This window comes from Cebus imitator, unplaced genomic scaffold, assembly GCF_001604975.1.
Source record: "Cebus imitator isolate Cc_AM_T3 unplaced genomic scaffold, Cebus_imitator-1.0 Scaffold241, whole genome shotgun sequence".
In the NCBI taxonomy this organism is placed as follows: Eukaryota; Metazoa; Chordata; class Mammalia; order Primates; family Cebidae; genus Cebus; species Cebus imitator.
In genome coordinates, this window is record NW_016107556.1 from 1536599 (window position 1) to 1661611 (window position 125013).

Sequence of the window (125013 nt, forward strand, 5' to 3'; positions counted from 1 at the left end):
AAAAAAAAAAAACACACTAATAATAAGAATGACAGGAGAGCTTTTCTTTATAATAGAACATCAACTAGTAAATGTAGAAGCAATAACATAGTTAGAAAATCACGATTTTGCACTCATCATAGTAATATTTTGTTTAGATAAGAATCATCCAGGAATGTTAAAACCATTGGGTGAAAGTTTGTTGGGAATGAGTATATTTACACAGCCTGAAAATGTCTCCTTACAGATTATTTATTAACTACAAGAGGGAAAAAGTACTTTTACAGTGGACAACACTGTAGCTAAGTGACCACCACCAATGGGACAAACTGATCTTATGATTCTTGATAAGAGAGGCTAAGAAGAATACAACATCACTTATGTAATATTCTTGCCAAAAATGTATAATCTGAACTTAATTATGAGAAAACCACCAGTTGATCTCAAATTGAAGGATAAGCCACAAGGCAACTGGTCTGAATTTTTCAAAAGTATCAGCGTCAGAAGAGACAAAGGCAGCTGAGCACGGTGGCTCACACCTGTAATTCCAGAACTTTGGGAGGCCAAGGTGGGTGAATCACAAGGTCAAGAGTTCGAGACCAGCCTTGTCAATATGGTAAAACCTCTTATCTGCTAAAAAAAAAAAAAAAAAAATTAGCCGGGCATGGTGTCAGGCACCTGTAGTCCCAGCTACACAGGAGGCTGAGGCAGGAGAACCGCTTGAACCCAGGAGACAGAGATTGCAGTGAGCCAAGATCGCGCCACTGCCCTCCAACCGGGGTGACAGAGGGAGACTCCATCTCAAAAAAACAAATTGCTATTAAGGATATTGCTAGGACAACTGATGAAATTTAGATATAGATTGCATATTCCATAATAGTATTGTATCATCATTAAATTTTGTGAACAATCATTGCTCCTTGTAAAACAATGTCCCTGTTCTTAAAAGACAAATACTAAAGTATTTAGGAGTGAATGTGCTTCTGTTGTATTTTGGAGTCAACTATTTTTAAAGGAGAATTATATATAGACATCAAGGTCTAGGTGCTAGGTGTGTTCATTGTAACTAGGGTCGCATTACTTCTAGGCCCTTTCATAGGCCCTAAATACTTTGGTATTTACCTTTTAAGAGCAACAACAATAATATAGCAACAACAATAACATAGTTATAGGTGGAAAGAGAGAAAGCCAGTGTGGTAAAGTATTAACAATTGGCAAATCTCGGTGAAGGATATATGACAGCTCATTGTCCTAATTTAGCCACTTCTATAAATGTGAAACTTTTACAAAATAAAAACAAGACAAATTTGAAAATCTTTAGGTGAATCTCTCTTCTCAACTAAATGGCATAAACAATTATTCTCCCTTTAAGCCCAGGGATTTTCCACGAATTTTTTTACTATTACATTTTTCTGTTGATACCTTCTAGATACCTGGCTTGGGCAGCAGGTGGAGAAGCAATTTGGGTGAAGGTGATGGGTACAATTTGATGCAGTGTCTTTGAGATTCAATATGTCCTGGGAGATCCAATTTGATGGGAGCTCAGGAAAGAGGTCTAAGCCAAAGACGTGGAGTTGGGTATCGGGGGATATTACTCCCTTGAGAGTTCTCCTGGAGGGAGCTTGGAGAAAAAAAGTGGCAACTGTAAATGGTGGGAGAACCAAGGGGAGCCATGGCTCAGGAGCTGTGGAAGGATAAATTTCGTATGGAGACCATGGTCAATAGCCTGAAGTGTCCCAAGGAGTAAAGCAGACAACTGTAAAGTCCCCTGGATTTGACAAGTAAATGGTCCTTGGTAACCTGAACGGCTTCCAGGGGGAGGTAAATGGAATTGAGGAGTGGGATTGGTGGTGAAACCACACTAGGGTGCATTAAAGAGTAATTGTGTGGGCAAGTGTGGTGGCTCACACCTATAATCCTAGCACTTTGGGAGGCTGAGGCAGGCAGATCACTTGAGGTCAAGAGTTTGAAACCACCCTGGCCAACATGGCGAAACCCCGTCTCTACTAAAAATACAAAATTAGCTGGGCGTGGTGGTGGGCACCTGTAGTCCCAGCTTCCAAGGAGGCTGAGGTGGGAGAATCTTTTGAACCCAGGAGGTGGAGGTTTCAGTGAGCTGAGATTGTGCTGCTGCACTCCAGCCTGGGAGATAGAACAAGACTGCAGCGCAAAAAAAAAAAAAAAAAAAAAAAAAAAAAGAGTAATTGTGTAGGCTGGGAGCAGTGACTGATGCCTGTTATCCCAGCACTTTGGGAGACTGAGGCAGGCAGATAGCTTTGAGCTCAGGAGTTCGAGACTAGCATGGGCAACATGGCAAAACCCCGTCTCTACTAAAAATACAAAATTTAGCCAGGTGTGATGGTGCATGTCTGTAGTACCAGCTACTCGAAAGGCTGAGGTGGGAAAATTTCTTGAGCCCGGGAGGTAGAGGTTGTAGTGAGCTGTGATCATGCCACTGCATTCCAGCCTGGGTAACAGAGCTAAACACTGTCTCAAAAAAAAAAAAAGAGTAATTGTGGGGGGTGAAATGTGATACGAATATGCCTTCTTGTAAGCCTATTTGGAAGGGCAGGAGAGAAATACAGATAAAGGCAGAGTTTTGGTTTTGGTCTTTAAAGCTGGAAGGGATTTGCCCATGGAGAGGGGGAGGTTTGAGAATTGGAAAAAGTGGACAGTTAACATTAGTAAGAGCCCAGAAGAACCAGAGGGCAGGAGATCAGGGGTAGAGTGGTGGGACTAACCCCAAGAAGGGAAAGAAGGTATCTTCCCACCCAGTGGCCTGTGGACCCAGGGCCTTGTCTTCTGTCTTGACCGCTCTCAAGAGAAACCAAACGGTTAGCTTATTTCCTGACATTTCTGACGAGCCAACTGCAGGGTCCTGGTAGGCAGGGTATTGACTTAGGTAGAGCTCCGAATTTGAAGTCAAAAGACAGCTTTGATTTCTTGTTTTCTGCTTGACTTCCTATGTTATCCTTTCTGTGCTGCAATTTTCTCATCTTAAAAATGAAAAAATGCTCTCCATGTTACAGGTTTTTCTGAGAATAAAGTAGGACAATATATGAAAACACTTTAAAAGGGTACTTGCAATTAGGTAGCTTTTTGGAGGTTGGTTTTTTTAGTTGTTGTTTGTTTTTCTCTTTGCTCTTAGAATCTGGCAGTGTTCCAGTGACCAGGAGACCTGGCAGTCTCCAAGAATGTTCTCTGCAATTGCTGGCTTCTGATGAGGCAGCTCACACAGGATTCGCTGTCGTAGATTTAAAAATAACAAAAACAGAAACAAGTGCATCCACGGAGAGTTGGACTGTCACCAGAGGTTTGGTATTATGATTAATTGTAGAATGCAAGCCAATGGAAGTCAGCTCGCAATCACTGAAACATGACCATTTGGTTCAACAGCTCACAATGAGTTTATTATTGTGAATTGTTTATAATAATAGAATTTTCCACTAGGTGACAGCAAAGCCTATAATATTATCTAAATCATTGTTCCTCTTGAATAGTGTTTGAGAATCTTCCAAAAGCAGTGGATCCTGCCATTCTGAAGAGAGTAATTAATGCTTAAACTGTAACATATGGCCTTGAGATATTGTTGTGACTCTCCTGAGATAACTAAACTCCAGGTTTTAAAAACCAATTTTAGTTTTTGACATTCTAAGTCACTTTTTACAAAAATTTATAGAAACAACTGCAAGAATAATTTAAAAAGCTAACATTTGTTAAGCATTTGCTGTGTGTCAGGTACTCATAAATGTGCATGGCTGTTGATACTACCCAACTTCTCAGAGGTTTCATAGGGACCACAAGTCCCTCTTTTAATAAAGAACTAAGTCTTCCCTGGGCCACTTCTGTAAGCATAACACTAACTACATAAATACATGCTCTTGGCTGAACTGCCCTGCCCAGAAGAAGAGGAGTTTGGTTATGCATATTAATGGTTTAGTCAAGAGCCCTTTACAGGGTTTTATGAATAATTGTTAGTTATAATTGGTGTTTTTCAGAGCATTTATCTTTTTTTTAAATAACTTTTCGCCTCTTAGACCTATGTTAACCCTTCATTGGGTTCCCTGTTAGTGGTTCATTTATCTTGGGACTGTGTTGAGTTTCTGGGGTAACCTATTGGAGTCTTTTTTTTAGGGGCTAAGGCTGAGACTCCAGGCAGAGTGAGTTTGACTTATCACAGTAACAAAGTCTTTAACCATCAGAAGGAAGTGGGAATTACAGGGGCGTGGCTGGTATTTGATTCTGAACCCCTGGCCCCTGAATGCTTGCCTTGGTTCTAAGCAGAGAAAGGGCTGAGAAGTAAAATGGCAGGGGTGTTTAACCCACAGGCAGGCCTGCTTAGTTTGTTTTCTTCAGTCAGAATATAACATAAAAACCAGGGAGCTACATAGCTGGCTCCTATACAACTACCCATACTGCTTTTCTTTTCTTTTTAATTATTACTATCCCTGAAAGAATGCTATAAATGCACAATATGAAACTTCCAAAGGCGTAACAGAGCATACAGTTAAAAAGTAAGTTTTCTTTTCCACACCTGTTCCCCATAAGAAACCTCTGTTTCTCACAGTTTCGGGTTTCCAGTAAAGTTCAGCCTCAGCAGCCTGGGGATTCTGTGCTTGGCAGGACAACGGTACAGATGCTGGCTACTGATGAGGGGAGCAGTTAGGAGTAGCTCAGGTTGTGGAGTGAGTCAAGCACATGTGACACCTCCTGATGAGGCTCAGGGAATAGGGGCTCATGGCATGTGGAAAAATGAGCCAGGAAGCTTTGGGAATTCATAACAAGATGGCCTTATGTGTACCCACAGGCTGGTGTGGCCTGGGGGAAGTTGTATACTATCATTATAGAAATAACTTATGTTCTCAGATGAAAGTTAAAAAATACAGATAAGTATACCTCATTATTTAACTATATATCTATGATACAGTTTTTCCCTGCAATATGGAGCCCAAGTCCCAGTCTCCAAGTCTCATAGCAACCCAAGAATCAGCAAACAATGCTTCCAGAAGATAGAAATGGACACTCCTAAGGTCACCAGCAATCCTATCCTGCAATGTTAACTGGAGCCATGAGAGAAAGCAACCATTGCAGAGCAGCAGCCAGCATAGGCAAGCCATGCCCCAGCTCCTGACACTGGCCTCAGGTGCATTCACAAGGGTAAGCACATGTGCTGGTTGACCCAGGACAGCCTCAGTTTATACCTGGCATAATTGTTCAGAGGATCCTGTTCCAGTCTCAAGAACTGTCCCAAATTTGTCGATAAAGGATATGATCTCTCTAAATTCCTCTGTGTATCATCTCACCCCATGCCACCCCTTCAGGGTGTTGGACCAATTATGGACCTCTGAGTTAGGGTGGGTCCGGCATCTACCATCTTTCAGACCCAAAGCTGCAAGCAACCATTTTCTTTCCCTAGGGCCTCTTCTGGATCTAGCCGTATCCTGTTTCTGGGGCTCTTGAGCACAAAAGGGCCATTCTACCTCCAATTCAGACAGTGGAACTCCCCAGCCACCCTTCTAGGATTGGATGCCCTAAATGCTATGCCTCTTTTCCAGTGAGCCCAGTGCTCAGTAGCTCAGATGTAATTTACCACGAGATATGTAATAAATATCTCAGGATGTTTATTTTGGCCCCTCTCTAATCCCTAGCATGTCATTTGCATGAGAAAAAAAAGAAAACAGAATTCTCTATACTACCAAACCAGAAATTTCCAGAGGCTAATAATTTGGAAGCATATTATTCTGGATATTTATGTAAAATCTTATTTGTTCTAGCTGCTTTTCCTCTGATTTTTATAGTTTTTCTGGATAGACCATCATGATTTGCAAGTAATAATTATACTGAAACCTAATATCTATTTAACCTTTTGGAAATTTTTATTTTAGAGCCTAAAACTTCTAGGATGTTACTGAATAACGATGATACCAGGCATGTCTTCTTAATAGATGCTTCTAGTATTCTACCCTTAAAATGATGTGATTTAAGATTGGACATTGTGTGAAGGGAGTATCCTCCTAAGTTTACCAAAATTATTACCTTGGTTGTAATTATAGAATAAATTGTCAGTAGCTTGATGTTTGTTTTTGTCCAGATAAATGGCAATGGAACTAGACCTTTGCTTTACTCAGACTGTTGCAGCTCTTTCTCTTTTTACCTGCAATGAAATATTAAATCCATAAATAATTAAATGCATGGGTTTGAGAAGCAAACATACCAGAGTTTAAGTCTAGTTGTGGGACCTTGCTAACTATTCTGAATTTTACTTTCTTTATCTGAAAATTAGAATTAAAAACCCTGACTTTGTACAGAGTTGCTGCATTAACTTATTGCCTAGAATGTAACAAGCATTCAATAAATGTATTATTATAGCTGTTATAATATATAATATACTTTTCACTTTCTGATCATATTGGAGATATAGATATTAAATATAATATATATTACAGATAACATATGTAATAATAAGACAGTGAAAAAATCTCCTTAGAAAAGACTTTTAAGTTAACAAAAGTGGTAATTCTAGTATTATCTTAAGTTCATTGTGGTCTTTTCTTTAGAGGTGGTAGGATGCCCAGCTGTTCCAGTTTGTTGTGGATAGAGGAGTGTCACAGAATGAAGGACTTTCAGTGCTAAAACCAGAGAAGTCCTGGGTAAATTGGGACAAGTTGGTCACCTAGATCATGGTGAGTGACATTTGACTCCTTTCCTGTTTTCATTTGATCAGGCAGACTCCTCCAGAAGACAAAAAATAGTATTCAGAGAAAATTACTAAAGGCCTGCTGATGAACAGACATCTCCGTCATTGTTTTATTATTAATAATAATGCTGTAATAATAAACCATATTTAAAAGGAAACTAAATATATCTCTTTCTAAGGAAATTTCTAGAAAATCAAGACAAACACTACTGGGATGATTTTCACAGAAGATTTACTCTTTGGGTGGTAAGAGAGCACTAAGAAAGTAGCTATTCTGATGGGCAGGAGGTAGAAAAGAAAAGCTAGGTTACTTGACATAGTTCAGATACTACAAATCTGGTGCTCCTGATCCACAGAAGGGAGTGTGGACATAGACCTACTCTGGGCATGAGAGTAACAGGAAGAGGTACAAGAGTGAGATGAATAATTCTCTGCTAGAAAGTTTGAGGCAAGCCTTGGGGGGCTACTGGCTTTGTGGGCTGTTGCCAGGGCAGTTGCTACCCACCTGTGCTCTGGCCTGAACCTGGCTGAGTCAGAATGCTCTGACTGCTAGGAGTAATTACAGCCCAGGAGGACACGGAAGGGTTAAGTAATTATAGCCGAGAAGGTTACACCCCAGGTTATGGCACTGCTGTGCACAGAACATGAGGCAAGATACAGGCAGGTGTGGGCAAAAGGTACACATGCTTCAAAGTATTATTAAAAATGTGTGGGTCTCCATGAAGCTCTACTATACTCAAGTTTACCAGGATATTTGGGTAGAAATGGGGATGATGACTCTCATCGTTTATATAATCCAGAGTGCTGATAAAAGAAGTAAAGTTTTGAAAGCTCCAGTGCCCGCTCATGGTCATCCCTAACCAGCTTTACCTGCAGTCCCTGTGAAATGAAACGTCAGTCAGCCTGTAAATTTAAGCAGGCTGTGTTAGACGGGGAACATCACTGTATACTTGCATAAGTATAGCTTAGTTCATAACATGAATGAATGGATCTGTGAGATGCACTGAACAACAGCAAAGATCAGGAGTACAGTGGGAAACAGAGGTCGTTGCTGAGTAAACTCAAAAGATTTAGTACACAGGCCAGAGACATGGCTGAGGCACGGGGAGCTTATTCTTACTAGATGCTGGACAGTTACTGTGGCTTCAATGAGATAACGCACAGAGATGCAGAGTTCTTATATAGCGCATAGTTAACGCTTACTGTCACTTATTTTTAGTTTTTGCACCTCTGAAAGCTAATAATTGAATTTCCCCTGGTATAGAAGCTGGTGAACAGCAGTCAAAAAATGAATTTCTTTACTGGGAATAAAAGTTGTGCAAGTTGTGTTTGTTCCACCAACATTTTTCTTTGATCCAAATGGGCAGTATAGAAAGATCAGCTTTTTTCTAGAGTGGCTAGAGAACAAACAATGATGTCAGGGGCACATATGCCAGGAAGAGACCACTAATGACCTCTTACAGGCCTCCCAAGGTAGCATCATGACCTGAATGCAGCCATGCAGGCCAGGAGCTGTAATTTTATCTAGCCATAGAAAGAAACGCTTATCTCAGATGTTAGTTCTGCACATTAATCAAACTTAAAAGAGTCAATACAAACCAGTGTATCTTTTATTTGTATTTTTAAATTTTATTATTTTTATTTTTCAATAATGTAATACAATCAATCAATCAATAACACTGGCCCATGTATGGGCCAGTGTTGACAGTATGTTACTAAACACAGATAAGGGATAGGCGATCAGCAGTGTCTGCTCCAACCACGGCAGCAGTTTATCAATTTTTAATAATAAATTACTATCATAATTCTGGAGTCCTTATGATCAGTGCCAAGTGCCATGGAAAGTCCAGTCAAAATCAGAAACCATTTAATTTATTTCTTCAGAAGAAATTACTGCATAGAGACCAGAATGTAAAGGTCTATTTGACGAACACAGTCTTCCTTAAGAGTTTAGCTTAACCATAATCAGGAAGAAGGTTATCCTGAATGCAGAGCACAAGCTAAGAAAGTTGACTGTTTAACCACCTCAGGGTAAGAAAGTTTCTGGCCTACAGACCTGGAAATACTGGCCAAGTCACTGCCTCTCTTGGATGGTGCTGAAATAGAAATTACTAACATTTGCTTCAGTGACTCTTCCTGCTTTTTCTATGCCCAACTTACAAAATCACTTTTTAATGTATGTATTCTTTGCTTAGTCAAGTTAATGTGTTTACTTCTGTTATAGACAAGTTTTGCAAGCCCACAGGCCAGTTTTTCCTCTCTAAAGAGTTTTCGTGTATCTCTGCTTTGATTTCACTGTTTCTCCCTGTGCAAGCATCTCAAGCTCTTCTGACCACTTCAGTGACACCCCTATATACAGAGAGAAACTATCCAATCTCCCTGATTTTTGACCTTCTTCTTATCTTGTATAGAACATACAGGTAATTCTACAAAGTTCCTCAGGATCTCTTCTGCTCAGTGTGTTGTTGACTGAAATATTTGGTCTCTGTGCCATTAATTACCTCCTTTATTTCTTGTAAGTTAATTTTTTACTCCACTGGATTCAGCCTCAGTCTACAAGTGTAGTTAAGTCTCCACTGCCTCTAAAACCCTGCCCTCAAGTCTGCCACTCTCAGGCCACCAGCCCATTCTTCTTTCCTTTCATAGACGCGGGACTGGAAACAGCATTGTCATGCGTCATTGCCCTCTTCCATATGTCAGTACCTTGCAAACTGGCTCCTACAAGTTTTATACACTCCAGCGGAGCTTGCTTCTTGGAGTAGTGCTAACCTTCAGTGACCTCCTCTCCCTGGGGTCTAGTGCTAGCCCCTGAATGGGGTGAATGCCTGGCTTTGCTGACATTGCTCCCTGGCCATAGTTAGAAGAGAGACACACACTCAAACTTGGTCACTTCTCTCTCCTGGGATTTTGAGCATGGACTGGAGAGGTGGAGAATTTTCTGGAGCAGAGTTGTATTAATGGCTGCATCACCCTGGGAGAGGGGTCATAGATTTCTAGGAAGCCCCCAGACCTGCCCTGGTTCCTACCCTTCCCAAACCTTGGTTGTTCATCTCCTCTGCTGACTCTCTGTGAGTTCTTCCAGAATCCTTCTTTAGGCACTGGCCTTAAATTCCTTTTTTTCTTTCTGTCTAAGCTAGTGAGAGTCAGCTTCTATCCTTTACAGCCTAAAGACTTAACCAGTTAATTCTCTTACACTTTTTAACAATTCAGAAGCATTGGACACTCAAGAATACCCTTTCTTGCTGATACTGTTTTTCTGTGTCTTTGCAGACTTAGCATTCTTGTGGCTCCTTGTCCTGCAGCGTTTGGTCAGACTCCTCTGTCACTCCTCTTCTTTCTCTTACCCTTGAATAAAAGGCTTTCTGAATTTTTAATTTTTTGTTTGTTTGTTTGGTGACAGAGTCTTGCTGTATCACCCAGGCTGGAGTGCAGTTGCATGATCTTGGCTCATTGTAGGCTCCACCTCCTGCGTTCAAGTGGTTCTCCTGCCCCAGCCTCCTGAGTAGCTGAGATTACAGGTGTGTGCCATCATGCCCAGCTAAGTTTTATATTTTTGGTAGAGATGAGGTTTCACCATTTTGGCCAGGCTGGCCTTAAACTCTTGATCTCAGGTGATCCGCCCGCCTTGGCCTCCGAAGTGCTGGGATTACAGGCATGAGTCATCACCTGGTCCTTCCTAAAGTATTATTTATGAGAATATTTTTTACATTATCATTTATTCAAATTAACAAAACAAAATTTGAATGAGCCAGACACTCTACCTCAATTCAGAATATTTTGAAGACATAGTCTATAGAACATGACTATATGTATGGTCATATTCTACTGGCACAATTAAGCATCAAGATATCCAAATTCTAGATGTACCTTTCTGATTATCTAAATGTATATTTCTGATTCATCTCTACCTAGGCTCACCTATTACCATCTCAAATTTAGTATGCTTAAAACTAGACTCATTATTTTTGCCCTCAAATATGACCCTTTTTCTTTCTTTCCAATCTCAATCAAGAACAGTAGCATCCTCCCAGCATGGGCTTAAATATCAGAGTCATCTCTTCTTCCCTCTTTCCATCTGGTCAATGCACAGACCCTGCTGATTCTGGCCCTGACACTCATTTGCCTCAGCAGAACACGCCCACAGGCACCCCCCATCAATCTCCTTACATTTCACTTCCTGTTGCAGGTATTTACTAACTCAGGCCCTTCTATCTGTCTGTGCTCTACCCAGTCATCCTCCACATGGCTGCTTAAGTCTTCTTAAAACTCAGATTTAATCATGACAGTTCCCAGAAGAGAAGCCTTTCAGTGGTTTTGCAAGGGATGTTCATCAGAATTGCCAAGGAGTTCTGAAAAAGTGAAGATTCTTGGGCTGCAAATAAGACTTCCTAAATTAGTTTCCAGAAATAAGGCATGGGTATTTTGAGAACCTCAGCCCCCCACCCCTACCCAAGAATTTTGATACAGACCTGTGGTGAAGTGTCATTGCTTTAATGAAACCTCAGTGCCTACTGAAAAAATCTCAAATTTCTCACTGTGATATTTAAGGCACCAACTTCTGCTTCAAGCCTTGTCTCCTTTAATTCCTTACATATTCCAAAGTCTGACAAATAGTGATGACAGTAGTTGCTATTTTCTGAATGCCTCCTAACATCGTGTGTTTCATTAGTCTTCTCTTGCCACTTGGAATACCCGTTCTTCTCCATTTCTATTTCTCTCAATTACACCCTTCTTCAAGGTCAAGCTTAATAAATAAGACTAATCTAGAGTAAAATACATTTAAAGTATTTAGAATAGTTACTGAATCATAAGCCCTCTATAATAGCAGGTAATGTTGTTATAATGATGATTATGATAAATAATACCTTATACTTCCATGAAGCCCTTACCACACCCTAAGTCAGAACTAATCTTTCCTTCCTTTGTGTTCCCATTGTAGTTTGCTTCTATTCCTTTTAGGGTACCTGCTAGATTCTGTTTTGCTTTATGCACCTGTCTTATTTGTCCTGGTGAAGTGCAACCTTGTTGGTGAACTCTATCTTGGTCAGGTACTGTATCATATTCAAAACACAACAGTTGCACAATACATTTTTACTCTTTAAAACTGAGTTCTAAATGGTCTATGTGAACTGTCACCCCAGCCAGAAACAGAAGTTCAGGGGGATTTCCTGCCTGTTTGTCCAGCATGTTTTGTCTCTGAGCTGATCAGGGGAGAAACCTGACTTGGAGCCCTTTAAATTAAACATGTATTTAAGTGGCAAAAGAATTTTCAATTAGAGCCCGGGCAAAAAAGACGTTAACATTTGTTGAGTGCACACTCTGCCAGGACACTGTGATGTGTTTGCTTTTGGAACAGCTGTCTAGCAGGAGGCTGCTTCTGACCTATCCTATATTCTTTGCTCCCATTGTTTGCTTAAGGTAACATTTATGTCTGATATTTGCTTAACGTGCCTCTCAAGTTGTTTCTGAGCATTATAAAGAAGAAACGGTTGACTGTGTGGCAACGCCAGGCACTCAACACTGATTAACTGACATTTAGTGGTGCTTTTTGAAAGGTATGATGCACTGTTAAGAGCCAAAGTATCTGGATAATTTGCTGTTACCATCAGCCAAGTGGCTGTTTAAATGGTTTTGGAAAGAGGATGAGCTTCCAATAATTTTAGGCCTTCCCCAAATCCATACTCCTAGGAGAAGTGGGGATTTTTGGCTTATAGCTTTGTGCCCCTGTGAACAGTAGCAGAAATGTAGATCTGTTTTGTGGGATATGGGACTAAAGTGGTTTTCTGAGCTCATAGTTCCAAGTTGGATGGTAGTTAGGACTATAACATGGGTGGCTATATAACTTATTGTTCAAATGGTAGACACTCAGCACAACAGAATCCACTGGGACTATCCCAAGCAAACTGGGGCCTCCGCTATCAGCGTACAAATCACCTCCATGCTGGACATGGAGTCAGTGATGGCTGCTTCTTTCAACTTCAGATAAAGTGCTAAAAGAGAGGGCTTGAATCCTGAAAGCAATTGTAAAAATCCCCTGCGTGTGCAGGATTCATCCTGAAGTGACTGAACAAAGCTAAGGGGTAAATTTGATAAATCTCTGCACTGCAGCCTAATGTAAGAGTGGGCTTCTCAGTTGAAAGAGCGAATCACGTGCTGGGGTCTTCTGAGGGAAGTTAGGCCTCTCCTCTAAATACCACTGTGTAATGAGGGAAGGGATGAACTCTGCCTGACCACTGAAACTGATGCCTGAACTTAAGAATCTCACTGATTGCATCCAGCATTTTCTGGACTGTCCAGCAAAGCCCTCTCCAAGTCCTACCTTACCTTCAAGGCTCACTGAACAATGAATGTCTCTGTTAGTATTCTCATTGTCCTCCAATCTCGTATCTTTCTCCTTCCTTAGAACTGCTATACCTTCTCTACAACTGAAGTTGTGACTTACATTTATACAGCCCTGCTGAAAATCATTACCAACATAGCTCAAAGAGATCTTTACTTATTCTGAATCCCTCTAGCCTTGTTTAGTCCACTTTGCCATTGGGATACATAGCCTTGCATTGTTACTTGTTCTTTTTACCTGGACTGTTTTGTCTTCTCAAATTGATTGAGAACATAAGTCATATGTTATTGTTCTTTCATTCACATTACTCAATTATCAATGAATATTTATTGATTGGTTTTGAAAATCATATTTTGTATATTGAACCATCCTGGTTTTGTTCTGAATAGTAGAGCTATTTATATTAGCAAAATGTACCTGTACTTTCCCTTTATTTCTGGTCATATTACCAAAAAAATAAAAAATCCTCGTAATCTGGAATTCACATCACACTTCTTGGAGGAATGGGGAGATGAGTTAATATTTTAACTCACAAGGGTGATGCTAGAAGCCTAAAGTATACAGCAGAAGTGGTAGGATGAACAGAAGTGTTAAAGTCCATCAAATTGGAATTGGGATTCTTGATTTGGTTCTTACAATTACTGAACTTTATAATTTTTTTCCTCTCTGAACCTCAGTTTGTTCACCTGTAAAATATTGATCATGGTACCTATTTCTGTAGGGCTATTGTGAAGATTAAATGAAATAATGCATAAGAAAACACTAAGCATGATGCCTGCAACAGTAAATGTTAAATAATTCTCAATCTGAATGAGTCACTGTAATTCTAGGTATTTTGGTTTCCTTAAAGAGCCACATTTGAAAGATCACCAATGGAGATAAGGTCAAACTTGTTTGACGGTAAATAGTCTCTTGACCTAAGTAATGGAACCCAAAGACCTAAATAGAGGATGGATTAGGACCCATTTATAATACATAAAATGAATTGTTCCTTGGTCAATTTCTCACTTCTCTGACTTAATACAATAGCCTATTATTAAGTAATCAATCATTGATCTAATTTATTATACAATGAATGCAGTCTATTGAGAAAGTCAGATCAGAATGCTTAGCTGTCTTACGAGGGAAAAATCAGATGATGAACAACTGTGTGTTGTTATCACTGAAAAACAAAATGATTAGGAACAGTATCCTATAGATGAAGCATAAAGTGAATGGCTACCAGCCTGACCTTAAAGAAAATGGGTTGGTGACATTTTCTTAAATGATGCCTTTTTCCATGGACCTCTTCTCTTAAAATCTTCTGAGAGTATGGGCTAGAATGCAATCCTCCAACTGGAACTTCTCCTTTTTCCTGAACAGAAGCTTTCTAACTTCCATGCCACTTCTTTTTCTTACAAAAAAGCACATATATGTTGGTGTTTATTTTCTCTGATCAGGTCTATGGGGAATCTATATCTCTTAAGCAGATTTCCCAAATGAGTATGGTACTATTCTTTTCCAATGTGGTTGCTATTGTCAATAAGGTTATTAAATTGTGAGCAAGCTCCTTGAATTATCATGAAAAGTGTCCCAGGTAGCTGGAATTCCAGGATTCCTCGTGCATAACATGAGTCTCAGGTGACCTACTTACTATAAGTAAGTCTTTCACACACTCCTTTTGAACTGTGATGAAAGTAAGCTATACAAAAGCTGACAGGTACAGCCTGTCAAATTAAATCCCAAACTAGACCTTGATGTTAAAATCCTGAAACAGAGAGGACTTATCAAGTTAAATTTACATGTGAGGATCATGAGTTCTTAGCATTGAGAGAAAATCCAGACTTTTTTACTTGGCATAATAATAGTTTTATTTGAAGACAACACAAGTAAAATAATTTCCTTGCAAGTTAATGTCTAACCAATACATAATGCTTAGAATGGAAAGAAGCAAATTTTGTAAAGCACACTTTTTCTTTTGAGCCTTTGGGAGTACACTTGAGATTTATTATAATATAAGCTTTAAAGCTTTTTACCAGTCTGGTTAAATACCTTAAGGAATAAGTAACATGTGAGAAAATAAAAGTGTGCTTTCTAGCACTTGCCGTAAGTCACTTTTTATTGTCCTTCAAAGAATAGTATTTTCAGAAGACAATGCTTAGTATGTTGGTTGTGACATTTACGTTGGAATTAACCCCCATCAGTGAAGCTCAGTCACCTGATTTCAGGCTGATCTTCTGAATCTTTCATTAGCTATATGAGAATGGATAGACAGAAATGCACAGTGTTATAATGTCTAAATCATACCACTAACCAATGGTGAGGACTGTGAATAGCTTTCACAACCTGTTAGCTTAGGTGCTTAGGATCTCAAGAAGTCATGAGACAGAGTGGATAATAGCATATGTCCTAAAGTTGCAATTGGATTTCGTTTTCATCTGTGGAATTTTAGGCAAGTCTCTATCTCAGCCTGTTTTTCCTTTCTTTCCATTTCTAAATTTATTGAGGCTTAATTGATTAAAGTTGTACATATTTATAGTGTACAATATGATGTTTTGTTATATGCATACATTGTAAAATGATGACCAATGTTAAGCTAATGAACATATCCCTCACCTTGCATAGTTGTCTTTATTGCTGAGTGTGTGGAGAGAACATTTAAGAGTTACTCTCAGCAAATTTCTAGTATAAACTGCAGATTAACTGCAGTCATCATGCTGCATAACTGAGACTTTGTACTCTTTCACCAATATCTCCCTATTTCTTCCATCCCTTAGGTCTTAGCAACCACCATTCTACTCTCTGCATCTATGAGTTAAACTTCTTAAGATCCCAACGTAAGTAAGATTATGCAGTATTTGTCTTCTGTGCCTGGCTTTTTTCACTTAGCAAAGTGTTGTCTAGGTTCATTCATATGGTTAGAAATGATGGGATTTCACTGAGGGGATTTCAATGATGGGATTTCTTTTTTAAGGCTGAATTAAATTCTGTTGTGTGTACATATACGTATTATATGCTACATTTTCTTTATCCATTTATCAATGGACACATCTCATTATTGTGAATAATGCTGCAAGGAACATGACAGTGCAACTATTTCTGCATATACTGATTTCATTTCTTTTGGATATATGCCCAGTGGGACTACAGCATCATGTAGTAGTTCTATTTTAAATTTTAATTTTTAATATCTTAGTTCCATTGATCTTTTCTGTTGTTTTCTTCAGTCTCTATTTCATTTATTTTTGCTCTTGTCTTGCTGTTTCCTTCCTTCTACTGAATTTGGGCTTTGTTCTTTTTTTTTATTTCCTTGAGGTTCAAAGTTAGGTTGTTTATTTGCAATCTTTCTTTTTCTTAATCTAAGCATTTATTGTTATAAACCTCATTATTAGAACTGCTTCTTGTGTGTCCAATAAATTTTGGTAAGCTGTGTTTCTATTTTTGTTTATCTTAAGATACTTTAAATTTTTTATTTTGATTTTTTTGACCCTTTGGTTGTTCAGGAGCATGTTGTTTAATTTTTACATATTTATGAGTTTTCCAATTTTCCTTCGGCTATTGATTTCTAGTTTCATACCAATGTGGTCAGAAAATATGCTTGATATGATTTCAAATTCTTGAATGTGTTAACACTTGGTTTGTGGCTGACATATGATCTATCCTGGAGAGTTTTGCACTTGAGAAAAATGAGTATTCTGCTGCTGTTGGGAGGAATGTTTTATATATGTCTGTTAGGCCCATTTGGTCTAAGTTATAGTTCAAGTACATTATTTCCTTATATTTCTATCTGGTTACTTATCCACTGTAAAATGTAGGGTATTGATGTCCTACACTATTATTATATTCCTATCTTTCCCTTTGGATCTCTTAATATGCACTTTACATATTTAGGTGCTCTGATATCGGGTGCATATGTGTTTAAAATTATTATAATCTTTTGATGAATTGACCCCTTTATCATTATGTAATGACCATATTTGTCTCTGTTTTACAGTTTTTGACTTAAAGTCTATTTTGTCTGCTGTAAGTATAGTTATCCCTGTTTGTTTTTTTTTTTTTCTTTTGGTTTCCATTTGCATGAAATATCTTTTTCCATTACTTCACTTTCAGTAAAAGTGTGTCCTTAAAGGCAAAGTGAGTCTCTTATGGACAACATAAGTAGAGACAGGGTTTCACCATGTTGGTCAGGATGGTTTCGATCTCTTGGCCTCATGATATGCCTGCCTTGGCCTCCCGAAATGCTGGGATTACAGGTGTGGGCAACCGCACCTGGCCATACTTTTTCTTTCTGTGTTGGTCTTGAGGTCTTTTGTGAGAGTGGCTATCAACTCTATCCCTGCCCTGAGGATCCAGGGAATTTGGTTATGGATGTTTACAGTGTACCTTTCATCTGATAATTCTTTATTCTGGTGGATGACCTTATGCTTAAGTGTCCTACCTGTCATCATGTGTCTCTCTCCCAGGAAACTTTGTACTGGCACACACCCCTATGGCTCTTGTGACCTGTGTCCAGTTTATATCTACCAAAATAGCTACTCTCCAGGAAAGCCCTGAACAGAAAAGAAGTTATGTTTCAGGTGCATCAATCAGGTAAGACACAGAGGAGGCAATTCAACAAACCCCATGAAATGACAGAAGCAGTGTATTACTTACAGATCCAGGTCAAGGGAAGGAGAGGGCTGTTGAGGAAATTCTCACTCAAGCAGTGAGTGGGGAGCAAAAGAGAAAGAGGGACCTGTGGGTGAAAGCTTTTAACAGGGTGCAAGACACTGCCCAACCAGGTTTTCCATGAGGAGTTCTAATTACTGAGTTTGGAGCAAGTAGGTAAGTGTTCCATGGAGTCATGCTGCGACTGAGAGGGGGTCACGGCAGCATAGGTGGACAGTTCCTTTGGTGTGGGAGGGTCAGGAGGTTAAGTCAGATAAGTTGTATCTATTAATAGCTGTTCCATATGAAAGTGGTCATTATGAGGCAATTACATATGACAGACAGCTGGATCAACCATATTGAGGAACTGTGAGAAGGCAGAGAACTGGAAACTATGTGTTAAGGGTGACTAAGCCCTGCTTCTGGTGTAATAAACTTCAACTTATATTTAAAATGAATGCAGGCTGGGCATGGTGGCTCACGCCTGTAATCCCAGCACTTTGGGAGGCCGAGGTGGGTGGATCACCTGAGGTCAGGAGTTTGAGACCAGCCTGACCAATATGGTGAAACCCCATCTTGAAAAAATAAAAAGGATGCTGAGGAGATATAAAATTGTATACAATTATAATTAACTATTATTACTATATGTTTTACAATTAATTTTATGAAATTATGATTTAATACTACATCTTTATGTATATTTACATTTCTCTTGACTGTGAAAGGTGCCTGAAACAGGAACAGTTTTTGTGCATGTAAATTTTGGTTTTTAATAAATCTGTGTATATTTTTATGGTAGTAAATAATAAAATAGGCTATTATCTACATATATTTTATGCATTAATGACACAACTTTTTCTTAATTTTTCAATATTTCTAGGTTTACAGTTCATCTGAGTTTTTTCAAATTATCATAAAGCTCCAAAAATTTTTTCAATGTATCTATTCGGAAAAATTTGTAAGTAAGTAGACCCATGCAGTTCAAACCCACATTGTTCAGGGGTCAACTGTAGTCATAATAATTACAATAACGAAAAGTATACATAGACAAAGTTTCAAATTATAGCTCCACCTCTGGGTGTTGGATAGTGGATAATTCAAAAGCTTTTCAGAAGTGTGCAAAGCTTTATAAATGTAAATTTTATGAACAGTTCAGAAATATGTTTCAGATTATTTATTGTCGAGAAGATTTTTCCAATAACATGTCTTATATACTTAGTTTTCCATATCACGATTATAAACAAGAATATTGTTGCAAAATTCTGTGAAAAGATAATGTAAATTCTGTTAACTAGTTTTTCAATTTGGATTTTCTTTTTCCCTAGAGTGTCACACTTTTCTAGGGAAATTTTCTTAGGTCAGTTAGTGAAACAACCAGTGTTCCATTCAATATCTTAAAAAAACTTCCATATCATGGAAAAAAATTTACCCTATCCCAACCCAAATGATAAAGAAAACACATAATTTATAGTTGGTGATAAATTTTTACATATAAAAACATTAAAAGAGAAATATATTAGTAGTTGGGTAAATTAGTATTATTTTAAACCTATTTCTTGTGGGTCAGTAGTCTTTAACCGAAAGGTTCTCTCTCATTATGACCATGAAATTTCAAAAGACTTTTAGGGAATTCACTTTATTCATAGTCTTGCCCAGTCATTAAAAATTTAGAATCTAAAATTGCTATTTCCTCTGTGTTAGGAATGATTGGCATTAAATACAAAGAGCTTGAAAACAACTACATAGCAGGAGAAAGTATGACTTTAAAAAACAATAAATATTATAGATGACTTTGTTAGATAGTTGCCTTAATAAAAATCAGGAATTGGCAGAGACTATGATTTTTTCTTTTTGTATATTTAGCACTTGTTTTTATTATGCATTAGCTTAAATGATCAACTGAAATATAATATGAAATAAATTCTTGCCTTAAATCTCCCTACAATTTCCTTTTTTAAGAGGCAAACATTTTGACTCTTTTGGTAATTCCATTTGGTATTTGCCTTCATATTTCTAAATGAGATATTTATAGCACTATTAATTTTTTCAGTTTTAGATACTATTTTCTCACTATTGAGAATTTAGCTGTTTTATATCATCCTTCATACAGATAATTTCTCCTCACTCCACTCAGATCTTCAAAGAGTTATAGTACATTCTCCACTATACTCACTTTTTTGTTATTATACCTTTACATATATTATTCACTGCCAAGGCAAATGGTATACTATACTTATGTTTCTTTTATGACTATTATATTAACTGGAGTTAGTTGCCTTTTTTTTTTTTTTTTTTTTTTTTTTTTTTTTTTTTTTTTTTTTTTTTTTTTTTTTTTTTTTCTTTTTTTAATCTGCTTGGCTGTTCACATCTGTGGCTAAGTTTTCTCACCCTCCCTACATCTCTAAATAATGTCTCTTTGTCCAATTCTGCATACTTTTGAGATTATCAATCAGTTTCACTGTTTCTTTTGTCCTTAGGGATAGCTCTTCCTGGTGCCTTCTATCTTCTTGCCCCAATTTGGACTGGTTGCTCTCTAGACCCGCTGAAAAACTACAATACTGGAACTTCCTTTTGGCAGCCTCTTGGGAGTTCCTCTTTCCTTTGTTGAATTCCTGGTTTCCTGAATCCCATGTCTCCTTCTTTCTAAGTTTACTCCTTAATTTTGGTGGAGCATTTCTCCAGTGCTTTCTAGGACAGGGCACATGGGAAGTACACATTGAACTTTTATACCTATTAAAATATATTTATTTTACTCTTTCATTTGATTGATAGTTTGGTTAGGTATAGAATACTAAGTTGGATGTGTTTTCCTTCATAAGTTGGAATGCAATGCTTCATTTTCCTCTAGCTTATGATGTTACTACTTGAGTAGTCAGATGTGATTCCAATTAAATGTGATTGCCTTCACCCTCATTTCTTTTTCATTTGGGGAAGTTTTAGAGTCTTCCTATTATTCTCAAATGTTCTAAAATTTTTTCAATGACATATCTTGACTTATGTCTGTTTGCATTTGCTGTACTGAGCATTCAGTGAATTCTTCAAATCCAGAAACAAACATTCTTCAATTCTGAGAAATTCTGTCATATTATTACTTTGATTTTTTTCTTCTCTCTTTAATCTTGTATCTTTCTGAATTAAGATATTGGAACTGCTGGATGAATCCTTTAATTTTATTTTTTTCAATTTGCTCTTTTTTTTGGTCCTTTTGCTCTACTTTCTGTTTACTGATTATTCCTTGTTTCTTTTTTTAAATGACAGTCTATTTCTGTCTTATAGATGCAATATGTTTTAAAAAACTCTACTTGAGAATATTATAGAGGCTTTTTAAGAAGTTAAACTTCTGCTATCTCCATCATTTCTCTTTCCCGGGCCTTTAGTTTTCAGTTGTTTTCAATCTGCTAAGTCTGTCATAAAGAGTTAAATAAAACCAAGTTACTCTTAATAAAAATAAGGTTGTCAGGAACAATTACTCCAACAGAGAACCTCTTAAGACAACCAGTGCTGATCAGCATGTTTCCAAGGTTCATTAACAGAATTAAGAAGTCATGAAGGCAGATATTAATTAAAAGATGGTGAGAAGCTCGTCTCTATTTCCACTGAAAACAGAGGAGGAGAAAACAGCCTTAGGATACAATATGAGTAATATTTTACATAGAGGGGAATCAAATAGAGTGGATATGTATGCTTTGGTCTGCTCAGCTGTTCTGTGGAAAACCTTTTCCTTCTTCACACTTTCACCTACATGTTTGTATCAATAGCTACCACAATATATGCCTTTGTCCAACACTTGCTTGACTAGTCCAGGGGTGGAAATCTGATCCAAGATGACTCAATCACAGCTCTTCCCTATGGCATTTTTAAAACTGAAACTGAAAAAAGGGACCAGTATATTTCTGATCACCCGAACTCTAAGATAAAGAAATTGAGAGCTTTTAGAAAACATGAGCCTGAGAAGCAGAGATCTGTACTGGAAACCTGCAGAGACACACAAGTAGATTCACAGAAAAAAGCGATCACTGAAGAAGAGAGTTTCAGAGGCATAAGAATCAGTTGTCCTGAGCTCAGTCTCATCTCTGTTCTAGCAATCTCAGTATCCTCATTAAATTCCTCTTTTGGCTTAAGTTAGTTTGAATTGGCCTCTGTATTGCAGAGATATGAACAAAGTGCTGCAGTTGCAAAGAAGGAAGTAGTTAAGATATGATCCAAGAAATTAAAGGCAGGAAAAGAAAGGAATTTCCAGGCTTCAAATTTTCACATTCTTTATAATGTCTCTATTTTGATACAGCTGTACTTTATAACTGCTTCTAATTTATAAGACCTGGAGTAGAAGTCCTAGTAAATATGTTCTCAAGTAGAGATGGATGAAAAACATATTTCTCCTGAATCTTATGATCATCATTACCCCTTGCTCTATCTCCACATCACTGTAAAGACACTGGGCCTGGCCTCCTGCCTCAGCCCAAGCCTCTCCAAAAGATTCCAGGACTATAGTACAAGTCACGTTTTTCTTCCTTCTGCATCACCAGATCTGCTTTCCCTGAAGCTGAGATTAGAGGACGATGACTTTTGAGCTCTTTTAACACTCAAAGGTGTCTCACATGTTCTCATTACAATTAGTGGCTTATGGACAATTACCTTAGTCCTATAACTTCTGTCTGATGACTGTCTTCTCTCCTGCTGATCTTTAGCCAGGTGATTCACTCCAACACCAGTTAGGGAACATTGCTCTAGTTATGTTCCAGAATAAATTTCTTCTTCTTTTTTTAAAAAAATATCTCCCTTACATCTTTGCCAGAAACACTTCAATAAAACCTTCTTTTGGGATTTGCATGTGTACGTATGTGAATGAATTGGGTTCAACAGTTGGGTTGGCAAATTGTCATTATCACTAGTTATCTAGTGAAAGCCTACAAAGGATGCCACAGGGGGAGAGATGTAGATAGTATGTAACTGTGTACCTTTTTAATCTTAGTATTTTAAATATTTAACACCATTGCCATGTAGTTACATCATGTTCATCAGACCCCCCTTCCCCCCAAAAACACTCTTTCCTAAATCAACCCCTCTAAAATGAAATGGACACAAATAAAAAGGGTTGTCTGGTGTATTGTCTTCCAAGAATTATGAAGTGAAAAAACAAAATTAAAGCAACTTCAAGATTAAGGTAAATATTTTCCTTTTAAACCAAAAGCTTGCTTCATCCATGGATTCATCGAATATCATTGGTACCATCTGAGAGGCCAGTTTTGTATATTGGTCAAGAGTGCCAGCTCTGAAGGCAGAAGGATTCTACTTCTGCCATGTACAGACTTCCTGTTCTCAGACGCGTTACTTACCTCTGTGTGTTTTAGTCCCTTCATCTTTAACATTAATGTAAATATTAGAATTATCTCACAGGTTGTCGTCAGAATTAAAGATAATGTATGTATGGTACTTAGGAGTATTTGAAACTACACCAGTACACTTAGTCTTTACCTTAATTTTCTTTCAGCACCACGGTCAACGTCAAATATTTGGAAGGACATTGAAATTTCCTGAAAGTGAAATTGTATATGACGTAATTAAATTCTATTTCAGTGTATCCTGTACCTCTAACTATAGAAACAAGGAGACGAATAACCAGAATAGTCAGAACCTCAACATTGGTAGGGGACAAATCCCATCCTTCGTATTCTCCAAGGTGACTTACAGAACGCTATCGCGTTGCGTGTGGACAGGCGTCCCAAATTTTAGTTCGCGGTCATCTTTAAAACCCCCCAGGGAGCTATAAGCCCGGCTGTTGGCCAGCGCTAAGCTCCCACCCTCGCTGATCTCCCAAATGTCCCTCCTCTCGGGTTACCGAGCCCGGCCTTCTGCGGTCCTCGGATCTTCAGCCTCCCCCGCCCCTCGCCGGCAGTGCCCGCCGGGCCGGGCCGCCCCCCTGCGCATGCTCGTTGCCGCGCGGGTGGGGAGCGCCGGGGCCGGGAGGCGGGCACCGGTCGCAGGTCCCTCGGGGCAGGGGAGGCCTGGGCCTGACGCCGGCCACGCAGCGGCGGGAGAGCGAGCACCCAGGCGGCGGCGTCCTGGAGACCCGCGAGAGATGGAAGCGGCGGCGACGCCGGCGGCGTCCGGGGCGGCTGGGCGCGAGGAGTTAGGTCGGTGTTGCGCGTGGGTAGGGACTCGGGGCCGACGGGGGCGGGGGTCTGTGCGGCGGCCGGGTGCCTTCAGGCCTCCCGGGGCCCCACGGTCGGCCAGGGCCAGGAGGAGGCGGACCCTGCCCCGCGCCCGCTGCCCGTCCGCATCCGGGTTCCACAGGGAGAGATGTGGGGCCGAGTGGGCGGCGGGGTGTGTGTGTGTGTGTGAAGGCTCTTGAGATTGTGGGACTGGCACAAGTTCGAATTTAAGAGATGTGGGGCCGAGTGGGCGGGTGTGTGTGTGTGTGTGTGTGTGTGTGTGTGTGTGTGTGTAGATTGTGGGACTGCCACAAGTTCGAATTTAAGCCCAGCAAACAAACCTCTCCGGGGCGTTTGGGATGAGCTGAGGCCTGATTGCTAACTGACCCCGGGGTCAGCATCCGCAGAGGAGCCGGTTATCTGACCCGAGAGCGTGATCAGGGGAAGGCCGGGCCTGCATAGGGCGTTAAAGTATATGTGTGTGTGTGTGTGTGTGTGTGTGTGTCAGTGTGTGAGTGTCATTTTGTGTGTGTGTGAGTGGGGCGGAGCCCTGTACGCGTCAAAGACGTGAGAGCCTGCGCCGCCACACGGTTTTTTTCCCCAGTGATACTTTAAGGAAGTTATCAGTGTTCTGCTTTTCAAATGCCGCAGCCCCATTCAGAATCTCCAGATGAATCCTTATTTTACCACTTGATATCCTGGGAGTGTCGAACAGGTCGTGCTGACCATAATGAACAGGAGATACCTGTAGCTAGCTCACTTGGCAAAGTTTGTTGGTTTTCCTGCTTTCCTCGGATCTTGTTTCTTGGCGACAGGGCGTGTTTGTTTATGGTTTCCCGCTGTCCAAAATACAACAAAAGTAAGGATCAGGGTGGTAAAATGATCTGTCTCCCAGTTATATGTACTATACTTGGGAGTATTTTTCATTCAGTGCTGATTAAATGTAATTAAAAGGCTAAATCTAAATGTAATTTTCAAGAAAAGGGTTGAACTTTTATAAAATACTGTATTATAAGTAACTGATAGGTTGTTGCTCCTCTTATAGCCTGCAGGGAGGGCACTTTGCAATGGAATTTTTTCAGATAGTACGTAATAATGATGGAAACAATAAACATTTTATTGCATGCTTACTGTGTGAAAACACTGTGTTAAGTGCTTTATCTATGCATTCTCTTTAATCCTCACAGCAATTGGGATAGGTGCTATTATGATCTCCATTTTATAGTAATTTTAAGCTTATTAATGGCAGAACCCAAATGTGAACTCAGGTTTATCAGACTGTTTTAAATTCATTAATAACCTGTGTTAGTGAGGATATGGAGAAATGGGTATTCTCATGCACTGCTGGTAGGAAAGGGAAAACATATTTATCCTTAAAAATGTACATACCTTTTGACAGCAATTCTCCTTCTAGAATATTTCCCGAGGAAATAAGTAATGTAACAAATATTTATATCAAAAGGTTTTCATTATAGTATATAGAGAAAAGCTGTTAACTAGAGTACAATGAAAGGAAATTGGTTAAATTGTGGTGTAGCTGTATACTGCCTACCATTAAAAGTGATATGGAAAGATGTTCACTATGTACGTTCTTTAACTGAAAAAAGTTTCAAATTATTTCAGGTTTTTTTAAGTTTTATGTATTCATTAATTCAACACATATTCGTTGAGCTTCTCCTAGGCACTTGAGATACATCGTGAGCAAAACAGATAAAAATTCTCTTCTTATGGAGCTTGTATTTAGTAAGCGAAAGCGGAGAATAAGCAGTAAAGAAAATAACCAGTTAATTATGTAGTATGGTAGGTGAAAAGTTCTGTGAAAAACAAGAGCAGGGTAAGGGAAATCAGGAATGGGGGTGGGGGCTGCGCAATTTACAATATTTTATAATGGTTTGGATGGGCCTTATTGAAAAGGTACAATTTGAGTAAAGACTTGGAAGATGTAAGGAAGGAAATTAGCTAAATGGATAACTGGGGAAAGACTACTCAAGGTAGAAAGAATGACTAAAGGAATAGCAAGGAGACCAAAGTGGCTGAAGCAGAGTGATGGAAGTGGCTATGGGGCCAAATTATTTAGGGTCTTATAGGTAATGTAGACTGTAACTTTTACCCTGAGGGAAGAGTGGACCAATGCAGGGTTTGAACAGAGGAGTGGAATGATCTGGCTTGTTTTAAAAGGATTGTATTGGCTGTTATGTGAGGAATAAACTGTAAGGGACCAAAGTAAAAGCAGGAGAATATTTCAGGAAAGATATATGGGTGTCCTTCAGAGCAATATGGCAGTAGTGGCAGTGGAAGTGAATAGACATAGTTAGCCTTTAGGTATATTTTGAAAGAACCAATGTGATTTCCTAACAGAATGGATGAGGATTAGAGATTAAAACAGAGGATACATGGAAGACTCCAGGAACCTGCATATTAGAAGAATGAAATTGTCGTTAATTGGGATATTATTGTGGTTTTGTAATATATCTACAGATTCTTTGATGTTTCTCTCTAAAGGAGGAGAAAATTTCCTTCCTTTCAAGCGAGGACTGGACTTAGTAACTTGTATCTAATGAATAGATTATGGTAGAAGTGATGATGTATGACTTAAATACTAGTTAATAAAGTACATTGTGCCTTCCTCCTTGCTTTCTCTTTTTGAATCACTCATTGAAGGAAAGCCAGCTGCCATGTTGCAAGGAGACCCAGGCGGCCCTAAGGAAAGCTCCATGTTGCACAGAACTGAGGGCTCCTGACAATAGCCATAAATTGATATACAGCAATGGATAACTAGTACAGATGGTTAAAGTTACAGGAATAGCAGACTTGCTGGTGAAGACCAGTTCACTTTGGGACATGTTAAGTTTGAGATGTCCATTAGATATCAGAGTGCAGTTGTCAGGTAGGCAATTAGATTTATGTCTAGATTAGTGAGAGGTCTGGTCTAGAAATATAAATTTTGATGTTATCAGCATATACATAGTATTTAAAGCTAGGAGACAGAATGAGAGCATTTGAGAGTTGTTTGTGTTTATGTGTGTGTACATGAATGCACACGTGTGTGCCTGTGAACATGTACTCTAAAATGTTAACAGTAGTAATTTCTGGGTCATGAAGTAACTTTTGATTTCAAAAATGTTGTTTATATATTTTCTGATTTTCTACAATGACAAAATGTTATTTAACTTAAAAAAAGAATTTCCAAAAATGGATATTTATGTGAAAATCACTGGTGGAGATGTTAAGATACAGGTTCTCGTAAGGTATATGAAAGGTCTGAATTTTATTTCATAGCCCATGGAAACCTTTGGAAGGTTTCTTGCTGTGTATATTTCCTCCATCTCAGAAATGAACAAAATAGTTATGGCTCTTATTTTGTATCTAGATAGTAGTTTATAGACTTGGGTGACAATTTTATGTTATTTTTTAAAAATGAAACTATTTCTACTTTCTTTTAGTTTTTCTATTGCCAAAATACAAGTGATTTTTAAATTTTATTATAAAAGTAATGCAAGTTTGCTGCTACTACTTTTTTTTTTAAACATTTTTCAGAGAAAGAAAAGTGCACTAATGATCCCATTGTCCATCTATATCCTCGTAAACTTATTCACATTTTGATATATTTACTTTCTCTTATTTCTACTTAATTCTTAAAAACATGATTTTAATCATATTGCAAATATTCAACTTTTTCTCACTTAGCATATGATACACTTTTCCCTGTTTTACTCAAAACTTCACAATCATAATTTAATGTCGGTGCAATACTTCATAAAGTGAATGTGCCAGAGTTAATTTACTAATTTCCTGATTGCTCCACATTTAGGTTGTTTCCCAATTTTCAACATCAGTAATGTTTTAATTAAAATTCTTGTGCAGAATCCTATTCTGCATATACTGGCTTGCCAGAAGTAGAATTACTAGGTGAAAGAAATAAACATTTTTAAGACTTTCATACATATGATATTGATAAATTACTGTGATTTTAGAAAATTCTGTCTACAACTTGAAATTTATGTTGGTTTTAGGCTTGAAAATTGAGGTTCAAACAATTTTTTGGGCAAATAAGAGAGCATACAAGCACTGCCTAATTTAAGAATGTTCCATTTATATGCACCATTAATGTATCCTTATGGTGTACTTTGTAATATACCTAATATCAGATATATGGTGTATAATAAATGTTGTATAACATTGAATCAAGCTGGTGTCTCTTATTTATCTATAATTTCTCCACTCATAAATAGCTAGCATATCTATTCCTTATAGTAGTGTTTTAGTTTATAAGGCATCATTAATTTTTACCAGTAATAATCACAGCATTTTCCAGAGTTGTCCAATTTAGTACTTAGCCAAAAATTACAGCAAAACATTGGGAAAATAATAGACATTGTGTGTAATGTGAATTGAGTTGTATAATTTTTAATTTCTTTGGGGTGTCAGTTTTTATTTCATATATTCTTAACCCCGTTTACCATGTTGAGTTGTTGAGTGTTCATCTCCCTCACTAGTGTCTCTTTCCTTCTGGCACGTATATCATGTTTTGCCCATCTTTGCATACTCAATCTTACAGCACGGTTTATGGGTCATAAATGCTCAGAATTATTAATTATTATTAAATTAGTTCTAATTTTTGTCAAAGATTGGCATTTTAAAATCCTATACAGCTTAATATACTTCTAATATGTGGAGGAGGAAGAAAAAGTATTTATTGATTACTTATTTTTATGTGCCAAGATGTAGGCTCTATGCTTCATATACATTATTTCATTCTTCACATTCTATCTATATGACATATATAATATGTATAATAACTTCATATACATTATCACTTGTGATGATGACATCACAAAACCCCTGTATAATAGAAGTAATTATTTTCAATGCACATGTGAGAAAATAAATATAAGAACTGCTAAACAATGCGAGTTTGTTACATTTTAACCAGAGGAATCTGGTTAAAATGTAAATCAGATGATATCACTTCAAGGCCCAAAATTCTCTAGTGCTGTGCTGTCCAGTACAATAGCCATTGGTTATATGGTTATTGAGCATGTGAAATATGGTGTGTTCAAACTGAAGTATGCTGTAAGTGTGAAATACATGTTGGATTTCAAAAACATAGTATGCAAAATAGAATCTAAAATATCTTAATTGTTTACTGTTGATTACATGCTGAAATGACATTTTAGATAATCAAGTTAAATAGTAAACTTAATTTTACCTGTTCCTTTTTTCTTCGTAAAAAAATTTCTAGAAAAAATTGTATTTGTGTAATATAAATTTATGTTTATATTACATTACATTGCTATTGGAAGGCACTGCTTTAGTGGCTTTTCCTGTCACGTGGAATGGTCTGCAAGGCTGTGTACAGTCTGTCTTCTGTCACCTCTGATCTGATCTCATCTCCTGCTCCTCCCCCATACTCATTCCTCTGTAGCTACTCAGCCTCCTTGTTCCTTAAGCACATGAGACTTCCATCCTGAGCGACTTTGCCTTTGTTGTTCCTACTGCTTGTGTTACTCTCCCTCCCACAGGATATCCATGCTGCTCACTCCTGTTCCTTCTTCAGTACTTCTTTAGAATGCCACTTTCTCAGTGAGGCCTACTTTGGCTGTCTGTCCAAATTATAGGCTCTCTGTCTCAATCCTTGTGTTTCTCCATAGTACGTAACACTATCTAGCTTATCTCTGTTTTACTTTGTGTGTCTTTCCTTCACTAGAATTTGAGCTCCATGAAGGCAGGATTTTTTTTTGAGTGTTAGTAATTACTCTATTCCTAGCATCTAATGGTGTTTAACATATATTAGGGCCTCATTAATATTTGTGAAATTGAATAGGAAACCATTGCAAATTCTTTGATTGAATACATTCAGTTATGAAGCACAGAGCTTTTGTGTTGGGGTACTATTAGCAGATACTGTATTAGTGAGGATCACAGTCTATTAATAGGAGTTTTTGAGAAGGACCAGAAACCAATAAAATTAGTGAGAGGGCTTATTCTTCTGCATCATCTTCTGTAATGTGTTTGCCTATAATGCTGGTGTGCATAAAAGCAATAATAGTCTTTGACATCCTTTTCACTAGCAAAGTAAAGGGTAAGCCATGGGAGTCTATTGTGCCAGAAAAAACAACTCTTGGTAACCACTTTTGTATTATATCTTTCTGGGAACTCCACAGGAGGTTCCCAGAGAGAGTATAAATGCTAATTCTTTACCTCGTACCTCACTGCTTTTCATCTGACATCACAGTGTGAAGTAACCAAGGGAAGGATATGGTGGTAGTGATGGGTGCTGTCTTTCTTGAATCTGAGCCAGAAACCTTTATAGGAAAGAGATGGGATTCTTGATAACACTGATTTGAAAACTTATTAAGCTTTCCAGCTTTATCTTCTACCATACACTTCTACCTTCAGTTTCAGTGACATTAAACCAACCTAAAAGTTTATCAAGCACACAGTTGTATTCAAGCCTGGAATCCCCCACTCAGCCTTGTGACCAATGCCTCTCCTAAGTGCCAAAACCTCTCCTAAGAAATTAGAGCTAAGTGTAAAGAAATAATATTACTGCATTTTTCTGTAGTGTATATCTAAATTGGAAACAAAAATACAATTTAGTATTTTATAATTAGTATTACCTGGAGCTTCTAAAAGTTATAAATGACTAGTTGACTCTATTTATTAATAAATCTAATGTTCAGGGATCTAGGGATATATAGGCTATTACCATTTAAATATGCAACTTCTTGGGCATTAATATTTCCCAGATATTTCTAGCTAGGTATCTTTTAATTTACTCTTTAGATTCAAGAGCTATTTTGTATCATTCAACTTGATATACTCAGTCTTAAAAGCTGATTGCTTTACTTTTTTAAATTTACTTAGTTTAACGGATACCCCTTTTTAGTATGTAATGTTATCTCTATACGTAGACTAAAACTGAAGGGAACGTCTTAGAGATTTTTCATATGCAGTTAGAAAAATGTATTTACCGGGAGGCAGAGGTTGCTATGAGCCAAGACCATGCCATTGCACTCTGGATGACAGAGTGAGACTCTGTCTCAAAAAAAAAAAAAAAAAAAAAAAAAAAAAAAAAAAAAAAAAAAAAAAAAAAAAAAAAAAAGAAAGAAAGAAAAGGAAAAAGAAAAATGTATTTAAACACATAGAACTTAGCTAATAATGTCACATTGCATGGTTCTTCAATGATAGAATCAAAATGGAAATAAATATGTACTTCTTAAATTCCTAACACTGTTAAGAAGTATTTTTATCTCAAATTATTTAAACTTTGAAAAATCAACTTACTTTAATCTCATTGTAGAGAGTTAGTAAGAGGAGTTCCCTAGAATAATTCAATTGAAAAAATTTTTGTGGGCACATAATAATTGTACGTATTTGTGGAGTACATGAGATATTTTAATAAAAGCCTACTATATGTAATGATCAAATCAGCATAATTGGGATATCCATCATCTCAAATACTTATACTTTTTTGTTTGTGTGTCGGGAACATTTCAAATCCATTTCTCTAGTTACTTTGAAACATATAATAAATTATTGTTAACTACAGTTGCCCTATTGTGCTACAGAATATTAGATCTTATTCCTACTACCTATCTATATTTTTGTAACCAGGAATAATTAAATTTTTGTTAATGTTTTAAATGTGAAGGATGAGATAAATGAATTTAAAGCCAATAAATATGTATATGAAGAGCTGTTTTTCACATTAAGTCATGTTTAATATTTTCTAGACAATATAGCATTGAAAATTAATGACTTTAAGAAGTAAGGAAAAGTATAACTATAGGGATTGCACTGTTGAACAAAGTTAAATAAATGTAACAACTGCTAAACAATATGAGTTTGTTCAGAGTGACTGAGATCCTGACTAATTTTTACTTGGAAATCTGAACATTATAATACTATTTTAAAAACTTGATTCTGTGAATTACAAAACTAGTATTTATAGATAATTTTAACCATTCTAGATTTCCAGGTTTATCTAAAAGAATATTTAAAAATAAGCTCTTCAATAATGCCAATACAATATCTTATCTTTTAGAATTCATATTGTTGTTAAAGTTATGAAAAACTTACCATTTTCCGCGCTTGCCTTACTGCTGTGATCTCTTGGGCAGTGTGCTTTAAATAACAGATTGTTCAGTTTTTGAAATATTGGTAGTGATAACCATCTTTATTGAGGACAGATAGTGTACTTAGTACAGCACAGAACATACTGCACACTCCCTGACAAAAAGAAATCAGAAAGTTCAAATAACTGATAATTTGGATAAGCTAAATGAATTAAAGCAAATGAAGTCTAGTCAGCAAGGGCAGTGGAGTATATTTAGGAACAAAAATATTAACATATTGGTGGTTGAAACTGAAGTTCATACAACTAATGATGATGATTGTTATGAATTAAATAGTCCCCCCCAGCCCCCAATTTGTATGTTGTTATACCCCTGCAAACCTCAGGATGTGACCTTATTTGGAAATAGGGTCATGGTAGCTGTAATTAGTTAAGATGAGGCCATGGCCAGGCGGAGTGGGTGGCTCACGCCTTTAATTGCAGTACTTTGGTAGGCTGAGGCAGATGGACCACCTGAAATCAGGAGTTCAAGAACAGCCTAACCAACATGGTGAATCCCTGTCTCTACTAAAAATACAAAAAGTAGCCAGGCATGGTAGTGCATGCCTATAATCCCAGCTACTCTAGAGGCTGAGGCAGGAGAATCGCTTGAACTTGGGCCAGGGAGCAGAGGTTGCAGTGAGCCAAGATTGTGCCATTGCACTCCAGCCTGAGCAGCAAGAGTGAAATACCATCTAAAAAAAAAGAAAAGATGAGACCATGCTGGAGTAGGGTGGGTCCCTAATCCAATATGACTGATGTCCGCATAAAAAGGGGAAATTTAAACTCAGACGTGATTACAGAGACAATGTCATGTGAACTTGAAGATGACTGTCCATAAACTAAGGAGAGAGTCCTGGCTGAAACAGAGCTTTCCCTCCCAGCCCTCAGAAGAAACCAACCCTCCCAACACTTTTTCAGACTAATAGCCTCTAGAACTTTGAGGCAATACATTTTCCTTGTTTCAGCCACTCATTTTGTAGTAGTTGGTTATGAGAGCTTTAGGAAACTAATGTGATGGTTTTACAAGAGTACCAATTTACTTTGTATAGAGTATAACAGAAAAAGATATAGGGTTTATCCTGACAAAAGGTGAACATTATTACTAAATTTCTAGAGTAAATGTGAGACAGTAGATATCCCAGTAGACCTAATGCTGGGGAAACCATTTTTACCGTGTATAGGTCTAGACTGTGCCACCTTTGAAACTGGAAAACCAGAAACAAGGAAATCCTACAAAACAATCTATGGAGAATGTCCTAAAGATTAAATGGTTAGGAAAACCAGCCGAAAGAAAAGTTGGGGACTTTGAATTATAGAAAATCATCATTAATTTTAACTTCAGGAATTTGGAACTGATAATTAAGTGAATTTTACTGTACACATATTAGTTATGTTATTAGAAGAATATGTAAATAATTTATGGACTGTTTTCAAGCATCTTCCAGTATCTTAAGGCGTTACTTTACTCTTATGAAGAATGAATACGCCGAATTCCAGTTGGCACCGGGCTAATGGGGGCTGCTAAAATCCTAGTTTCTCAACACATCCTCCCCTAAAACCTTTGAATTCAACTTGAAGCACAAATAAACCATTCATCAAATTAGTCTTTTAGCATTACTAGGAGATCAAGGATACCATAAACCTCAAATTGTTTGTAAAGAGAAAAACAGAAAATTTCTGTTGCAGCTATGGATAATGGGGAAGAGGTGTCTTTAGTTTCTCCCTGGAAAAGAGGAGAAGGGAGCAGGAAACTAAATGAAGCACTACAAAAAACTCTTTCAGAAAGAGAAAGTCTAAAGTGTTAAACGTCTAAAGAGGTCAGGCATGGAAGTTAGTAATTCATAGCGCTTACGGAAATGTGAACTTGAGCAGATTGAAGCGGGCAGCCTTGACAAAACATTGCTTCTGTAGGTGAGAGATAAATGGAGCAGTGGAAATGCCCCTCAGCTGGCAAGGAAGGGAAAGAAAAAAGTATTGGGAAAGTTGATGGTCGTGCAGAAATGAAAGAGAACTAGAAGACATGCCAGTTACTCTTGCTCACCCCTAGCAGCACAACATCATCTATGAAATAAACTGAAGTTCACTATAGTGACAGAGGGAGCACTCTTGAACTAGGATTCCTGTGCATGAAATGCTTAGAAATAGGAAAAATCGCAAATAATAAATTACAAGATGGAAGGGAGAATGTATTGAAATGAAAATTTAATGTGTCACTTAAGATAGATATGAATGAAAATGAGGTAAAGACGGATATCAGAAGGGTAAGAGATATAAAGTGGTGAATGGAAGACAGGCAAAGAAGATCCAAGATGAATGTAACTGAAATATCTAAAGAAGAAGTATTTGAACCAGATACATATTTAAAGCTGTTATCTAAGAAAACTTTATAGTAGAAATAAGAAAAAAAAAAAACCTAAATCAACATATCAAAAGGGGCCCACTGTGTCCCTGGGAAAACTGACTTAGGGTGATCAACCCCAAGACATGTAGTAAAGTTATTAGACTTTAAAGACAAAGAAAATATCTTCAGGATCTCTAGGCAAAAGAACAAGTTACTTAATGGCTGAGAAAATTAGTCTGCCCTCAGACTTCTCAAAATAGCACATAAAAGCAAGGCAAAAGAGGAGCAGCATATAAAAGCAAGGCGAAAGTGGAGCAGCATTTTCAGGAAACTCAAGGATAGGTATGAGCCAAGGATTTTATATCTAGTTGTTGTTCAAGGATCGAGACTATAAAGAAAAACAATTTGAAACATGTGAAAACTCAGGGAATACTGTGCCCATGAGACCTTCCTGAGGAATCGGTTAGAGTTGTGGTCCTCTAAGTGTGGTCCCCCAACTAGCAACATCAGCAGCGCTGGGGAACTTGTTAGAAATGCATATTTTCAGGCCCACCCCAGACCTACTGAGTGAGAAACTTTGGGATGGTGTCCATCATTGTGTGTTTTAGCAAGCCCTACAGGTCATTCTGATGCATACCCTGTAAGAAGATGAACTTCTTCTAGCCAAAGGGTGATTGAGGAAACTTTGGCAGAGAACTGATAGTGAATATTGATATTGATTATAGATACAGGTCTAAGAAATGAGTAGAGGCATAATTGGAAGAACAGTATGAAAACCATCATATGTATTGTCAAAGTAGAAAGAATACAACTAAAAATGAGAAAATAAGGGACAGAAACAGGAAAAAGTAGAATTAAATTATTAATTATTGTACGGGTAATAGGTAGAAGTCAGAGAGTACCACTTAAAACAGTAAAATAAGATAGTAAAAAATTTAAGCAAGAAAAAGAGATGATTAAAGGCATCATTAAAAAATATAATGGCCAAGAAACTGGTAGGACAATTTAATTAAATGCAATATATAATCCTGGACTGAGAAAAAAATTGCTGAGAGGAATTTATTGGTATAGCTGATGAAAGTGGAATATGGAATGTAGATTAAATAAAATATTGCATCAATGTTTACCTGAATTTAGTAACTTGATGTGAATATTTAAGAGAATATTCTTGTTCTCAGGAAATACATGCCGATAAAGTGGTAAAGGGCAGATTTTGATATTGAAATTTTAAATATTGGAATGACTTTATAATTTTCTTCACGTATTTAAAAATGTGATTACTATTTACCTATACGGTATGATTTGAAGCTAAGCAGAGATGAAAATATATTTGATCATTTATTCACATTCCTTGTGCTGTTATCCTGTGATCATTTACTATAAACCTCATGTGGATAAAGCAAAAGAAGTTTTGCATTGAATACTTAAGCTTTCACTTTGCACTGCATATTCCAAACAGAATAAATCCAGCAAATAAATTTAGTTGTTTCTTTTTAAATATACTAAAACTCAGGGTATTAGTATGAACTAACTTAAGATGAAAATAGTAAAGATGAGTACAGATGATATTTCTTAATATTTTAAAATTGATTTATACCAGCTTTATCCAAATTTTTAAGCAATAGTGAAGTACTTTATTTTTCTTTTTTAAAGATATGGATGTAATGATGCCCTTGATAAATGAACAGAATTTTGATGGGACATCAGATGAAGAACATGAGCAAGAGCTTCTGCCTGTTCAGAAGCATTATCAACTTGATGATCAAGAAGGCATTTCGTAAGTGTTATGGTTTATAAGTCTCCTTTTCTTTTCATTCAGTATGTATTTTGTAATCTTCTTCTATAGGCAAAACATTCTATTAGATTACAAGACACAAATATAAGACATCGTCTCCACCTTCAACAAGTTCATAGTCTGTTTGGAAAAGAAATGCATTTAAATCACAGAGCAGTGTATAGAAATTACTGCAATAAACTGAACTTCACTATAGTGACAAATGCTAGGGATCTTAATGTGTAACAAAGGCCAGGGATCTCAATGTGTAACAAATGCTAGGGATCTTGAAATAAGGGAGATCTGATTAAGTGGAAAAGGAATGTTAAGAGAGGTGGCTTCTGAAATAATCAGGAGGTAGTAAATGTTTCTTTATTCTGAAACAAAGCCATGGAGGTAGGAAAGCATTGTAACTTTTTTTTTTCTTTTTCTTCCCCACTTATTTATTTTATTGCATTTTAGGTTTTGGGGTACATGTGAAACATGCAAAATTGTTGCATAGGTACACACGTGGCAGTGTGCATTGTAACTTTCTAAAACCTTTTTTGACACTTTGTCATTATTAATAGATTTGAATAATTTCTCATTCCAATAATAGTTTAATGCTTAAAGTGATATGCAATTGATCAGAAAAGAAGAATATAAACTGAAAAAACATTTGGGCATTTTCGTTTCATGAGTTTAAACTATTTGCTCTTCTTTCTTATTTCAACTTATTTTTTCCTGGTGAAGAGACTTCCTTCAGATGCCTGTGGAAACTATTCTTAGGTCAAATCCCTTAGGGAATTCCTGGTATCTAAAAATTAATTAGTATTTATCTTACCTGCTGACACATATAGTTTTACAACTTGTATAACCTGTATTTTTTTTTTTTAATTAACTTCTTAGGTTGACAATCATAAATCAAATGTGTTTAGTATCATGGTTACGTAGGTAGTGTCAATACATTGCTGTTACCAGCCAAATACTCAACATTGTTTTGAAAATCATAGCAGCAAAGTGTCTTATGAGAAAATTACCTTTTTAAAAAAAATTTATTTACTGTGTAGAAAACCGCACTGTAAAGAGGATGCCTTTAAGCCCTTATTTTCTTTTTTCTTTTTGTAGACGGAGTTTCACTATTGTTGCTTAGGGTGGAGTACAATGGCGTTATCTCGGCTCACTGCAACCTCCGCCTCCCCAGTTCAAGTGATTCTCCTGCCTCAGCCTCCCAAGTAGCTGGGATTATAGGCTCCTGCCTGATGTCTGGCTATTTTTTTGTATTTTTGGTAGAGACAAGGCTTCACCATGTTGGCCAGGCTGGTCACGAACTGCTGACCTCAGGTGATCCCCTGGCCTCAGCCTCCCAAAGTGCTGGGATTACAGGTATGAGCCACCATGCCCGGCCAAGCCTTTTTTAATTTAATTTTTTACTATCTTGTTTGACAGACAGTTCACTTAAATATCTCATTTAATATCCACAATAACTCTTGTTATTCCACTTTTAAGTAGCAAAGGTAAGACTTCAACCAAGTACGACTTTTGGTCCAGTGATGGGATGGAATGTTATTTGGTTCCTTGCCTAGATTAATTTTCAGTTCCCTTCTAGTACTAAAACCATGATCATGTTATAATAGCTTTTGTTCTAAAACATTTAAGTCTTATATTTAAGTCTTACATCTTTTACTTTTCAGATTTGTACAAACTCTTATGCACCTTCTTAAAGGAAATATTGGAACTGGCCTTTTAGGACTTCCATTGGCAATAAAAAATGCAGGAATAGTGGTAAGACTTACCTTTGTTATCACCAGTTAAGATGCAGTTATCAGTCTCATTTATAGCAAGTCAGCTATAACCTGGTAAGGTGACGTTTCTGTGGTCATTTAGATGCCGTCTTGATAAAATTGTGTGAACTGTGAAAATGATATCTAATAAAAAAATGCTAATTATTCTATTCATTTCTACTTCATTACTTATTTGTAATATTTAAGCAAAAAAACTCACAAACCTAAAGCAGTCTTTGATTTTTCCAGACATAGTTTTATCTTATTAATATTTTGGATTTTTAGGAATTGAATTAAGCAGTGTAATCATAGCAACAAATATATTTATAGAGTAGGTTATTGGTAATGTGAAATTGTACAGTTTTTTAGAGTCAAATAGACAGTTTTCAGATTTAAATAATAGTTAATTAAGAAAAGTAATAATAATAGCTTTTAAAAACCAATATGTAAAAGAAACTTACTGTAATTATTATATTAAAGACAACCTTGATAGGGGAGAAGCCCATTTATGAGGTAATAAAGTTACATTTAACCTTTTTTGAATGGACCAGTTTCTAAAAACAGTTTTAACTATCATCTTTCTCTGCATTTGACTATTTTGTTCCCCCTAATTTAGATGATGAAAACTTTTGTTGATAAAAATAAACCTTGGCAATAATTTGATTGTATCTTGAAAATTACAGGTATCACTTTAATTTTAGTAAATAAATATTTAAAATATTTTATTTACTACTTTTTGAAATAATTATTTTCTAAGCATGGTTTCTGACACATAGTGAGTACTCAACAAGCAGTCTATAGAAGAAATAAATTGCTCACAGTCTCCATTTGATACTGTACTTTTTTGTGATTTAGATAATGATGCATGGATGCATATAGTTATAATGGTGGGTCACTGATAGTTGTAGACTTGCCATCTGATATTAAATATGATCTTTTGTTCTACCCTACTTTGTTATCTATACTCTATATTCATGGGTTTGAGTAGCTAAGTTGATAAGATGGATGTGGTTGTCTTAAATATTACTCCTCTTTCTCTGTCTAGTTTGTTAGTTTGCCTTTGTGTAGTGACTAATCATTTTGCCCAACTAATATTTATTCACTGCACATGATTTCTATTAAATATTTAAATCTTATAAATTTTTTCCCCACAGCTTGGACCAATCAGCCTTGTGTTTATAGGAATTATTTCTGTTCACTGTATGCACATATTGGTACGTTGCAGTCACTTTCTATGTCTGAGGTAAATGTGGATTTGTTAAGCCATTTATTTTGAAGCTATCTTTTTATTTAGATCATCAGATAGTCTTATATTTCTACTGTGTGTTGTATTTCCTTTAAACTCTTATATAGATGCATCTAAGGTAATGAATATGGAAGAGGGTAGCTTTTCATATGATTTAAATCTGATTAGAATCTGTTTTTAAAATGTTATCTCATGAGTGAAATAGAATGGTTTCTCTTAGTATAAATGGAAAAAATCAGAAAAGATATATGGAGGTAATGGAGGCAGTGGTGACTTTTAGTTATAGCATAATGGTCTTCAATGTATAGGTAATTCTGTTTTTATTGTCATTTGTGCTGTCTGCTGATGTATGGGTTAGTAGGTGGTCAACAAAGTAATATTCTTTTTCTTTAATTTTGTATCATGAAATATGTCTACTGGACAATAGACCTAACTTTTTTTTAAAAAGTAGATATTATCTAGTCTAGTAGCCTAATATCAAGTCTCGACTCTTTTGTTGTTATATAGTCTTAAAACTTTGGGCAAATCATTTATGAGCTTTATATGATAACATATACTTGGAAAGTTAAGAGAGAGAGAATGGAGAAATAATATCTACCTCATGGGAAGATTAAATGAGATAGTTTATGTGCAAATGTATTGTAGAGCCTTGCACAGATGTATTATTAAATAATGCTGTTCTAAGAATGGAATAATTTAGACATGAATAATGTAATTGATGTTTTAGGTATTTGAAATATCTAAATTAATAAAGCACAAATACTAAGTTATATGAATTCTGCACTTACATAAACTTTAGCAGTAGATAAAATTAATATACTGGTAAAAAGGACAGATTTAAAACTTTATGAGGCATGCTTTAAAAGTATGCAGATCTTGACATTTTGATAACTCATCTGTCAGTGCATAGCCTTGCATTTATTAATTCCTATTTATTTTATGTTTATTTCAAGAAGTGGTTTTATGTACCAACTTAAACTTTTTCTTTTTTCCTTTGTATGTATGTCATTAAATTACAGATTTAAAAAGTCAACATTAGGTTATAGTGACACCGTAAGTTTTGCTATGGAAGTGAGTCCTTGGAGTTCTCTTCAGAAGCAAGCAGCATGGGGACGGTAAATACTCTGTTATTAATATCTGATTGTTAAAATTATATTAAGTATTTTAATCTAGCAAGATATAAAAATAAAAATATGATAAAGTTGGGGAATAAACATATGTAACCTTTAGAATTAGACAGACTTGGGTTCAAATCTCAACTTGACCGTTTTTCAGTTTTCTGACCTTGATCAAAATATTTATCATTTTGGTTTGGTTTACTCACTATGAAATGAGTTTATAGTAATACCCATCTCACAGGATCATTTTAGTAGATGAAATAAAATGATATTTATAAAGCATGATCTGGTCAAATAATGACATAATCATGTTCATTAATTTTTTTAAATAAAAAAGCCAGAAAAATGTTTCAGTCCCATTATTTCAAATAAAGTTGTAGTATTTAGTTATATGCTCATCTGAGGTATGGATATATTTTAGCATAACCTTATTTTATTGCCTTTTTATTTAAATGTAACTTTATTACTGGTGGCTTTGGCTAATCAAAGTCAAATGAATACAGGACTAGTGAAATAAGGAAGCATAAACAATCGGCAAAGTGCTGCCTGTTGTAGTACAAATGACATGTGAGGTGGGAATTAAACGAAGAACAGTATTAGAGTAGTTAATGGTTAAGTATGGCCTTTCTGGAGATTTTCAGGAAGTTGTATTTGGTATGAGGTTCTCAGAGTTCCTGGAGTAGGAGCATATATGCTATAATAAAATGTTTAAAACTCTTAAAGAGAAATAAAATATACTGACATTTCAGTAGCTGTTATGGGTACTTATTTGTGGATGTCTTTTTTCAGGAGTGTGGTTGACTTTTTTCTGGTGATAACACAGCTGGGATTCTGTAGTGTTTATATTGTCTTCTTAGCTGAAAATGTGAAACAAGTGAGTATTTTTCTCCAGTTAGTGAAATCATTTTTTTCTAAAGCCCTAGATATGGCTTCCTGTTTCTTCTGTGGAAGCCATGGTCGAATTTGAAAATGTGTCTCTTTCATAAGTGATCTTCCTTTATAGATTTTCCTTTAGATTTTTTCTTGCAAGTTGGATTTCTGCTGTAATTGTTAATTATTATTTTGCCATAATACTGATAATGCTTGTTTTTTTAGATCAGAATATGACATTATTTACTGATTCTTAGCTACTTGAAACTTAGATTTCAAAAACATATTCATAGATGCTGTGGAAGCATATTCTTTACATTGAAGTTCTATAAAGACCTATATGAGGCTTTAGCCAGTAACCTAAAAAAATCAAGTAAAAATAATGAGCATTCATTATTAAAATCCAGTAATTATCGCCATTGTGTAAAAAGATACTGTGTCCATAAATGAACAGTTTTCTGTAGTTCTTTCAGAAACTTTCTCGCATTATGAAGGTTTGCTTTAGGAGGAAGTGGTTTGCAGTCTTGGAAGAGATTGACAATATATTTGGACAAATATGGAAAGCACTGAAATAAAAACTCCATCAAAACAATACTATAAAATACTTTTCTTTATTACTGGTATCATTATTCCTAAATTATCCCTTACTCTTCTTTAATCATTATTTTAATATTTAATCATTATTTTAATTATTAAAATAATTAAATATTAAAATAATTTAAACAGAATTATTAAATATTTATTAATTATCCACAGGCACATGGTACAGTAAACATTTTACATAGTAATATATAGGATTGTCTTGTAGGTATTTTTATACAAAATGATGAAGTGAGTATGTTTTCTAAAAAACCTATATTTGTGTAGATTCCTGTGTACTTGTGTGTATTTGTCTCTCTTTTCTAAGTATAGAGTATGTTTCATTTCACTGAGAATTGGCAAACTGTTTCTATAGAGGGCCAGATAAAAAGTATTTTCTGCTTTGCAGGCCATATGGTCTCTGTTGTAACCACTCAATTCAGCCGTAGGCAACAATATGTAAACAAATAGATATGACTATATTTCGGTAAAATTTTATTAGCAAAAATAGGTGTTCTGCAGACCATAGTGTTCTAACCTCTGATTTAGATTATCCCTGTATGCTGTATTTCAGCCACTCACTTAAATTTTTAATGTCAGAAGAAGTCATTGAGTCAAACCCTCGTTTATAAAAGAGCTCATAATTAGTAATTTGACCTTGGATTTTTGGTCAGTGTTCTTTCCAGTGTACCATGTCTCAGCATCTAGAAAAGTTTTTTTTGTATCTGGGACTTTAAATGTCTGGAAGCTTAAATGTCACCTGTTCTGTGAAACCTTTCTCAACTTTTCCTTCCATGTCTTTCTTTTCTTTATCGACAGAATTTATTGGTTTTTCTCCTGGCTTCTGTATCACTTTTAAAAATAGCCTTGATTATGCTGTAGTAAAGTTAATTTACAAGTTCTTTTTTACTGCTAGATGGCAAGCCCCGTGAAGGAAGGGACTCTCATATCCCTTGTGTTCACCTCTGTAAACTAGCATCTAAGAGTGCCTGGCTTATTGGTACCCAGTATGGTTATTGGCCTGAAGGAAAATGAACTCACTGGACTGGGAAGGATTATATCTTGTTCATGTCTTTATTTCTCAGACCTAGTACTGTACCTGGTTGGTTGTGCAAGTGTCGTTAAAACTTTGTGGACTGAAAGGGTTTAATCCTTTTGTTTGATTTCTGCATTGATGGTCTGTGCCACTTTCCTTGTTCTCATCCTGTGCAAACACCCTTTTCCCCATTTTTTTCTGTCAGCTCTTCTCTTTCAGCTCCTACATGACTCTTTAAACTTGGTTTCTCACGCTCACAGATATTTCTTTGTGTCTATAAGATGAATGGTGTCCTTAGGGTTTTCAAGGTAAATGATTATATTATCAGCAAACAGAGACAGTTTGACTTCCTCTTTTCCAATTTTGATGCCCTTTATTTCTTTCTCTTGTCTGATTGCTCTGGCTAGGACTTCCAGTACTGTATTGAAGAGGAGTGGTGAGAATGGGCATCCTTGTCTTGTTCTAGTTCTCAGAGGGAATCTTTAAGCTTTCCCCATTCAGTATTATGTTGGCTGTGGGTTTGTGATAGATGGCTTTTATTATATTAAGTTATGGAGTTCCCTGGCTAATAAAAGAATTCAGCAACCTTTCTGGATACACGATTAATGTACATAAATCAGTAGCTCTTCTATATACCAACAGTGACCAAGTAGAAAATCAAATCAAGACCTCAACCCCTTTTACAAAACCTGCAAAAAAATTGAAATACTTAGTAATATTCCTAACTAAAGAGTCGAAAGACCTCTACAAGGACAACTACAAAACACTGCTGAAAGAAATCACAGATAACAAAAACAAATGAAAACACATCCCATACACATGGATGGGTAGAATCAATATTGTGAACATGACCATACTGCCAAAAGCAATCTACAGACTCAGCATAATCCCCATCAAAATACCACCATCATTCTTCACAGAGTTAGAAAAAACAATTTTAAAATTCTTATGGAACTAAAAAAGAGTCTGCATAGCCGAAGCAAGACTAAGCAAAAAGAACAAACCTGGAGGCTTCACACTACCTGATTTCAAACTACACTATAAGGCCATAGTCACCAAAACAGTGTGGTACTGGTATAAAAACAGGCACATGGACTAGTGGAACAGAATAGAGAACCCAGAAGTGAACCCAAATACTTACAGCCAACTGATCTTCTACAGAGCAAACAAAAACACAAAGTGGGGAAAGGACACACTTGTCAACAGCTGGTGCTGGGAAGATTGGCTAGCCACATGCAGGAGAATGAAATTGGATCCTCATCTTTTACCTTATACAAAAGCGAAGCTCAAGATGGATTAAGGACTTAAACCTAAGATCTGAAACTATAAAACTTCTGGAAGATAACATTGGAAAATCCCTTCTAGACATTGGCTGAGGCAGGGATTTCATGACAATAACCCCCAAAGCAAATGCAATAAAAACAAAGATAAATAGATGGAACCTAATTAAACTAGAGAACTTTTGCATGGCAAAAAGAAGTCAGCAGAGTAAACAGACAACCCACAGAGTGGGAGAAAATCTTTACAATCTGTACCTCTGACAAAGGGCTAATATCCAAAATCTACAATGAACTCAAATCAGGAAGGAAAAAACAAACAGCCCCATCAAAACCTGGGCTAAAGACGTGAATAGACAGTTCTTAAGAGAAGATATACAAATGGCCAGCAAACCTGAAAAAATGTTCAACATCATTAATGATCAGGGAAATGCAAATGAAAACCACAATGTGATACCACCTTGCTCCTCCAAGAATGGCCATAATCAAAAAACAGTAGGCGTGGATGCAGCGATCAGGGAACACTTCTACAGTGCTGGTGGGAATGTAAACTAGTACAGCCACTATGGAAGACAGTGTAGAGATTCCTTAAATTACTAAAAGTAATACCACCATCATTCTTCACAGAGTTAGAAAAAACAATTTTAAAATTCTTATGGAATTAAAAAAGAAGAACTACCATTTGATCCAGCAATCCCACTACTGGGTATCTATCGAGATGTAAAGAAGTCATTATTCGAAAAAGATATTTGTAGACACCTGTTTATAGCAGCACTGTATATATATACACACACACACACACACACACACGCTCATGGTTGAATAGTACTCCATCATATATATGTATGGAGTACATATACATATATATATATATGGAGTACAACTCAGCCATAAAAGTGAATGAATTAACAGCATTTGCGATGACCTGGATGAGATTGGAGACTATTATTCTAAGTGAAGTAACTCAGGAATGGAAAACCAAACATTGTATGTTCTCACTGATATGTGGGAGCTATGAGGACACAAAGGCATAAGAATGATACAATGGACTTTGGGGACTTATGGGGAGGAGTGGGAGGGGGTGAGGGGTATGGTGCAGTGTGTACGGCTCAGGTGATGGGTGCACTAGGATCTCACAAATCACCACTAATGAACTTACTTGTATAACTAAATGCCACCTGTACCCCAATGACTTAGGGAAAAATAAGATAATAAAAAAAATTTTTTAATGGAAATGGTGTCCAGAGATTAGTGTTGTAACTGCTGACAGTTTTAGCCAGGAAGGTACTCCTAGATGCTGTCTGCGTCTGAGAGTCCCAATGAATTCTGTAGTTTTTCTTTCTACCCTCATTTTATTATTTTTTCAAAATATCCTATTTTTAAACTATTTATTCTTTTACTAGATATTTGCAAATAAGTTCTTATACACCTATTTCTGGCAGGAAAAAATCTGTAATCTAAACCATCAGACACAGGTGTTCCCTCATACATATTGTGACTATAGAATAGAGTGAAAGATCTTAACGAGAGCAAGTAGCATGAGAGATGTAGACATAGAAAACAGTAACAGTAATTAGAGCTAATTAGGGTCCTGCTTATAGTCTTGTTTATCAAATAAATCATCAGTTCTTCCATTAGCGTTACTTGTTATAGATGATGTTGTTTTGATTTTACAAATATTTATTTCTCCAAAGTGCATATTCCTAGGACTCCTAAATCCATTAAGAGGCTTTTTATTAATGAGAGTGACAAGATATATCTTACCAGTCATTTATATATAATATGAGGGAAATTATGCCTTTCTGGAGTTGTGCAACATCGTAGTACTGTATCTTTTCTAATACCTATCTTCTAATGGAGTTATCAATAAGCTCTATTTGAATTTAAGAATAATGTCAATTTCATATTAATAAACTATGATATACATTATTTAATCTTTATAACTACTCTGTAAGTACTTTGCTTATTTTATGAATGAGAAAGCAGTCTCACAAAACTTCAATAATGTGCCCCAAGTCGTATGGAATTAGACTGAAACCTAGGTCTCTGTCACATCCAATATGTTAATTGTTCATCACCCATGGGACGTTGTCTTATCTGATTTTAGTTGTGAGTGTGTTTATATGACATAAAGTGTAGATGAGGTGGATAAAATAAATGTTTATAAGCTTAGAATCTGTGACTTTCTTCTATGAAAAATTATCAGTTGCTTCTCAAGTTGAATGGAAAAGTTAAACTTTGCACATGTCCTGTGAAGATCAGGTAGAAAAAGTGACTCTCTGGAAGTAAGGAGAGCACCTGCTACAGATAGAAAAGTAAAAGTCTTCTGAGTCATAAACAGTAACATGGAAAAAAAGGCAGTCATGTTTGAGAAAGTAGTTGAGATGGTCACTGAAGCAGCATGAGATCAGAGATTTTCATTTTCTACAGAGGTGTTCTTTTACATTTGATAGGCATTATACAATAGCAGACACACTAGTTGATTAAACCTTACCAATTGCTCCTTACTGTTATAGTTAGAAACCATAGGATTGTTACCCTCCCCTTAATCTACATGGAATTGAAATGTATTTTGTTAACCAAAAGAATTAAGGATTTAGTTGCCACACAAATGTAGAACCTGCAATGTAACTGCCACATGACTATTCTTGGTCCCATTAAGACTATGCACAATCAGAAGGGGAAAAAGAACACTAGTGCTTCTGATGAATCTAAGTCCATGGTGGTTATAGTTGCTTCTCTCTGTTCTTACTCTAAGATACTCTAGAAAATGTCAGATAGATAAAATAGTAGTACGTGGGCATGGAGAATGGGTAATGAATACACTATTACATTTTAAAAATGTAGCAGTCCCCAAAACCATTGATTGTTGAGTCAGAAGATAGGAGTTCAAATCTCTGCTTTCTCAGTTTTAACTCACACATGAGGCAAAACCCCCTCATCCCTGGTCTAGCATCAGTTTCCTTATTTGTAAAATGGGAATAGTAACAAAATATCTCCTTGTTTCTCATAAACTTATTGTGAGGCTCAGCTGATAAAAGGCTTGTGAAAGCCTTTGTAAAATGTAAAACATTATACAAATGTAGGGAACTGTAACTTCAATTCTGCATTTGGCTTTACTGAAGAACGTAATCTGCAATTGGAATTTTAACTATTAAATTATGAAATCATTGAAAAATTAGTAAGTGGTATATTTTAGTAAATTTGAGCTCAAATGGAAACAACTGAATTTAGTAATTATATTTTATAATGTTTATTTCAGTGTTTTACATTTTGGTAAACATGTGAGATCATAGGAAGTCCTATTAGATAGCCAATCTCTGTCTCTAGAGGGCACCAAAGGACTCAAATGTTTACCTGAATCTTGCTCTAGGTATGTATCTACATTTTTATTTTATTTTATTTTTAATCCTGAGAATTTTTATAACCACTTTTCTGCCAAAAGTGCTAAAATACTATAAGATATTTGTGATAGAATTAATTTTAAATTCCCAAGCACCTAATAATAATTAAAACAGCCCTTTAAAATATTGGTTATATAACTGGTTTTCTCTTGCCAGCTATCTTTGTTAGAGCTTTACTTTGATCATTATCTAATCTAATTATTGGAGGTACTGCTTTCATAACAAGTATTTGGCTCTAAATAATTCAGCTACTAGAACATTAAGTCAACAATCAAATATGTTTGTAAAACCAAGGAATGTAATTCACCAATTTTGCTTTTATTTCAAATGATAGAAAATAAAATGTAAAGTTTTGATGGTCACTTACAAGGTAGTCATGAGCTGTGCATTTCTTAAATGGTGCGTGGTATAACTTGAGAGTCTGTTAGTCCAGTGTCAGTTATAAATTCCCTTTATAGGGCAAAAATCTAATAGATACATTATCCACAATCTAAGATGATATGTACATTTATAGTGACATTAAACATAGCTTATGGTAGATTATACATGTAAAATTAAAGTAGAAGGAACACTTAAATTATTAATCATATCAAATTTATTTTAATCTTCTGATTTATTGGCTTCTTAATTACTACATTTAGAGATAGAGATGTAAGAGTGGAAACCAGGTGGCTGCTTGGGCAGAGCCCTCCTCTCTGGGTTGCAGTATTTTGGTCAGGCTAATTCTAGAGTAACAAGCCTGGGTTTGAATCCTAGAACCAACATTTACTGGCTTGATATTATGCAAGGTTTAAAAAAAAATCTCTTGAAGCCTCAGGTTCCTCAACTATAAATTGGAATTAATATTACCACCTACTTTAGAGAATCATTTTGAGTATTAAGTGAGATACATGTTGTATATAAAGCATATAGTTCAGTACCAGATACAAATAAAGTACTCAAAAAACACTAGCTATTATTATTACAAGAATTTTTAGAATGTATTGTCCAGAGACTCAACTATATTGGTGTGTTCAAAGGAGGGTAGACTATGTTTGGGGGTAAACAAGTTTTCACTGGTATTTAAATTATAGCATGACCTGCCTCTGCTATAAAATTTTAAGACTGTTTGTAAAGTCCTCTATAATTTCATTTCTATTTTAGTAAGTAGCATTATGTGATTAAATTGGATCAGAGATAGTTTGTAATATATGGAGCCTGTAAATCATATTTTTAAATCATATTTGTTTTGAAATCTGAAAATTGGGTTATAGGAGTGGCTGAATAAGCTTTAATATAAACTTGATTTATTTTGTAGAAGTGTTTTGCTACAGCAAAAATTTATGTACTATCTACCATATGGCCACGCATGAGTGTAGTGGAAATATTTATTGATAGTGATGATAATTTATAAATAATTGCTTTATAAAAGTTTTAAAGTTAGGCGATAATTTTAAAATTCTGCTTAGACTACATTTCTAAGAGATAATTAGAGCTTGTTTCCTATCTGAAAAAATATAAGCTAGAGAATACTCAGTGGCCATCCTAGACATGTATTGTCCCAAATTTGATGATCTCAAAAATAGATACTTGAGTCTTTGGAGGTATCATGAGCATGATAGTCAGAAAGCTTCAGTATACATTAGTGAATTTATCATTACAATTTTCTAATGAACTTTATTTTTATAATATGATAAAATTATCTTTCAAGATTATCTTCAGTTATCTTTATATTTGATACATATGTTTCTAGAAAACCAGAGTATCTTTAAAAAATGTAAATTTAAGTATTTTAAAGTATATCATAGAATTGTATTTTAAAGTGTACAGATTGTAATTTTCTTTGTACATGTGTTTTATGATTATAAGTTGATGGAAGATTTCCCCCTTCTTTATTCTCCTGGTAATCCTGTATAGGTTCATGAAGGATTCCTGGAGAGTAAAGTGTTTATTTCGAATAATACCAATTCATCAAATCCATGTGAGAGAAGAAGTGTTGACCTAAGGATATATATGCTTTGCTTTCTTCCATTTATAATTCTTTTGGTCTTCATTCGTGAACTAAAGAATCTGTTTGTACTGTCATTCCTTGCCAACATTTCCATGGCCGTCAGTCTTGTGATAATTTACCAATATGTTGTCAGGGTAAGTATAAAATGTTTTTAATCAAGCTCTTACCTTTTCTATATAAGTAAAGTTTTTGTTTACTTTGGAAGTAAAAGTAATGAAGTGTAAAGACCCTGACTTTATATGTGACACACAGTGTATAATCAGTAAATGTTGGTTTCTTTTAGGGGGATACTGTTGAGTTAGGAAAGTATATGACACAGAGATTAAACCAACAGGGTTTGTGGTCAGATCTTGAATCTTGGTAAATATGCTTCTGGGCTTTGGACAGTGCTTCAGAAGATAATAATACCTACCGTATTAGAGTTATTACGAGATTTAGGATTGTGTCCTTAGTACAGTGCCAAATGTGAAACCAGGTATTCATTAAATGTGTTATTTATTCCTTTAAAATTTGAACCAACCACAAGAGATGCATGTATATATATGTAAATCTACAATTTCCTTTCACTTCTGAACTTTTATTTGCTGCTACTGCTTCAATCCACTGCCACTACACTAGTCTGTAATCCCTTTATCTGAAGTGTGTGCAATAACCTCAGCTGATTTCATTGTCCATAGTCTGGGGATTCTTAATCCAGTTTCCTTAAAATAATCTATTGATAGGATTCAGGGATTCTTCAAATCCCTTAAAATAGTTTGCAAGATTTAGTATGTCTGTATGTATATATGTGTTTTGCTATTGAGCAGTTAATATAGCTTTCATCTTGCAAAGGTGCCAAAGACCCAAGAAGGGTTCCAGTCACCTCTCATCTAATTCATTTTTTATGTTATTTCCAAGGTAATTGTTGTAAAATCTGAGTGAAAATAGAGTGGAGAATGAATTTTTATTGGGCATCAGCAGCAGTGGTTGTTAACTTGGCTATATGGCTCTCAGCTTAGGCCTTGAGTGTACTTTCCTGTTGTGGCAGGAGCTAGACCTAGTGTGCAGAGCCTGGGACTTGCAGGTGGAAGCAGGTAATCAGGAGCATTTTGCTCAGATGGAATGTGTGGGCATGAGGGAAACAATTGCTTTTGGCAGTGAAGTCTTAACAGCTTGGCTATATTTAACATGGGATGCTTAAAGTGTTTATTGAAAGAATTATTCAGTTTTATAACCAAGCTTTGCTGTTGTGAAGCTCAAAATTTTATGATTTTTCTTTCATTTTAAATTATTTAGAATAAGTAAAGATGTAACCTGTCTTCCTTTTTTCTTCCTTTCTTTAGAACATGCCAGATCCCCACAACCTTCCAATAGTGGCTGGTTGGAAGAAATACCCACTCTTTTTTGGTACTGCTGTATTTGCTTTTGAAGGCATAGGAGTGGTAAGAATTTAGTCTTTATTATTATTTTTTAAAATCTTAATTCAACACAATGATTTATATAGTCTAGCTATATTTAAAAATGCATATTTTTCTTTTTTATTTCAATTTTCTTTATTCCTAGAAGACAATGTACAGTTTGGTGTGTTAGATTAGAATTATAGTTTAGTCCTTTCACTAATGAAGAGCTTAATGTTAGACATACCACTCAGGCTCTTTAATTCTCTTTTTCTTTATCTATAAAATGAAGAAATTAGCCAGATTATTTTTAACATTTTATTATGGAAAATTTCAAACCTATACAAAATTTAGAGAGTAGTGTAATGAACTCCTATGTAAATATCACCTGGCTTCCAAAATTATTAGCTCAAGGCGAGTTTAAAAAAATTTGTATCCCACATACTCAGACACATCTGAAGCATATTTTATAGGTTAGATTATTTGAAGGGAATTGAAATAGTTGCAAAATCACTGTTATATAAGAAGAGTTGGATATAAATTCTCCCTATAGTTTTATGAATATAATGTTTGTTTTGAGAAACAATGTTATCATAAAGCTAACAGCAAGATAAACTCCAACGATTCTGAGGATTCTCAGATGTTAAATATTTTCATTCAGGTAGCTCCTGGTTTATTTAAAGCCTAACATTTGTATACTTGGAGAAAACAGAGTCTTGCTGTCTGCTTTGCTCCATAGTTTATGTTTCATAGTCTGATGGTCTGATACGGAAGCAAAACCATTGTAAACATCTATTTATATTAACCCCAGACAAAATAGATCTAAAATAAAATTTTATACCATTTTACTTGGGTTTCTGCTGTCTCTGAATTTTTTTTTAGATAACTCTCATAAATTCTTACAAATTTTCACAGTTGCTTTTACTGCTGTTACAAACATAGCTGCAGATTTTCATGTTTGTCTTTTACTGGTGAGTGCTAGTTAACTATTGGATATTTCCTCTGAATCTCAAATTCAACAATTCCAAAATCTGACACATATTTTCTCGTCCAAAACCAGCTTTACTTTCTCATTTTCCTTTTTAGTTTTAACTTCAGTTGCTTAAGCTTGAAACACTGGAATGATTTCTTTTACTTTGTCCTTGGTTCCCTATTTCAATTGATAATTAATGTTGATTCTTCTTTTATATTTCTCAAATCCATTCCATAAAGGAGACTACAGGTATTGATCGACTTACGATCTATGCAACTTACGACCATTCAACTTTACAACCACAATCGCTAGCCATGACTACTCCGCGTCTGGCAGCGCAAACGTTGCCCAGCGGGGCGTAACGACAGTGCGGACCAGCTTCTGGCAGCACTACCGTCTCCGCGTGCACCATTTCAACTGTACATATAGACTACTCAACTTATGATAAATCGTGTTACGACCGGTCTGCCAGTCCCAATCGTGGTCATAAGTCGAGCACTAGCTGTATACATAAAATACCTATAATGCTGCGTGACACAGAGAAGGCCTCAGGAAATGTTCATTTCTTTCTCCTTCTCCCATTCTAGCTGCACTGACACCATTCTTGGCCAGTGCCCATATTTCCTGTCTGGGCTATCTCCAGAGCATCCAAACTGTTCTCTGCCCTCTTGCTGCTGTTAGCAATTAATGTTTCCATATGGAACTGACTGACTTATGTAAAAAGTGGAGAAATATTAGATTTGTCATCTCATAGAGTTATTATGAGGATTGCATAAGATGCTGCATGCAAAGCTTTTAGAACTATACCTTAAATATCATGAACACTCCAGTAAATACTTGCTATTATTATTATTACTGTGGTCTTTCACTATATGGCCAAGTTATACGGCTAAAATCTCAGAAGATTTGCCTTAAAAACTTGATTTTTCAATCATCCTTTTCTTATTTTCTTTAAAGGTTCTTTTTTCAATAAAATAAAAATTATTTGTTAGTTTTACTGAAATTGACAGACAGTAGATACAGGTGGCTGGATATAAAACCAGCTACAGATACATGTGTATACATGGGTTGGTATACATGCATATACTTCCTAGTTCTGTCTCCTGAGAGGGGCTACAAGCAGTGATACCCCGGTAGCAATAAACACACACTCAAATCTTTATTTTTAAATACCAGATCTTCATGTCTAAATACCATTCTACAAGAGAACCAAAGTTCTTTGGAGAAATAGCTGATTTTAGGGCTGAAGCAAGGAAATTCAAGATGAGGCCAAAGCTTATCTTGTAACGTCAGAAGGCAAGAATGTGTTCAAGAAATAAAAGAATAGAGGCATGTCAAAGGGGCAAAGAAGCCAACCTGATGGAATTTACAATGGCCAAAGCTGGAATAACATAAGTAACACAACAAATAACAGAACATTGGATTATAACTCAATATATAAAACAAATATACCTAAAGTCATGCTAAGGTACATACATACATACATACGTGAGAATCCTAGATAATCCTCCTCCCTCCAGGCATTATAACTAATCCCCTCCTACACCCCAGAGATGGGGCTGGGTTTAGGGACTTGCTCTCAATAAACAGAGTATGATGAGAGGGAAGTAAAGTAATTGTATAGCAGAGAAACTTGGCAAACACTACCTTAAACAACTGATGAAAATTAACTTCACCAGTGATAAATCATGTTAATAGCATGTGATGAGACAGGCACTTCACCTCTATGTTATCCTTCTCTAAAACTATAATACCAGTCCAGTCTTGAGAGAAACCTCAGACAAACCTAAATAGAGAGGCATCATGTAAAATATCAGACCAGTACTCCTTAAAACTGGCAGGATAATGCATAACAAACAAAGATTGAGAAACTATCACAGACAGGAGGCATGGTGACAAAATGCACTGTGGGTATCCTGGATGGAACTCTGGGGCAGAAAAAGGATATTAACTGAAAAAACTAATAAAATCCTAAGGAAATTTGCAGTTTACTTTATAGTGATGTACCAATGTTGGTTTTTAGTTGTCACAAATGTACTATGGTAATGTAAAAAGTTAACAGTAGGAGAAACTGGGTCGGGTATATAGGAGATCTCTGTGTTATCTTTGTAACTTTTCTGTAAATCTAAAATTACTACAAAATATAAAGGTTATTTAAAAAAACTGACACATTTGCCTGCCAAGAGCTGAGTTTAAATGTTTTTAAGAGTTTAAAAATAGGTAGTTATATATATATGTATATATACATACATATATGTGTGTATATGTATATACACGCATATATCTAAAAACATAAGTGTTGAAGTATATTTTCATTGCTATATATGTATGTATACACATATATATATATAGCAATGAAAATATACTTCAAGAATTCTATGTGTTTTAAAGTAAAAAAATTTGCATATAGGCTATAAACAACCAATTTGTATGTATAAGAGACACTGTTATTTTTAAATACTTGTATTCCCTTTAAAAAAATTATATTCTTTTCTTAGGTCCTTCCACTGGAAAACCAAATGAAAGAATCAAAACGTTTCCCTCAAGCATTGAATATTGGCATGGGGATTGTTACAACTTTGTATGTAACATTAGCTACTTTAGGATATATGTGTTTCCGTGATGAAATCAAGGGAAGCATAACTTTAAATCTTCCCCAAGATGTATGGTAGGTGTATCTGAATTTCTCAATACTAATTTATATATTCTATAACCATTGTTTGATGATAAAGGCGTGTTCTTAGATTTATGGTTTAGACTTTTACAATTTTTACTGTGATTTGCTGTAATCCCAGCACTTTGGGAGGCAGAGGCCGGTGGATCACCTGATGTCAGGAGTTCAAGACCAGCGTCTACTAAAAATATTAGTCAGGTGTGGTGGCAGGCGCCTGTAATCCCAGCTACCCTGGAGGCTGAGGCAGGAGAATCGCTTGAACCCAGGTGGTGGAGGTTGCAGTGAGCCAAGATCATGCCATTGTACCCCAGCCTGAGTGACAAGAGCAAAACTCCATCTCAAAAGAAAAAAAAAAGAAAATTACTGTGACTTATTTGTGCCATCTGGAATTTTTTCATAATCTTTGGTGGAGATCAAATAGGAATTTAGGATTGTTTTGGGATTTTTTTAAAAAAGATTTAAAGCTGAAGGTTGTTCCAAATCCATGTGAAGTATAAGAGTAGAACAGGGATTATTTTAATATGGACACATTTTAATAAAAAAATTAATACCTGTTCTTATTGGCAAAAACCCAAACACCTAGGGTTCCTAATAAAATAATAGATTACATTATTTATGGTCCTTGCTGTTTTGGTCAGCTTCATAGTATATATTTTCCAAGTCCTTTCAGAACACAGTTGGGACACATTATAAATAATAAAACGGTGCATCATCTTAATGTTCTCTTTAATACTGGAACCATATCCTGCTAAATTAAACATCATATATATATGATTTTTCCTTTTTCCAGAGATTTGTCTTTGGAAAATTTTCAAAGATAGTAGCAGTGATTACCATGCAGACTTATTTTCTTATTTACAAAATGGAAGGTAACTCCTTAGTTTTCGTATATACAAAGAATAAATGTGGAATTGCTGATTGAATTATTGTCACACTACTACCTTAGCTACTTGGATACAAAAATCTATGAAACCTTAAATGGCTTATTATATTAGTGAAAAGCAACAATAGCAGAAATTATCTCTTCTTACTGGCTTCCTGGTGAGAATTTGTCTGTCATTTAATAGTCATTTGAATCCTGGGCATTTATTGGAGTCAAAAATGTTGCTAGGTCAAATGTTTACAGGAAGTCATTTATGACAGAGCAGATGTACCTAGGATAGTTTTCAGATTGCACAAGGGGCACACATGTGGTGTGTCTATATTTTTTATTACAATTTTACTTTAGCTAACATAAATGTATTTCAAAATGGAAACATGTTGCAAATGTTATAAATATATTTCAAGGTGGAGTCATAATTATAAACAAAATATATGGTCACATAGCATTTATTTTATTAACTCTTTATAGTTAATTATATAATTTTGTTCCCTTCAAATGTGCTTTTTGGTTTCTTTTTGATAATATGAAACTAGCAGCTTAATGAACTAGAATTTTAAACAGCTTAGAATAAGAGAATAAAGGCTAAAAATATGGTAGTATAGTTCATCTTTTCAAATACTATACAATGTTTAGAAAATAGAATGATATTTTTTCCTCATTTAGAATAATACTTAAAGCCTGGCATAGTGGCTTATGTCTGGAATCCCAATTCTTTGGGAGGAAAAAGTTAGGAGGATTGCTTGAGGCCAGAAGTTTGAGACTAGCCTGGACACATAGCAAAACTCCAAATCTACACAAAATTTAAAAATTAGCCAAGCGTGGTGGCCCAAGCCTATAGTCGCAGATATTTGGGAGGCTGAGGTGGGAGGATCACTTGAGCCCTGGAGGTTGAAGATACAGTGAGCTGTTATGGTACCACTAAACTCCAGCCTGGGAGACAGAGATTTTGTCTCAATAATATTAATAACAATAATAATACTTTGACTAAGTCTTAAAAATGATCATTTTAGAAATAAATTTGACAGTTAATGTCAAATATAAATGTACGTGGAAATAATGTCAGAATTCTTTCTTGTTCTTATTTACAAAAGTGTGTAAGGAGTATTTTATGGGGGAAGGATCTGAAGTGGGGAGTGTCTACACATTCACATTGAAAGGTTCATATTCCCTGGCACATCAGAATGTGATGCAGAAATAATGGGAAAGGATGAGAGAATGCTTTTGGTATTCACAACTTAATCTTGGAGGGTGACACTGTCCCTGAAGTAGTTTCAATTAATTCTTCCCTTTTCCCATAGCCCTTTTCTACATCTCAGATTATTCCTAATTGCTGTGACTTTCCAATTAGGATGGAACTAGTAGAGACTCTCAATTTAAAAGGGACTGCTAGATAATAGTTTCTATTTAAGGAAGTCTAGCTAGACACCACTTTTCATTAGAGGAAAGCCTAGGAAAAGCATCCTAATTAACAACAAAAATCTGGAAAAAACAGGAAAGCAAGTCAAGATAAATATTTTCCTTTAGAGAGCTTGTGTTGGTTAATGCCTTTGCTCTGTGGAGATATGCCTTATGCAGCCTATGGTCTATTTCTGTGTGGACTCTGCAGTTGTGGGACAGTTAAAATAATATTCACAGCTGGGGGATACAAGAGAAGAGTTACTTATCCCTTTTTATAGTCATGGCATTCTCTAGAGTGAGAAGTTTGGACTAGAATAATTATGGGATAATATCTAATATTTCTTTCTTAATATACTATGTATGAGCCTCTCACTTCTTTCCTGTGCTTCACACAAGAGGCTGCAGAAGTTAGAGATGGTGCAACATACTCTGTTGGTGGACTATGAAAGCCAGTGATGTTATAAGAATGCCCTAGACATTTTGGGAGGCTGAGGTGGGTGGATCACGAGGTCAAGAGATTGACACCATCCTGGCCAACATGGTGAAACTCCATCTCTACTGAAAAATACAAAAAAAAAAAAAAAGCCGGCATGGTGGTGCGTGCTTGTAGTCTCAGCTACTTGGAAGGCTGCGGTAGGAGAATCACTTTAACCCAGGTGGCGGAGGTTGCAGTGAGCTGAGATCACGTCACTGCACACCAGCCTGGTGACGGAGTGAGAATCTGTCTGAAAAAAAGAAAAAAGAGTGTCCAAGAGAACTAATGCCTACTAGCTATGAATAGCGATAAAGGGCTTTTGGTACAAATTGACAAAGTCTCAGAGTTTATTAGGGTTATTTCTGCAAGGAAAGATTGAATTTAAAAAAGGCCATAGGATAAAGCAAGCATGGATTAGAGAAGCTCCAATTTGTTATTATTACTCTTAATCTTTCTGAACTGTTGTCCTCAAGATTCTCAACCTGAGCATCATGAAAAGTCCAAGAGGGAAAGTGACTTACCGGGTTATTTCCAAGGGTAGCTTCTGTATTCATTCTTGAGAAGCAGAAACAGTCCCAAGTTGGGTTTAAAAAATTTTAAGATACTCATAGCTGATGGTTGATTTATTAGCCAATGTGGGGAAAAGAATAAAAACATTATAAATTTTGATATTCTATGTTTTCAAAACTAATATTTTCACTGGAACATTAAGTTGTGTTCTGTCTATAATCTGATTTAATATATTGTCTGAAAAATAATTATTAAAAATGCATTTCTGTTTTTTACTAAGGTATTAAATTCTTTACTATCATTATAATAGATTTTGTTTCTAAGCATAAATCCATTTATTCTTTGAGGTGCTATTAATATTTGTCATCTTGAATGGTTGTAGTTTCTAAGAATTACCTATCCATAACTATTTTGATAAATAATAAGTATCAATCACCTATTAATACTAAGTGCATTGAAGGGATATACAGAGAAGAATAAAACATAGTCTCTAACTCTCAGGAGCATTGTGAGCAAGGAGTTTTAAAAAACCCTTTAATGTATACTAAATGTTGTTTATAGTTGTTTGATGTTTTTGTATACCCTCAAAACAAATTCCTGTGACTTTAAGAAAGTTTATTATTCTTTAGAAAGAAGATTTACTGGGTAGATTTTTCCTTTCAACTTTCTTCATTTCTAAAATGTAGTACAAAAGAAGCCTTACAATAGATGCTGCCTAAAACCAAAATGAAGAAAAAGTTGTGATAATATCCATACAAAAGTTAAGTAGAAAAAAATAGTTTAGAGTGATTGAAAATATAGATGCCAAACATAGAAATAAGTGGGTTCTTGAAACAGAAAAGGAGTAGGAGTGAATTCATACTGAACTATGGCACTTTTTAAAGATGCTCTTTTATTTCTCTATAGCTCTTCTTTGGTTGATTAGTAGATATACCAATTTCTAAAACATGCATACCATTTTATTTATCATTTTAACTCTGTGTCACGCCAAATAATAATGTTTGCATATAATTAATGCTATGATTCTTAGCTGATGTAACTTTATTTTATGTCAGTAAAAAAGTACTTACATGCAAAATGATGCATTTTTATTTTTAAAAATATTAAATCAATTATTACCCACATATTAAAAACATTTAAGTGAAAAGATAATTAAGAAAAAGCAATGTCCTTCTGTTAAACTAATAATAAACTAACAAGAATATTTGTTTAATTATCATAGTATAATTAAACAAATATCATAGTTGCATATCATAGTATAGGAAACACATGTCTTTCAGTTATGTTGTATATATTCAGTAACTTGATCATTTATGTGTAGCCTTTAAGCCTCAAGCTGAGAAACATATCCTTAGCTAATTTTAAAAATTAAGTTTTAAATGTTGTTAGTTCTAAGGAGTTCCTTCTTTTCTAATTGTGCTATGTATTTTCAAAGCTATTTTTACTCAGCTTTCAAATTTCATCTTACTTTTGTATGGTAAATATATTATCGTGGGATACTGATTGAATCTCTTCTTGCCATAGTTTAGAGAACTGTTTATAATCCTTACTACTTTCACCACTCCTATTCAACATAGTATTGGAAGTCCTGGCCAGAGCAATCAGGCAAAAGAAAGAAACAAAAGGCATCCAAATAGGAAGAGACAAAGTCAAACTATCCCTGTTTGCAGATGACATGATCCTCTGTCTAGAAAACCCCATAGTAAGCCCAAAAGCTTCTTAAGCTGATACGCAACTTCAGCAGTCTCAAGCTGCGAAATCAGTGTGCAAAAAACATCAACATTTCTATACACCAATAACAGTCAAGCTGAGAGCCAAATCTTTCGTGTGCCAATAGTGAATGATATTATGTTGCCACAATTCACAATTGCCATATAAAGAATAAAGTACCTAGGGATACAGCTAACCAGGAAGGTGAAAAGATCTCTAAAACAAGAAGTATAAAACACTGCTCAAAGAAATCAGAGATGACACAAACAAATGGAAAAACATTCCATGCTCATGGATAGGAAGAATCAATATCATAAAAATGGCCACAGTGCCCAAAGCAATTTATAGATTCAGTGCTATCCCTTTATTTATTTACTTATTTATTTTGAGATGGAGCCTTGCTTTGTCACCCAGGCTGGAGTACAGTGGTGTAGTCGTGGCACACTGCAACCTCCGCCTATTGGGTTCAAGCACTTCTCCTGCCTCAGCCTCCCAAGCAGCTGGGACTACAGGCGCATGCTACCACGCCCAGCTAATTTTTTGTATTTTTAGTAGAGATGGGGTTTTACCATATTGACCAGGCTGGTCTCGAACTCCTGACCTTATGATCCACTCGCCCCCACCTCCCAAAGTGCTGGGATTACAGGCATGAGCCACTGTGCCCAGCCATGTTATTCTATTAAACTGCCATTGACATTCTTCACAGAACTAGAAAAAAACTATTTTAAAATTCATGTGGAACCAAAAATTAGCCTGAATGGCCAAAGCAATCCTCAGCAAAAAGAACAAAGCTGGAGGCATCACACTGTCCAACTTAAAACTATACTACAGGGCTGCAGTAACCAAAACAGTATGGTACTGGCATAAAAGCAGACACATAGACCAATGGAACAGAATAGAGAGCCCAGAAGTAAGGCTACCTGCAACTATCTGATCTTCAAAAAACTTGACAAAAGCAATGGGGAAAGGATTCCCTATTCAATAAATGGTGCTAGGATAACTGGCTAGCCATATGCAGAAGACTGAAACTGGACCCCTTCCTTAACACTATAAACAAAAAATTAACTCAAGATGAAGTAAAAGCTTAAATGTAAAATGCCAGACCGTAAAAACCCTGGAAGACAACCTAGCCAATACCATTCTGGACATAGAAATGGGCAAAGATTTTATGCTGAAGATACCAAAAGCAATTGCAACAAAAGCAGAAATTGACAAATGGGATCTAATTAAACTAAAGAGCTTCTGCACAGCAAAGAAAACTTATCAACAGAGTGAACAGACAACCTACAGAATGGAAGAAAATTTTTTCAAATTATGCATCCACCAAAGATCTCATATCCAGCATTTAAAGGAACTTCAAGAAATTTATAAGAAAAATATCTCATTAAAAAGTGGGCAAAGGCTTTGGGAGGCTAAGGCAGGCGGATCACAAGGTCAGGAGTTCGAGACCTGCCTGGCCAGTATGGTGAAACCCTATCTCTACTAAAAATACAAAAATTAGTCTGGCATGGTGGTGGGTGCCTGTAGTCCCAGCTACTCGGGGGGCAGAGGCAGGAGAATCACTTGAACCCAGGAGGTGGAGGTTGCAGTGAGCCAAGATTGTGCTTTTGCACTCCAGCCTGGTCAACAAAGTGACACTCTGTCTCCAATAAATAAATAAATAAAATAATAAAGTGGGCAAAGGTTATGAACAGATACTTCTCAAAGTGTCATATGAAAGAAAAAGTCTTATGAAAAAGCTCAACATCATATGAAAGAAAAAGCTCAACCGTCATGTGAAAGAAAAAGCTCAACATCATTGATCATTAGAGAAATGCAAATCAAAACCACAACGAGATACCTTCTCACACCAGTCAGAATGGCTATTACTAAACGGTCAAAAACACACTATTGAGGTTATGGAGAAAAAGGAACAACACTTAGAAACTGTTGGTGGGATTCCTCAAAGACCTTAAAACAGAAATACCATTTGATCCAGCAGTCCCATTACTGAGTTTATACCCAAAGAAATATAAATCATTCTATTATAAAGACACATACATGCCTGTGTTCATTGCAGCACTATTCACAATAGCAAAGACATGTAATCAACCTAAATGCCTATCAATGATAGACTGGATAAAGAACATGTGGTATGTATACATTATAGAAGACTATTCAGCCATAAAAAAGATGAGATTATGTTCTTTGTAGGAACATGGTTGGAGCTGAAGGTCATTATACTTAGCAAACTAACACAGGAACAGAAAACCAAATACCACATACACTTACTTGTAAGTGGGAGCTAAATGATGAGAAGAGATGAACACATGGAGAGTAACAACACATACTGGGACCTATTGAGGGTGAAGGGTGTAAGGAGGGAGCAGATCAGGAAAAATAACCAATGGGTACTAGGCTTAGTACCTGGAGGATGAACTAATCTGTACAACAAGCCCCCATGATACAAATTTACCTGTATAGCCTGCACATGTGTCCTTGAACTTAAATTTAAAAATCCTTACTACTTTAAGTCTTAAGACATCAAAAATAAACTGAAAGACCCATTAATGTTGAGGTTTTTATTTATCAAAAGAAGAATATAATCCTTTTAAAATGATTGCATTTTTTTATAAGAAAGAAAACACTCTTCCCTGTGCATAGGAATTTTAGGTGAGTAAGTGGAACTTTGAGAAGACTGTGGGAAGATGTTTCTGCTGATGGAGGACATATGTGTTAATCACTGCCCTGATGCTGCAGGACTCTGAATCCACAGTGTTCTCTCTGCTTTGTTACTTAAAAAATGCAAGGCGATTTGGGCTATTCTTTTGAATGTTGTAAAATATTAAAAATTTTTAAAAGTACAGCACATTAATTTTATTATTCTGCTACCCAAAAGAGTGGATTCTGTAATGTTCCTTCCTCTAGGTCCTACAATTTTATGTTTTCTTTTCATGTCATTATCAACATTTAAAAAGTCTTCTTTTGCCAGGCATAAGAAAGTTACTGAAGTCTTTATGAAGACATACATGCAAAGTTTTAACAGGACGTTATACATAATGTAGAAATCTAAAGATATTTATAAAACTGAAAATTTATAAAAATTTTCAGTTTTATAAATATCTTTAGATTTTTATCTTTAATATCTTTTTTATATTTTTATAAATATAAAATTAAACATTTTATATTTAATATTTTATATTTAATTTTATATTTTAAATTTTATATTTAATTTTATATTTATTATATATTTATATTTAATTTTATAAATATAAAATTAAATATTTTATAAAAACAAATATAAATATTTTTATAAATATCTTTAGTGTGCTGTTTTGAAGCGCTATATATCAAAGAAATAAGTTAATTTGTACAAAAAATAACAACCTTACCCAGCAACTCTATTTCCCTTATTTAATGTAATTTTAACATATTGTATGTATAATTTAGAGAACTTTGCAAGTTGACACTGTTTAGATGCCTGCTTTTAGACTTAAGATAGATGACATTTCTGCAACTAATGACATACCTCTGAAGATTTTCAACCAAGAACTGTACTTTAGAGTTTAAAATGAGTTTTTCTTCTATGTAAAGATCAATGAGGGTATGACTCAGGATTAAAGACATATAATAGTCTCAATTTTTAAAAAGAAAGTTGAGAAAATATTAGCTCTTCAGGGGGCTGAGTCTAATCTTTAAAATATTGGCTTAATGAAATCTTTTTACCAATATATCCCGAACCCTGGCATGCATGTTGAAGCTTTCCAGTCTTGTCAAAATGAATTGTCCTTGTATCATCTAGAAATTTAGTTAGAGACCAGTTTGCCTTTTTATAAATAAGCATTTGTAGTAAGGTTCTAATTTGGTATTCTGGATTTCTGACTTACCTTAATATTAAAAATAAAGGAGAAAAGCTAAATTCACATTAAAAATGACTAAATTTTGAAAATTTTTTTCAACAGGTTATATCAATCAGTGAAAATTCTGTATTCCTTTGGCATTTTTGTGACATATTCAATTCAGTTCTATGTTCCAGCAGAGATCATTATCCCTGGGATCACATCCAAATTTCATACTAAATGGAAAAAAATCTGTGAATTTGGGATAAGATCCTTCTTGGTTAGTATTACTTGTAAGTATCATTATGTATTCCATAATAATTCTTTTATTGTTGAATTTCTTAAAATGAAAGCTACATAAGATGTATTTTTCAATATTTTTGAAACAATTTTATGCATCCAGCTGTGTTACTTTTCAGGTTAAAATTCTGTCTTTCTACTGCATAAGAAAAACACAAATCTGATCCTATCACACTTAAAATAACTAATGAAGCTGTTTTGAAAATTACGTTACTGGTGATTAAAATAACGTGTACATGGGACCCCTTCCATTGTTGATACACATTTTATTTTGGTTCTAGTTTTCCTTAGGTTTTTAATTCCTGTTTTTGTATATTTTAACAGTTTACTTCTCCATAACCACCTACAAGAAAGTGTTTAATTTTACTTGTATTGGTTTTTTATACTTTTAGTGGCTTATTTTCTTACTATTTGGAATTCATAATGGAGACTCATGGAAAGGGAGGTTGAGTTTCGTATAGTGGAAAGAGTGTAAGTTTTGGAGTCACACAGATCTGGGGATTCAAACTCAAGCCTACCACTTGCTTGCTGTTGTATTTAGGCAAGTTATATGACATTGTTGAGCCCCTCTTTCCTCAACTATGAAATGAAAGTAAAACTTCCTTATGGCATTTTGGTGGGGTTAGAAATAATATTAACAAAGTATTAATAACTGGAAGTTATGATCATTATTGTCACTATTATTATAACTACAAATATACAGATGATTGCACCACCAAACTAAACTGGGATTACCTAAAATGATGCTAGGGACCAGATTACTAGTGTTCTGGGGAACAAGCAGCTTTGGAAATTCCTTGCGTAAGATATTAATAACCATCTTGCATGATTTAGAATGATAGAGGTGGAAATTCAGGGCAACTCAGTAAATTGCATTGAGCAGCCTGGCATGGAGCTTGTGCCTAGATTTAAAGAATTGGGCTTATACATTTTGTTTGAAAAGAGAAATGTAAAGCTGGAAAAGTAGATAAACTGTATTTTTCAAAGTAACTACTTAAATTAGTGAATTATATCACTAATAAGAGAAATCATATTAAGGAGTGAAGTCAATAAGCCCATATTCTGATAACTAACACAAAAAGTCAGTGGGAAAAATATTTTAAAACATTTTGAACTTTTAAAATATATCTTTTATTGATATTTTGGTAATGACTAAATAAAAAGACTAATTTCAGTAAAAGTTTTTATCAATAGGTGTAAGCAATTCTATTCTGAAAGTATATCCTCTTTTAAAGTTGGTAATGGAAATTCAAGTAAAGGAGCTTGAGGGCAACGTTAAAAGGGGTTCAGATTTTTTTAATAACTTCACCCACTTCTGCACATTGGCTGGCATTGTTATACTGAAGTTGTGAATCTGCTGAGGCACAGACCATACCACATATGCTACTGTGGGTTTGTTCCCAGAAGTCAGGGGCTTAGTTCATAGCACAGAGAACTGCAGCCTTTTCTGGGCTGCTGCTTTCTTTTAGTTAAAAGTCATTGGCCAGGCGCGGTGGCTCACACATGTATTCCCAGCACTTTGGGAGGCCAAGGCGGGTGGATCACAAGGTCAAGATATTGAGACCATCCTGGCCAACATGGTGAAACCTCGTCTCTACTAAAAATACAAAAAAACTAGCTGGGCATGGTGGCGTGTGCCTGTAGTCCCAGCTACTCAGGAGGCTGAGGCAGGAGAATTGCTTGAACCTGGGAAGTGGAGGTTGCAGTGAGCCGAGGTCACGCCACTGCACTCCAGCCTGGCGCCTGGTGACAGAGTGAGACTCTGTCTCAAAAAAAAAAAAAAAGTCATTAAAGCTACTCAACCATATACGCCTTGGACAAAGAGAACAAAAACTATGTAATATTTCTCTCTGCTATATTGGGACACATCACTGGACACTGAACTTCATTTGTGTCTTTGGCACATAACCTTCCAAATTAAAGTAAAAGTCAGCTGATATTCATAGCAAAACTGCTTTTTAGTCTGTTTTCCAAAGTACTTGAAAAGATTTGGGGGCATACTCTTTGCTGATAAATGTGTGTAGACAGTTGATGAGACCTTGTTAAGTTTGTAGAGTAGGCTTTGTGGCACTAGCAATGAGAATGGAGGCTCAGCCTGATTTGCATTGAAAATTGAATGTCTTTCAGTGTTACATAATCCTTTCCAAGTACTGAATCCACGTTTGTTGTATTGGTCTGTAAAGAAGTGGACTTATCAGCTTGGATTATGTTAGTTGTATCCAAGTATCCGTTTAGCATTTGAACCATGTTCTCAAAATATCTTCTTAGTGAACGTCAAAAACTTTAGAAATGATTCAGTCTCCTCCTGCAGGTTCCCTTTAGGTACTTACCTGGTATATAGGCACAGGCACCTCACGAGTGAGGGAGGAGGTAGGGTACAAACCAGCTAAAGGTCACCATGGACATAAATATCTTTTATTTTAGAAGCAAACCTATACTATGAGCCATTAAATTTTTAAATGTGTTGTAGTAAACACTGAGACCAATGTTTCAATTCTGTGTATGAATTGAATCAACAGAATATACTAAGTACTATTCTGTTATTCTCTAATTTGATTGTTCTACTGTTTGTAATTTTTAAACTGTCCTTATTTTTATAATATATAGTAGACTATGACTATATAAGTATCAAAATCCATAAATCTTTAGTAGTTTGTGGAGAAAACCCACTAAAATCCTTCATTTAAGTTAGTTGCATTTGCAGATTTAAAAAGTACCTTTGTGTATCCTGATATCATGTCTTAGAGTCAGTAGGTATGTGGATAGCACCAGTAACTATTTGTATAATTAAAATTGATGTGGTAAGTTATTTTCTACATTTTTTGTTTTTGGTGCTGTAATATCAAGTGCTTTGTTTTGTACTCTGATGTGTCTACATTTACCCTTCAGATGCAAATAATGGACTTAAATAGGCTTTTATTTTAGTATCAGAGGGAACTTTATGCACTAAGGATACATTCTTTTTCTTGCTATTTATAGTTTTGGTAAATACTGAATAAGTCTGACTACTACTTAATAGATCTATTCATAATAGCTGTCTGTAAATGACATAGTCTTTGTAATGAGTAAAACTATCCTTATCGTAAACTCTCCTTTGAGTTTTTAGTAATATATGTTGGTTTTGGCTAAAAGCATATATACTTGTCTTCTTTGTTTACTGATAACATTGGCAATAGCATATTTCAAGCGATTTTTACTTGCAAATATCTTTTGGTTATGTAATTTTTAAAATCTGACTTTAAACAGATTTTAGATGGGAATTATACTTCATGATTTCAAAGTATTTTCTAGATGGAAATTTTGTCTATAAATTCTAAAATGCTATAGTATTCCCAACATAGTTTTCAAACAATATTTTACCTGATTTGCTAGTGAGAGCTTGGATTATAGATAAACAAGGAAAAATGGATTCCAAATTGAAAGTCTCTTCAGAAGGTGGCAAGATTCTAGTCATATTTGTTTGGCCTTACCTTTTTATTTTTTTATACCTTAAGTTCTGGGGTACATGTGCGGAACATGAAGGTTTGTTACATAAGTATACACGTGCTATGGTGATTTGCTGCACCTATCAACCCATCATCTACATTAGGTATTTCTCCTAATGCTGTCCTTCCCCTATCACCCCACCCCAACAGGCCCCGATATATGATATTCCCCTCCCTGTGTCCATGTGTTCTCATTGTTCAACTTCCACTTATGAGTGAGAATATACTGTGTTTGGTTTTCTGTTCTTGTGTTAGTTTGCTGAGAATAATGGTTTCCAGCTTCATCCACATCCCTGCAAAGGACATGAACTCATCCTTTTTATGGCTGCATAGTATTCCATGGTGTATATGTGCCACATTTTCTTTATCCAGTCTACTACTGATGGGCATTTGGGTTGGATCCAAGTTTTTGCTGTTGTGAACAGGGCTACAATACTTGTGCATGTGTCTTTATAATAGAATGATTTATAATCCATTGGGTATATACCCAGTAATGGATTGCTGGGTCAAATGATATTTCTAGTTCTAGATCCTTGAGGAATTGCCGCACTATCTTCCACAATGGTTGCATTTTACACTCTCACCAATAGTGTAAAAGTGTTCCTACTTCTCCACATCCTCTCCAGCATCTGTTGTCTCTTGACTTCTTAATAATTACCATTCTAACTGGCATGAGATGGTATCTCATTGTGGTTTTGATTTGCATTTCTCCAATGACCAGTGATGATGAGCTTTTTTTTTCATATATTTGTTGGATGCATAAATGTCTCTTTTTGAGGAGTGTCTGTTCATATCCTTCGTTCACTTTTTGATGGGGTTGTTTTTTTCTTGTACATTTGTTTAGGTTCTTTGTATATTCTGGATATTAGCCCTTTGTCGGTGGATAAATTGCAAAAATTTTTCCCTATTCTGTAATTTGTCTGTTCACTCTGATGATAGTTTCTTTTGCTGTGCAGAAGCTCTTTAGTTTAATTAGATCCCATTTGTCTATTTTGGCTTTTGTTGCCATTGCTGTTGGTGTTGTAGTCATGAAGTCTTTGCCAATGTGTCTGGCCTTACTTTTATGCTACTAACTATAACTAGGTGAAGCATGTCTCCACAAATGATTATGTTCAATGAATTCTGAGAGGTTTTAATTATGTTTCAGAATTATGCTGTATAGTTCCCTAGAGAGCAAAGTTAAAAGCCTATAGCAAGCATCCATTAGATGAAGAATCTACTTTATAAAGTATTTCTACTTTAGAGTTCTTTAGAGCTAGTTATTTCTACTTCTTTAGAGTCAGTTATTTCATTTATAAAGGGTTATGCCACTTTAGCCCTATAGGTGTAAAGTTCAGTTTATAACTTCAAAGCAGTTTTTAAAGCTTTAGCTTTCATAATAATTTGAATACAGAATGATAAATAATAACTTCTGGTTATATGAGGAACATGGTGAGAATTTAGTTCCAAATTGATCCCACAAAACCTCCTGGAAAATATTGAGAGCCACAGAAAGAATAGAAAAAAAAAACATCATAAAATAAAAATTAAGAAGTAGATAAACCAGTATATTGCAAATTGAAAGCTAAGTTACTAATAGGACTATATATTTACAGATTATATATATATATATATATATATATATATATACACACACACACACACACACACACACACACACACACGCACATATATATTTTCAACACATGGTATAATTGGGTCCCCAAAGAGGAACTGTGGTGATGTAACCACCATTGGTAGCAGTGGTGATGTAGTTTTCACAGCCTACATATGAGCAAACCACAGCTCTTATTTCTGGTGGCAACTGCAAACCCTCAACAAGTCATTTAACAAAACATTTAAGGACAAGTAAAGAAGGAATATGTCTTAGTTTTTGCAAACCTTCTGTTGATGCATTTTTAGAAGATCAAGAAAGTGCCAGACCAGAACTTGCAGAAAACTTGTCAACGGTTTGGAAATCTGCTGACAATAACAGAGTACTATTTTTTTTTTTCATTTTGAAGTAATTTAGACAGAAAGGTTGTAAACAAAAGTAGTTACCATAAACCTCTACTCAGCTTCCTCTGATGTTCACAGCTTCTATAAACACAGTACAGTTATTAAAACCAAGAAATTAGCATGGATGCAGTGCTATTAACTACTTAATAGACCTTATTATAATCTCACCAGTTTTCCCACTAAAATCTTTTTCTGGTCCAGGACGTAAGACATCATTCCACTTGAATTTAGCTATCGTAGTCATGTGTCTCTTCCAATATTGACTGTCCTTGATGTTCTTAGTCTTTCTTGACCTTGACACTTTCAAAATGTCAGTAATTTTGTGGAATTTCTTGCAATTTGAGTTTTTCTGATGCTTTCTCTTGATTAGGTTGAAGTATTTTACTTGATTAGGTTGAAGGATTTTTAACAAGAATCCCACGGAAATGATGCTGTGCACTTCTCAGTGTATCACATCGTAATATCAGTGTCTTATTGGTGATGTTAAATATGTTAAGGTGGTCTCTTGACATAGTTCTCCACTGTAAAGGTACTAGTTTTCCCTTTATAATTAATAAGTATCTTGAAGGAAGATATTTTGAAACTCTGTAACTGTCCAGATCTCATCCAGTTTTTGCCCACTAATTTCAGCATTCTACAATGATTCTTCCTATCCAGTGATTATTGTGGTATTTACTTAATGTTTTTCTGTTTCCATTGTTCCTTCTATTTTGATTAATTGGAATTCTACTTTAAGGAATAGCTATCTCTTCCCTCCCGTTTATTTTTGTCCCACCACTCCATGTTTTGTGCTTTATTGAGCTGTATTGGCAGGCAAAGTAATGCAAATGCTTTGAAAATAAACTATCAAAACTTCTTTGCCCGGAATTTTAAAGCAAAAAAGTAAAAGTTGTTTTCATAAGAAACTGTTGACAAGTGAAAGTCTAGGAAATGTCACTCATATTTTGGTCTTTCTGTCTCTTTCTAGCTTAGATCAAAATATGACAGATTTTTTCCACAGGCAATAGTTTAGTAGTCCCAACTTTAATTATTTTTAGTAATTATTTTCAGTATTGAAAATACTGACTTCTAGTATTCATGTAAGTAATAAACATTTAAATAAGAAAAATATTTATTTTCATTTCCTAGGTGCTGGAGCAATTCTTATTCCTCGTTTAGACATTGTGATTTCCTTCGTTGGAGCTGTGAGCAGCAGCACATTGGCCCTGATCCTACCACCTTTGGTTGAAATTCTTACATTTTCTAAGGAACATTATAACATATGGATGATCCTGAAAAATATTTCTATAGCATTCACTGGAGTTGTTGGTTTCTTACTAGGTACATATGTAACTGTTGAAGAAATTATTTATCCCACTCCCACAGTTGTAGCCAGCACTGCACAAAGTCCTTTTCTAAATTTGAATTCAACTTGCTTAACATCTGGTTTGAAATAGTAAAAGCAGAATCGTGAGTGTTCTATTTTTGTCTCATTTCTGAAAATTATCAAAATAACTAGTAAAATGCCTTGTCATATACTTAAAAATGGTAACAAACTCCATTTTCTTTTGGCACACTATTAATATTTTGGAAGTAATTTTAACTCTTTACCAGTAGTGGTAAACCTATGACAAATCCTTGGTTTTAAGTGTTAGCAATAGTTTCAAAAAATTAAGTTCTGAAACTTGAAAAAAAATTAAAGAATAAAAATACTTCTATTAGTCTTTTATCTCAGTAAGAAATAACCAGGATATTTCTCTTTTATGCTATTCTTTTGCCACTAACTTGAGAAGGGAATAGGATTTCAACAATAAAATAATAAAATAAGAACATATATACAACAAGGTCTCTCCACATCATCCCCGTGAATGCCCAAGTAAACTTTATGTATAATGTAAAAAAAAGAATCTCAGTTATGGTTTCATTAGTGAGCCAGATAATAATGATTAGCTCCTGGAAATATAGAAAACTCTCATTAACATAATGTAAGCATCAGAAAATTGTAAACAATAAATTAATATTATACTCTATCAATGATAGTTGATCTTCATAATCAAGAGGCACTGTTCAAGAACCTGACTTAGTGTTTGAATGAAATTTGAAAAGGGACTTTAAAAGTTATCCAGTGGAACTCCCTTATTTTTCGTCAGAGGAAATGGAGGCCCAAAAAAGTTAAGTAACTTGGTCAAGACCACTCAGCCTTGAGATCAAGAGAACCTAATCTCTGACTCCCAGGCCAGGATGTTTTATTTTTCACATCATGTCCAAGAAAAGGAATAAATTATGTTCAGCTTAATTTTAGTCTTGAATCTATTTAATTATATTTTAATACTTTGAAAGTGAATGTGCATTTTTTAATAGTATATGTGACCTGAGCAGAAAATCAGGGAACTCTTAAGAAGTCTCACCCTGGCTATATAAACCGCAGCAAGAGAAAGAAGCTATGTTATTTTAAAACAGAGTAGAGACCACTTGCTGTTGAAAATGTTGGCTAGTAAAATGTGTGCCCAGCTATGTTAGTTGTGGCTTGAGCTTTTTTTTTATTGTTTCATTCCTTTCCTGGGTTTTGTAGGCACCATCTTCCCAAGTGGCAGAAAATAGATACCTCAAAAAAATAGAGGATTTGTGGACTCTTTCCAGCCCTGTGGCTTTTCTTATCACAACCTTTTATTTATTATGAGCAAAATAAAAAAAATCAGCTGGGTGTGGTGGTCCATGCTTACAATCCCAGCTACTCTGGAGGATAAGTTGGGAGGATCACTTGAGAGGCTAGGATCGTGAGACCGGCCTGGGCAACATAGTGAGACCCTATCTATATAAAACATAAACATTTTTAAAAAGTTAGCCTGACGTAATGGTGTGTACCTGTAGTTCCGGCTACTCAGGAGGCTGAAGCAGGAGGATCCCTTGAGCCCAAGAGTTTGAGGTTGTGGTAAGCTATGATCTTGCCACTGCACTCCAGCCTGAGTAACTGAGGGACATCTCAACTCATAAATCTAAAACAAACACACAAAAATACAATAAGCATAAATCATAAAGGGATTCATGCTTAGAAAAAAAATCAAGATAATAATAAACTGCCTACTAAATATTGAGACACTGTAGGCTTCTTTCAGAGAAATAAATTTCATTATTCCAGATTTTTCAAGCCCAATTACTAACCAAGATAAAGAATCTCTCAGTTGTTGGGGAAGATGAAAACTATTGAGAATAGAATGGTCTCCTGACTTTAAAAAAATTCATACTTTAAAACATGAAGTGTTTACTCAGGCCGGTGATACTTTAATTTGCTAGCATACTATACTTGAAGATACCATCAAGATCACTATAGTTTAAATACTCTATTTTTATATGTAAATGTTAACTTCATTCAAATAATTCTTGCTTATATCATTAACTGGTCATCAAATACAATCCTGAAGATATATCAGAAGCTTTATTTTGGTACAAAGTCATAAGAATCAAAACTTTTTTAACCATTCACATTAGGTATCACCAGTAATTGTTTGAGATACTTTTATATCAAATTTGTTACACTGAACCTTTAGTCATACTAAGAGAATGCAGAAGCTATAGGGAAATTAATCTTCACTGAAACTAATATTGCATAATCTTGAATTAGATGTTTAAAAAACTTTATAGCTTGATATAAAATGAGTTGAAAATTATTTAATAGAAAGCAGCATTCGGTTTTTTTCACCTGTTTTCAGATAACATTTCTAGTCTTTATGTGTTATTTTATTTTTACATTTTGGCTCGTTTATTGTCTTTATGGAGTTTGTCAAATGCAATGAAATTTGAATAGTTGATCATAGCAATAAATAATTTTTAAATTCAGCACAAATATATCTTGAGTATATTGTCAACCAGGCTTCCTTTCCATAAGAATTGCTAAAGGAAGCCTGGTTGATAATATCATTCACTAAATGATGAATACTTTAAATACAAGAAAAAGTTGAAATGCAGAAAAGAAGACGGGCTAAAAAGGAAGAAAGTTTTAATTCTCAACAAGAAACACTATTTAGATGGAAAGTGTAAATGTATTCTTATTAAGGGTATTTAATGATACTTTTTTGTGTGAAAATAACCAGTGGGTAATTTTTTCTCTGAAAATTTAGTTTTAATGAGTTGTAAAATTTCCTAAAGATTTTGGAGATGATATTTTGATTATACCAGCTCTTCCTTTTATTTTGGGAGCCTGGAGAAATGAGTGATTGCACCTGTCAAATTTTGTATCGCATAGCCTTTGGATCATCACATTGTGACTAAAATGACTTCAGCATTTTGTCGGCCATGACAGTGAAGAACTCTTCACTGAAAGTTAAGCAGTTGCCTGAGAGCCTTTTCTGCTACTGAGGGGGAAAAAAGTAAAGTTTTATTTACCTCTAATGAGCTCTGTTCCGACTCAGTTATCAGTGTTCCTTTATACCCAAGAGTTTAATCAGTATCAGGGTCAACTTGTCAAAGCGCTAGTTCTCAGACATTTTTTTTGGACGATCTTCTTTTCCCCACATAGCCAGATTTTTTTTTCACAGTTAAGAAAATAAGAGCTACAGCGTATTCTTGGTTAAAAACCAGTTTAGACGGTGTTACCAAATGAAAAAAGTCTGTGTTAGCAAATGCCACATTATATTTAGTCGTATTCTTAAAATGATTTCTGCCTCTTGCCTAGACAATGCACTTACATATTTACAAGCATTGTATGTCAATGTACATGTTTTGAATTTCCTAACAGTGTCTAATCTTAGCAGTTTCATAGTAGTTACATAAAATCTCTTTAACTGCAAAGTACTATAAAACATTTCTTGAAATATTAAAGTATTATATTAGTGCCATTTCTGTAGTAAGACTTGGCAAAGCACAAGTCTTACTATAGCTTATGTCTTCTCACAGATTTGAGTACGGCATCTGAGTAGTAGATTTGTTTACTGACAGTATACACAAATTAGGTCTTGACCTCACTTCCTTCTTCATTTGAAAGGGAGAAGATTTGAAATAGAGCTAATGTAAATAATAAATACATTTATTTAAATGACATCAGTGGCTCAATACCATCTGTTAAGGAATAAAATAATTTGGTAAAAATATAGAACATTAATAATATAAAATAATGACTTTTTAAAAAATGAATCTGATCTTTTTGGCTCACTAAGCTTTCCCTAATAAGAAAATTTGAGAAACTTGGATCTGAAAAGTATAGTAATATATTTCCTAACATTAAATTCCTGGCTGTAATAGTTAATACTTTGCCAGCATTATGGTTTGTCATGTTTATGCCTCTGGCACTTACTAGGCTAAACTTTGATTAATTTTGACCTATGAGATAAGGAAACATGCTTAAGAAATGGCTAGAAATGCTATTTATTGCCCTATGATAAGTGAAATGGCAGATCACTCTGATTCTCAGAATTTCATATTAAAATTAGCTAGTTCCTACATGCATGAGTGCACACACACAAATCAGTAATCTATGTGAATTGTATACTAATACTAATTTACTATTTAAATTGGGTCCAGAAGTTGTTTCGAAAAGAACATACTAAAAATACTTCATTAGAGTTTTCTTTATAGCAAATAGGAAAATACATGTTTACATTCTGGATAAATTAAGCTGTGGGTTGGTTTTTGTTTTTCAAATGATTTTGTTTGAAGATGAAATATCATTGCATTCAAGTCAATTCTTTTAACAATTTTCTTTATAACAATATGAAAAAATCTGTCTTAAAGTAACTTTTCTGAATTTTCAATAAAATATTTTGCAGTTGCCTTTTAGATATTTTTTTATAAGGTTAAATGACATTGATAAGTGTCATAAGCTAAAAATGACACTAGTGTAATATTCTCATAATAACATTTTAATCAGTCTTTATGGTTAATTCTCTGTTATGCTGGAAGTTGGTATTGTGTACTTCTAAGATTTAAGAGCAGAAGTTGATTAAAAATAAAAGAACAAACTCAAAACTGTGACCTGAACTTCCTGCAGCATGAATGCAGGATAAGCTGTCTGCAGATGCTGCATTCATGATTTAATTTACTGCTTTCGTAAGGTCAAGAATATGTATCAGTCATTTTGTTTGCATTACAAAATTGGAATAATGCTTTTGGGAAAGCCTTATGCCAATCCTGTAATAAAAGATCATAAAGATATTTATACCTTTGCATCAGTAATCCTGCTCTTATGAACTTAGCATAAAGACATATCATAGTTTGGCCAGGTGTGGTGGCTCACCCCTGTAGTCCCAGCACTTTGGGAGGCCAAGGCAGATGGATCACGAAGTCAAGAGACGGAGACCATCCTAGCCAACATGGTGAAACCTCGTCTCTACTAAAAATATAAAAATTAGCTGGGCATAGTGGTAGGCACCTGTAGTCCCAGCTACTTGGGAGGCTGAAGCAGGAGAATCATTTGAACCCAGGAGGTGGAGATTGCAGTGAGCCAAGATTTGTGCCCCTGCACTCCAGCCTGGTGACAGAGCAAGACTCTGTCTCAAAAAAAAAAAAATCATCAGAAGAGAGATGCTATGACTAAAGGTGTATTACAACATTATGTTTTAATGTGAGAAATTGGAAACAAGTTACATGTTCAACAAGAGGGAGATCATAATGAAGATTATGTAAATTACGCCAAAGTTATACTGAGGACTAATAATTTGGGAAATTAAAAATTGCATAAAATTAAATTTAAATTGCAGTTCTGCAAAATATGCATCCAGGCCAAGAAACAGAGATTTGTGGAAAATGGAACCATAATGTCAGAATAAAGAAATGAGTTTTACTAGTTTTAAATGACTAGTGGAAGGAGGCATGTGAGAGGAATAAACAAATGGTTTTAGGAACAGGAAATTTATAAAGCCTTAGTAGTAGTACATGCTTCTGGCAAGCAAGAGAAAGAACATAAAGACAACACACACACACACACACACACACACGAGAGAGAGAGAGGGATAGGATGGACTTGGTTAATGTAAATTGCAATGAAAAGCCCTGTGGGGTACTTGCTGGAGGAAAAAAAATAAAGATGGCTAATACTACTTTAATTGGTAAAACAAGGTACTACTCTGTTCTTTAAAAACCAAGAAAGGTTTCTTTGGAAAAGGTTGCACATTGTTTTATTTTAAGTTCTGGGATACATGTGCAGAATGTGCAGGTTTCTTGCATAGGTAAATGTGTGCCATGGTGGTTTGCTGCACTTATCAGGCCCCAGTGTTTGTTGTTCCCTTCCCTGTGTCCATGTGTTCTTATTGTTTACCTCCCACTTGTAAGTGAAAATGTGATATTTGGTTTTCCGTCTCCTTTGTTAGTTTGCTGAGGATAATAGTTTCCAGTTCCATCCATGTCTCCACAAAAGACATGATCTTGTTCCTTTTTATGGCTGCATAGTATTCCATGGTGTTGTTCCTTTTTATGGCTTCATAGTATTCCATGGTGTATATGTACCATGTTTTCTTAGTCTATCATTGATGGGCATTTCGGTTAATTCCATATCTTTACAATTGTGAAGCATACTGCAAGGAACATACTCATGCATGTATCTCTGTAATAGAATGATTTATATTCCTTTGGGCATATATCCAGTAATGGGATTGCTGAGTCAAATAGCATTTTTGGTTCTAGATTTTTGAAGAATTGCACACTGTCCACTTGTCGTCTACAATGGTTGAACTAATTTATATTCCCACCAACAGTGTAAAAGTATTCCTATTTTTCTGCAACCTCGCCAGTATCTTTTATTTCTTGACTTTTTAATAATTGCCATTCCGACTGGTGTCAGGTACCTCATTATGGTTTTGATTTGCGTTTCTCTAATGACCAGTGGTGATAAGCTTTTTTAAAAATGCGGTTGTTGACCACACAAATATCTTCTTTTGAGAAGTGTCTTTTCATATCCTTTGCCCACTTTTTGAGTGGGTTGCTTTATTTTCTTGTAAATTTATTTAAGTTCCTTGTAGATTCTGGATATTAGACCTTTGTCAGATGGGTAGAGTGCAAAAATTTTCTCCCATTCTAGGTGACCTGTTCATGCTGATGGTTGTTTCTTTTGCTGTGCAGGAGCTCTTTAGTTTGATTAGATCCCATTTGTCATTTTTTGCTTTTGCTGCAATTGCTTTTGGCAATTTCATGATGAAAGAGCTCAAAAAGTACAAACTAAGGATCACAATGAATATCTGGAAATGGGAATTAATGTCACTGAAAATGATTTGTTTGATGGTTTAAAATATGAGGGAATTGGGTCTTTTGGTCTTCAGTTTTTCTGGTCCCACGCATTATCTTTCATGAGACCTTGCTCAAGTGTGTTGTTTGCGCATACAGCAGAGTGTGCTCCGTAGAAAAAAAATTTACCTCAATGAGTATTAGTACTTTTCAGTATAAAACAGATTAATTTTGCCACTGGAAGAAGACAAGAGGCATCAATATAATATTTTGCACACCAAAAATGTATCTGGGTCTCCCTTTTTAGGATATGCTTGGAAAACTAGCCACCCAGTGTTAATGACTGATAAGTATTATACTGAAACAAACTGCTGGAAATCACACATAATCAATGATGCCCATCAAATGCATACTGGTAGAGATTTTGCTTTTTAGCCAGTGTTGTATAGATAAAAACTGCCTAATGACTTCTGGTTGTTGTGATATAGAAAACCCAAACCATAGAAGATATTTTCTAAAATTAAAGTTGCTTTGGAGGCACTACATAGACAGAAAAAGATGTGTTGTACTCAATTCTGACAGAGGCCCAGGTTATTACAAGGTTATGAGAGTAGCCCCTAAATGTAAATCCACATACTGCTTGGTTTTCAGAGGTTAACTAGCAGTCTACCATGGTACCTCCTGACCGAAATGTTCAAGGAAATAGTGAAAATAAGAATTCTGATCATCTTGCAGCTCTTGAGGGTACACCTTTGAACACATTCTGCCAGGAGATGGGCAGTGACTACAGATACATTTTTCCTCACTGAAAAAAATGTTGGTTGCCACAGGGAAACATCCTAGGAGCTGAAAAATCATGGATGGGAAAATTTCTCCAGGACACTGATAATGCCAATAAAGACCATTTCTGTCACTTCCAATGTGGTGTATCTCAGCAATATTCTTAATTACCTTGACAAGCCAGGACTTACCAGTCTGGGGATAAGCTTTTGCCAATTTCCAATGATGAGGATAAAGGGTCAGGATTAAAACAAAACAAGCTGTGGAACAAATGCCTCAGTCACTAGGAATTTTATTCCCAATATTGGATTACTTTCTTTCTCGTTAGAGAAAACAAAACAATGAAATCTTGGGTATGCTTAAAAAAATACATCAAGATGCCACAATAGAACATAAAGAATTGCTCTACAGCAGTGGTCAGCAACATTTTTTAGCACCAGGGACCAATTTTGTGGATAATTTTTTCACGGACGGGGCGGAGGGGTTGGTTTTGGGATGAAACTGTTCCACTTCAGATCACCAGGCGTAATTAGATTCCAATAAGGGGCACACAGCCTACATCCCTTACATGCACAGTTCATGATAGAGTTCACAATCTTATGAGAATCTCATGCCATCGCTGATTTGAGAGGAGGCGGAGCTCAGGTGGTAATGCTTGCCAGCTGCTCACCTTCTTCTGTGCAGACAGTTCCCAATGGGTCACGGGACCCCTGCTCTATAGAGTGCAATGTAATCAGAGTAGATTAGGAGTTTCTTACTAAGCCCAAGTAAAACCAATGAAATTGCCAGGTTTTGGCCGGGCGCGGTGGCTCAAGCCTGTAATCCCAGCACTTTGGGAGGCCGAGGCGGGTGGATCACGAGCTCAAGAGATCGAGACCATCCTGGTCAACATGGTGAAACCCCGTCTCCACTAAAAATAAAAAAAATTAGCTGGGCATGGTGGCGCGTGCCTGTAATCCCCGCTACTCAGGAGGCTGAGGCAGGAGAATTGCCTGAACCCAGGAGGCGGAGGTTGCGGTGAGCCGAGATCGCGCCATTGCACTCCAGCCTGGGTAACATGAGTGAAACTCCGTCTCAAAAAAAAAAAAAAAAAAAAAAAAAAAAAAAAAAAAAAAATTGCCAGGTTTTGATTCCATTATGGACTTAGAGTTTTCAAGGTACTCACTGATAAATCTCTTCATTCATTCTCTGTCCACCCTTTATCCTCATCATATCTCAGTCCACATTTAAGCTGGGCTGAGATAACATTCTGATAACCGAATTATCAGACGAAGCCCTCAATCACCTGCTGACATTCCTAATGACCTATCATTGTAATTTTGAAATCTTTAACTGAGTAGCAGTAGAGAGGCAGGAAAGAAACATACTGCATGTAGAACCTCATGCTTCAATTATTTAGCCAAAAACTGAGTGGAAGGTTAATAGTGAGATCAGCCGTCTTCCACTGACATGAAACAATTATTCTTACCTTTAATATTGCCTTAAGTTTTTATAATTTAAATACAAATCATGCCTCTTTCTGTTCACTTAAAATTAATGGTCCAAGAGTCCACTTAACAACTACTAAGTGGTTTGGGGATAACAAAAATATGAGAGGTTGTTGGTTGAATAAATGAGTCTGGGAATTATCTGGGCTACACAATGTCTAAATATGGTGAAAGCTCACCCTTGAATGGTTTTTCCTGGTTGTGGCCAGGGACAATTGGAAATGTGTTGAGAACAGGTGCATGAGTGGGAGTGTTAGAAGTCTTAGGATTTGCATTTGATGAAAACAGCAAATATTAGGAAGATTAATCTTCTGAGACAATATATAAATGATAGAAATGATCACAGTGTAAAAGAAATGGCATCATCAGTCATGTTTTAATAAAATATTGAGACAGACGGGCAGGGGGTCAGAAACTATTCTAAATCTGCCAAAGGATGCAAATAATTTTTCTTTTTGACAAGAAGATTCACTTGCCAAAATTTCAACCCAAACTAGCTCAAAAATATTGCATTTTTCCCCTGTGGTATTCTGAGCATATTCTCTCAATGGTTACCCTGGTAGAGTTCACTGATATTTGTGAAAAAAGAAAGAAATTAATATAGCTACTATAACAGACCACCCCTAAAATCCTAGTGGCTTAACACACTAAAAGTTTCTTTCTTTCTCATGTGACAATGTGCTGCATCATTGAGCTCCTTGCCTCCACATAGGGATGCAGGATCTCGGCTCTTTGCACCTGTATCACTACCATACTGAACATGTGGCTTCTGGGGTCCCATAGAAGAGGAAAAAAAAGCACAGGCAATCATGCACAGGCTTTTACGGCCAGGCCTAGAAGAGCGGTACCTCACTTCTACCCACTTTCTATTACCTAGAACCTAATCATATGGGCCTGTGTTATTAATTCCAAGGGAGACTGGGATATAGAGTCTGTGTGCTCAGAAAGAGGAAATATTATTTTATATTAAAAACAATAATGCTATGCTTAAGATCTAAAAAGGATGTGAATTTTTAAAATGAAGTACAATAATTCAAAGAAATTTTGAGTTTAAAGATTCCAATTTAAGTTATCCTATAGACTCCTGAGAACCCACATTTGCACTCTGCCATTGTTAGAGGCATCTTTGGTGAAGTTTGAGAAGTTAGTAGTGATGGGCTCAGAGTGAGCTGTCCATTCATTTTCAGTGATCAACATCAAAGAGCCAGAATCAGGTACACAATTAGCAGACAATAAAATTTCTTCTCACACATTTCCTCCCGCCATTCCCTTAATGAAGAAAATGACTCATGAGAGACTAAAACAGATGGGACGCTAATCTTATTAGCACTGTAATCCAAACCAAGCAGCCTCAACATGGAACCTAAAAAGAGACAGTAATTGAGGACTACATTATATTTTTAAAATTTAGGTTCAGTATGAAACCTAAAAAGGGACAATAATTGGGGAGTACATTTATTATTAAAAAGATAGAAGGAAATCCTGTCATTTGCAGTAACATGGATGGAACTGAAAGACATCATGTTAAGTGAAATAAGCAGGAACAGAAAATTAAACACCACATGTTCTCACTCATATGTGGAAGCTAAAAACATGATGTCATAGAAGTAAAAAGACAGGATATTAGAGGCTGGGAAGGGTAGGGAGATATTTGTTAAAGGATACACAGTTACAGGTAGGAGAAATAAATTCTAGTGCTATATACCACTGTAGGATGATTATAGTTAACAACAAAATATTATGTATTTTCAAATAACTAGAAGGGTATTGAGCATTCCCAACACAAACAACTGATTAATGTTTGAGATGATGGATATGCTAATTTACCTAATCTGATCACTATAGAGAATATATGTCGAAACATCTCTATGTACCCCTTAAGTATGTACAATTATTATTTGTCAATTAAAATAATTATTTTAAGGTGGAAGGAATTCAGTCTGTTCAGCTTTTAACATTTGAAAAAAAGAAAGGAGAAACTTTGGCAATGGAGAGGAATATGAAATGATGTTTTATGTGTATTTTGATACTGAAATTTGCATGCACTTTTTCCTCTTCAAACTTTGACAAAATTAAGCAAGCATCATACAAGAAACGCAGCCATGGAAATAAATTTAAAAGACATTCCAAGCAGGGCAAGGTACCAATAAACATTTGATGAATTGAGGAACAGATGCAAAGAATAGTAGTGCAGTACTGACAACTTCTGAATATAGAACTTTATCATTTTTCATTAAAAGGATAAAGTCAGGCCGGGCGCAATGGCTCATGCTCTCCTTTAATAGAATGGGTCTGCTATAGGTAAGAAACAATAAAAATTAATAGTTATGGGGCTCTAGGAGTGCCCTTTATATGGGTGAGGCCCTTTATACATAGTACCTTGTTGAAGTCTTACCTACTATATGAGGGAAGCAGCATTATGATCCCAATTTACAGAAGAGGAAACAGACTGAACAAAGTATGGAGACATGCTAGTAAGTGGAGAAACCAGGGTGGAAATGTAAGTATGACTAACACTAAACCCCATGCCCTTAACCAATTTATTACCTATTATATGTCATTGCTTCTCTGTGCAGGGAGATGACACTGAACAGTTAAGAATCAAATTAATTATCATCCTATGGCATTATTTAACTTTAACGATAATAGCTCTTGGCATTTTTCAAAAGTCAGATGATGAAGCTGTAACTTCTTTGGGTGATTATGTGAATCCTTCCAGGATGTTCCAGTCTCCTTAAAATGTCAGGGGGTAAAAGAAAGGAGACAAGCTCAAATTGGAACAGGTCAGATGTGAAAAAGAATTTCTCAAGAGTACAATAAGTATGGAAATGTTTTACTGAGAGATGGAGTACTTTTATCTTGAGATGCCTGCAAAAGAATTAAAGATTTTAGCTCAGGGCAAGAGGAATTGACTAAATTACTTCTGAAAGTCCTTAAGGGTTTTCATTATTAAGAAAATTCTGAAACAAAATTCAGACTCTAGAAAACAGATATCTAAAATCTCTGTGGTTATAATAAAGAAAAACCAAACAATCCCACATCTCCTTAAATGTAAGAATTATTTAGACAATTTAGATTTTGATAACATTTTATTGCAATTAAGACCCCCAAATAAGAATAAAAAGTCACTTTACAATGAAAATTTCAATGTTAATTCAATATGGCTACAATATTTTGAATATATATGTGTATGTATATGCATACACACATGTCTGCATGTGTATACACATGTATCATTAAAATCCTTCTAAAGAATATATATCATTTAAGTGAAAACTTCTAAAAAATTAATGATTATTTGAGTTGCATGTTCAGAGATATAAAAACAAATGATATTTCAATTTTGTAAATAGGGAAAAAAGCAGTACTACAAACAACATAATATAGTTTCTGAAGTTCCAATACAACTGATTTAATTCCTTTCAAGCTCACAAACATTGAGGGAGCAGCTACAAAGTATTAATCTCTATGTTAAGCACTGACCCATCATCTCATGATTAAATGGTGGGTTCAGGACACATTTGCCTCTTCTTTTTCATGAGCCCCCTTTGAAAGAGCAGTAGAGATATCAAAGGGAATAAATGCATTATCGCAGAGAGAATTGCAGAAGAGTTATTAGCAAATAAAAGATTACCAAAATATTATAAACCATTGAAAGTATATAAACAGAGCAGAAAAAAAGTGCAGCTCACAGAAAGTGAGCATTAAGGGGCTGCTGTGGGAACGGGAGCCAATCCTCTCAGCTGAACTCTGGGGAGCACTCCCCTACAGGTATGGAAACTAGGAGTGAGAGATAGGGAAATTAATCATAGGTCTACCCATGGAAAAACTATGCTCATTCACCCCACTCCCCAATTCTAAAAGCTGAGCTAGTTTTAATAAATTAACACAAATCTTTTACAAATTATTTCAAAGAAACAGAAGAGCAAAGAATATGTCAAAACTGATGCAACAATGCCAAATACATTATACTAAATACATTATACTAAATATACTAAAACCAAAGACATCACAAAAAGAAAAAAACTACAAACCAATATCCTTCATGAATATAGACACAAAAATATTCAACAAAATGCTAGAAAACTGAATCCCACAACATATAAAAAGAATTATACAACATAACCAAGTGAGATTTATCTCAAGAAGACAAGGTTGTTTTAACATCCAAAAATCAAAGATCAGGAAGAAGTTAAAGTTGCTCATTCTCACCACTTCTATTTGGCATTGTGCTGGAAGTTCTAGCCAGCGCAATTGGGCAAGTGCTGTAGATAGAATGTTTGCTTGTGTCGCCTCACCTCCCAAATTCATATGTGGAAACCTAAATCCCCAATGAGATGGTGTTTTGGAGGTGGGGCTTTTGAGAGGTAATACATCACAAAGGTGGAGGCCTCATGAATGGGATTAGTGCCTTTACAAGAGATAAAGAGACCAGAGCTCACTCTCTGTCACCATACAACAGAAGACAGGTATCTGTGAACCAGAAAAATGGCATTCACCAAGAACCTGACCATGCTGGTGCCTGATATTGGACTTCCAATCCCCCAAAACTGTGAGAAACAAATGTCTGTTATTAAAGCTGCCCACTCTACAGTATTCTGTTATAGTAGCCTTAATGGACTAAGATAGAAATAAAATGAAATAAAAGACATCCAGATAGAAATGAAATAAGTAAACAGTCTTTATTTGCAGACAACATGACCCTAGAATATAGAAAACCCTAAGGAATCTACCAAATTACTATTGAAACTAATAGATGAACTGCAGAATACAAGATCAATATATTCAAAATCAATTATATTTCAATAGAGTAGCAACAAACAATCCAAAATGAAAATTACAGCATAATTCACAATAACCAAAAGGTGGAAACAACCCCAATGTCCACTGACAGATGAATAAACAAAAAAATTTGGTCTATACGTACAATGGAATATTATTCAGTCTCAAAAAGGAAATAAATTTGGCACATGCTACAACATGGGTGAACCTGGAAGACATGGTAAATACGTCTCCTGTTTATGCTCAAATGGTATACGCTCTGTCAAATCAAAATAGATTTTTCTAAAGATGTGAAATTATTCTGATCAATTCTTTCCTCCTTTAACAACAAATACACTGTTAGTGAGCCAGGTTAGTGAGTCAAATAAGAGAAGTCCAGGAAAATGAGTGGGGAAGATAGGCTGTTCTGGTTTAATGTAAACAGCTTAAATATGACATTTAAAGGAGTCTGAGAAGCAATTTCCTTAGACTGTTGACTTATTTGCTTTAGGATTAATTTATTCTTTTTTCTTCATTGCAAGTCCAATGCATTTTAATTTTCAAAGAGTACTATGTTCAGCACCACTTATTATACGTTCTTGCTATATGCCCAGAACCCGAGAACCATGCTAATATTATCATCTATCATTCAATACTGTAAAAACAATGCTATTATTTCATCTAATTGTAGTCCGGTTTTCCCTAGGCTTCAGCCATGAGTGGAGGGGTGGCAGGAGCTAAGGTCAAGGCACAACTTTTGATCTCAGCTGGCAGGAGAGGAAAGTGGGTAGGACGGACTGGTGAATGCTTACTTCTTGGGCTCAGAGTTCCACAGGGCATCAGGATCTAATCAGCTATGCTTCTCCTATTACCACTCCCCTATCTTTGCCTCTCTCTGCTTCTGGAATGATCTTTTCCTTTCTGTCCAGGCTCAGAAATGACATCTCCATCCTTCCCTGAGCTCTTTCATCAAAATTCCCAGTGCCCTTTTGATTGCACCCAGGCATTAGAAAGGAATCCTCTGGCATTGGTCATTGATAATCTTCTGGTCCTTTCTGAGAAGTTTGAACTCTTATAGAAGATATTTGACAACAAATTTCAAATCGTTGATGTTTTTCAATTTGTTTTTTCTTCTTTCCTTTAACCATTTAGTCAACAAACATTTTTGAGTACCTACTACTTGCTAGGTGTTCTAGGTGCTAGAGACAATCTTCCTTCCTTTGTAGGTCTGCTGCTTACCTGTTTGCTAGGGAACTGATGGGGAGCCATTTCTTCTTTGGGAAACCTGGGCCCAGCACTGATGAAATAAAGCTTCATGGTTCCTCGTCAACCCCATCCTCCAACCTGGGAGTGCTGCAGAGGCCAGTACGGAGGTCGGGGTTCTCAGGGTTTGTGTGAGGGATTGTGTCTCTGGAACCCAGACTGGAGGAAGGGAGGAACGTCATTTACTTTGAACAGCAGGAGTCAGACCTGCTGGGAAAGGGGCCCCTTTTTCTGTGAGCAGAACTGAACTAGATTTTTCATTTGCATTTCATGGGCGGCCTTGCCTTCAATGTCACTGACAAGGGAAACACCATGTGGGATCCGCCATGCTTCCTCCCTTTACTTCTCAATGTTCCTAAGGCAGCACCTACTCCCATTTGTTTCTCTCTTGGGTGGGAAGGGACAGGACATGAAAAATGCTGAATCTCACATCGAGGCGTCTTTCGAAAGATGAATGGTCATATTCTTAATATCATCTCAAAGCAGGCAAGGCAAAGGCAGGATATTTATGAGGTTTTGAAGTGTAGTTTGAGTCAGGCTTCTTGTTTCAGGGGACTTGATTAGAATTGGGCAATCTCGTGACATATTAGGGTTAGTGGGCAGAATAAGGCAAGGGTTTTGAAGACAGTCTTGGACTATAAACCATTGTTTGAGATAGTATTATAGTAGATATGGGCTACGAATAGTCTAATATTTATTTAAATACATTTTCAGGATATTCCTGAAATGGGTAATAAACTGACTTGCAACTTTCTCTTCCATGGCAAGAGTGTCCTGGAATAATAAATCATGTTGATGAAAACAATGGACAAGAAAGTCATGTTAATGTAGACAATAAGCCCTGTGGGCATGGATAATTTCAGTTCTCAAAGATTAACGGCAACAGTTGTCATTTATTGAGTGGCTACTGCACTATGCACTGGGCTTGCACTTCTAAACTGCAGTGGTTCTCTATTTTCTTCTGTCTTATTTTTCATCTTAACTTACACAGGTGTCAGCTCTGTATGCCTTGAGATACTTGCTATTCAAACTGTGGTCCTGGGACCTGCAGCACTGTCAGCATCACCCGGGAGCTTGTTACAAATGCAGACTCTCAGGCCCCACCACAGACCTACTAATTAGAATCTTCCTTTTAACAGAATTTTCAGGAGAAGAGTGTACACATTAAAGTTGGTTAAGTTTTGGGCCAGTTTTGGCAGAATGACATTAAAAACAAAAATTTTAATTTCAGTTTAGAAACATTAAGGATATCATGTTTGTTGGCATGTAAACTTTTGGACTATACTTGATAGTATTTCATAAGCATTATCTGATGTAATCCCTACAACAACCTATGAAGTAGGATTTTATGGATAAGAAAACAAAGACTCACAGCAGTGAAGCATCTAGCTCAAGGTCACACCATTAGTATTAAGGGATAGAGTCAGGATTTGAATTCTGGTGGTATGTCTCAACACAGAAGCCAAGGTTCTCAACCACAATGCCATGCTGCCTCCTGAAGGCTCCCTAGATGTGAGTTCCTCACCATCACACCCAGACTCCTGTCTTCATCTCCTAACAGCTCTACACGTATCTACTTGGTGACTTCTCCACCTCCTCCAAGCCAGGTGTCTTGCACAATCCAGACCACTGAGCACAATCTTTCTTTCAGTCCAGTCTACTGTCATGGTTGATATGCTTCTTCTGGATTAATGACAGAAGGTAGCCTCCCTACATCTCAGACATATTCGGGCAGAGGAATCTCTTCCCATGGCTACCAATAACTTAGATTTTGTGTACAACACCATCCTTTCTCTCTTCACCAGAAACACCACCATCATTTGCCAGCAGAAACAGAAAGCAAACTTTCAGGACCCTTTGTATGGAAAAGGGCATAGGTGAAGCCCCCCAACCCCTGGCCTTCATCCCTGGTCTGGGGATGAAGAAACTCCCTAAAAAATCTCTGACTCACTCATCCATTCTGGTTACTTCTAGCACTATTTGCCTTCCTCTCCACCTATAGGATCAACCTTGATGTGCTCAAACTCCAGAAAACTCTATACTTGAAAGTCGTGTGGATGGTAGAATACAAAAAAAGCACTACTAACCTCTCAAATACTGTGTTGACACTTGTTTCCTAGGCAGGAGGTGAGAAAAGAAGATGCCAGGGGAATGATCTTTTTTCTTAATCTTTCAACTTACTGTAAGAATATAAACAATCACTGTTTTTCAAACACTTAGCATCTAGAATGGGACATTTATTTTGTGCTTTCTGAAAGACAGAACCAAAAAAGTGATCTAAGTAAAAATCCATGCACCCAGAAATTCAGAGAAAATGATGTATTCTCATCGAAGCACAGGTGAAAGAAGACTTCAGAGAGGGCCAGGCAAGGTGACTCATGCCTGTAATCCCACTGCTGTGGGATACTGAGGCTGGAGAATTGCTTGAGGCAGGAGTTTGAGACCAGCTAGGGAAATACAGTGAAACCCTGTCTCTATAAAAATAGCCAGGTGTGGTGGTGTACCTGCAATCTTAGTGCCTGAGGGAGGAGGATCACTTGAGCCCAGGGTTTCAAGGCGTTATGATGAGCTATGATCACACCACTGCTCTCCAGCCTGGGTGACAGAGCAAGATCCTGTCCCCCCCCCACCCCCACCCTCCCCCCAAAAAAGTAAGAAAAAGAAAACAGACTTCAAAGGAAATCAAAGTGTAAGTGTTTGAACTCTCCCAAATTCATGTGTTGCCAATATGACGCTATCAAGACGTGGGTCTTAAAGGGGCGATTAACCCATGAGGACTCCTCCCCCATGATTGGGATTAGGTCCCCATATAAAGGGCCTTGACAGAGTGAGTTTGTCCCTTTTATGCTTTCGCCTTTTGCCATGTGAGGACACAGCATTCCTCCCCTCCGGAGAATTCAACATCAAGGTGCCATCTTGCAAACAGGATGCATCCTTCACTAGACATACTGAACCTGCTGGTCCCTTGAGCTTGGATTACACAGCCTCCAGAATTGTGAGAAAGTAAATTTCTCTTCTATAAAATACCCAGTCTCAGGAATTCTGTTACAGCAGCACAAACAGTCTAAAACAGCTGTAAAGTGTGATTAGAGTCAACAGCTCTGACTAGAGTCAGTAATTGGGATACTCTGTTATTCCTACTGCAATAACTACCTAACTCCAGGTGCACCGTATTTTAGCATATTCCCGCATTGGCAACGTGGTGGTGGTGGTGGTGAAGGTCTCCAGACAGAGGGGGCAGTAAGAGGAAAAAGCCCTAAAATGGCTGCTATGTTTAACACAAGTTTCTTTAAAGCCCCACAGCCTGTAACAGGTGCAAATAGGTTCACAGTAGCATTAATTCCCTCACTTCAATTGTTGTAACCTAGCGACCACGAAATCACCACTGAGACAAAGACTAGGCCAAATTACAGGGTCTTTATTGGCGTCTCTCTAACCCGTGGCCCCGAAAGGAGGTGTCAAGACCTTTTACGCCTGTAAACCTCCTCCTGGGTGAGGATGAGGGCTAGGGGCTTTGGACGTTCTGATTGTTACTTAAGCGGTTTACAGAAGTCAAGATAAGCATTAGTTTACACATTGTCTGGTTAGGGTGGAAAGTTACAGACCTTAGTTACTTATTACAGGTCTTAGTTTTTCTTAAAATGGCGCAGGGGCTAAAATGGTGTTGGTTTGGACTGCTTGCCTGTCACATTAGGGTTACAGAGAGCAGTTTCAACGGAAAGCCGAGGTAAGGTTGAGGTATGTAGTTTATGGGGCAATTACCACGTCACACAACGGCTCATCTTAGTTTTCTGCCTATGCTTTTCACTTATTTTCAGACGTCTCTACAGATGTCTCACACACATGCAATAATGCTCTTCTGTTCCTCTGCTCCACCTTCCTAGTTGCTGTCCATCAGCCATAAGCCACTGAAGGAAGATGCTTTTCCTCTGCTGTGACTGCTGTTGTCCTTCATGAAATAAAAGCTGCCCAGCCCAGGAAGCAAGCTTCAGACACTCCCAAAGCCACAACACCCTCGAGGTGTCAAATGGCAGTGTGTTCTGTAAATCAAACGAAATGACAGAGGTAAGTCTCGATCATTTTACAGGTTTATTTTTGCCAAAATTGCCAGGGAAAAAGGAACCCAGAATCACAGGAACATCTGTGAACCGTGCTTTTTCCAAACAGGGTTTGAGGACTTATATTTAAAGGGGAAAGAGCAGGCAGTAAGGGAAAGTGGAAAGAAAACGGGGTAGTGTAAATAAGAGAGAAAAGCAATTGCATTCTTTTGAGGCTTTGATCAGCATTCACTGAATCCATATTTTACATGTGAAAGAAGGGGGTAGAGAATAGTCAATTATGCATTCGTCTGGTGAGTGGTTAATCTACATTTCTATGGTAAGAAAAAACATAGAGTGAAGCAGTCAAATATGCATTTATTTCTCTTAAGTGAGGGAGGGATGACTCCTAATTCTTTGTCCCATACCTGTGAAGACAGTCTGTTAATTTACATTGGGTGAAATTCAACAGAATTGTTTTAGGGTAAAGGTCTTGGGGCCCACAAGGAATTTCCTCATAAGCCAATTGTGAGGGAGAGGCCCTGGGGAGGTCAGTAGCCTTCTTTCTTTTTACCAATCTTTATAAGAACAAAATAGGAGGCAGTTTTCCATGCTTCACTTTCCAAGCTTGACTTTTCCCTTTGGCATAATGAGTTTGGGGTCTCAGACTTTTAGCTTCCTTTCACGGTGTTTTGGGACTTTTCCTTAGTTCAGCTAAAGATGAGGTCCTTGTCACACGGCCACAATAATTTAGGCTCGCAATAATTTAGACAATTTGAAGGGTGAGCAGGGCAGGGTTTATTGGGCAAAAACGTAAAAAGGGAAACGGGGACCCTCTATAAAGCCAGAGTCCCTGCTGGTGTGCTTCCTGCCTCCCAGCTCAAGTCCTAGGTTCCACACAGGAAGAGGGGGGCCAGGCCCCTCCCCACTACAGCACAGTGCGAACTCCAGTGGCTGGTTGGAGTTCCGCCAGGGAGACCTTCCCACCTAGCAGTTTCAACAGCTTTCTCCAGAACTTGTTAGACTGCTAAGCCACACCATATTATGTGCAGAAATGGGAATAACATTCCTTTCCCCCAATTTGAGTGGGAGGCTGTACTGCAGTGTTTAATAGCATGGATTTTGAGGACAGAAATAGAATTTTGTTAAATTTCGGAATTAAACAATCTATTTCACAAGGTTGTCATGCAGATTAAATTGGTGGCACACATAAGGCTGTAGATATGGCAGCTCACTCTTCTGGACATCATTGAAGTTCAAGTTCAAATGTTTGTCTTTAACACTATCTCAGAGGCCTGTAGAAAATTGCCTATAGGAAATGAAAAATATTCACACAAAACCTTTTACTTGAGTGTTCATAGTGGCATGACTCATAATGGCTTCAAAGTGGAAACAACCCGTATGTCTACCAACAGACGAATGGATAAAGTATGATAAAGCGCTGCAAGGGAATATTATTTGGCAATAAAAAGAAATGAATTACTAAAGCATGATATACACAAAGATGAACCTTGAAAACATGTTAAGTAAAAGAAGACAGTCATAAAAGTCACATATGGTATGATTTTATTTACATGAAATGTCCAGAATAGGCAAATTAACTGAAAAAGAAAGTCGAATAGCAATTACCTAGAGCTGTGAGAATGGAGAGGTGGGGGATGATAACTAAGGTATGAGAGATTTCTTTTTGAGGTGATTCAAATGTTCTAACATGTGATAGTTGCACAACTCTGAATATACTAACACCAGTTAATCATACACTTTAAATGGGTGAATTATATGATTTGTGAAGTAATAACGTTACCATAGGTAGCTAGTCAGACATGAGCAGGGAAGGAGAGGGCACCCCCACACCCCCACCAGGAATGTCAGGCAACCATCAGGTGATGCTCAGGCAGTTGTTAAGCTCGCTCTCTAAAATAATAATTGGTCACAGCCGGCGGCAGAGAAAGGCAGCCTCCCGATAGATAGAAACATCTGAAACTGGTGATCAGCAGCTTCTGAATAAGCTCTCAGGGGTTACGCAAGTGGGCTCAAGCATGCGCACTAAGAGTCAAAATGGTGGTTGACCTTTGCCTAGGAACACTGGATTGGTAAGGAGAAAATGCCTTAAGCGCGCATACACACAACTGCAATAACCACACTGTGCATGTGGCCCCTCCCAAGTGCTAGCAGGCCACTGTGCATGTGGACAGCCCTCCCCAAGGGAAGAATCGGGAGAAGTAGTTAGTGCAGGACCCCGGAAGCATGCCAACATATAAAACCCCAAGTCGAAACCTCAAACCACACACTTGATCTCTCAAGTTGTCTGCTTGGCCCTCTTCCAAGTGTCCTTTACTTCCTTTCATCCCTGCTCTGAAGCTTTTTAATAAACTTTCACTCCTGTTCTAAAACTTGCCTTGGTCTCTCACTCTGCCTTATACCCCCTCAGTGGAATTTTGTCTTCTGAGGAGGCAAGAACTGAAGTTGATATAGACCTGTATGGCTTTGCCACTGGTAACAATAAGAAATATATAGTCATCCTTCAATATCTGTGGGGGAATGGTTCTGGAATCCCCCACAGAAACTAAATCTGTGATGCTCAAGTCCTTTATATAACGTGGTGTGGTATTTGCATATAAACTATATACTACCTCCCATGTACTTTAAATCATCTCTAGATTCTTATAATACTTACAATGTAAATGCTATGTAAATTGTTGTTATACAGTATTTTTAAAATTTGTGTAATTTTTGTTATTTGATGTTTATGTTTTCCAAATATTTTCATTGAATTTACAGATGTAGAGGGCAGAGGGCTGACTGTATGTTTGGTCTTTGTCTTAGGTTTCTGGCACACAGTTCCTAAATCCCTTTGACTCTCCAGAGGGATAAGGGTGCTGTTTGTATGCTGATGAAATGACAGGTGGCTGGGTAGGGAGGGGCCCTAGACAGCTCCAGGTGGGACTGGTCACTGGAAAGACCAAGTAATTAGAGGTTTGGAACTAACAGCTCCAGGCAGGAGAGAGAAGCTGGCGATGAATTAGCCACCAGTGGCCAATGATGTAATCAGTCATGCCTATGAATGAAGCCTCCCTTAAAAATTCCTAAATGAAGGGGTTCAGAGAGCTCCCGGGTTGGTGAACACATCAGTGATGCTGGGAGAGTGGCGTGCCCCTGCTCCCATACCTTGCTCCCTACATCTTTTCCATTTGGCCGTTCCTGAGTTGTGTCCTTTACAATAAACTAGTATCAGTAAAGTTCTTTCTCAGTTCTGTGAACCAAACAAATTCTAAAACTCAAGGAGGAGGGTCCTGGGAACCCCTAATTTATATTTGGTCCATCTGGAAGGCCCACGCTTGCATTTAGCATCTGCTGTGAAGGGAGTCTTGTGGCACTAAGCCCTTAACCTGTGGGGCCTCAGCTAACTCTGGGCAGTTATTTTCAGAACTGAACTGCAGAATATCCAGTTGGTGTCTGGAGAGCTGGAGAATTGGCTGGTATGTGGAAAACTCCCTGCAATTGGTGCCAGTGGTGTTGTGAGTAAAGGCAGCACAGATATCTCAGTAAAGCTGTTACTGAGAATGCCTTTAGGGGGCTTCCTTAGTACCTTGATTTTGGCCTGCAATGGCTGGGCCTTCCCAGGCTGTGAGCCCTTCTGAAGAAATCCTGCCCAGACATTTTGGGCCTGCTCCCGACAGGGTGTAAAACCTTGAGCAAGTTACCTGGCTTCTCTGAGTGAGTTTCCTCCTCTATGATATGGGAAGGAGAGTAGTACCTTCCTTATAATGATACAACACCTCTTCTTTGCACAGTGTCTGGCAGATGGAATGATTTTGGATAAAAGTGAGCTAACACTGTTATGTGTGAAATGCAGATAATATACCTCACAAGGTGGCTATTGATGATAAAATGAGTTAATGTAAGGAAACCACTTAGCAGTGTGCCTGGCACATAGTGAACAGTAAATGGTAGAGGAGGAGTAGCTATCATTATTATAGTTCATAGTATTATTTTAGCCTGATTCAGGAACAGGAAGGGAGAAAATAAGGGGCAGGGAGGAAGAGAGAGCTTCAAAACCTGAATCATCACATGCATACACTAACGTTTTTTAAGTGATCTCAACAAAGAACCATGGTTGTCTCTGGCTTTAAATTAGGGCCCTGGCATCATCCAGCCCTCAGAATTGTGGCCTATAATGAATCCTTCTGGCTGTCCCAAGGCAAGAGGGAAAAGCTGGTGCACAGTGATGAGGGTGCCTCCTCCTTCTTAGGAATTGTTGGGTGGATGCATGGAGTTAGAGGTCTGGTCTGACAGAGACCTCCCTGCCCCTCATATGGCTCTACTACTCCAGTCAGATTGGCAGAACTGGCCCTGTAGTCTGGGGAGAGGTCAGGCTAACCTCAGGTGGTCCTGCTGAGAGGAGTTTCAGCCTCAACTTGGCAGAGTTTATAAGGAAGTGAGGCAGTCCTTCTCCTGATTTTGCTTCCCTTCCTCCTGCTGGGTTCATCCATGCCATTTAGTTATGTTTATTTGTGGGTTTTGTTTTCATTTTTATTCTCATTCTTCATTTTCTCTGCTTAGACTACTCAAAAGCCCAGTTATCTGGTGAATTACTTTATTGAAAAATAGCAAGAGGTTCATTTCCCCCTTCTTATTCTCAAATCTTCATTTTTAGTTTGTTTCCACTCTAGTGCCCCTGGAACAAGCAGTCAGAGCTGAAGTCCCGTCCCCCAGGGAGCAGGCTCAAGAGCTCTGAGAGGGTTTGGGGAAGCTCTGGTGGAAATGGGCATGGAGAAGCCTGGGCTTCTTTGCTAGCTTCCAGTAACAGGTGTTTTCTGAGTTTTTGCTGAAGATCTTCACCAAGACCTGTTAGAATCTTGGTGACGGGCTCAGGAGAGCTAGACGGGTCCGGAGAGATGAGGTCTGGTGTTTGCCCCCTAGGCTGCTCCTCTCTATTACTTTTTCCATCTCCTTTTTCCACTCACATCCTACATCCAATGCATATGCTAGTCCTATTAGCTCCACTTTCAAAATATAGGCACATCTGATCCATTCTTGCTTACTGCCACACACTAGCCACACCACCATCTCCACGCAGCTGGATTCTAACAACAGCTCTGTCATGAGTCTCCCTGTGTCAGTCCTGGTCACCTGCAGCCAATCATCCACTACTGCTAAAGTACTTTTTTAATTATCAAATCTATCATATCTAGGAAACAAACTACATATGATTTAAATAATAACAATAAAATGAAAAACCCCATTGCCACCCTCCAGCTTAAGAAATCTCTAGATAGCCCCTGGATCCTCTCACAAATTGCATTCTCCTGCTCCCCCTGAGAGGTAATTCACATCCTGAATTTTGTGTTTATCATTTTCTTGCTTTTCATTTTTTAAAAAAATAAAATTCTAACCTTAAATAATATGTTGATTAGTATTGTTTGTTTTGGACTCATTAATTCTTCTTCAACTTCTTTTTTCAACGTTGTTTTTGAGTTCATCTTTGTTGAGGCATCTTAAAGCTTAAATCAGATTGTTGTTTATCTGCACAAAAGCCTTTAACTGCTGCCAATCATGCTTAAGAATTACAATTAACTTTGTTCTTTTTGTTTAGGATTGTCTTGGCTATTTAGGCTATTTTTTGGTTCCATATGAAATTTAAAGTAGTTTTTTTCTAATTCTGTGAATAGAGTAAATGGTAGTTTGACAGGAATAGCATTGATGGGAAAGCATTGAATCTGTAAATTGCTTTGGGAAGTATGCCCATTTTCATGGTACTGAGTCTTCCTAACCACAGGCATGGAATGCTTTTCTCTTTCTTTGTGTCCTCCCTTATTCCCTTGAGCAGTGGTTCGTAGTTCTTGCAGAGTTCCTTCATATCCGTTATAAGCTGCATTCCTAGGTATTTTATTCTCTTTATAGCAATTGTGAATGGGAGTTCATTCATTATTTGGCTCTCTGCTTGTCTATTGTTGGTGCATAGGAATGCTTGGGATTTTTGCACGTTGATTTTGTATCCTGAGACTTTGCTGAAGTTGCTTATCAGCTTAAGGAGTTTTTGGACTGAGACGCTGGTGTTTTCTAAATGTAGAATCATGTCATCTGCAAACAGAGACAATTTGACTTCCTGTCTTCCTATTTGATATGCTATTTCTTTCTCTTGCCTGATTGCCCTGGCCAGAACTTCCAATACTATGTGAATAAGAGTGGTGAGATTTGGGTAGCATCCTTGTCTTCTGCTTGTTTTCAAAGTGAATGATTCCAGCTTTTGCCCATTCAGTGTGATATTGGCTATGGGTTTATCATAAATAGCTCTTATTATTTTGAGATATAGTCCATCAATACCTAGTTTATTGAGAGTTTTTAGTATGAAGCGATGTTGAATTTTATTTAAGACCTTTTCTGTGTCTGTTGATATAATCATGTGGTTTCGTAATTGGTTCTGTTTATGTGATGAATAAAGTTTATTGATTTGCATATGTTGAAATAGCTTTGTATCCTAGGTATGAAGCCAACTTGATGATGGTGCTAGAGGCATCATGCTACTTGGCTTCAAACTATACTACAAGGCTACAGTAACCAAAGCAGCATGGCACTGGTACCAAAAAAGGCATATAGACCAATGGAACAGAACAGAGACCTCAGAAATAACACCATACATCCACAACCATATGATCTTTGACAAACCTGGCAAAAATGAGCAATGGGGAAAGGAGTCCCTATTTAATAAAAGGTGCTTGGAAAAATGGCTACCCATATGCAGAAAATTGAAACTGGACCCCTTTCTTATACCTTATATAAAAATTAACTCAAGATGGATGAAAGACTAAAATGTAAAACCCAAAACCATAAAAACCCTAGAAGGAAACCTAGGTAATACTATTCAGGACATAGGCATGGGCAAAGACTTCATTACTAAAACACCAAAAGCAATTGCAACAAAAGCCAAAATTAACAAATGAGATCTAAGTAAACTAAAGAGTTTCTGCACAGCAAAAGAAACTAGCATCAGAATGAACAGGCAACCTACAGAATAGGAGAAAATTTTTGCAATCTACCCATGTGACAAAGTTCTAATATCCAGACTCTATAAGAATTTAAACAAATTTACAATAAAAAAAATCAAAAAGTGGGCAAAGGATATGAACAGACACCTCTCAGAAGAAGACATTTATGCGAAAACACATGAAAAAAAAGCTCATCATCACTGGTCATTAGAAAAATGCAAATCAAAGCCACAATGAGATACCATCTCATACCAGTTAGTATGGTGATTACTAGAAACTCAGGAAACAATAGATGCTGGCGAGGCTGTGGAGAAATAGGAACGCTTTTACACTGTTGGTGGGATTGTAAATTAGTTTGACTATTGTGGAAGATGGTGTTTCTGGTTCTAGATTGTTGATGATCTAGATTCCTCAATGATCTAGAACCAGACATACCCAGTAATGGGATTACTGGGTATATACTCAAAGGAATATAAATCATTCTACTATAAAGACACATGTACACTTATGTTTATTGCAGCACTATTTACAATAGCAAAGACATAGAATCAACCCAAATGCCCATCAATGATAGAATGATTAAAGAAAATGTGGCACATATACACCATGGAATACAATGCAGCCATTAAAAAGAATGAGATCATGTCCTTTGCAGGGACGTGGATAAAGCTGGAAGCCATCATCCTCAGAAGACTAACCCAGGAACAGAAAACCAAACACTTCTCGTTCTGACTAATAAGTGGGAGTTTAACATTGAGAACGGATGGACACAGGGAGGAAAACAACACATACTGGGGCTTTCAGGGCGTTGGGGGAAAGGGGAAGAAGAGCATTAGGACAAATACTTAATGTATGTGGGCCTTAAAGCCTAGATGGTGGGTTGACAGGTGCAGCCAATAACTATGGCACATGTATAACTATATAACAAACATGCACACTCTGTACATGTATCCTGGAACTTAAAATAAGATAAAGAATTACAATTAACCCAGGAACAACAAGCGTTTGAAGTGTAGTGGATTTAGATGTGAATTTTTTTTCAACCAAACGCAGATCAAAATACAATATTCAGGGGACTTGAAATCCAAGTATGCAAATAATTAACTTTTCTTTAATTTTGTTTCTTTTCTGATATGGCGCCTTACTCTGTGGCCCAGGCTGGAGTGTAGTGGCATATTCTCAATTCAGTGCAACCTTCGCCTCCCAGGTTCAGGTGATTCTTGTGCCTCAGCATCCTGAGTATTTGGGACTACAGGCATGCATCACCACGCCTGGCTAATTTTTGTATTTTTAGTAGAGACGGGTTTCACCATGTTGGCCAGGCTGCTCTAAGACTCCTGGCCTCAAGTGATGGTCTTGCCTCAACACCCCAAAGTGCTGGGATTACAGGCATGAGCCACTGTGCCTGGTCAAGAGCTGACTTTTCTTATCCTTGGATTCCACAGAGGCCACTGTGGGACTTGGTTTTGCAGAGATTTGAGTATACACAGAGAATCCTGGAACCAACTCTTGCATACTGAGAGATGACTAAATCCAATCTCCTTTCTGGTCTTGGAACGCCCTACATGACTGGCCCTTGCTTACTTCTCTTGTTTTATTGCCTATATTTTCATCTTCATTTGTTCTGCTCCAGCTACACTGCCTTTCTTGTTTTTCAAATATGCCAACATTGTTTCTGCCTCAGCTTCTTTGCATTGGCTGCTCTCTTTGCCTGAAATTCTCCTCCTATTTTCATACGATTTGCCTCCTTACTTCATTCAGATCTGTTCTCAAATGTTGCCTCTCAGAGGCACCTTATTTAATTTACACTATTTAAATAATTCTTGCCACTCCCTGCGCTCTTTCCCCTAATTTATTTTTATTCATAACACATCATTATTTGTTCTTATATTACATACTAATTTGTTTATGATCATTCTCCCCTATTAAAACATAGGAGGAAAAGTTCCTTGCCTTGTTCACTTCTCTGTCAGGGCCTGGCACGTATTAGGCATTCAATAATATTTTTGTATTAATAAATAATTGAATAAATGAATGAGAAGGCATAATCTCTGTCAATTTACTTCTTCAAATCACCCAAATATGCAATTAATCTAGATGTAAACATTATGTTGGCTTTGTAAATGCAGATCTAAGATAAATACTTGCTTCTATGCCAAAGCCCACACAGTATAGTTGTGCAGCTTGCACACTGCACCATTACTCACTAAAACATTTGCTAGTTGTTTTACTTGTTTTTAGTTGCACATAATAAAAAATGCAATTCCAAGTTTGGATAAATGAGAGATTTGTTCGTCTGTGTGCCTGGAAAGTCCAGCAAAAAAGCAGGCATCAGTGTGGCTGAATCAGCAGCTCAACTGTGCTCTTATCAAGGTTGCACGTTTTTTACATGTTTTTTCTATTCTGCCACCCAGAGTGTTGGGCGAATTTACATGTGGGTCCTTTTCTGATATGGTCCTTTTCAGATTGGTACTGCCTGACTTCTAGTTCAAGACTTGCAGAAGAAAAGGCACAGCTTCTGCCCAGCTTTCAGCAGGAATCCTGATTGAGCTAGATTAGATCATGGGCAAAGACTCAAGAATGTGATTGTGATGAAGTCAGTCACACAGGCTGCTTGGCTCTGCTTATCCAGGCTCCCCAAGCACAGGGCCTGCAATTGCGGTTGGAAACCTTGGGACTATAATCCATGGGTGCTGGGTAGACAATGTAAATGTCCACTAAGTCATGCTTTGGGTGCCGAATGGGAACTGTGAAGTCAAGTGAGATCATAGATCTGAGAGTGATTTAATGAAAAACAATATAAGTAGAATAATATTGGCTATGAATTTTGTGAGCATTTCTTTCTAGAGCTACGTGCAGTCCCTACGTGATGAGGTTTTTGGTTAGAGAGAACAATCTTTATTTTTAGGAGTCAGAGCTGAAATTGTGTGCTGGCTGAGTAGGAACTCTTCCCTTCACTGGGTAGTTTTCTCCTGGGCTTTAGGCAACTTAGCTGATAAAGTGAGGAGGAAAAGAACGCTGTGCTTACTCAGGGTCAGCACTGCCTTTGATGATGTCTGTGTTGGCTAATTTGCATTCCCAGGGCAGAGATCAAAGAACTTGAGATTCTGCCTCTTTGGAGCAAAGAAGCTCACAGGCGGTCTCAGCAGTCAGGAAGTGATTATGCTGTGTCTGGCAATATCCTGACCTTGGAAAAGAAAGTCTCAACCTTTGGGAAGGCATCCTTTAGAGAAGCTTAGCCCTCTACCTTGCATAGTTCACATCTCTGCTTTGAGCCACTCTGTACTTGAAGAATGATTTGACACATGACACCTGAGTTTCAGAGAAGTTGGGGAGTAGGTATGATAATAAATGTGATGGAATGGAGAGGAAAGAATGACTGGAGCACATACAGGTAGGGGTGTGTGTGTGTGTATGTGTGATTGGACCAGTAGAGATGGATCAAAAAACGGCATTTTGAAGTGTATTCCAGAAAGCTTCCTGACCCCTTAGTCCTTCTCTCTGTCTGTCTGAAGAATCTGTTCTTCAGGTTTGAGTCACTTGGGCATGAAGTTCCTAGCAGGGTGAGCAGGAAGGGAGCTGATGCATTGGCTACATGCTGCCCACAACGGCACAGTGCCCACTGCATGTCACTGCAAAAGCAGTGACTGGGCCTGACTCTCCAAACTCAGCCAGAAAGTTCAACTATTCCACCAGCCACAAACTCCCACTAATGCCTGGAGGAGGTTCTGTAAGGAAGGAAAACTCTATCAAGTTAGAAGAGATACAGGAGAATCTTCTGGACCTCAGTGTAGCATGCATGGCTGTGCTTTTCAGGGCAGGGGAAGCTGTCATGTAGCTTTTCTCTACTCTGGGTTCTTTCTGCACTTTGCTTCAGTCTCCTCTCTGCAAGCAGTTTCCTTCACTGTCCCATGTATTCTGCATGTGTGTGGCTTGGCATACCATGGTACTAGGTTTGATTTCAGCTTGACCAAACTTTACAGCTCCAGTGCTAAAGGCCCTCTGAGTATACTTTCTGTGCCTTTAAATTGAGAGAGAGTGAGAGAGAGAGAGAGTGAAAGAGAGTGAAAGCAAGCAGATGGGAGAGAAGGGAGAGATGGGAGGTGTTAGAAGTGGCCACTTAGACCCATTTCGTTAGTATGGGATATGTGTATAAAGTACACAATATTTGAGGCATATGTCTACCCAAAACTAATTTATTATTCACCTGAAACTCAAATTTTACTAGATGATCTATGTTTTTATTTCTTATATCTGGCAACTTGACATGGGGCACTCCAAAGGAGTCTGCTACAGGGGCAAGGAAGTGACAGTGATTAAACATTGCTGTTTTTGTCTTTTAGAACAGGACTCAAATATCAGCTTTACCATTTATATGAATGTGAATCATGTCATCTTCTGAGTGTTAGTTTCTAAATGGGAATAATTTACATCTTGCTTTGCTTAAAAAAAAAAGAAATGTAGTGAATAACAAAGGTCATATGAGTGTGTCACAAATTTGACCCTATGTGGCACCAGATTAAAGAGCCTATCAGGTAAAATAAAGAAAGGGCCTTAGGAACAGTTAAGATTCAGTTTAATCTGTTTTCTGCTGCTATAACAGAATACCACATACTGGATAACTTGTAAAGAAAGAGATTTAGTTGACTCATTGTTCTAGAGACTGAGAAGTCCAAGAGCATGGTGCCAGCAACTGACGAGGGCTTCTGTGCTCCGTCATGACACAGTACAAAGGCAAGTGAGCATGTGAGACAGAGAAACGGGCTGAACTTCATCCTTTTATCAGGAACCCACCCTCAAGATAATTAACCCACTCCAGAGGTAACGGCATTATGACCTCATGACCTTACCAACTCTTCTAGGTCCCACCTCCCAATATCCTTACATTGGCAATTAGATTTCAACATGAGTTTTAGAAGGGATGTTCAAACCACAGTACTCAGTAATTTTTAGTTCCATTGGAAGCTTCACCTACCCCTTGCTCTAATCTACCCTTATATGGTGAACAATGCCGATGTCTACCCCATTATTTTTTCTGGGGGCTTCTAATCAATAACGTGAGAAATACTAATGAATTGTTAAGTGCACTTAATAATGTAGCCAGGAATGATGGCAACCATGTTCTTAAAAAATGTGGCTAATAATTACAAAGAGAATGTAAGAACTCGTAAGGTAATACAATTGTGAGGGATTTTTTCTTTGTGATTTCATTTATGGTTAACATAATGTTTATGTGTAATAACCATAAATTATAAAATACCTTTTTGGGGGCATTGTAGGGATCTGTACTGTTTGTTCAAAAAATGTTTTGTGCAGTTTACTTGGGGAAAGGTTTGCAGCAGTTTCTGTCAGTCAGTAACAGCTAGTTTGATGAATAGAAACGAAAAAATTGTCAAGCCATACAATGCCATTATTTATGAAAAAGAAAGACCTGGCCGCCCTAAGACCTGGAGGTGGAAAAAGGCAGGTCATTCCTGAGGCAGCTTATAAAGTCTGAGCAAACACAGGCTGCGAGGTGAGAAACCTCACATTTCAGTCTCTCTGACTGTTGTAAGAATGAACAGCAGTAGTTGGGCTGAGTATTGGGAACAACTGAAGCCAGGGACTCAAACTACAATGGGACATACTCTGTCTCAAGGTTGTGGTGAGAACAAATGAGTTGCTATAAATACCACTTAAAATAGACAATTACAGAGCAAGCCCTACATAAGTATTAGCTATTATTATGATTGTTTCTGACCTCATGTCAATCTCATTTTGTTTTTGTTTTCCCACATAACAGGAAATACAGCTACTGATAGCTTTTAGGTTTCATATGTTATCATTTGCTTTGCTGAAAAGTATTTGTCTTGATTTCTAAATCCAGCTAGAAAAATTCCACAAGTCTAAGGGTAAATCAGAAGTAAAACAACCCTTGTAGAAACTGATAATCAGATGCAAATCAACTGGTTATTCAAGGATATCCTAATCCATGAAACTGCTAACATGATCTTAATTGCTGATGTCACTTGGCAGCTGGAAAAAACAAACAAAAATTCTCTCTGGAGGAAGCTAAAGTCATTGTAGGCATTAAAACATTATTCAAAAGATTTTTTTTCTTCAAATTCTATGTCTGATACATAAGCAGTGATAACCAGCTATTCTCGAACATGGGCTAACAACAACAATCATCAATAGAAACAACAGATAATACAGACAGATCGGCAGGGACTCCACATATTAGAATTATTTGGCACAAACTTAAATTATGCTTATTACATATATGAAGATAAAAAACAAGTTTGAAAGTTTTAGCCAAGAGCTTGAAAACTACAAAAAGTGACACAACATTCTGAAAGGACTTCTACTTTTGAGTGGGATGAAATAACTGGTAGCAGACCAGCACTCCCACGTAGAACAGTTCCCACCTAGGAAACATGGATACAACTGAAAAAGCATGTCTTTAAGGCAGTGGGGAGCTGCTGAGACAATGAGAATTCGTGGGTCTAAGCCTCCAGGAAGGAAGAACCTTAGCTGAGCTGGCTTTTACAGCCACTTTTATCCTACAGGCATGTGTCAATTCTGAGCATTTGATGAGCAATTTGGGAGGGTTGTTGCAACAAAAGAAATAAACCAGCAGAAAGGAGATGTTCTCAAAGGCATAAGTGGTTTTTCCTTGAAGACATTTGCCAAATACTAGGAATACATGTGGTGGAAGCCTGCAAACTTAGGTGGGAAAACTTTTGAAAATTAGAGGATGGTTTTTAAGCAATTTTATAAGGAGAACACTCCAACTCTAAACTTGTCTTATAAAATTGCTAAAAATACATGAAGCTGTTAGTTGAAAAGCCTAGAAAGCCAAAGGCAGATGTTCCTTATTGGATTAAAGTGATAACCTTGCCATGTGCCCAGTGGAGGGATAAATCCTTTCTAGAGAAAGGTTGTGAAGCTTCAGTACAGTTATATATACCATGTCTGGCAATAAAAAAAAAGAAATAAGGCCGGTCAAAGATGGGGTCCTATGTCTAAAAACCAAGGGAAACAGGTCCACAGGTGTTCAAAATATCAGTTAGCCAACAAGGATTTAAAAAGAAACCTGATTTATTTATATATGTATGTATGTGCATGTGTGTGTATGTATATATGTATGGAGAAAGGGAGAAAATGGATGAAAGGCTGAAAACGTAAATAACTGGAATATAAGAACAATCAAATCAAAATTCTAGAACTAAAAATCTCATAAAAGAACTAAATTAAATTTTTGTACCTTACGAAACATTGGTAATTCAGTGGTTGCATTTGACAATAGATTAGACACAGATGAATAGAAAATTTTAAAACTAGAAGGTAGTTCAGAAGAAATTATACAGAATAAAATATGGGAAGAGAAAAGGATAACAATACAAAACAGTATGAGAGACACAGCAGAGACAGTGGGAAGATATCCTACTATATGCTTAAATAAATTTCCAGAAGGATAAATAAGGAAAAAACTCCATAGGACAGATGCAATATTTGAAATAATAATGGCTGTGAATCTCTGAAACAGATGAGTGACTTCAATTCACAGATAAAAATAAGTTCTACAAACCCAAGTATGATAAACAAAAAGATACCTCAAAATAAAACTGGCAAAATTCCAAGACAAGTAGAAAATCCAGAATTAGAAGAAAAAAAAGTTCACCTTTAAAGGTTCAACTGTTGGACTGAAGGTTGGCTTTTCAAGAAAAACAATTGAAAGTCAAAATATGGAGTTTTTTCAGAAAGAAAATAACTGTCAGCTTGGAATTTCATACCAAACAAAAATTTCTTCCAAGAATGAAAATGAAACAAAGACATTTAAGATATACAAAATTGAGAGAATTAATCAGCAACAGACTTTAAAGGTTGTTCCTCAGGCAAAAGAAAAATTATCCCTGAAAGCAGCTTATGGATACTAGAATAAAAAATGAACAATGAAAAAAAGGCAAATATATCAATAAATCTAAATGAATAGTGCTCTTACAAGACAACAACAATAATATATTGTGACATAGATCCAGATGTTAGAGAGTACAGAGGAAGGCAGAAAGAGAGGGAAAGAAGAGAGGAAGGAAAAGGAGGAGGCAGAGAAGGAGGAGGAAGAGAGAGAATTTAAACAAAGACCAGCACACATTTTGGCAGAAGCATAAGAGTTGAGAGAAAGTAATGTTATGTTAAGCTCCTTGCTTTATTGAGGAAGAGGGTAAAAATATCAATTAATATTTGATTTTAGTAATTCAAGAATTCATATTGTAGAGACAAGTAAAAGAGCCTATCACTTTCAAATGAACACAGAAAAACAAAATATAAGAAATAATCAATCCCCCTGAAAAAAGGCAAAAAATAAATAAATAAAAAAGAGAAAGGAACATAGCATAGGCAGGGCAAATAGGAAGTGCATGCACATGTAAGTACAGATAAATACTGAATACATATAAATCCATGTGTATAATGTGAATATTTTGATCAATTAGAAGGCAAAAAGTTCTAGATATTAAAAAAAAAAAAAAAAAAAAAAAAAAAAAAAAAAAAAAAAAAAAAAAAAAAAAACAGAATCCAAGCCCATGCTGCTTACAAATGACACACTTTAAATGTATGGATACAGAAGGTCAAATGTAAAAGAATAGAAAAAGGCATGGCTATGTCAGCATGAGACAAAATAAATTTTAAGGGTGAAAGCATTATTAGAGATGAAAGAGGCATTTCATAATAATGGAAGGTTCAACTCACCAGGATAATATAGCAATTCTAACTTTATGTGGATGAAATAACATGGCTTCGAAATGTATAAAGGAAACATTGACTGAACTACTAAGAGTTCAGTCAAATTAAGAGGAGTTGACAAATTAATAATTATAGTGAGAAAGCATACGTCTCTCATTAACAGACACCAATGATTAAGGCTATGGAAGATTTAAAGAACATGATAAACTTAACATAATGAACATATCTAGAACATTGCACCATGATAGCCATGGATAGGCCTTCTAATGAGTCACAAAGCAAGCTGCCACAAACCTCAGAGTGGGAATCACACAGCATATTTATTTTTTACAATTTAATTAAGCTAGAAGTCATTAATAAAATACAACTAGAAAGTTCTTTTTTATTTTTAATATATTTCTAAATTTTTAAGATGTCAAATGGAAATCTGGGAATATTTTGAAATGCATAATAAAAATTGTACATATTGAAACATTGGAATACAGTAAAAGCATGCTTAAAAATAATGTTTGCTTTTAAATGCATGTATTTAAGAAGAAGAAAAGCTACAAATTAACGAATTCAGCATTCATCTGAAAAAGTTGGAAAAGAAACTGCAAATGAAATCTTTAAAAGGTGGAAGAAAGGAAATAATGACAAGAATAGAAATTAATGAAATAGAAAAAAAGTACAACAAATCAACAAAGCCAACATGGTTTCTGACAGCCCAGAGGGAAAGGACTTAAAACTTGCTAAATGTTTATCATGTTCTGTTTGGTCTGCTGGGACTTTTAAAAATACCATCTAATTTAATTACTTTTAATTTCTTTATTGAGATATAATTCACATACCATAAAGTTCACTGATTTAAAGTGTACAATTCAGGCTGGGCACCGTGGCTCATGCCTGTAATCCCAGCACTTCGGGAGGCCAAGATGGGTGAATCACAAGGTCAGGAATTCAATACCAGCCTGGCCAACATGGTGAAACCCTGTCTCTAGTAAATATACAAAAAATTAGCTGGTCACGGTGGCAGGCACCTGTAATCCCAGCTACTCGGGAAGCTGAGGCAGGAGAATCGCTTGAACATGGGAGGCAGAAGTTGCAGTGAGCCAAGATTGCACCACTGCACTCCAGCCCAGGAGACAGAGTAAGACTCCATCTCAAAAAAAAAAACAAACAAAAGTGTACAATTCAATGGTTTTAGTATATTCACAGGGTTGTGCAACCATAATCACAATCTAATTTTAGAACATTTTTATCCTCACAAGGGAACCCTATACTTGGAGGTAGTTGCTCCCCATTCTTATTTACTCTCCTTTTTCCTGCCCAGCCTGTGGCAACTGCTAATCTACTTTCTCTCTCTAAATTTGCCTCTTTTTAAAAAAAGCATTTCATGTAAAATGAATCTTAAAGTAGGTGGTCTTTTGTGACTACCTTCTTTCACTTAGCATAATGTTTTTGAGATTCATCCATGTTTATGGTACATATCAGTGCTTTATTCCTTTTTGTGGCTGAATAATATTCCATTATGTGGATATACCACATTTTTTGTTACTATTCATCAGTTTATAGAAATTACCTTGTTTTTACTTTTCAGCCATTATAAATAATGCTGCTATGAACATTCATGTCTAACTTTTTATAGATGTGTATTTTAATTTTTCAAGTTGCAAGAGTTCTTTATTCTAGATACAAGTCCTTTATTAGACTTATTAGCTAGCAAATATTTTTTTCCCATTCTGAGGGCTGTCTTTCCACTTTCTTGATGGCATTGTTTTCTAAAAGCATGAAATTTTAAAAATATGATATAGTCCTAAGAGTTTTATAATTTTAGCTGTTACATTTAGGTCTATGATCTATTTTTAGTTCACTTTTGTGCATAATTTAATATTTATGACAGTTCTGTAAGACGGGTATTGTTATCTTCATTTTATATGTAAGATAACTTAGAGTCTAAATGAATTCCCATGATCAAACCCTTATACATTGAAGCTAAGATTCAGACCTAAATTTTCAAAGCACACTTAGACACAAAGCTCTCTAAAGCACAAAGCCTGCTTAACATTTCTAGCATTATAATATCTCAGTTATTTTGGAGTATAAAGCATGCCTGTATGAGATTAGATGGAGAAAATGTTGGCATTGTTTCAAAAGTATACTAATTTAATGAAACCCTATTTCATTAGATGCTTAAATTGAAAAAATTAGGTTTTTGGCAAATATCTTCTGAGTCTGGAGTTCATTAAAAAGACGCATACTGCGAGATGAAAATGCATGTCAGAAGACCAAGTAGACTCTCTAAAGCATAATGAATCCCATAAACCACATCTCATTATACTTTATTTCTTAATTAAATGCTACATAAACTATTAAAATACACATTTTCTACCATAAAGCTAGCAATACCACTAATATCAAAGGACAATAAATATAAACTAGCTGCTTCATGGTATCAGGTAACTGATGTTTTCTCTAGGTGAAGAAAACTCAGATAGAGCATAAATGAAAAATAGTTACTGGCAGAGGAACAAAAAGTGGGAGAGAGGGAACTGTCACTTATTTTTGAGGTTGAAAGCTCTAAACAATGTTTGTCTATAAAATTGCCATCCTGAAGCGATGGTCAAATGACATAGCTGTTTGGGAGTACTTTTTGCTGGAGAGTGTCAAAGCCCACTAGTTCAGGCTCCTACAACAAACTACCGAAGGCTTAAGTAGCAAACATTAATTTTTCACAGTTCTGGAGACTGGGAAGTCCAAGATCAATATGCCAGCACATCTGGTGAGGGCCCACTTTCTGCTTTACAGACAACTGTCTTCTCACATGGCAAAGATGAAAGAGAGAAAGAGAGGGAGCAAGCTCTAGTGTCTCTTATAAAGGCACTAATCCCATTCATGAGGGTTCTACACTTACTACTTAATTACCACCTGAAGGCCTCACCTCCTGATATCATCACATTATCACATTGGGGGGTTAGAATTTCAACCTCCTAGTTTTCAGGATACACAAACATCCATCTATAACAGTCTAGTATCAAGTACAGAGAGAGAGGGAGAAAAGGCAAAGGGATCGGGAGAGATGTGGAGGTGATGAATGTTTTCTCTGGTATAGAAAATCTAACTATTAAGTCCTCAAGTCCTGATTTGGAGATGACCTAGAATTGCACAGCAGTTTAGGCAACACAGAGAATAAACTCAAACTCAGCCTTCTAGTACCTTTCCCAAGAGATAAATTTGAAGTACTTGAAATTACTTCACTGGAAGAAGAAATTGACAATAATGGAAGAAATGGACCAAGCAGAATGTACTGACATTACAAATGCATTGGCAAGGGAGTAAGAAGAGGATTTTGCTTTGGGGTTACTGATACATGAATGGCATGATACAAACATGTAAGAAAAATTATTCAAGAAGAATTTAGTGAGCTTTATGCAACTACCCTAGAGCAGCAGCAGTCAAGAGTTGTTTCGCTGTTTTTCACTGCCTTCATTAAAAATGCTTATTTAAAAAATACCTTTTATTGTTTTAGAGGCAGGGTATTACTTTGTCAGCTAGGCTGGAATGTGAGTGATGGTGTAATCATAACTCACTGCAACCTCAAGCTCCTGGCCTTAAGTTATCCTCTGCCTCAACCTCTTGAGTAGTGGAGACTATAGGCACAATGCTACTGCACCTGGCTAATTTTTTTTTAAGACATGGGGTCTTGGCTGTGGGCAGTGGCTCATGCATGTAATCCTAGCACTTTGGGATGCCAAAGCAGGTAGATCACTTAAGCCCAGGAATTCCAGATCAGCATGGGCAATATAATGAAACCTCATCTCTACTAAAGAAGCAAAAAATTAGCTGGGTATAATGGTGTGTGCCTGTAGCCCCAGTTTCACAGAAGGCTGAGGCAGGAGGATCACCTGAGTCTGGGAGGTTGAGGCTGCAGTGAGCTGTGATTGTGCCACTGTACTCCAACCTGGGCAGCGGGAGTGAGGCCCTGTCTGAATAAAAAAAGAAAGAAAAAGAAAAGATATTGGGTCTTGCTATGTCATCCAGGCTGGTCTTAAATTCCTGGGTTTAAGCAATCCTTCTGCCTTGTCCTCCCAAAGTTCTAAGGTTTGGACTGGCATAAAACAAAATAGAAAACTGGCAACTATATACTATTTCTCAAAAAAAAAAAAAAACCCCAAAAACCAAAAAATAGTCAAATGGTTATAGGTTGAGTTGCATCACCCTCAAAAAGATGTTAAAGTCCTGATTCTCAGTACTTCAGAATGTGACCTTACTTGGAAATAGGGCCTTCACAGAGGTAATCAAATTAAAACATGGTTATTTGGGTGAGTCCTATCTAACATGACTGTGTTCTAACAAAATGGGGAAATTTTGATATCTAGAGACACATGGGGAAGGAAAACTATGTGAAGATGCAGAGAGGATGCTATCTATAGGTCAAGAAGTGCCTGAGGCTATTGGAAACTAGGAAAGAGGCATGGAAGAGATTCTCTCACTGCCTTCAGAAGGAACCAGCCCTGACAATCAATTTCACACTTCCAGGCCACAGAACTGGGAGACAATGGATGTCTGTGGCTTAAGCCACCCAGTTTGTGCACTTTGCTATGGCAGCCCTAGGAAACTAATACACAAAGAAGAAACATTTTTGGTGCCTGAAATCTACAAGCTTGGGGACCACTAGATAAGCAGATTCTAAAGAAAAATAAGGTAGTCTTATTCTTAAAGAAGGAAATCAATCAACCTGAATGCAGTCCCTGCCACATACCAGGCACTGGGCAAGGGTTGGTTTTACTTGTTATCTCATCTAATTTTTAGAGCAGCCCCAAAACTTGTTATTAATTTGGTTCTTAAGGATGAGGACATCAGAGCTCAGAGAGAGAAATTTGACCTTGTTCAAGGTCATACTACCAAATAAGTGGTGTGTCTAATTTTAAAAATAATAGCTAACGTTATGGAGCATTTCTTATGTCCAAGAGTTATTATAACTCCTTTATACATGCATTTACATGTACTGACTAGTCCAATCTTTACAACAACATTGGGAAATAGCATCCAGAAACATTTCCCATTTGAGTTAGTATTTTTTTTAAATAGAATTATCTTCAAGGAATTTTTGCTGTAGATATCTTGTAAATTCTTTTTTTAGATCAAATCCTTGAGACTAGTTTTCTCTCTGTTGTAACATTTTCCACTTGTTTGTTGCTGGTAGAGGAATGTTATTAGTTGTATAACACTGTGGTTAAAGCATCAGCTTTAGAACGACACTATCTGCAATCTCACCACTTACTCTGTGACCTTGGACAAGGGGTTTAATCTCAGCCTTGTGCCTCTGTTTACTTGATCTGTATAATGGAGATTATAATAATAGCATCTATCTCATGTGGTTGTTATGAGAATTAAATGAGTTACTACATTTAAATCATCTAAATTGGCCTGCCTTATAATAAGGATTAGCTCTCAGCATTATTATTTATTGCTATTATCTGATTTTGCAGGTGGCAAAGTCTGTAAAATACACATTTTTGCCTTTTTAGCCAGAAACATGGCCTTTCAAATCAGGCAGACGTGGGTTTGAATTGCAGTTCTGTTCTGTCACTTACTAGTTACACACCTACTAACTGTATAACATTTGCAAACTTTTCTAGGTTTTCCTTTCTTCCCCTGGGGGAATTTAATTCTGTTTAAGAATAAACAAAGTTTTGTGCCATTTTGGATTTTTAAAGATTGCCCTAGCATATTTATTTTAAACTAGTACAGATGGAAGATGACAAAATGACTATTATCTAAAATACCAGAATTACTCTGAGTTTCTTATAGTGCTAAAGAATGAGGTTAGGTTTAGGAAGGAAATGAAAGAGAAAGATGGAGACAGACAGACAAAGACATACAGAAAGAGAGAGAAAAGAAAGCCCAATAAATTCATCTTAAGTTCAGTTACGTCTACAGTGATTGATAATACATACAATTTACTAATGACTTCCTACAATGATTAAAACGTGTTTTACAAGCCTTGATGCCTAGTTAAACATAGATAAGGGCACATTTTTAAAATAAAACAATTGAACATTAAAAGAATTTTCATTGGTTTGCCTTGACCAAGAGGAAAACATCACAGTCAGTTGTCAATTTGATAGAGAAGATAGCATAACCAATTTAATCCTCCTTGGGGTCAGCAAATGGATTCCAGATCTCTAGCTTTAGATTCAGCTACTTTGCCAGCCCTGGCCTTTACATAATAGGGTCTGTATAAACTAAGTGCTTTCACAAGTACATAGCTGATTCCCTTCTTCATGGGACATTGCTCTTTTAGATTTCATATTTTTCTTCAAATAGAGGCCTTATTTTATTCTTTTATACTTCATGGGCTTGTTTTAGGGATTAAATAATATAGTATATGTAAAATTCCTAATACAGTGGCTGGCAGTGAAAAAACAATATATCCTACAAGTATTATACTTCCTGAAAAACCAAAACATTAACTTTTTATCAAAAGGAAAATAGACAAGATTTAAATTTAGCTTTCGGTTGTTCTTTGTTTCTTAGAGAAATGTTTCCTTTCACATCTCTGTCTTGTTTCCTTAAAGTCAGTTGCCTATGTCAAGGCCCTTGGACATTTTCAAAGCCTGATTTTCATAGTCTTATTTTCAAAGAATAAAACAGAGAATTTAAAAAGAGAAAACATAGATGAGGACCAAGAGGTATTTGAAACAGTATTTGACAGTTTGGTCATCAAAAACAGCAATGCATTTGATTCATTCCTGACCTGAGAAAATAAATGCTATTTATTAATGCTGGTATACATTTGTTCTCTAGAAAAACCACACAAAAACCTTGGAGCAACTCTGTAGCTCCGTAGGGAGCCAGCCAAGCATTTCGCTTTCATCACTTCTGAAGAATTTTGCAAAGTTGTCTCCTGAGTTACAAACATGAAAGAATAGATGGCATACAAAGAAGTTCCACAGAATAATAATTCCTTTTATTTTGAATTAGTCCTTCAAAAAGGACTGCAGCCATCTCAAGTTATTATGTAATCTTAACCAAACTCTCTCTCTCTCTCTCTGTGTATATATATATATATATATATATATATATATATATGAAAATATGTATTTATATTCCATCTATATCTTAAAAGGATTTTAAAGTAGCATATAATAAAGGGCTTTCTAAAAGAAAAATAAATTGGAATAGAAAAAAAAATGATGTGGGACAAAGACCATTACCAATTCACAGAAATAGCAGGGTTAATGTACTTAGCATAAAATTTTGTTGTAAACTTCCTGGAAGCCCAGGCCAAAAGGGAGTCTCATTATCAGAAAGAAAGTCATATTGCAAGCCTGTATAAGCCTTGAGGAGTCGGGAAAACATTGAGCCTCTGAGGACTGCCTGGTACTCTCTGCTACTTCTTTGTATCCACTGATAAAGCCAGGAAAGAAAAATTAAGCCCTTGTGATACTGATTCCCAGCCATCCCAATGCCATTGGGCCATAGAACAGCCAGCCAAAGATGGAAATAAAAAGGCATAATGTAGCTTCCCAATGCAATGGCCATATAACAGATTTGTTTTGTCCATTTAGTTGATGATTTCTTGATTTTGTTTTGGCTAAAGTGAGTTGACCAATTGCTTTGTGATTAGAACCAGCCTGTATCATTTTGGCCAACATATCTGGTTGCTGGTAAAGGAATACAACTTACCCCATCTCCCTTCATTGTCACACACTCCCGAAAGGTTTAGAATTATCATTTTTTTTTAACATGAAAGGGGATCTGGAGCGGGGCAGAAAATGTCAAGCAGCTTCACAATGACTTTTTTGCTTTTTGTTCCACTATCCTTAGTGTGTGGCTTACTTTCTGCTTTGAAAGCTGGATACTTCTTCTGTAGGAATGTGTCTGTGTTCCAGGCAAAACATGAAAGATAAAAGAATGTAGGGGTTTTTGGCTGGGCATGGTGGCTCACACCTGTAATCCTAACACTTTGGGAAGCTGATGGGGGTGGATCTCGAGGTCAGGAGATCAAGACCATTTTGGCCAACATGGGGAAACCCTGTCTCTACTAAAATACAACAACAAAAAATTAGCTGGGTGTTTTGGTGCGTGACTGTAGTCCCAGCTACTTGGGAGGCTGAGGCAGGGAATCGCTTGAACTCGGAAGGCGGATGTTGCAGTAAGCTGAGATTGCGTCACTGCACTCCAGCCTGGGCAACAGAACGAGACTCCATCTCAAAAAAAAAAAAGATTGTAGGGCTTCTTAACAAGCTTTCTAAGAGCCTGACATTCCTGTGTCTCTAATGAGCCGTAACATAGTCATATGGCCACTCCTAAATGGCAGAGGAGCCTGTAGAAGAGAATATTTTTAACTGGGTAACTTGACATTCTGGGTAACAGAATTGGGTGTTGGTGAAGAAGAAAGAAAGGATGGTTATTGGGTGTGCAATTAACAGTGTTTGCCACATAGCCTTTGACTTCTTTACCTTAAAAAAAAGAAAGAAGTGAAGCGTAACCCTTTCCCTGCATTTCAGAAAGATGGGATATTTTTCCCCCTGTGGGTTATTTCTGAATCTTCTTTGTGTTTTTAAAATAAACTGCATTTTTAAAAACAGTTTTAAGTTTACAAAAGAACGGAAAGATAGTATAGAGAGTTCCTATTTACCTGTCTTATCCAATTTCCCCTAACATCTTATAGTATGACACATTTCTTAAAATTAATCAAATAATATTAGAAACTTACTGCTTATGCATATTTCTTTGGTTTTACTCAATGTATTTTTCCATTCTAGGAGGTCATCCAGGATAGCATATTACATTAACTAGCCATGTTTTCTTAGGTTTTTCTTGGCTGTGACAGTTTCTTAGACTTTCCTTGTTTTTGATGACTTTGACAGTTTTGGAGAGTTCTGGTCAAGTATTTTTTAGGATGTCCCTCTATTGGAATTTGTATGAGTTCTTTCTCATAATTTGTCTAGGGTAATTCATTCTTGGGAGGAAGATAACAGCAGTAAAGTGCCATTTTCATTACATCATATAAAGATACATACTATCAACATGATTTATTACCATTGTCGTTGCCCTTGATCAACTGACTGAAGTAGTGTTTGTCGGCTTTCTCCACTACAAAGTCACTAATTTTTCCATGCCTTTCCATAATGTACTCTTTGAAAGGAAGTCACTGTGTATAGACAAAACCTAAGGAGTGGTGAGGAGTTAAGCTCTTCCTTCTTGAGGGAGGAGTATCTATATATACTATTTGTAATCCTTATGCGAGAGAGATTTCTCTCTTCTCTCTCTCATTTATTTATGTATCCAATCATTTATTTATGTAAATATAAATTCATCAATATTTATTTTATATTTTGGGTTACAATTCAATATTAGTTTATTTTCTTGCTCGAATTATTCCATTTCTGGCCATGGGGAGTTCTCTCAATTGGCTCCTATGTCCCTTTGACATGCTCTCATTTATATGGTTTGGCTTTGTGTCCCCAACCCAATCTCATTTTGAATTGTAATCCCCAGGGTTGAGGGAGAAACGTGGTGGGAGGTGACTGGATAAGGGGGGCAGTTTCCCCTATGCTGTTCTTATGCTAGTGAGGGAGTTCTCACGAGATCTGATGGTTTTAAAAGCATCTGGCATTTCCCTTGCTCACACACACTCCCTCCTGCTGCCTTGTGAAGAAGGTGTCTGCTTCCCCATTGCCTTTCGCCATGATTGTAACTTTCCTGAGGCCTCTTCAGCCATGTGGAACTGTGAGTCTATTAAACCTTTTTCCCTTATAAATTACCAGTCTTGGGTATTTCTCTGTAGCAGTGAGAAAACAGACTAATACATCCACTGATGCAGGTTTTTTGCTTGTTTGTATTTGAGCACTTTCTTATTTCCTGACACTACAAGATGCTCCGGATTCATCATGATATTTCCTGCCTGAGTTCTAGAATCATTTCTCCAAGGAGAAGGGCAGAATTTTTAAGATGTTATTTCTCCTATTTTTACAACTGAGATAATTGATGCAGATTAGGCAACTCATTTAAGTTTCCAGAGCTTATTGGTAACAGAATCAGTATAATAATCCCAGGTACTTTCCACTAGATCAAAACTTGTATGTACTTATTTCATATATCTTATTAGGATTTATGCAGAAATGTCAGGTCAGCATGGACTTCTGAAAGTTCTTAGTATAGAACCCTATACATATCCCTGAGAATTGGGAAGTTGTAAATGTTGAAACCTAGTGAATGTCACAATCTACAGGAAAAGAAGAAATATTATGGGAATATAGAGAAATCTTATGGGGAAACCTTGGTTAATTTACCTAGACACTGTCATTTTTCAGAGAATCAGAATCCTGTGAATGTCTGAGTGGTTACTTATGTAGGAAGGAGCCCCTGATTGGAATATAATCTCTGCCAGGGCCACAGAGGTCCTGTGACTCAAGTCAGAGGGACTGGGTTATGCATCAGGAAGCTGGCTGTCTTTTTAAGCATGAAGTTATTTTTCACATGATTCCTAGCCCTGCAAGGAGCTTATAGAAACTGTTGGGGGAATTCTAGAAATGTCTCAAACATTTAGGATGCTTTGGAGATAAGATTAGCCTTTTGAATCAAAGGGGGGATTATTACAAAAAGAATGTGATTGAAAGCTCTCAGACATTTTGAAGGCATAATGTACTCATCAGAACAGTACCTGGAAAACATATTAAAACTTCCACACTGGGCTTACAAGCATGAGGTGTGTTTTTCCTGTGATTAAAACTCATTACTGTTCGTATCCTGTGAACTGGAGGAAAAAAAGACAGTTAATCAAAATGGATCAGTGGGATTTATCATCCTAGACTCTGCTCCCTATTGATTTCTTTTCTGGAAGAAATCCCCTAGGGTGCAGATGCAAAGTTCCTCCAAGGAACTCCCATTCTTTTATTTCAGTTTAATTTCCTTCCAACAGTTTAGTGCCATATTAAATGTACCTTTCTAAAGGTTCATTTCATACAGATTCTACTGGTCCCTCCAGTGTATTGTTTGCTTGTTGCCCGCAGGTTCAGAGGCCCCCCACATGAAAAGCAGAATTGAAATCAGAGGATAAATCATTTCCATCATGACTTGTACCATAATCTGTATCTTATTTGCCTCCAGAATTTCATCACAAACAAAAGTTCAGATATGTTAACATTCTTGATAAATATCACAGTTCCTAGGAGGCACATTCAAAGTTCTGAATAGATATAATAATTGCCTGAGTTATATATAATAAATATGTTCTGTTCTCTCCTTTGCCTCTGGGGGTGTTAGCAGTGAGCCTTCATATGTGCTAGAGAGCATCTATATTAATCAGGGGCCAGCCAAAAGACGAAAGCCACCCTAGTTACTTTATAAAAGAGAATTTAATACAAAGGATTGCTATCTAGGTATAAAGAAATGCTAACTAGGTAACTAAAAAATCAAAAGGGAACAATAAGTTATCAAGAAGCAGCAAATGCAGAAAGCAGCTCCTACCTGGGTTGGGAGCGGTGTGGGATGGGGAAAGGGAGGAGGTTGAAATCACTAAAACCTAAAAGGTTGAAGAAGAACGCTGACAAGATATAACTTATAGACTTCACCAGGCAGTTGGTGGCCCCTCCTCAGAGGACTGGGTCTCAGGTCCTTAGAGTCTCTCTGCCAAGCACAGAAATGCCCCAGTCAGCTGAGCAGCACACCCCACATGCCTCAGAGATCTAACAGTGGTACAATAAGCCTGCCTCGGTGAATGTCAGAAGAGCTACTGCTTCTGGGAAGAACTGCCACTGGTAGGGAAAAGCAGACAAGTTGCTGGGTGACACTGGCAGTGTGAAGAGAGGTGAGACTATGCGGAATCGTGGCTAGAAGAACCAGCTCAAGTTAGAAGAACTGCTTCATATTCCAGCTCAGCCATTTTCCAGCTCTGTGACCTTGGGCGTGTTACTTAATCTTTGCTAGCCTCATATTTTCCCATACATAAAATAGGGCTAGAGTCCCTTATCTGTGACAGTGTGTGTAAAGTGCCTAGCGAAGTACCTGGTATATAAGCCCAGTTCACTGTGCCTGCTTTTGCTATTAATAAATGCATGAGAATTTAAATCAGTGGTTTTTTGACCCAGGGTGATTTTGCCTCCCAGGGGATAATTTGGCAGATATGTTTGGTTGTCATGACTTGAGGGCAGTGCCATTGGCGTCTAGCAAGTAGAGGCCAGGAATGCCGCAAAACATTCTGCAATGCGCACGACGACAAAGAATTATCTGGACCAAATGTCAACAGTGCTGAAGAAACCATGGCTTAAATAAAAACAAAAACTGCATTCTAAGAACTACGAAGCAACATTAATTCAGACGGAGGAGAGTTCAGTGAAGACTAGAGTAGTTCTGAGCACGCCATGGAGAAGGAGTGCGTGGAAGGATGAATGGATTTGGACAGAGTGGAGTAAAGAGAACGTACCAGACAGAGGATGACATGAGCAGAGGCTTGAAGGTGGGACCTTGTCTTCTTCTCATCTTTTATGATTCAGTTGCACATCCCAAACCATACAGAGATGCTGTGAATCACTGACTCGGAAAGGGAATGTCAAATATGAGTCTCCTTTTAGGTGGCTTGTAATTGAAATCTCACAACCACCTGTCATCATGAGGAGAAGCAGCTGCCTCTGCTGGATTTCTCCCTCTCTCCTCCATCCTGCCAATCAACCCTTTACACGGTTAGAATAACCTCAGATTGTGATGGGGCACACAGCAAATGCTAATACCTCCAGGAACTTGGCAACTTTCCAGAGTAATGGCTTTCATAGGAAGCCAGTCATTCTGGCTAAACCATAGATAGCTTGGGACATCATCTGGTCTTTGTATCCCATACTTGAACTCATTCAGATAACCTTATGCAGTTACTATAAAAAAAAGACCCTGATCACAGCCAAGGCTGGAACATGCATGAATTTGCCTGAGAGCTGCCATTCAATGGAGAGAACATTCAATGAAGTGTCAGGAGATAAAGTTGGGGATTCAGCTCAGCTACCAATAAACCCTGAAACTTTCCTGAATAAATCCATGTACATGTGTTTGCCTTAGGTTTCCTCAGGCTGAAAATAATTTCAAATGCTTGCTCAGGTTAATTCAGGATCAAATTTCTAAGATTTTATCTTGCTTCTTTCTTTTCAGAATCTAAGATTCCCAGGTCTTTGTTACTGTTAGGAAATTCCATGTAATTTGGGTTGTTTTTCTTCTTTTATTGGTTGTCATTGTTTGTTCTTCTAAACCTGCCTGTCCCTGATAGAGTGGAGACTCCATAGGGGCAGGGGATTTCCTTTGTTCATGGCTGTATCCTCAGCCTTTAGAGTAGTTCCTGTCTTATAGTAAGCACTCAATAAATCTTTGTTAAATGTTGAATGATCTGAAATATCTTAGGGTCTAGGAGTGGAGACAGAAAAATAGAGAAAGAAGCAGAACGATAACTGAGAATTTAGAGAGAGGATAGAATAAATAAATGCTTAAAGAGATGTTACATGAGCTAAGTCTCGTAATATAAGTAGGAGTTTGTAAGTAGGGGAAGCAAGGGAGAAGGCTTTTCTAAACAGAGTATCAGACATGCAACAGGGTTGGAGAGCATGGAAGAGCCAAGTTCTTTTCCGAATCACAGGTAGTTTGGTTACAGCTGAGCACAAGATGCACAGGGCAGACATCAAGAGATAATCCAGAAGGACTGACACCAAACCAGGGAAAGCTTTGTGTGTGCCTGCTGGCATGGGAGCAACCAAAGGGTAGTGACATGACAGACTGCGGCATGACAAAGCTTTTCTTGGTAGCAGAGGTGGGTATGTCTGGGGCTGAATGCAAGGGAGCGGTTGATTAGGCACAGAGTCTGCCTGTGGTAAGAGGGATGGGGCAGAGGGATCCGATCAGGAGCTGGCTAATCCGTTAGAGCTTCTAAAGTAACCACCAGGGGTTTATCTGTTTTCAAAGACAGTAAATAAAGTTCTTAAGATCTTCAAAACTCAAAACACCTTGTAATAGATTAATTATTCTGCTATAGATTATATATTATGCCAAACTCAAATGAGGTATTAGAATTTCCACTACAAGATTCTTTCTTGTAATGAGTTGATTGGTTTCGAATCAGTCTTAAAACAGGCAGGTTTCTGTATTTAGATCATATTTCATAAATTTTATTGGAAATTTAAATAAAGCATTCTTATCAAATTATTCTGCAGGCTTTTATATGAGCATATAGGCAAATACTTGTTTTGAACATTGACTAATGGCATAATTTTCTCTACTAGACTTCTGTCAACCAAAATAATGAAGAGGCTCTCTAAAAGAAAAGATATTTACTTGGGAATAGAGTATTGCAATTGAAATGCATGTGTCATGTAAACTATGTGCATATTCAGAGAGAGAAAGGAAGACAAAGATTTTTTAAAGGAAAAAAATGAGGATTACATGTGTGCTTTGAAATAATTATCTTTGAATGCAAAGATCAATGTCAAGGGTGATACCAGCCCAAGGTCAGACAGGCAGTTGCTGGGCACATGTCCTCCCAGAAGTATTTTTGTGTTTGTGAGGTTGCAATGGCCTTTGTGCAAGAATGTAGTTTTTGTAGAGTCTTTTTCATTATAGGTATATAAGCATGACACCTCTTCATGGCCTTCCTCAATATTATTTGTCAGGATTTTCTTAACATTAGTGACTTCATTTTGATTCTCACAACTTTCATACTTCTCACTTCAGGATATATAATATTTTCAATATAGTCATTTTCTACCAAGCAACATCAATGTTACCAAGTGGGTTCAAGAAAAAAAATGATGAAAAAGTTTCTAAATATATTTTGAGACTGAACATGTTCTTCTAGACAAAGGACTCACATTGCTTATTAAAGCTTCATGTTTTCCTTTTCCTTTAGCAAATATGTTCACATCACTGTCAAGGTCTCTGACTGTCCTCTTGCCATTTAAGTTGCTATCTCTCCATATGTAAGATAGCTGGATGTACTTTGGCCAAGCAACAGGTGAGGTGGACATCCAGAGCAGAGTAACTCAGTGAGTTTAGGGTGCAGGTGCATACTTCACTTGTTATATAACCTGTTTGTGTTAAGCTCATACTTGGCTTTATGTCACTATTGTCTGTAGCAGGTATAACTGCCCTGCTGACACTGTACAGGCTCTTGGGCATGGCTCCACATGGCTCTTGTGCAGACAGAGGCGCCCAGAGAAAGAGAGAGAACCAAAGCTGTCCATCTTGCAGGCAGGCAGTGGGGAGCCAGGAACCGGCTTGTGCACAGACAGAGAGAGAAAGAGTTAAGTTGCTGACCCTGAAGAGAGAGCCAGCTGCACAGCTGTGTGTGGGAGTGGCAGGCTCAAACGGTGGAAACAGAGCAGACAATGAGCTGCTGGTAAGAGAACTGCTAATAGAAGAGCTATTGTGAATAAGTTGCTGATGAGAGAGCTGCTGAATAAAACTACATTTCACCCCTCCCCCCAGCCCCTCCCCTGCCCCTTATCTCCTACCCCGGAGTATTCTTTCAGCTATCTGCTCATGCACCCACTCTCCTAGGACCTCAGCAGGGGCTGGAACCTGACTGCGAGTGTGGCATTTGGTGTAGTCATGGATCTGATATCACATATACCTGTCTTCATATCAAGAAAGACAGAAGATCATTAGGGTCCAGATACCACTCACATTGTTGGATTTATTGTTTACTTTTTGAATTGGGAGAGATGGCAAGTCTCTCTTCTTCTAAGACTCTATTTCTACATTCACAATTGTGATGCTTTTAGAATAAAAACAGCAAGACCCCTGTGTATTTAGTGGAGCACACACCCTGACACACATAAGACACAAAGAGCGCCACTAAATGGATAACAAAGAGTGTGGTATCAATAGTACAGAGCTACCTCATTACCGTGTTTTAATTCACCTCTAATTACTTCAACTGTGGCCAGAAACACACCCTCTGGTAAATTTACTGAAAACTACATTCACATACTTTTTCAGGTTAGTGGAGCGGATATGTTAACAGGTTTTTTGGCCATAAGAGTCAGGGTCACTTTTCCTATGGATTCAGTCAATCATGCTGATCTTCCATCAGACTGATCATCCTCACTCCACACTTGGGCTCTAGCTTTTCCATGAGTTTTTTCTGTTTAGGGCTGAGGGGATTCCCAATCTACAGTCTAGATGCAGTCTCAGTCTAATTTCATGCCGTTCACAAAAATCTGGAGGAGTTTTAGCTGAGAAGTTTTTCTCCCTGTGAGCATCTTCAGCTGACACATTCAGAGTGATTATATAGGTTCTTTATAGATTTGCTAAAGTTCACACAGAACTATGAACAGTCTTTGCTGTACCAAAAGTATTTCCTTTTATTTCATTCCTCTGGTGCTCACTGAGCATTTAGTATTCATATATGCTTCCATCGTATCACATGGCTGCGGAATATATGAATGCTGTTCCACCCTTTGGACCTCACTTATTTTGTGGCAACTGATCAGAATCCTCCTCCCATCCTTATGTGTATGAACCCCTACCATTCCTCAAAGACACCTTTTACATGGACTCTGTAGTGTGCTGGTAAACATTTCCCAAGCAGCTCTCCAGAAAACCAGCAAGCTGATTTGTATTATAGCATTTGTTGATTTGCATAAATACTCTCACTACAGTCATTTCCAATCAAGGTGATATGACTGAACACAGAGTGAGGAAAACATGAGCAATAGCCACTGTGAGAAGGTATTTCCATCCGCAGATCCAGTAAAATTAATCTCAAGAGCATGAGTAATAATAAAATAGTAAATAATTAAGAAATAATAAGCTGAGCATTTATTACCTTTATCTGTAACATAATTTACTTAATTGTGTTTATTTAATTTAATTCTGAATGATGGCTGAATTTAACAACTGGCTTATCCTGAAAATATGACAATTGACTCTTGTAAATTGGTACAAGCTAGCTTTAGCAACCTGTTGCATGGAGCCTACCTTTACTTCCCCAGATCACGTAAATCTCCATCTCTATCTGCTTTCCCTCTGTGTTACTGTTTTTGACAATTCACTCAAATACTAAGTGCCTATTTGGTGTCAGGCATTCTAGCTCACAGAGTCAGGCAAAAAGTACATAAGGAAACAAAAACAATTTTAGATGGAATAAGATTCATGAATAAAGTGAAGAAGCAAGACGAGTGACTGACTGGTGAGGAGTACCACTTCCGGGGTGATGGAGACTAACAGATGAGTGAAAACAGGGAGAGGAGGCTGAGGAGTAAGGGATTAGTTTTAGAGAGATTCAGTTTCAGATGCCTAGTAGACATCCAAGGAGGAGCAAGTTGCATTTGGACAATTTCTATACAGATTCTAGAGCTCAGGGCGGAGTCAGGGCTGAGGATCCAGTTGTGGTTGTCATCAGCATAAAGCTGGTATTGAAAGTCACAGAGGGGCTAAGATCACACAATGAAGGAATCAACATGGAGAAGGAAAGACAGCAGAGCCCTGATATATTCCGACAGTTAAAACCAGGCAAAGAGATTAACCTGCTTTCTATAAACCATTCATGTGTGTGTGTCTTTTTCCTTCAGCTAAACTGTAGGCTCCCTGAAGATAGGAGTAGGTATCCCCACAGCATCTGTCTCACACAGTAGTTACCACACTTACCCTTGCAGGATTTTAAAGGGGGAAAACAGCTTCAGAAGAGTGACTAGAACTCTTTATAAAAAGCAGAGAAGGAACTGAGAACATCAGCATTTTTCTTGCATACAAATCATAGTATTTCCAGGTATTAAAATTATCCCCAGCAATATTTCTGTGCAATAAGAATACAGAAACATCTGTGTTTGCACCGCATTTCACATTTAATAAAGCCCTTTCCAACAGCTGACATGATAGGCAGAGTTAGTATTATCACCATCATACTATGGCAAAGAAAGCAAGTTCAGAGACAGCAGAGACCAGCCAGGGGGCAGACACCAGCTGAAGGCCATGTCTAGTACAAAACCAGGAATACTCATATTTTCTGTCTTCCTGAAGTTTAGGGTTCTGGGGAGATCTTAGTTCAATGGTTGTTCCTCAAGAGAACCCCAGGATCCAAGAAAGCATCAAGTTGAAAGTATCTTTAGGAGCATAGAGGAAAAACTCCCCTAGAAAACAAATAGCGCTTAAGCCTAGGAAGAAAAAAGTAGTCCTGGGACCAAAGTCAGAAGCAAAGAAGTTTGTGTTATGCATTATTCAGAAAAGATATTCCTTATCTTGATCCAAGGTGTTGTTTCACTTTACTGGTTTGGGAATTTATCTTTTAAATAATAGACTCTGGGGTTCTGGAGACAAGAACACTTCCCTCATCTGTAAACACAGCCAAACTTCCTTTTTTTTTTTTGCAATGACTGAAATGCAGGCTCTGTGTACCAATAAGGAAATTAATGTAATTTGCTTATACAGTCTTTTCCTACAAGGACAAATGTAGAATGCATATTCTGTTATTCCCTCTAACCCATAGTCTCTCCAGATACTTCAAAGGCTGAAAGCAGATTGATCTTTGATGTAGTTATCTGGCCTAAGCTGCTTTTCCATCTTTGCCTTTGCATAGAATATAATTCTCACACAGTTGGAGAACTGACAAGTGCCTGTTGGCCCTTTGAATCAAGTCCTTCAAATTTCAGCATTCCATTTTCAGCGATTTATTCCTGTATCAGAAAGAGCACTTATCTACCTAGAAACCACAATTTGAAATATTCTGCACTTAGAAACTGGTTTGACCATTTTAAGAAAGAACTGATTAAGATTGTTTTGTTTTTAAATCAGCAAGTCGGTCTCAATCCACAAGTCCCTTCTACAGATAAACCTCTCAATCCACAGGTCTCACAGACACCAAGAGAGTGGGAAGGGAAAGGAAATCTTGGCAGGCAGCGGGGAGCTGTTAGATGGGCAGAAAGCGGACTGGTTGAGGAATGAGAGTTCATGTGAGCCTAGGAGAGTTTTGAGGGAGGAAGAGAACAAGAGTATGGGGAGATAAGAAGTTGTGCTCAGCTGGGAAGATGCTGCAGCCTGAAATGTTAGAGAAGGAAAATTTCAGGAGAAAATGGAGGTGTGACATGAGAGAAGGTAGCTAAGAGAGAATGGAGTTGAAAGTTATGAATTGAGGAAATCATGTAGTTAGTTGAAAAGATGGAGAATGCTGTCCTGTCTATCTTGGAGGGACTCATGGAGCTGTCCTTCCGCCTGTGCAGGGGAGCCCCTCCACAGACGCAAGGTTCTGTCAACATGACAGCTCCATTTATCGGTATGTGACCGTAAATCAGCAAACAAAACTCAGAACACTAATCCCATAGTCTTAATCTATTTAGATTGCTAGAACAAGATCTCACCAACTGGGTGGCTTATATACAGCAGAAATGTATTTCCCACAGTCTGGAGGCTGGGAAGTCTAAGTTCAGCGCACTAGCAGATTCAGTGTCTGGTAAGGAGCCACTTCCTCAAAGATGGCACCTTCTTGCTGTGCCTTTCACAGTGGAAGGGATTAACTAGCACAACTCTCTGGGGAGTCTTTTATGACAGCACTAGTCCCAATCATGGGGTGCCTTCACTCATGACCTAATCACCTCCCAAAGGCCCCACCTCCTAATACTATCATCTTGGGGGTTAGGATTTCCACGTATGAATTTTGGGGTGGCCCATTCAGACTACAGCATCCATCACAGTGCCTCAGCAGTAGTGGTCCTTTTGGCAGCAATCTGGGGTGAACCTCTGGGTACATGCCAAGGTCACGTAGATTCTTGGTAAAATGGCCCAAACAAAGCACCTCCACCACATGGTGATTCCTGTAACAATATCAAGGGCCCTAGAGGTGAATGTCTTAGTGTCTGTGAGGGCTCAGTGGAACAATCTGAGGGTGAGGAGAAAGGTCAAATATAACGAGAATATAATCTTGCTGGACACATTATGGTTCACCCAAAGGACACACTCCTTTTTTTTTTTTTTTT

The 125013-nt window shown here is 36.8% G+C and overlaps 2 protein-coding genes across 5 annotated transcripts; both read left to right on the forward strand.

Annotated features, from left to right (window-relative positions):
* Positions 1 to 2462: 2462 nt before the first annotated feature.
* On the forward strand, positions 2463 to 17588 carry LOC108282466 (ATP synthase subunit ATP5MPL, mitochondrial). Of its 2 annotated transcripts, XR_001816429.2 has the most exons (5): positions 2463 to 5136; positions 6537 to 6662; positions 15773 to 15832; positions 16990 to 17018; positions 17459 to 17588. XR_001816429.2 is itself a non-coding variant. In XM_017498436.1 (2 exons), exon 2 carries the CDS (start codon positions 7321 to 7323, stop codon positions 7534 to 7536), a length of 216 nt encoding a protein of 71 aa, XP_017353925.1. In that variant the 5' UTR covers positions 2463 to 5136; positions 6537 to 7320; the 3' UTR covers positions 7537 to 8382. The 2 variants fall into 2 exon arrangements, 1 of the variants encoding a protein (XP_017353925.1); XM_017498436.1 differs by lacking the exons at positions 15773 to 15832; positions 16990 to 17018; positions 17459 to 17588 and having other exon boundaries at positions 6537 to 8382.
* Positions 17589 to 23571: 5983 nt separating this feature from the next.
* On the forward strand, positions 23572 to 74656 carry SLC36A4 (solute carrier family 36 member 4). 3 transcript variants are annotated; one of them, XM_017498432.2, is made up of 11 exons: positions 23572 to 23776; positions 35908 to 36031; positions 37702 to 37792; positions 38946 to 39034; positions 40057 to 40152; positions 40945 to 41029; positions 49218 to 49445; positions 50634 to 50732; positions 54159 to 54328; positions 63252 to 63421; positions 70040 to 74656. In XM_017498432.2, the coding sequence occupies exons 1-11, from the start codon at positions 23722 to 23724 to the stop codon at positions 70345 to 70347; spliced, it is 1515 nt and encodes a 504-aa protein (XP_017353921.1). In that variant the 5' UTR covers positions 23572 to 23721; the 3' UTR covers positions 70348 to 74656. The 3 variants fall into 3 exon arrangements, with proteins under 3 accessions (XP_017353921.1, XP_017353922.1, XP_017353924.1); XM_017498433.2 differs by having other exon boundaries at positions 23588 to 23776; positions 63252 to 63408; positions 70040 to 70207; XM_017498435.2 differs by lacking the exon at positions 23572 to 23776 and having other exon boundaries at positions 38946 to 39005; positions 70040 to 71576.
* Positions 74657 to 125013: the final 50357 nt, after the last annotated feature.

Excerpts from the sequence above, each read along its gene's own strand:
- LOC108282466 (XM_017498436.1), top strand. The coding sequence starts at position 7,321 with ATGAGGCAAGATACAGGCAGGTGTGGGCAAAAGGTACACATGCTTCAA.
- SLC36A4 (XM_017498432.2), top strand. The coding sequence starts at position 23,722 with ATGGAAGCGGCGGCGACGCCGGCGGCGTCCGGGGCGGCTGGGCGCGAG. Across the intron at positions 39,035-40,056 it reads AGTCACTTTCTATGTCTGAG|ATTTAAAAAGTCAACATTAG; the intron begins GTAAATGTGGAT and ends ATTAAATTACAG. Across the intron at positions 49,446-50,633 it reads TTTACCAATATGTTGTCAGG|AACATGCCAGATCCCCACAA; the intron begins GTAAGTATAAAA and ends TCCTTTCTTTAG.